The sequence below is a fragment of the Phoenix dactylifera genome, chromosome 2 (assembly GCF_051530095.1).
Source record: "Phoenix dactylifera cultivar Ajwa chromosome 2, Ajwa_hap1_PhDact_Kaust_v1.1, whole genome shotgun sequence".
Taxonomy (NCBI): Eukaryota; Viridiplantae; Streptophyta; class Magnoliopsida; order Arecales; family Arecaceae; genus Phoenix; species Phoenix dactylifera.
In genome coordinates this window covers 54,015,825-54,137,720 of record NC_143191.1, presented here as the reverse complement: position 1 = coordinate 54,137,720, position 121,896 = coordinate 54,015,825, and the positions used below count along the sequence as shown (strand labels likewise).

The 121,896-nt window shown below is 41.1% G+C and overlaps 8 protein-coding genes across 14 annotated transcripts; 6 read left to right on the top strand and 2 right to left on the bottom strand.

Moving 5' to 3' along the window:
* The first annotated feature begins 1,077 nt into the window (after positions 1-1,077).
* LOC103720634 (calreticulin-like) lies at positions 1,078-6,152 on the top strand. Its single transcript, XM_026809826.4, has 14 exons — positions 1,078-1,236; positions 2,170-2,277; positions 2,406-2,598; positions 2,705-2,963; positions 3,059-3,115; positions 3,842-3,889; positions 3,982-4,068; positions 4,146-4,203; positions 4,299-4,366; positions 4,451-4,546; positions 4,631-4,678; positions 5,551-5,580; positions 5,666-5,815; positions 5,939-6,152. The coding sequence occupies exons 1-14, from the start codon at positions 1,131-1,133 to the stop codon at positions 5,948-5,950; spliced, it is 1,320 nt and encodes a 439-aa protein (XP_026665627.4). The 5' UTR covers positions 1,078-1,130; the 3' UTR covers positions 5,951-6,152.
* A 14,502-nt stretch (positions 6,153-20,654) lies between these two features.
* Positions 20,655-48,403, top strand: LOC103720644 (dihydrolipoyl dehydrogenase 2, chloroplastic-like). Its single transcript, XM_039124378.3, has 15 exons — positions 20,655-21,173; positions 23,124-23,270; positions 24,010-24,144; positions 24,806-24,923; positions 39,482-39,606; positions 40,249-40,374; positions 40,455-40,535; positions 41,802-41,864; positions 41,941-42,015; positions 42,164-42,242; positions 42,341-42,441; positions 43,160-43,273; positions 45,845-45,958; positions 47,068-47,139; positions 48,009-48,403. Exons 1-15 carry the CDS (start codon positions 20,862-20,864, stop codon positions 48,057-48,059), a joined length of 1,713 nt encoding a protein of 570 aa, XP_038980306.3. The 5' UTR covers positions 20,655-20,861; the 3' UTR covers positions 48,060-48,403.
* A 3,646-nt stretch (positions 48,404-52,049) lies between these two features.
* LOC103720635 (small COPII coat GTPase SAR1A-like) lies at positions 52,050-58,964 on the top strand. The gene is made up of 3 exons (XM_008810438.5): positions 52,050-52,465; positions 52,636-52,767; positions 58,336-58,964. Exons 1-3 carry the CDS (start codon positions 52,337-52,339, stop codon positions 58,654-58,656), a joined length of 582 nt encoding a protein of 193 aa, XP_008808660.1. The 5' UTR covers positions 52,050-52,336; the 3' UTR covers positions 58,657-58,964.
* A 2,440-nt stretch (positions 58,965-61,404) lies between these two features.
* On the bottom strand, positions 61,405-63,587 carry LOC149768410 (uncharacterized). Its single transcript, XM_089928462.1, has 2 exons — positions 63,297-63,587; positions 61,405-61,872 (listed from the first exon to the last, which is right to left on the bottom strand). The coding sequence occupies exons 1-2, from the start codon at positions 63,585-63,587 to the stop codon at positions 61,405-61,407; spliced, it is 759 nt and encodes a 252-aa protein (XP_089784588.1).
* Positions 63,588-67,396: 3,809 nt separating this feature from the next.
* Positions 67,397-71,192, bottom strand: LOC103720636 (mediator of RNA polymerase II transcription subunit 21-like). 2 transcript variants are annotated; one of them, XM_089929211.1, is made up of 6 exons: positions 70,914-71,192; positions 69,709-69,810; positions 69,222-69,461; positions 68,889-68,960; positions 68,666-68,717; positions 67,397-67,747 (listed from the first exon to the last, which is right to left on the bottom strand). In XM_089929211.1, exons 3-6 carry the CDS (start codon positions 69,426-69,428, stop codon positions 67,671-67,673), a joined length of 408 nt encoding a protein of 135 aa, XP_089785337.1. In that variant the 5' UTR covers positions 69,429-69,461; positions 69,709-69,810; positions 70,914-71,192; the 3' UTR covers positions 67,397-67,670. The 2 variants fall into 2 exon arrangements, with proteins under 2 accessions (XP_089785337.1, XP_038980318.2); XM_039124390.3 differs by lacking the exon at positions 69,709-69,810 and having other exon boundaries at positions 70,914-71,142.
* Positions 71,193-94,549: 23,357 nt separating this feature from the next.
* LOC103720637 (beta-D-xylosidase 1-like) lies at positions 94,550-103,625 on the top strand. Its single transcript, XM_008810441.6, has 7 exons — positions 94,550-94,968; positions 98,573-98,866; positions 100,767-100,936; positions 101,024-101,121; positions 101,781-102,131; positions 102,231-102,644; positions 102,747-103,625. The coding sequence occupies exons 1-7, from the start codon at positions 94,573-94,575 to the stop codon at positions 103,340-103,342; spliced, it is 2,319 nt and encodes a 772-aa protein (XP_008808663.4). The 5' UTR covers positions 94,550-94,572; the 3' UTR covers positions 103,343-103,625.
* Positions 103,626-106,964: 3,339 nt separating this feature from the next.
* PPR40 (pentatricopeptide (PPR) domain protein 40) lies at positions 106,965-112,010 on the top strand. Of its 6 annotated transcripts, none has more exons than XM_089929210.1 (4): positions 106,965-107,266; positions 107,595-109,635; positions 109,763-109,906; positions 111,776-112,010. In XM_089929210.1, exon 2 carries the CDS (start codon positions 107,692-107,694, stop codon positions 109,315-109,317), a length of 1,626 nt encoding a protein of 541 aa, XP_089785336.1. In that variant the 5' UTR covers positions 106,965-107,266; positions 107,595-107,691; the 3' UTR covers positions 109,318-109,635; positions 109,763-109,906; positions 111,776-112,010. The 6 variants fall into 6 exon arrangements, with proteins under 6 accessions (XP_089785336.1, XP_089785331.1, XP_089785332.1 ...); XM_089929209.1 differs by having other exon boundaries at positions 106,999-107,490; XM_089929206.1 differs by having other exon boundaries at positions 106,983-109,635.
* Positions 112,011-112,719: 709 nt separating this feature from the next.
* LOC103712473 (Late embryogenesis abundant protein (LEA) family protein) lies at positions 112,720-115,550 on the top strand. Its single transcript, XM_008799003.6, has 3 exons — positions 112,720-113,052; positions 113,281-113,500; positions 115,135-115,550. Exons 1-3 carry the CDS (start codon positions 112,853-112,855, stop codon positions 115,348-115,350), a joined length of 636 nt encoding a protein of 211 aa, XP_008797225.3. The 5' UTR covers positions 112,720-112,852; the 3' UTR covers positions 115,351-115,550.
* The last annotated feature ends 6,346 nt before the right edge of the window (positions 115,551-121,896 follow it).

The following is a 121,896-nucleotide window of genomic DNA, read 5'->3' as shown; positions in this document are numbered from 1 at the left end:
TCCACCCTACAGGAGAACGCCAGTAGCCGGCGCACAGTCATCCACCGTCCCTGCGGCGGGAGCCCCTCCTCCCCTGGCTTCGTGGCGGCCCCCGGGTCCGATTTCCAGCAACACTACTATATATAGAAAACCTATATCAAGTACTCTACAAATCATATAAAGTCTTAATTCCCATATAACCAAGCAAGATATCAATATACATGGTTGTCATTTGGGTTTTTAGCAGTAAATGAGTGAAAACCATGCCACAATTTATGGTTAAAACATTGGATAAATAATTAATTGAGGCTTTCTACCCATGAATTTTTCTTCTTGTTGCATCTTAATTTATTTCATGTCTTAAGCACTCAAAAACTCCGCGATAGAAACATTAGTCATCACTCCTAAAAGATTGTATTTAGCTAAATGAAGGAGAAAAATATTTACATATTAGTCTTATAAGCAAGGTATATCAATCCTTTAGAATGATTAAAATTGGTTCCTTTTGCTTTTAAAAGTACCATAGATTGTGCATTTGTTTTCATATTCAATACAAGCTGTTGCAAAATGTCACAATAAATTTTGACTCAAATGGTCAGAGTCAAGAAGTTTATTTATTTATTTTTTTGACTCAAATTTGCAGTCCCAATAGGTCCAACCTAGGCACCCTTCCGGCCTCTCCGGAGCCCAACCGTTAGTGGCACCGTAGTAAATTCAACCAAAGACAGGGTCCAATATGTTCCCCCTCGATCTCCGCTAGAATCCAATTTGCTGCTCTAAAAAACCCAAAAAAACGTTGCAAGCATGGAAAGCTTTCTTTTTTTTTTTTTAAGTCCCTCCTCCGGGCAAGACACGTCATTTGAACCACGTGTCTTCATTCCATTGGATATAAATTACACCGCGGGTATTAATTGGTAAACCGGTTTTAGCTATATCGGCTAACTGCGTCTCCGGTCACCTCAGAGCAAGCAAAGGCGAAACTTCTGTAGGACACCGCTGAGGTCAGTCTTTGATAATTTGATTAAATGCCGGCAAGCATATGGCGGTAAGGTTACTCGTACGTGATCGTATCCAGTTTCTTTGGTTATATATTTTATATTTTCGGGTTCGCTCGTCGCAGTAGCGGCGGTATAGGGGCTCTATATTCAGCAATGGCGATTCGACGGACTCCGCCACCGGCCGCCGTGATCGCGGTGGCGCTGCTCGCCCTTGCTTCGATAGCTGCCGCCGAGGTCTACTTCGAGGAGACATTTGAATGTACGGCGCCGATACCGCTGCAATATCCCTTCCGAACTTCTCTTGCTTGCTTCCTCTGCTTGATCTCGAGTTCATTTCGATCTGTTCGAGGAGTTCTGTTTTCTCGATTCGATCTACTATTTCTCGATGTTATACGCTTGATCTGGAGGGTTTAATTTTCTCTGTCTGTATGATCTTTTTAGTTCTGAATCCGGTCTTTGTTTTCGTTAAAGAAATGCGAATGTGGTTAGATTTTGGTGATTTTTGATCCGTCTTACTTCGATCTTTATTCAATATAGTTGGGAATTTATAGCGTGTTTTTGACTATTTTACTTGTGGTCTTGTAAAAATTGATACGGCCTCTAGGGTTCAGTTCAAAATTATATTTTGATGCGGTTATTGTCTTATTCATAAATTGGCTTGGGTTAGGGTTTATGGTTTATCCTGCAGTGCACTGGAATGTTGGCCGTTCCAATCTCTGCCTTCTGATCTCTCAGTAGTTAATCGTTTGGAGTTCTGGAACTAGATGCTAATTGCTCACCACATTTTTAATGGTATCATGCATTTCTTTTTTATTTTCCGAATTATCGTTTAATGGTGCTGGAATTTTGCAGATATTATTCGTGCTTGATTATATTTTGTCTTGTAGCGACTTCAGCTCCAATATGATGAAAGCTGACGGGTTTCTTATTGTTTTTGATCATGGACCCCATTTTGTTGACCGGGTGTATTAGTAACTTTAGAGAGTCAAACCTTGCTATTATCTCCTTTTCCATTTACAGAGTATTAATTCTTGGATTTGACTTGTGATTTGATGGGTCCAGCATGATGTATTTGTATACTATTTCCAGATTGCGACTGAGAATCCGATCTTGTGCTCTTGTAACTGATGTGATATTCTATGTTTGTTCGATAAATTTATCATTTTCTTTTCTTTTTTGATGGCAATTGAAGTTGGATGGGAGAACCGGTGGGTTAAATCGGATTGGAAGAAGGATGAGAACATGGCGGGTGACTGGAACTACACCTCTGGGAAGTGGAATGGTGATCCTGATGATAAAGGTAAGACTTTGTTTCATCATGACAAAGTTATTAATTTACTTTCTTACAGAACAAACTTCATAAGAATGCTCTAAAATGTAGTTCCCATAGCCAAGTCATTGTTTTCCTTTTTGTATTATTTCTTTTAGGCATCCAGACTGCTGAAGACTACAAGTTCTATGCTATTTCGGCGGAGTTCCCTGAGTTCAGCAGCAAAAATAAGGCATTGGTTTTCCAATTTTCTGTCAAACATGAGCAAAAAATTGAGTGTGGGGGTGGATATGTGAAGCTACTCAGCGGTCAAGTTGATCAGAAGAATTTCAGCGGGGAGACCCCATACAGGTAATTCATACATGTGTACCTGATGCTATGTTTGACATGGTACTTTCTAATATCTCAACTCTCCTTATTGTGCACTCTAATTTCTCAAAATCTGTGTAAATTTCAGCATCATGTTTGGGCCAGATATCTGTGGGTACACAACCAAAAAGGTTCATGCTATTCTTTCGCGCAATGGGACGAACCACTTAATTAAGAAGGATGTACCATGTGAGACGGATCAGCTAACTCATGTCTACACTCTGATCATCCGTCCGGATGCTACATACACCATCCTTATTGACAACGAGGAGAAGCAATCTGGGAGTATATACAGTGATTGGAATATTCTTCCACCAAAGAAAATAAGGGATCCTAATGCGAAGAAGGTAAACAATTTCCATTTGTTGCTTAAGCTGAGTATCATATGAGCACAATTTTGTTAAAAGAACGTGCTGACAAGAGTGTTTATGCAAATCTGAAGCCAGAAGATTGGGATGACAAGGAGTACATTCCTGACCCTGAGGATAAGAAACCGGAGGTACATTCTGTACCCCCTTATAATCTTTCATCATATAATTCACAATTGGGAAGGTTTTGCACTTTCTGTTGCTGCTCCCTTTTCTCTTGATGTTTTGGGTGGGGTGGGGGGTGGGGGGCTACTGCACGAGGTTCCGACGATTGTGGGGTTTGGGGAGAGTCAAATGTACGTAGCCTCACCCTCAAGTGCAAAGAGGCTGCTTCCGTATTTTGAACCCGTGACACCGGGTTAAAATGGAGCAATCTTGCCTTGCGCCAAGGCCCACCCCCTCTTTCTTTTGCTGTTGGTTATCAGCTGTAAATCAAATCAATTTTCATAGTTTCCATCCTTTTGGCAATGAATTGTTGTTAAATTACCTGCACCACCCTATTCCCTGTCTTGGATATTAAATAATTATCTGGGAGCAAGTATACTGGCATATTTTAATGCCATTTAGTACTCTTTTCCAATGTTCTTTAACTGTTTATGTCTATTCCCATCACCCAAATTATTTTAAGATTAAGTAAAGCTCTTATTCCACCCATCCTATTGCATTATTGGTTATGTGGGTACTGAACAGTTAGGATATTTTCCAATGGCAATGTTGAAAAATTGAAATGGCTTTTGGCAGTGCTTATCACCACACTGGCTAAATTTGCTAATCCTTATCAGCATTCCTTGATCATTTTTATCTCAAGAAAATCTTTTTGGTGAAACTAGACTAATTTCTTTCTGTGGTTGGTGAAGGGGTATGATGACATTCCCAAGGAAATTCCCGATCCTGATGCAAAAAAGGTAATTGATTTGAACCTTTTAAGTAAAGTTAGAAATCGCATTTTTGATGATGTGAAGGACATATATAAAATAGATTTTTTGTGTTTTCACAGCCAGAAGACTGGAATGATGAAGAAGATGGTGAATGGACCGCCCCAACCATCCCAAATCCTGAATACAAGGGACCCTGGATGCCAAAGGTCGAAAAACATATTCATAACAAGTTCGCTTCCAAGTAGGAGGCAAAATTCTGATTACTTATTCTTGTGCATTGCAGAAAATTAAGAACCCTAATTACAAGGGAAAGTGGAAGGCTCCAATGATTGACAACCCTGGTAGTCTTCATCTTCTATCAGTGTTTCAGAATCTGTTCTTTTTAAGTTTGATCCTTTATCATGCAGATGAATTATAACCTTCCACTTCATTGCAGATTTCAAGGATGATCCGGATATCTATGCTTACTCCAACTTAAGGTACATTGGCATTGAGTTGTGGCAGGTGTGTGTCTACCCTCCCAATCTGTATATATGGATATCGTTTCACTTATTTCAAGAAATTGATATGATATCATTTATTTGCCAGGTGAAAGCGGGGTCTTTGTTTGACAACATTCTGATTTGCAATGACCCTGAGTATGCAAAGAAGTTTGCTGAAGAAACATGGGGCAAGCATAAGGATGTAAGTGTTTTTAATATTATTGTCATTGGCACCTTCAGAAAAAGATAGATTGCTAAATTCATTTTGTGGCATTATATATTGCAGGCTGAGAAAGCCGCATTTGATGAGGCTGAGAAAAAGAGGGAAGAGGAGGTAAGTTTGTAACTAATTCTTGACCTTGACAGTTTCTTTCTTGGCTTGGTATGCATAGTTAGCTCTGCACATCTTGGCATTGAATTGTATGAGTGCAGAAGTAGGATGATTTTTAATGTGGACATTTCTTGTTTTATTAGATTATCTCCATTTAAGTGTTGAGCTAATTTGCTGATGATTGCCATCATAAAATGTTTGGTCACTTTTGGCAGTTTCTATAGTTAATAATTTTGCCATGGTTTCCATATGATAGGTATCGTAGATTTGAAGATCCTTTTTCCTTCCAATATTGAGTCAATTGTGAAGAAGTGTTAATTCTAATTATTTCTTGAATGTTCTTATTGGGGGTTGTGCGGCTGTTTGATGTCATAGGATATTATAGTTAATTCCTCCAAAGAAACTTGCATGGCTATTAATGCCAAGTTCATTGTCTAGCGTGTTATGTTGACGCTTGATTTTCTTATCTAATCTGTCTGATTTGTAATCAAAAATTTGCCATCTTTTTGGATAGAAATTGAACTTTTTCGGACAACAGGTTTTGGTCCACTAGTCGACATGTCTCCCCTCGGCATATGCGCTGTGGAGAAGTTCCAGGTTTGGACCTGGATGATGCTATTTTTACCATATTTATCAAAATATCAACTAAGATATGCCGTTTTTATCTTCCGTGAAGCTTTAAGTTATAGATCATAGCCAGTCCTACCTTCGTTTTTCAATACATTTGACATGAAAATTGACAAGCGCATCAATGAGCTAATACAATCTGTTCGCCTCTATTATTAATGGGGAGAAGTTGGGATACGTGAATTGCATTCCTTTGTAGCCAAAAGGAATAATATTGACTAACTGTTTGCTCTTGCTTCTGTTGACAGGAAAACAAGGATCTTGATTCGGATATAGATGTAAGCTCCTAGCTAATTCTCTGATGTTTAGCTTCGATATTTTCGTGGATTTCTCTAAGATTGCACTCTGACACTTGTGTGATAGGATGATGAGGAAGTGGATGACTCTGAAACTGAGGCAGATGTGGATGCTGACTCAGACAGCGAGACGAAGTCTGAATCAGATGTGAAAGAGGATAAAGAACAACCACAGGAGGATAAAGAGAAGCCGCATGAGGAGAACGAAAAGCCACATGTACTGTTTCTTTTCTCCCTTTGTTGCTTCCATATTTTATCTGGATTATCGTGAGTCCAGCTGATGAACTCACATCTTATTGCATTTTTACTTGAATTTCTTTCCTATGTTTTCTAATTCCAGGACGAGCTTTAGAGAGATGGATGACGAGCTGTGCTGTCATTTTTTGTTGCGGTTCGGAATTACAGGCAATTTGGGTGGTTTGGTTAACCGAGTTTAGTTTGTCTTAGGGATCCTCTTCACCTGGAGGATATAACCGTTGGACCATGTAACCTGGAACATAAATGATCTGCTTTCTTGTTGCGCATGAAATTATAAGAAAGGTTTATTTTCTGAAGTGGCGTTCTGTTGTCTGGGTGCAAATTACATGTTTTAATCTTCCTGTCTTCCTCCTAATTCTTAGGTTCAGTTGCATGTTTTCTTTCTTTTCTTCTTTTCCTCAAAAAAGTTCTAAATGTTTTTGTTTGCCTTTGATTTGGTACCTACAATTCGTTCAGTCTCGTTATATGTCTTTTGCTAACGTAAGAAAACTGGGCGAGGTTTTAAATATCTCCAAAGTAGTTGGCATCGTTGCAGTTGTTTACTGCCTGATACTGGACAAGCATCTCGCGCCAGCTATCCAAGTCTTTAAACTTGGATACATGGATATCCATGTCAATACAAGGCATTAGCATCTATATTTCCACGCAAGGCGCAAGTCAGCTCCAAAAGTCTCTAGATTGGTGTACATTGTTAAAGATGACGCCTAAACCAGAGCCTCGCCTCTATTATTTTGGATGATATGAATCACCTTTATGGAATTCTAGCCCATTAACTTCTCTGGGAGGGTTACACCGTATAGCCAGATCTGGTTGAATTCAAGTCTCGGCTGTATGCATATTGGGTCTAATTGCTGTCACGTATAATTTAAAATCAAAATTCGCCATCTCTGGATCTCATACTGACGCCATACTAATATAATGTCGGTACGGTATGCGCATTCGGTACACCATTTATACCGAATATCGATATTGAATGGGTACAGTATTGATTTGAATTAGTACAGTAAATTATGCTTAAAATTTTAAAATTTGTAAATTCTTCTCCTGACGTATGTTAGTAGGGTCAGTACAGGCTCGGTTAGCTGAACTGAGCCTAACTAAAACCAAACCAAACCCGCCCTCAAAACTAAAACCTAACTAAACCACCATCTATTCCACGGCCACGGCATTCTCGATTTTGGTCAGATTGTGCAACCTGTGGCAGGTTACCTGGACCTCTCTTTCTGAAAGGTCTCCTTTAAAGACATACTACCAATTGCCGCTCCGCCCAATACCGATCCGGATAATTCCACATGACAAAGCGTTATTGGCTGATTTTCATTTATATCCAACATTTCAAACAAATTCCTCCATGTGCATGGTAGGAACCCTTTCGTAAATATTCATATTATTTAGATAAATGACTATCCATTTCCTTGGGAACTCGAACCTCCACATGGCTCGACGTATGATGGATGACCATCTATTTCTTGGAAATATACTGTAATACCCAGGCCTGTTGAGCCTAAAACCGATCTGAGTCAGGTCGTCGCTAAGCTCTATTTAGAGCTCCCTTCTCATCCCTCTTCCACCACATACCGAAGAGCTTGATCCCCGATCGAACGGTTACCGGATTCCTCTTCAATATCCTTCGCGGCCGTCGACTGTGTCAACGTCGTTGTCGTAGCTAACCACCGCTGAAAGCCAGGTAAGCACCGGCAACTTCTGATTAATGACTCTCTCCATCTTTCGTAGCATCGAAAGTCTTGATTTTGGCCGATAATCGCTGAATTTCCGAAAAGAACTAGATGCCCTGTTTTTGTGAAAACTGACGTCTCTTTCTTTCTCTGGCTATCAACATCGCCACCCCTTTATGCCGGACTCTTGATCGACTCCCCCGGCCTCCCACCAACCTTTCTCGATCAAGTAATGGCCGTCGATGAGCGGCCACCAACCAAAAACGATGAAGACCCCGCTTCCCCTATTTTTGTTGGTTTTGGCATTGCCGGCCGTCAGTCACCGCCGGCCGCCTGTTGGCCGACCGTAGGTTTCCGACCTTGGGCACCACCTGCAGCCACCCCCTTTCCTTCCTCTTTCTTGGTTAGAGAGAGAAAAGCTTCTTCTTCTTCTTCCCTCTTCTTTTCTCTCTCTTTTCCATTCGTTCTCTCTCTTATTCTCTCTCTACAAAGTTTCTCTCTCTTGATTCATGGCAAAACATATTGATTGATCGAGGTTGACTTGTGGGCCCCTGATTGAACTTGGACTAAGATTTTCTCTTCTCTATCCTTTCTCTCTTCGTAAAGTTTTTCTCTCTACTGAACTCTCTCTTTACTCTCTCTCTAGGATAGTTGGATCCAGTAGAAACTCTTCACAGTGATTTTGGATTGATCCTGGTAAATGATCTTGATCTATAGTCATCAGACGGCATGTCGACCCCCACTTTGGTCTTTGTCAACACTGTTAGATTTGATCATCCCCGATTTTTGTTGAATCATCTATACCCTAGCCCGAGCATAATTCGATGAATTTTATTTTGATCAGACCAACCCGGATTCAGGCATTGCTGGTTGGTCAGTCATGTGAGGGTGTTGGAATTTAGAGTTTTTATTTTAATTATGATGAAATTTTGATGAAAAATATAATTCTGGAATATTAGGCCTTGAGTAGAATTTTCAGAATTGATTGGATCTATTAGTGGGATCACATTTGGAAGGTAAGTAATGGTCTACCTTTTCTAGATTCTTTATTTATATAATATGATTTGTACATAGAATATATTGTTAATGGATTTATATGTGATTTATGAATTTTACGAGATAGAGATTTGAATGGAAAAAAAGATATTTAATTGGAGTAATACTTTTCGGACTATTGTTATATTTATTGCTCTTGCATCATATACGTAGGTTTTTATTGGATTGTGATACATTTATTATTTTACAAAATGAACTTTGATGTGCATCGGATTTGAAACTCTCAGCCTGACTATGTTTTATATCCTGCCAATTAGGAGTTATGCATTGGCAATTCTGGCCCTACCACTGGATATAAGTGTGGTATTTTGTCCTACTCCACAGGATATAAGTGCAGTATTCTGGCCCACTCCGTAGGGTATAAGTACGGTATTCTGGCCCACTCCACAAGGTATAAGTACGCTATTCTAGCCCACTCCACGGGATATAAGTGTGGTTCTATTTTTAGCCTAGCCACAGGGCATAAGTGTGGCCACAGTTAAAGGTTGTTGAGTTGAATATAATTTGTTTTAAACCACATTTATAATTGTGTATGTGGATATTTGAAAGATACGGATTTCAATGGATTTGTGTGTTGTAAAATGGAGTTGATTGTCTTTATACTGATTCATCATAATTTGCATTTATATTTTATATTATTATATGAATTGTCTAGTTAAGGTATTCATTACTTACTAGGTTGTCTAGCTCATCATTTCTTACTATTTTTATAGATTCGAAGAATTAGTTCAACTCGGAGTTTTACAATATGAAAGAACGACTAGAAGAAATGTGATACAAATTATCTTAGATTAGAGTTTATTTAAATTGATGTATTATTTTAGACTAATGTTAGAATTATGAGATATTGTAAGTTGAGTTAGTTAATGAAATAAAGATTGCATATTATTAGTTTAAATTGTTCTGCTGCATATTGATGATATCGCGTTGAGATGCCTTGCATGTTCGTGGAGAGAACTCTCTATCAGTGTGTGGCGGTTGCCGCGATCTCCAGCTCGTGATCTCAGGTCGAGGGCGTGATATATACTCTTCAAATGTTCTTGTAAGAAATTATTTAATTTCATAAAGATAATTTCTTTAAAGTGGTCTACATTATCACATTTTATTTTAGCCATTTAGAAATTCCCATTAGGCTATTAAAGATTTGGTAAATATTTCTTTATGGAGTTAATGTGGATTTAAGTATATATTTAATTCTGTACCCAAACGTTATATATTTCTTGATGGATGGAATACATAAGGATTATTCTAGAAAGTGAAGGATCCCTAGTCTTGCCTATACATACAAAGGCCTGTGTATTTCTATTATACATCCCAAGCCAGAAAGAGGCAAAAGACTAGAAATCCCTCTCTTAGTTAGAAAGAATTTTCTTTTACTACCTTGTCTTCTTGTGGGTAGATTTGAAATTAGTCAGACATTATGGTAGGAGGTAAATAAATTGTTTCCACTGTTTCTATGGATATATATATATATATATATATATATATATAGTTTCTATAGATTTTTTAATTGCTTGTTTGTTTGTGAAAGGTTATATATATTAAAGATCTACGTTGGCAGAATACTCATTGAATTTGTAGAACACCCATTGTCATCCTTGTTTTGTTTCTTATTAAAAGTCCATTGCCGTATTAAAAAAAAGAGATAAAAAAGAGAGACAAGGGGCGCCTGTAGGGTTCTAGTATGCTATAATGGGCAGCGGAAGCTAGGGATTTTAAAAATTTCTTGATAAGTTCCTTAACATGAAACCCTTATAAGCCAAGATCACCTTAATGGAAGCAATCAAATAATATAATATAAATGCAGAAATAGAAGAATACCTCTAATGCTAATCCAATGTGCAGTGCCCAAGTGTTCACCCTCCAACGTTGATCCACACGAAAACTTGATTCAAGTCTTAAGCTCCAAAGACTTTGATCCCTAATGCAGAATTCTTCTAAAGAACTATAATGGCTTGCTTTTCTTCCTTTCTATTTTTCTTTAACCTTCTAAAATCACTTCTAATCCTTTTGTCCTAAAGAAGACCACCTTGTCTTGGCTTAGGACACACTAGAAGCATTGCTAGAAAGAAAGAAACTAATATAAGAAAGAAAGAAGAGAGGAGTGGGGTGGAGTTGGAACGATGAAACCCATGGAGCGCTAGCCTATTTATAATAATCGTAGGGATGCATCTTTAAGGGATGCATCCCATCCACACATCCTCTCATGAAAGGGCATCATCTAAAGGGCCATATCAAATAAGAGGAGGCGCAGATCAAGTGAGGAGGTGTATCAAATGATATGTTCTTTCATGTGGTGCCATATTTTGACCAAGTCAACATCACATGCCTATCACATGTCCATCACGCCTCACCTCTTGATCTTTCATGATGATGATCCAAGGGCTCCAATGCAAGGCGCCATTCACTTGACCCATTATGTCTTCATCCAATGGTCAATTATGATAGCCATCCTCTAACCCAATCCAATTGGGTTAAACCAACTCTCCATTATGTCTTCATCCAACGGTAGATCTAACGGTCTAGATTGAATGATTTATCAAATCTAATCCAATTAGACTCAAACCAAGCCAATTAGGTGCCAACTCTTGGCTAACCCATATTAGAATATGATCTAATCAAATTAGATCAATTAAGAATCAGATTCGAATCCAATTCGACTCAGATTCGAATCCAATTCAAATCAGGAGCTAAGAGTTTGCAACACCTGCTAGGATGTCTATCTTGCAAACATGATCTAATCCAATTAGACCCTTGATAAGTTTTCTTGTGTGTGACCCATTGGGTTCCATACTTAGCCAGCAATAGGTGGGAGTGCGAGTTGACCCAACTTGATTAGAACTCTTCTAATCGATTTAAGTCCAAACTGCGCGAACCCGAACTTAACAATTAGAATTCTTTCTAATTGGTGATCGAATTAAAGAGTTTAATTCGATCAAACCTATAAGACAAGATTGACGTCTAGCAACGTGTCATGTCTACCTGAAAAATATGAAATTTGTGGAAATACCAAAAATACCCTTCAGTGGCAAGTTACCGTGCAATTCAATCCTTTAATCAAACTGCATCCCGAATATGTATATGAGTATGAATATATGTCAAACTCAATTTTATATTCATATATTTCTCAATCTTCTAATGATAATTCGAATAATGAAACATTAGAAACTCTTTCTAATTTTTATTGTGCTTTGATCAAAGGTTCCCTGAATTATCATATGATTAGAATAAATAGGATGCGATCTTCTCTTACTAGAAGTGATTAATTCCTTGTTGACCTACTCATAACCTTCGTACACAATCCACCATATCCAGAAGACCTCGTACACAACTTATTGTCATGAATGAGTGGAAACCAAAATATGGATTCATGTGCACAAGATACCACGGTGATCTCAGGTCATAGGATCAGTTGCACAACTCCAACTAAGAGAATCATCTTTTGACATGTACGTAAAACTTCATAAGATTTCTCTTTGTAGGTCAATTCAGTAAACTAATTCTTCTAATGAGCACCCACATCTTTGTATTAGTGTCTCCACATAAGTGATTGTGAGATCAATCACCCTCTGCATCGAGCATACATAAGACGTGCCAGTCTTTCCGGTAGCATTGATCCCCGACTCAATGTACCAACGACTGGAAATATTTAAGATTAGGATTTTAGGATTTTAGGTCTCACTAGTATGATCTCATCATAGCCCTAAAACCATTGCCCTAATCTAAGAGGTTCATCATAAATATAATAAACAGCGTATGATGAAACACAATGCCTTTATTCATAATTAAATATCATGTACATGATTTGGACAAATCAAAAGAAAAACACTTCGTAATACATATTGCAATTGGCTTGTAGGGCATCTATTCTTTCAGCGCCTGCCTGGGACTTGAATCCAGGAAGGCAGGAACTGGCTTTTAGGCGCACAACAGCTTACGTCTATCAAGATGACCACTTAGCCACAACAATTATTTTTATACTTTGTTGTGGGATGGGGTTCCGAACTTTAGTCCCACATCGGATAATCAGCGGAAAGGTCTGTGCCTTATAATGAGGAGGTCTAACCTTTCCTCCCGAGGGCCCTTTTGTGGAACAAAAACGTGAGGGGTTGTCTAAGCCTCTTGTGCGAGCTCCACGCCCGCAGGTCGGGTGTGCGCCCTGTGCGAGCTCCGCGCCCGCAGGGTTAACCCCAAAGTGGACAATACCTCGGAAAGGGACGCAGTCATTTTTCCTGCTCGGCCGGTGTACGGGCTGTTGTCGGGGTGAAAATTCCGCAACAGATGGCGCTAGAAGGAGGGCCCCGGCCGCGCATAGACCTTTCCGCTGGGGGGACTGTGTTGTGGGATGGGGTTCCGAACTTTAGTCCCACATCGGCTAATCAGCGGAAATGTCTGTGCCTTATAATGAGGAGGTCTAACCTTTCCTCCCGAGGGCCCTTTTGTGGAACAAAACCGTGAGGGGTCGCCCAAGCCCCCTGTGCGAGCTCCGCGCCCGCAGGGTTAGCCCCAAAGCGGACAATACCTCGGGAACGGACGCAGTCGCTTTTCCTGCTCGGCCGATGTGCGGGCTGTTGTCGGGATGAAAATCCCGCAACATACTTCATTTTTGTTCAATTTCTTTTGAACGTTAAAGTTTAGATACCATGAAGTAGTGATTTTTGCAGATTTCTTTTGGATTAACCACAACATCCTAATTAAATTTGAAAATCACGTCTAGTTGAACTTCATAAGGATTTGGTATCTATGTTGTAATTGAATCATAAATTTTAATAATTTTACCCCATAGGGAAATTGTTAAATTTTGTGAATTAATTAGAATAGGAAAGGAAATTAACAATAAAGTTGTCCTCTTGCCAACAGGTGTGGATAATTTTTATTTGTTAGCACTTGTCCTACTACTAACGTAAAGTAAATTCATGCTTGTTGTAACTTTGCCTACAGGTAGGTTAGAATTTACTTTGATTTGTATTATAGCACTAAAGTTTTATTTTTGGTTATTACAGCCGGTTCAAAATCATTTTCTGAAAGTGCTGAATATATTCCAATGCTTGATGGTCACAATTTTTCTGACCGGAAAGATGTTGTTGAATTTACTTCGGGGTACAGAGACTTGATCTTGCGCTCCGTGAGGACGAACCACCTGTTCCCACATATAAAGATACGCAAGAAGTCATTGATAAATACCATAAGTGGGAGCAAAGTAATCGTTTGGGACTGCTACTCATAAAGTCTCGAGTTAGTAGAAGTATTAGAGGTGTTATTAGTGATTTACTACACTCAAAGCTTTTATGAAGGCTGTTGAAGAACAATTTGTTCATTCAAATAAAGCTTTGGCTGGTACCCTGATGAAGAAATTCATAGCTAAAGTTTTTGACAGTTCTAAGGGCATGCGTGAGCATATCATGGAAATGAGAGACTTAGCTGCACAACTTAAGTCTTTAAAGATTGAGATATTTGAGCCATTCTTGGTTCACTTCATCCTGAACTCCTTACCATTTGAGTATGGATCGTTCAAGATCTCTTATAACACACATAAGGAAGATTGGTCTATAAATGAACTATTGGCCATGTGTGTTCAGGAAGAGAAAAGAATGAAGCATGATCAACCAAAAAGTGCTCATACGGTTGTTCATGAAAAAGAAAAAGCCAAGAAAAGCAAGAATGACCCGCATACAAAGAGGGAGCATAAAGCGCCACCAAAATTTGATGGCAATAAGTAAGCTGCTTCTTTTGTAAGAAAAGGGGTCATGGGAAGAAAGACTGCCAAGAGTATGTCAAATGGCTCGAAAAGAGAGGTAATTTTATATCTCTTATGTCATGAATCTTTTTTTCTTGATGCTCCTAAGAATTCCTGGTGGGTTGACTTCGGTACTTCAATCCACCTTGTGAATAGGTAGGGATTTTTTAACAGAAGAAAGCTAACAACAAGTGAACAATGAGTCTACTCTGGAAATAAAGGATGTTCACGAGTTGTGGCATTTGGAACTTTTAGGATAATTCTGCAATCGGGATACACTTTAGATTTATTTAATGTCTTTTATATTCAAGATTTTAGTAGTAATTTAGTTTCTATTTTCAGACTGGTTGTAAAAGGATATAGTTTTCTTTTTGAAAATAAATCGACACTTTTCAAAAATAAAATTCCTATTAGTTCTGGTACTATGGTAGATATTTATTCAAAATTGATTTAGATCCAATTTTGAGCAAAATTATTTATCTATGCATACAGTTGGTAATAAAAGGAACCTTATAGATAAAAATTCCTCTCTATTATGGCATAAGAGATTGAGACACATCTCTATGGAGAGGATAAAGAGGTTAGTGAAAGAAAGAGTCCTGCAGACGCTCAATTTCACTAACTTCGAAGGTTGTGTGGACTGCATAAAAGGAAAGTAGACCAACAAATCATCTAAAGGTTCCAAAAGGAGCTCAGAAATTTTTGAGATTGTGCACATAGATATCTGTGGACCTTTTTCTACTTCATGTTTGAATAGTCAGAGGTATTTATCTCATTCATTGATGACCATTCAAGATACATGTTGATGAGGTCGGGGTTCCTCCAATCTCAGACCTTAGCCCTCATTGAACTGGAACAGAAAAGGAAGACTGCATCCCTACAGAAGGTACGACACAGGTCGGCCTCCCTCATGGTTTTGCCCTTTAAAAGGCGCCTCCTGAGGGAAGGGTAATCGAGCCCTCCATTTAAGGCTCAGACTTTTTCGCTATTCAGTCGATGTGGGACTAAGTTCGAGATTCTTTATTCCCACAACATCAGCCCCCCTAGCGGGAAGGTCTGAGTCGAGGTCAAGGGTCCCTACCTGGCGCGCCAATGATGAGGTCGGGGTTCCCCCGACCTCAGACCTTAGCCCCCACCGAATTGGAACAGAAAAAGAACACTGCGTCCCTACAGGAGGTATTGTCCGCTTTGGGGCAGGGTACGACACAGGTCGGCCTCCCTCACGATTTTGCGCTTTAAAAGATGCCTCTTGAGGGAAGGATAATCAAGCCCTCCATTTAAGGCACAAACTTTTTCGCTATTCAGTCGATGTGGGACTAAGTCCAAGACCCTTTATTTCCATAATACATGTATCTTTATCTTCTGAATGAAAAGGCTGAAGCACTAGATGCTTTCAAGACCTATAAGGCAGAAGTAGAGAATCAAAGTGAAAAGAAAATCAAGATCATAAGATTTGATAGAGGTGGAGAATACTATAGTAGGTACACAAAAAAGGGACAAATGATGGGTCCATTTGCAAAGTTCCTCGAAGGTGAAGGCATAATTGCACAATACACTATGTCTGACATGCCACAACAAAATGGTGTTATAGAAAGAAGAAACCAGACGCTTATGGATATGGTAAGGAGCAAGATTAGTAATTCTAGTCCGCCCTTGTCCTTATGGAGTGAAGCTTTGCAAACCGTAGTGTACATACTAAATAGGGTCCCATCCAAGGCTATGTCTAAGAAACTTTTTGAACTATGGAAATAATAGAAACCTAGTTTAAGTCATGTACATGTATGGAATTGTCCAGCTGAAGTGAGGATTTACAATCCTCACATAAAGAAATTAGATTCAAGGACAACTAGTGGTTTTTTTATTGGCTCTCCAGTAAACTCCAAAGGATACATATTTTATTATCCCTCTCACAGATCTAGAATTGCTGAATCAATGAATGCAAGGTTTCTTGAGGATGTTGAACCTAGTGGGAGTGTTTATCCTCACATGATTGAATTTAAGGAAACACGAGAACAAGTTGTACTATCTCTTATTGGAGAGCCTTCGGTTGTAATAAGGAAAAATAGATCTAATGATTATGAGATACAACCCAGTTTGGTACAACCTATTCATCAAGAACGGATTCAACCTGATATAAATCAGTCATTACAGTCTAAGCCAATCGAGTCATCTCAAAGTGGTGAAGATCCTCAAGAATAAGGAAACATGCTATTCTTGATGATTACACAGTATACCTCATAGAGTCTGATTTTGATGTCGGACCTAAAAAAGATCCAATTATGTTTTCACAAGCCATGAAGGGAGAACACTCCATAGTCTGGTTTGATGCCATGAAGGATGAGTTAAAATCTATGGCTAGTAATAAAGTATGGGATCTCATTGAATTACCTAAGGGGGTAGTGGCAATTGGCTGCAAATGGGTGTATAAATCCAAAAAAGATACTTCAAGTAATGTCGAGCGATTTAAGGCCAAACTTGTAGCTAAGAGTTTTACTCAAAAAGAAGGCATCAATTATTACGAAACTTTCTCTCCAGTTTCAAAGAAAGATTCTTTAAGGATAATTATGGCTTTAGTAGCTCATTTTGATTTAGAGCTATATCAAGTGGACGTGCAAATAACTTTTCTAAATAGGGATCTTGAAGAGGAGGTGTACATGAGGCAACCTGAGGGTTTTGATGATGGCAGTCAGAAGGTTTGCAAGTTGAAAAAGTCTATATATGGATTAAAACAAACATCCCGACAATGGTATTTAAAGTTTCATGAGGTTATTTCTTTATATGGTTTTGTTGAGAACCTTGTTGATCAGTGTATATACCTTAAGGGCAGTGGGAGCAAATTCATTTTCTTAATCCTATATGTAGATAATATTCTTCTTGCAAGTAGTGATTTGAGTCTGCTACATGAGACAAAATAGTTTCTCTTCCCAAATTTTGAAATGAAGGATTTGGGTGAAGCCTCTTATGTCATTGGCTTAGAGATTCACAGAGACAGAAAACAAAAAGTTTTGGGACTCAAAAGGCCTACATTGAAAAGATTTTGGAGAGATTTGGCATACAAGGTTGTAAACCTTCTGTAGCACCAATTATTAAAGGGGATAAATTACTAAGGATCAGTCCCCTTAAAATGCATTGGAACAGGAACGGATGAAAAATATCCCTTATGCATCTGTGGTTGGTAGTTTAATGTATGCTCAGGTTTACATTAGACCTGACATGTCTGCCAGTTGGATTATTGGGGCGCTATCAAAGCAATTCAGGTTTCCAACATTGGGTAGCTGCCGAAAAAAGTAATGCAGTATTTGCAAGGAACCAAGGACTACAAATTAACATTCATGCATACTCACCAGTTGGAAGTGGTTGGTTATTTGAATTTTGATTTTACCGGTTGCGGAGACACCAGAAAGTCTACTTCTGGGTAATATTTCTTTTTGCTGAAGGAGCTATATCCTGGAAGAGCACTAAGCAAACTATTATTGCTACGCCTATTATGTAGGCAGAATTTATTGCATGCTATGAGCCAGCCACACAGGCATTATGGTTAAAGAATTTTATAAATGGTCTTAAGGTTGTCGATACTATAGAGAGACTAATAAAGATTCTTTGTGATAACACTGCTGCAGTGTTCTTCTCCAAAAACAATAAACTCGGTAACAGGAGGAAGCATATCGATATCAAATATCTCAGCGTAAGAGAGAACATCAAGCGAAATGTGGTGATTATTGAGCACACCAATACAGACTTGATGATTGCAGATCCCATGACAAAAGGATTACCGCTAAATCAATTTAAGGGTCATGTGGATAGTAAGGGCCTATGTAGTTAATTTTCTCTCTTGTTGTATTTGTATCTTTTGATTTGTGGAGAATGATAATGAATTCAATTTCAGTATTGCACAATAAAGTAGTGAATTCATTTAATCCATTGGGATGATCAAGTAGGACCCAAATGACAATTGTTAGTCATTTATAAAGTTTTACCCATAAAGTGCTTATTTGAGAGAGAAAGTGCATCATGACACATGGAAGGGAAGGCTCATAATAACAGAGCATTAGTGCTATAGTTCGTGTATAATAATTCTTAAGTGGGAGTATCTACAATTAAAAGGAATATAAAATTATTTGGCCATATTTAGGTTACCATTTCTTCTATAGGTTTTAATGTGCTATGTAGACCAAGTGAGAGAATGTAATAAATTATTTAATTTCATAAAGATAATTTCTCTAAACTGGTCCACATTATCACATTTTATTTTAGTCATTCAAGAAATTCTTATTAGGCTATTAAAGATTTGGTAAATATTTCTTTATGGAGTTAATGTGGATTTAAGTATATATTTAATTCTGTATCGAAACGTTTTATATTCCTTGATGGATGAAATATGTAAGGATTATTCTAGAAAGTGAAGAGTCCCTAGTCTTGCCTATATATACAAGGGTTGTGTATTTCCATTGTACATCCCAATCTAGAAAAAGGCAAAAGACTAGAAGTCCCTCTCTTAGTCAAAAAGCTTTTTCTCACTACCTTGTCTTCTTGTGGGCAAATTTGAAATCAGTCAGACATCATGGCAGGAGGTAAATAAATCATTTCCTCTATTTCTATGAATTTATATATATATATATATATATATATACATATATTGTATGGCTATCATTTCTTTCGATCCTAACATATAGCGAACATTCTATTTGAATCTATTTCACGAGGTTTTGCCAGTCATATTGATTCCATTTCTCTAACATATAACTCGTTCACTCAAATTGATTTTTTCTCTATTATTTATTTTTCCTTTTAGCCTAGCGAAAATTAACATAAGGGCAGGATGGAATTTGGATCACTGCTAGCTGGCACATTTATCATCTTTTATAATGAAAAATTATAGAAATCCAATGCATGCATATATATATATATATACACATGCATAGATACTTATATAGATATATAACCTTATTAACTCAGCAAGTTGCCACCTTTATCATTTTTCATATTGAAAAATAAAAGCTTTTATAGGAATGCATGCATATGAATATACCTACTCATAAATACTTATATAAATATGTATATACATATACATATATACCATATATGTATATACACACACACACACGTGCCTATGCAAACTCATTGTGTATGGAATGCAAGTACGCCATTCTATGTAAAACTACAGGATATTACCAAGTTTGTAAATTGCTCTTTTCACCTGAAATCCACCTTATAAAAGAGACATTGAAAATTAAATAAATAGCAAAAAAATTGAAACACCAATAAAATTTAGTAAGTTATGATCTTGGACCAAGAATGAAGTTATTTTTTTAAAAAACAATTTGTAGATAATAATATTCTCTCTTTTCTCTTTTCTCAGAAAGATTAGACAACCTGGTCATGTACGTAGATGAGCAGAATCCAGCGTGTTATGATTGTACTAATGCACCATGTGTAAGGGGTATCTCTCTGCTCCCCCTGAAATAAAAGATTCGATTGCTTACTTTCCTCCAAAAGATCAAATTGCTTGGTCACATTCATGGATTAGTAGAATCTAACATACTAGTATCGAACTTACGCATTTCATGTGAGAAATCTATGTATAGCTACAGCGCTCATCTTATGCAAGATTTCCTTTGTGTCTACATAACTCGGCAAGTATCACACCCCTAAATGAGAAAAATAAAAAAAATTGTATTTCTATGAAAATAAGATCCTCATATTTAATGAAAAAAATCTATAGAGAGTACGGAAAAGCTAATTTTCCATCGGTTGAAAATTAATTTTTTTTTCTCTAAAAATACCCTTAAGCCATCAAAACTTATGCTTAAAGTTTTTCTCTTTATTAAGAGTATAATAGTTATTCATACAACTTTCCTTAAAAAATAGATGTTCAACCAAATATAAGTCACTTTGCAATATGTTGCTTTTTTATGATCAACTAAATATGCTAAAACTATTTTTCAGATATCATATTTTTAGAAATCATCTTCTCAAAAAAAAAATTCTAGTAAAAAAATATTTTTTTGAACCAAATGGCTCCTTATTTATTTATTTTTTATTTAAAATGTAAGAACTAAACCAATCCTCTTTTCTTCGACCTACTTTTTAAGACACACATTTACTGTGAAGCAAACCAAAATATGTACTGTATGACAAATCATGGAGCTACAAGGGATAAATCTGCCTTGAAGACTACTATACATTACTGGTGCTTCTAGCCGTCTTTCATATTTAAATAATATATATACAAAAAAACACAAATATCATCAAGGCGGGCCTCATAGTGTTCGCATACAACCTTCTATACGCATATCCACATATAAAATTTCCAGTTCAAAAAGCATAATAACCAAAGGACCCGTCGGCCGTCACGCACTCTCCTCCACTTCGAATCCTCCGCCTCTGCAACGGACTCCTCGAGGCTCCCTTCCAAATCCCTCCCTCAATATTTCTCTCCTCTCTCTCCCTTCCTCCCAAGACCCTAATCCCCACCTCCTCCGCCCCCCAACTCCCCCCCCAAAAAAAATCCCTCCTCACAATCTCTAATTTCCTCGATGCAGGCCTCCCTTTCCCTCTCCCTCTCCCTCTCCCTCCCCCCGGCCGCCCCGAGATCTGATCCGGCCCCCGCCGTCTTCCGCCCCTCCGCCCTCCGCTTCTGCGGCCTCCGCCGGGAGGCCCTGGGCCTCCGCCCGCTGCGCCCGGCCGGCTCCACCCGGGTCTTTCCATCGCCCGCTCGGACTCCCTGCAGGAAGACGGTGGCCGCAGTGTCGGGGAATGGAAGCCCGTCTAAAGGGTTTGACTACGATCTCGTCATCATTGGGGCTGGGGTTGGTGGTCATGGAGCTGCGCTTCATGCTGTGGAGAAGGTAATTACTTTGTCCCGGATCTTATGTTGTTAAAGTCGCAAGCTTTTGTAGATTTTGTTTTAGTAGTTTAGTTTGATTAGAACTGGAATTGCAGTCCCCGTGTTGCTGATCTTGATGATTTCCGTGGATTTAGAAGCATAAAACTGTTCAGAGATAGGATTTCTCATTTTAGAGTTGATTGGTGTGATAAAGATGAACACTTTTTTGCATTTCTTAAACGAAAGATATCTTTTTGCTGTGAAAGAGCACTTGACTGTTGCTAATATTTGATTATTTTTTCTTACAAGTGTTTGTTATACCTTTAAGAAATGATATTGCCTAGAACATTCATGCTGAATTAATGTGGTTATAATCGTGACTGCATCTTTATACACTTTTTTAATAGGGTTCTAGTGTATATTTTTAGCACATTTACTACGAATGGAACAGTGCACTTACTATGGAATATCTGTTTTTAGTACTTCCACATAGAATTTGGAGCATACGATATTTTGGCACTGAGAGCCTTGATGATGTTGGCTGTTCTCTCAAGTTCATCATGTATGACAATACACTAATGTTTCTTCAAGGGTCAATTTTGTTATATGTATAGTTTATCTGCAACCGAAGCTTTATGTTACAGCAATTCCCGTCATTTTTCTTCATTATGAAGAGAAGTCAACCATTATAAACTTATCGATATCCAGTTCAGCAACTGGCCTGGAGTGCCATTTATAAGGATGCTACAAACCTGGAAGTTAAATCTTTCCATTTATTCTAAAAGTAGTTAGTTGGACACCCAATTGTAGTTATTAGGATCCTCCAAACACCAGCACCTTAGACCAACATGTCTTTTCTTTCTATAAACAGCCACTCATTTTCGTCACTGATGTGATGTTAAGTCCTCCTGTGGCCAAATTTCTACCATCCCTTTGAAAGCAAATGATGAAACCACAATTTTAGGACAATAACTAAATGCTTGTTGTGAAAAATAAATGAGCAGAGAATGTGACAGCAAGCTGTGTTTTACGAACTGCAAACCTCTCGGAGACATCTTTGTTTTTCCCCACCTTTCTCGCCTAAGAAAAATTAGAATACAGGACAAGCATCCATTTTGTTGCCTTGATTGAATTCCATATAGAGCTCCAATATTTTATTGATAATATAAATTGAATGTGCTTCTAATTTTTTTTTTAAATGATCTTTGATAACTGCTAACGGTGTTTGACATCCTCCTGACTTTAACCTATGCTTCTAGACCTGTATTAATGAATTTTCTTTTCAGAATAAAAGCACTTTGAAGAATGTAAAGGCTAGAACTTCCCATGGAAACATTGCATCAGTGATAACTATAAGCCTAGATATATTTGGCATGGGCTTTATTGCATGGCATGGATATGAGAGTTTATGGAAGCATGAAATTTCGAAGAACAGACATGAGCCATGACCACAAAGGGGTTATATACTGATAGCTATATGCAAATATTCTGTTTTAGAAGAAATATTATACGTGAAACATAACTTCATCAAATCATTTCAAGTGAGTGATTGAAAGAAGCAAGCACCTCAGATGGAAGCACATCCAAGTCAACATTATATCTGTCACCACCCTATAATGCCGCTGGCACTGGTCTGTTTGGCAAACTTATATTTTCCCCTCAAGTTTAAAAGAGAACATATGTACACCATTTTAACTATCAGTATCATATCTCAATCTAATATGGTTATGTTTTCTAGCTTTCTGTTTGTACTTCTCATGCAACTAAGTATGTGTTAATTAGCCCAACTAATAAGCATCCCATTGTTACCACCGTAGCTTAAAAGCATCAAACTTGTCTTGGGTGATTATTCATGCTGTTTTAAGTATCATGCTGCATAAATTGTCTTTACATTCTCTTTTTTTTGTAAAAGTTGACTGCTTTAATTGGTCCTCCACAATTATTCTTCTCAAGGCCAATGCTTGTTATGCAGGGTCTGAAGACTGCCATCATTGAGGGGGATATTGTTGGTGGAACTTGTGTAAATAGAGGTTGTGTTCCATCTAAAGCTCTTCTTGCTGTGAGTGGTCGGATGCGTGAGCTCCAAAATGAGCATCACTTGAAAGCACTGGGTTTACAGGTAGTGGAACTATTTTGCTCATTCCTAGTATTGTGCACCAAATATGTCACAAGTAGATTATGCATAGCATTACTCTCGTCATATTTTTGCTAAAACTGAGGTGATACGTAGCTTAAATTTCAAACTGAGTTTGCTCTTGTACTGAATGACTTAGAAGGTTTGTTTTTCCAGTATGAATTTCCTGAGTTTGACCGAGCAGTTGTTTTATCAGGGGTCATTCGCTTGATTATTCATATGTCATACATTAACCTACTTGATCCGTTGAACTTTTCATTTGTCGAATCTGCTTTTGGTGAAGAGACATAGAAGACTTGTGAAGTCAAAAACATGCCAATCAAATACATTCATTTGCTATCTTATAATCATGTTTTAGTTACAGATCTGCGCCATGGCTTGCTATGTGAACATTCTAATAAGAAGACATAGTTGGCATCCGGTGTTTTTAACTGCAAGTTAATTGAAAATGGCAAAAGCCATGCAAACCATTTTATCAGTGGTTTTCATCCAAGGGGTGAAGACCAAATTTCTTTCTAGAAAGTGCTTCATAACGTAGCCTACTTGTTATCATTAGCCCTCTTACATCAGAATGTTTGACCTGGTCACGCTTCTTCAAACCAGCATGGTTACTCTACATGTCTATGATCTTCAGCTGCATGACATATTTATTTATGCTAATTTTGCTTTGCTTTTTTATCTATCTTATACTCTAACACTAATCCCTTCTTGTTCTGAATGATAGGTATCATCTCCTGGTTATGACAGACAAGGTGTTGCTGATCATGCAAATAATCTTGCTTCAAAAATTCGCAATAATCTGACAAATTCATTGAAGGCTCTGGGCGTAGACATACTAACTGGTGTTGGCACAATTGCGGTATGTCATACATGTTGCCCCAAGCATTGTCTGCTCTAATGTATGAACTATGCTAGAAACGGAAAATTTGTTGCCAAGTCATTTAGGTGTTAGTTGTAAAATGTCTTTGTGGTCATGTAACATCTGCAAACAGGGAAACTGCCTGAGAAACGTATTTTCTTTTAGAATTATTCTTTTGGAAACAGAGAATTGATTTTTCTATGTTCCATTAAATAACAGCAGCAGCCCAATGCATGCATTTAGCATGTGCACTAACATATCAGATTCCAGATAATGCATGAGTCTCTAATGTATATACACTCACAAAATCCTAAATGCTTTGATCTATGGACTTACAAAGTATACATAATGACTCTGTGTAGTCCATGTAATATAGTTGTACAGTATATAAAATACTTTTAAAGGAATATTAGCCTTTGTTCATTAAGTTCTCTCATCTTATCAAGGACAACTACAGAAGGTGTTCCTGTACCCAACAACAATATTATAAATATACTACTACTGTAATAGATTTGGTGTTTGCTTTCTCTCTCCTTTTACTCCTAATTTTGTTTGCTTGCATTTCTGATGCTTGAGGTTATTCATGTCTCTTTGTTGAGTAGCATATATCCTGTATGGAGCTTATGAATTTTGGTGCTTATGGAGATTGAATATCTTGCAGGGTACACAAAAAGTGAAATATGGTAAAGTTGGATTTCCTGATACAGAAATCACAGCCAAGGACATAATAATTGCAACTGGGTCTGTTCCTTTTGTTCCTAATGGCATTGAAGTTGATGGTAATTGCTGTTTACTTGGATCCATTTTATTCATAATTAGTCAGTTATATGTGAGCATAGATTTTGGATAGTATCACTGATGATGGAGGATTTTCTTTTGATAGGTGACATTAATCTTTGTATTCCTTATTCTAATATTTGAGAGACCATGTTAGTCTTTTTTGGTTTTGTTTTGTATATTCTGCTGCTTCTAAGATTTTACAGATATGTTCTTGTTGCTGGGGGTCCAAACCGAGAACGATTGGCACAGCGGTGTGAATGGGGTTCCCTTGGAATTACTTCGGTTGCGCTCCGCCTTCCGCCGGGAGACCTGCAAGCAAGCCTCGCACCACCACCGGGGTAGTGGGGGCCCTCCGACGATCAAGTTAGGGGAGATCGAAGGAGAAGAAGAGGTAGCAGGTAAGATAATACTCTGGAAAATCTTGTTTACCCTCCCCTTCCCCCCCAGCCGCATATATATCAGGCTGGGGGATTTTTCTGGGGATTGGTCATCGTGTGGCACGATGGGGTTGCCACTGACATGGTCGTTACAGGGCGTCGTGGGGCAGCGCTGGGTACGGCCATGGCAGGGCGTAGTGGAGCTCCGCTTTGTACGGCTGTTACAGGGGATCGTGGGGCAGCGCCGGATACGGCCGTTGCAGGGAGTAGTGGAGCAGGGGGCCGCGGCGTGCCTCAGGGGAACAGTCTGTTGTTGTCAAGAGATTGCCGACTTGGGGTCGGATTGCTGGATCAAGGGGCACCCGACTCGGGGTCGGGCTGCGGAGCCGAAGATATCCGACCCGAGGTCGGATTGCTGGATCAAGGGGCAGCCGACCCGGGGTCGGGCTGTGGAGCCGAAGACATCCGACCTGGGGTCGGATTGCTGGACCAAAGGGGCAGCCGACTCGGGGTCGGGCTGCGGAGCCGAAGATATCCGACCCGAGGTCGGATTGCTGGATCAAGGGGCAGCCGTAGTCTTTCTGGGCGCGCGTGCCGGTCACGTGGGGCATGGTGGCTAAGTTCCCCCGTAACAGTAGCCCCCCACTTCCGAGCCTGGAACCAGGAGGGGAACGGGTGAAGGGAGTGATGCTTCGAGATTGCCGCCATCCCTCGGAAAGGTGCGCGCGCTCCGAGCTCCCCGCCTTCTTTATGGCGTATGGCGATTGTCGCTGATCTGGCGGTCTGCGGATTTCGGCGGACATCCTTTCTTAAAGGCGTCGATTCGCCTTTGGGGCGCGAACGATCCTTCGGTAGCCAGGCGTCACCGAGGCGTCACCCGCCTTTCTGCCTATTTAACCGGGGGCCCTCCCCCGTCCGCCTTTCTCTTCACAGGCATCCTCGAGTTTCTCCCTTGTGCTGCTGCCGTTGCCGTCGGACTGTTCGTTCGCTCCTCCTTTGACGCTCTCGGAGCCGTTCTTCCTTTCCTTCCGGTGAGTTGCCCCACTCTTCAATTTAGGGCTCTCCGTACTTTCTCCTTTCGTATTAGTGTACCCCAGTCGTTCCGGTCCCTTCTCCCCTCTTGACCCCGTCCTGACCGTAGATTCACTGGCCGTTAGGGATGGACGAAGTAAGAGCGGACCGCATTCAGTCGGAGCTGGTCCCCGAAGACCTAGATAGGTTCGTGGCCCGGTACCACCTTCCTGAAGCCTGCAACGTTACGCTTCCGGGGCCTGAGGAGAGGATGTCCCATCCTCCTCCAGGGAAGGTCGCCATCAATGAGGACATCCTTCGGGCTGGGTTCCGCTTTCCCCTCTCGGACTTAGTCGTGCAGGTGCTTCGAGGTTTAAGAGTGGCGCCGACGCAACTGGTACCGAACTCATGGCGTACCCTGACGGCCTTCCAGGTTCTCTGCCGCATGCACGAGGTTCCCGCCACCCTGAACGTCTTTTGGGAATGCTACGGCCTGAACGGCCACCCCCGGGACAGAGGGTGGTGGTGCTTTGCGGCGCGGCGAGGGTGCGGCCTCGTCAAGGAGGCTCCTTCCTCCATTCATGGCTGGAAGGAGCGTTTCTTTTTCATCGACGTAGATCCCTCTTGGGGAATCGGGACAACCTGGGAGACGCCGATGAAGTCCCCGATCGGCCTATCGAGGTTGTCGAGGGAGGAGTCCGATGGCGTCGCCGTCTTGAGGGGGTTGGTTGCCGAGGGCCGGCTCCCCCCGGTGGCTCGCCTTATTTTCGAGGATGCCTTGGTGAACGTCGGTCTGAGCTCGGTCCCCGCCGACCGTGAGCCCGCCACCACTTCTTCTTTTTAGCTCTTTTCTCCTCTTTCATTTCTTCTTTCCATCAGTTTCTCGGTTTCTAACCATCTCGTCCTTTTTGCAGAAATCGACGACGTCATGCAGTCGGACAAGGCAATGGCTGTTAGTAGGGCGTCCCTACTGGAAGCGGTCCGGAGGAAGAAACGGACTCCTCCGAGCGGGGTCCCACCGGCGAAGAAGCCCCGCCAGCAGGCGACTCCGACGCCGACAGACGGGTCCGGGCCCACCGATCAGGGGGACGCCGCGGGCTCGGACCGACAGTTGACGCCGCATCAGCCCTCCCGTGACGAGACTACCGTTTTTCTGGAGATGTCATCCGGGCGCGCCCGAGACGGCCGGGTCGGACGCGGTCGGTCCCCAGCCCGGCCTTCGACTCGGTCGGCTTCGGATGATACGGGAAGGAGGGGCGCGCCGAGGCCCCGGCCGAGCGGGACCCTGTCGATTTCTGGCGCGGCCCCCGCCCCGAGCACGGTCGGCATGACTCTCCCCCAAGCGATGGGTAAGGGTAAGGTTGCAGAACCACCATCCGGCTCCGGGGCGAAGTCGGGGTCGGCCTTCACTTTCGCCGGCGCCCGAAACCTCGTCGAGACGGTGCTGCTGGAGGGGGACCGTAGGCAGGTCCGGCAGATGGGTATCCCTGAAGTTGGAGCTGCCAGCTGCGTCTGTCTCATGTCGGTGAGTGTTCTTTTGATCGCTTTCGTCATTTATAGGCTCTATTGATCCCCGTCTGACGCTCTCATTTTTCCTACCTCTTAGCTCGCCCAATACATGATCCGCCTGGAGGAGAGCCACGAGGAACAGGCGAGGCTTCTGGCGAGGGCCGAGAGCCGACTGAAAGCTGTAGAGGAGGGAGGTCAGGCTGCGGCGGGGAGGACGACCAGGGACCTCGAGACGAGGCTCCAGGTGGCCGAAGAGCGGGCACTCGGCTTTGCCGCCCTCGAGAGGCAACTGTTGGAGGCTCAGGAGCAACTCAAGGTTGCCTCGGGTCTCGAAGGCGAGATCAGGAAGGCGGAGGAGCGGGCCGAAAAGTAGTCCCGGAAGGCTGCCGACTTCCGGGAGAGGTGGGAGAAGGCCCAGCAGTCGGCCGACAACGCCCGCAACCGAACCCGATCTCTCGAAGCCAAGCTGGCGGAATTGGAGTCGGCCTTTGAGGGGACTCGTGCGAGCAACCAGGAGCTTCATTCGCGCCTGGAGGAGGCTGAGGCTGCTCGCGTCGCTGCCGAGGCGAAGCACATGGAGGCTCGGGCCGATCTGCTGAGGGTCTCCTCCGAGGCGGACGACCGGATTGTGGCGAAGGTCATGGAAGCGAAAGCTCAGATTACGGAGCGAGCGGAGGCGGCGCTGGCCGAGAAGAGCGCGGAAATCGGGCGTCAGGCGGTACAGGCCTATCGTCAGTCCGCCGAGTTCATCCGTGACATGTCGGACGCGGGGTCCGACTCCTTTGCCTTAGGCTTCGATGAAGGCCTGGCAAGGGTGTCCGCTAAATACCCCGGAATTGACCTGAGTGGGGTCTCCCTCCTCGACTCCCCTCCGATGCCATTGCCTGCCGATTCTCCAACCGTCTCCCTACCCTTCGCGGACGCGCTCGCCGTTCCCGACCCAGGGGTTCCTCCAAGCTGACTCTCTGTACTTTTCTTTGTTCTTTTCTTTGTATGTTGGCGTTTTGCCACGTTGTATGGGTCTCGACCCTGATGCAACGAAAGTTAATGCAAACAAAGTGTTTCCTCATTTCACTTTCGTCCTTCCTCTTTTTAACTCCTGGTAGCGCCTCGCCGACTCCTGACTCTTGAAGTTCTTCCGGCGCTAGGCCAGGCATCCGAGGGTTAGGCCTCAGGAAATTCTTCCGGCGCTAGGCCGGGCATCCGAGGGCTAGGCCTCAGGAAATTCTTCCGGCGCTAGGCCGGGCATCCGAGGGTTAGGCCTCAGGAAATTCTTCCGGCGCTAGGCCGGGCATCCGAGGGTTAGGCCTCAGAAAATTCTTCCGGCGCTAGGCCGGGCATCCGAGGGTTAGGCCTCAGGAAATTCTTCCGGCGCTAGGCCGGGCATCCGAGAGTTAGGCCTCAGGAAATTCTTCCGGCGCTAGGCCGGGCATCCGAGGGTTAGGCCTCAGGAAATTCTTCCGGCGCTAGGCCGGACATCCGAGGGTTAGGCCTCAGGAAATTCTTCCGGCGCTAGGCCGGGCATCCGAGGGTTAGGCCTCAGGAAATTCTTCCGGCGCTAGGCCAGGCATCCGAGGGTTTGGCCTCAGGAAATTCTTCCGGCGCTAGGCCAGGCATCCGAGGATTAGGCCTCAGGAAATTCTTCCGCTGGTCGGCCAAGGCTGGCGCAAGCCGAGGCGACCGGTCGGGGCTTTAGGCTAGTCTGCTCCCGGGATGATCATCGGGTTAGCCTGGCATCCGAGGGCCGAGCCTCGGGGAATTCCGCTCGTTGGTCGGCCAAGGCTGGCGCAAGCCGAGGCGACCGGTCGGGGATTTAGGCTAGTCTGCTTCCGGGATGATCATCGGGTTAGCCTGGCATCCGAGGGCCGAGCCTCGGGGAATTCCGCTCGTTGGTCGGCCAAGGCTGGCGCAAGCCGAGGCGACCGGTCGGGGCTTCAGGCTAGTCTGCTCCCGGGATGATCATCGGGTTAGCCTGGCATCCGAGGGCCGAGCCTCGGAGAATTCCGCTCGTTGGTCGGCCAAGGCTGGCGCAAGCCGAGGCGACCGGTCGGGGCTTCAGGCTAGTCTGCTCCCGGGATGATCATCGGGTTAGCCTGGCATCCGAGGGCCGAGCCTCGGGGAATTCTGCTCGTTGGTCGGCCAAGGCTGGCGCAAGCCGAGGCGACCGGTCGGGGCTTCAGGCTAGTCTGCTCCCGGGATGATCATCGGGTTAGCCTGGCATCCGAGGGCCGAGCCTCGGAGAATTCCGCTCGTTGGTCGGCCAAGGCTGGCGCAAGCCGAGGCGACCGGTCGGGGCTTCAGGCTAGTCTGCTCCCGGGATGATCATCGGGTTAGCCTGGCATCCGAGGGCCGAGCCTCGGGGAATTCCGCTCGTTGGTCGGCCAAGGCTGGCGCAAGCCGAGGCGACCGGTCGGGGCTTCAGGCTAGTCTGCTCCCGGGATGATCATCGGGTTAGCCTGGCATCCGAGGGCCGAGCCTCGGGGAATTCCGCTCGTTGGTCGGCCAAGGCTGGCGCAAGCCGAGGCGACCGGTCGGGGCTTCATGCTAGTCTGCTCCCGGGATGATCATCGGGTTAGCCTGGCATCCGAGGGCCGAGCCTTGGGGAATTCCGCTCGTTGGTCGGCCAAGGCTGGCGCAAGCCGAGGCGACCGGTCGGGGCTTCAGGCTAGTCTGCTCCCGGGATGATCATCGGGTTAGCCTGGCATCCGAGGGCCGAGCCTCGGAGAATTCCGCTCGTTGGTCGGCCAAGGCTGGCGCAAGCCGAGGCGACCGGTCGGGGCTTCAGGCTAGTCTGCTCCCGGGATGATCATCGGGTTAGCCTGGCATCCGAGGGCCGAGCCTCGGGGAATTCCGCTCGTTGGTCGGCCAAGGCTGGCGCAAGCCGAGGCGACCGGTCGGGGCTTCAGGCTAGTCTGCTCCCGGGATGATCATCGGGTTAGCCTGGCATCCGAGGGTCAAGCCTCGGGGAATTCCGCTCGTTGGTCACGCCCCTATCACTTGCCGCTCGACGGGGTTTCTCCGTGGCCAGCTGCGATCGTGTTTCTCCTCCTCTCGAAGCGTCGCCTGGGGAACACCAGAAGGCCATTAAATGCTAATTGAGGCGTTACCTGGGAAATCGGACCGGCCAGTTGCTGCTTGCGAGGAGTGCCAGTTAAGCGGCCGCGATACGCGCGTTCTTCGAGGCGGATGCGGCTTGGATGCGTGCGGAGATATGTGGGCCGCGGGATACACGCCGCCCGGAGTGTCCTGCACGAAAAATGCAATTAAGGAGAACGACACTTAGGAGATCGTGAGGGGATAAACCTCGAGAGCCGGAACGGCTCCTGATTCGATGTGCCCGCATTTATTGGAGCCACCCGCATCGGAACGACCAGGGGGCCACAGTTTGGCTATAAATATAAGCGCAGATGCGGTGGAGCCTGCCAAGCCGGAGCTGTTCAGGTTGCCATGGATCGTGGACCTCCTCTCCGGCGCGTGGCTGGGAAACCCCCGCCGGAGGAACGGGAGGCGCGCCCCTCGCAACTTCCGCCAACTAGTCGTTTCATCTGGGATCAACAGGGAGATTCTCTCCGGTGGAACTCCGCTCTAGGCGTTTCATCCGGGATCACGTCCCCCCTCTTTTCAATCCCACCTCCCGATTGAGCTCTGCGCTAGACGCTTCATCCGGGATCGCGCCTCCTCGCGCTCTTCTCCCTTGTATTCCTTTCCTCCCCTTCTCCTGGGGAGGACCGGAATATCCCTTGGATGTGGCGTTCCTCTAGAAGCAGTGCGAACTTCTTCTTCGTCCGCGCCGGCTCTTCGTCTTTTGCGTGAGGCGTCGATGGCGCCTCCGGGGGGAAGCACCCACGTCCGGTGGGATTGCAGCTGCTTCGGGTGGAGGGTTCGGGATCCCGGATCTTCAGCTCCACGGAGTCCCCACCTCTTCCTTACTTTCTTTACTCCCCAATTCTCCTCCGAGAATTCTTTGTAATCACACGAACACGCCATTGTAACCAGGAATTATTGAGATGAAAAGGACTATACATTTTTTGAACTGTCTTTCTGGCTTTGTCTTTCTACTGGCAATATACCCGCAGGTTAGCGGAATTCCAGCTCCTTGGAATTTCTCGACCATCTAGGGCCTCCAACTGGTAGGAGCCAGGTCGGTTTACCCAGCGAATCCTATACGGGCCTTCCCAATTTGGCGCCAGCTTCCCACCTTCCGCGGGTTGAGATGCTTTGGCTCGCCTTAGCACCAGATCTTCGATTCTGAAAAGTTTTGGTCGGACCTTGGAGTTATAATATCGGGCCACCCTCCGCTGATACATCGCCATCCGGACCTGCGCCATTTCCCTCGCTTCTTCCAAGAGGTCCAGGTTCCCTCGGAGTTGCTCCGAATTGGCCTCGGGTCGGTGCGCAGCCACCCGGAGCGAGGGGAGTCCGAGCTCCACGGGGACAACCGCTTCCGTGCCATAGGTTAGGCTGAAAGGCGTCTCCCCGGTAGGGGTCCGATGCGTGGTCCGATACACCCAAAGGACGTTCTCGAGTTCTTCGACCCAAGCTTGCCCCGTCCGACCGATTCGCGCCTTAATTCCTTGGAGGATTGTCCGGTTTGTCACCTCGGCCTCACCGTTGGTTTGGGGATGCGACACAGATGTGAACCGATGCTCGATCCCGAACTCCTCGCAGAAGTCACGGAAATGCTTGTTGTCGAACTGTCGACCATTATCCGAGATGAGGACCCGGGGTACCCCAAATCGGACAATGATGTTTTTCTTCACGAACTTCCGGACTTGCGCCTCCGTGATAGTGGCCAGCGGCTCTGCCTCCACCCACTTGGTGAAGTAGTCGATTGCAACAATCAAGAATTTCCGCTGGGCTGAAGCGACGGGGAATGGTCCGAGGATATCCATTCCCCACTGTGCGAAGGGCCAGGGTGCGGTGATTGGTGCCAAGGGGACAGAAGGGACTCTCTGGACGTTGGCGTGGCGCTGGCAGGCGTCGCATTTCCGTACATAATCCTTTGAGTCCTCCAACAAGGTAGGCCAATAATAGCCTTGCCTCATGATCTTGTGCGCCAAGGACCTAGCCCCCGAGTGGGATCCGCAGACGCCCTCGTGGACTTCGCCGAGGACGTAGGCCGCCTCCGAGGGGCGGAGGCACCTTAAGAGGGGGGCGGTAAACGAGGTCCGATACAGCCTCCCTTCATAGAGTACGTAGTGGGCGGACTTCTTGACAAGTCGCCGAGCCTGATCTTCGTCTTCAGGGAGGATCCCTTCGGCGAGGTAGGCGACGAGCGGGTCCATCCAAGACGGCTCCGGATCAATCGCCATCACCGCTCCAGCCTCGCCGATGCTCGGGGCATCCAGGGTCTCCAGGTAGATTGCCCTCGACAAGTTGTGCGCCTCTGCGCCCACCAAGCGGGACAACCTGTCGGCCCTGGCATTTTCGCTTCTGGGGACCTGCTGGATGTCGACACTGCCGAGGTCGGGAATGAGTGCTTGCACCTTCCGGACGTAGTTCTGCATGGTCGGGCTCCGGGCCTCGAACTCCCCACGGACCTGCCCGACCACCAGCTGGGAGTCGGTGAAGACCTTCAAACGCCGGATGCCGAGCTCCCCGGTGAGTTTGAGTCCCGCGACTAGGGCCTCGTACTCCGCCTCGTTGTTGGTAACTGGAAATCCAAACCTCAAGGCATACTCGGCTATCACTCCATCAGGACTGGTAAGGACCAGCCCGGCCCCTCCACCTTCGGGGTTCGACGACCCATCGATGTGAAGCGTCCAGGTCGGGAGGTCGAGGCTGGGCGTTTCCGGCGGTCTAGGTTCCGCCTCCTGCACCGTGCACTCAGCGAGGAAGTCCGCGAGCACCTGGGCCTTGATGGCGGGTCGAGGCTGGTAGCGGATGTCGAACTCACCGAGTTCTACTGCCCACTTCACCAGCCGTCCCGCATTCTCGGGGTTGCTGAGGATCTGTCGTAACGGTTGATCAGTTAAGAGGGTGACAGAATGGGCCTGGAAATAGGGGCGGAGCCTCCTGGTCGCGGTCAGCAGCGCGAAGGCGATCTTTTCAGCCTTCGTATACCGCGTCTCGGCGTCCCGTAGGATCCGGCTGATGTAGTACACAGGCTTCTGGAGCTTCGCCTCTTCCCGAACCAGCACCGCACTGACCGCGGTTGGGGAGACCGCCAGATAGAGGTAGAGCATCTCCCCTTCCTGCGGCTTGGATAGCAGGGGAGGAGACGCCAGGTATTCCTTGAGCTGGTCGAACGCTGCTTGACATTTGGCCGTCCAGAGGAAGTCTTTCGGGCGTTTTAACACCTTGAAGAATGGTTGGCAGCGTTCGGCCGATTTTGCCACAAATCGTCCGAGCGCGGCGACCCTTCCAGCGAGCTCCTGAACCTCCTTCACTTTGGTCGGAGGGGACATACCTTGGATAGCCTTGATTTTGTCCGGGTTGGCTTCGATACCCCGCTGGTTGACAATGAAACCGAGGAACCTCCCGGCCGAAGCGCCAAAGGCGCACTTCGCTGGGTTCAGCTTCATGCGAAACTTCCGCAAGGTGGTGAAAGTCTCCTCCAGATCCACGATGTGCTGGTCTGCCTGGCGGCTCTTCACCAGCATATCGTCCACGTACACCTCCATGTTCCGGCCGATTTGCTCTTTGAAGATTTTGTTGACAAGGCGCTGCTAAGTGGCGCCAGCGTTCTTCAGACCGAAGGGCATTACCTTGTAGCAGTACAGCCCCCGGTCCGTTATAAAGGCAGTTTTCTCCTCGTCCTGTGGGGCCATCATTATCTGGTTGTAACCGGAGAAGGCGTCCATGAAAGACAGCAGCTGATATCCGGAAGTCGCGTCGACCAGTTGGTCTATCCGCGGAAGCGGGAAGCTATCCTTAGGGCACGCCTTGTTCAGGTCGGTATAGTCGACGCACATCCTCCACTTTCCGCTCGCCTTCCGGACAAGTACAACATTTGCCAGCCACTCGGGGTAACTCACCTCCCTTATGAATCCTGCCTCCAAGAGTTTGTCTACCTCCTGGTCGACCACCCGGATCCGATCCGGGGCACAGTGTCTCTTCTTCTGCTTCACTGGCCGGTGGGTCGGGTCGACGTTGAGGGCGTGAGAAATGACCTCCGGGTCGATCCCAGGTACATCGGCCGCCGACCAGGCAAATACATCGGCATTGGCTCGGAGGAATTCCACCAACCGGGCCCGAGCTCCCGGGTCGAGATTGGCGCCGACCCGGACCACCCGGTCCCGGCGGCCTTCCTCGAGGGGAACTTCGACCACACCCTCGGCCGGCTCCCCCTGCCGCAAGGCCACCTCGTCTCTGGCATCAAGGGACTCGACGCTTAGGGCTTCTGCGGGCTTCTTCCCTTTGAGGGTCGCTAGGAAACATTGCCGTGCGGTCGGTTGGTCGTCTCGGACCTCCCCGATCCCGACCGCCGTGGGGAACCGCATGAGCAAGTGGTACGTAGAGACCACCGCGCGAAGGGCGTTCAGTCCGGGTCGTCCGAGGATAGCGTTGTAGGCCGAGGGAACACGGACGACCAAGAACCCGAGTCGCACCGTGGCTTCTGCGGGTGCGACGCCCGCAGTCACAGGCAGCTCAACGACACCTTCCGCCGGGACAGCGTCACCGGTGAATCCTATGAGGGGGGTGGATATTTTGTGCAACAATTGTCTGGACAAGCCCATCTTTTGGAAGGCCTCGTAAAACAAGATATCAGCTGAGCTTCCACTATCCACAAGAACACGCCTTACATCATAGTTTGCCATAGTGAGGGAGATCACCATGGCGTCATCGTGGGAGGTCTGAACCCCCTTTACATCCTCATCACAAAAGGTGATTACATTGCCGACCCTCTGCCTCTTTGCGACGGCCGCCCCTGACGCCTCCGTCGAGCCCCCTGCGTTCCTCACGGGCCGGGGGCAGCCCCCAGTGATAGTGTGGATCACGCCCGCAACGGGTCGATTCTGCTCCTGAGGCTCCGGAGGAGCCGGGTCGGCCGGACGCGGGTTTGCGGGGGGACGTCGGTCGCTCACATATCGACCGAGACGCCCCCGACGGATGAGAGCCTCGATCTCGTCCCGAAGCTGGAAGCAGTCCTCTGTGTCGTGGCCGTGGTCTCGGTGGTACTCACAGTACGCCCGGGAGGGCCTCTTCCCAGGTATCCTCCGCATCTGTCTCGGGGCCGGGAGGTCCTCCCGCCCCTTGATCTCCATAAGGATCTGGGCCCGGGGAGTCAGGAGAGGGGTGTACCGGTTGAAACGTCGGGGCGGAGAACGAGGGCGTGGGGCGCCGTGGTTCTTCGCCGGCGACGGGCTTCTGCGCCGACGCTGGGGCGTCGGGCTCCTCCTCTGGCGTGCCTCTTTCCGCCTTTTCTTCCCAAGCTTTGGAGGGATCTCGACAGCCTCCTTGCTCCGGTGGGCGGCCGCCTCCTCGGCGTCCGCATACTGGTTCGCCCGGGACAACAGCTCTGGGAAGCTCCGCGGCAGGCGTTTGTCCAGGGAGAAGGTGAGTCTGCCCTTCCGGAAGCCACGCTTCAGGGCTGAAAGAGCTACCTCCTGACTCAGGTTCCGGACCTCCAGCGTAGCCCTGTTGAAGCGGGTAAGATAATCCCGCAGGCTTTCTCCCTCGTTTTGCCGGACATCAAAGAGGGAGTCGGAGACCAGTCGCCGCCGGCTACTGACGGCGAAATGAGTGATGAAGAGGCGGGTGAACTGGTCGAAGGACCGGATTGAGTCAGCCTCCAGCCCGGCGAACCACGCCCTCGCCGGGCCACGGAGGGTTGCCGGAAAAGCCTTGCAGAGAAGGGGATCTGATGCTCCGTGGAGGAGCATAAGGGTCCTGAAACTCTCGACGTGATCCCGTGGGTCCGCCGCCCCGTCATAGGGCTCGATCGCCGGCATTTTGAACCCCGGCGGATTCGGGGTCCGCAGGATCCTCGAAGCAAGCGCCGGCTGGGAGGAGATCTCTAAGTCGGCGAAGGGATCTTTAGAATGGCCCTTCAGGACCTGGAGTTGTCGGTGGAGATCGTCCACCCGCCGGTCCAGGGAGCGCGACCGGTGGGTGGGAGACAAGGAGCGGCGAGAGGGGGACCGACTGGAGCGCGGGTTCCTCGAGGACTGGGGGGTCTGGGAACGCGCCCGGGCCCGCCTCTCGTACCCCGCGCAGCTCCGGTGGGAAGGTCCCGGCAGAATGGAGCGTGCTCGAGAATCCTCCTCGCGCCGGCGCTCCTCCCATGGGAGAGGAAGGAGCGCGGGTTGAGGAGGACAGGCGAACGCTCAGGCAGCGGCGGCTCCTGAGCCCGCTGCGGCGCCCGGGACATCGCACCCTGCAGATTCTGCACCGCCTCCGCGAGGGTGCGAACCTGCTGGGTTAGCTGGTCGAACTGGGCGGCTTCGACCGTCTGAATGGGCGGTGGGGCGGTGGAGTGTTGCTGAGAGTGTGTTGGAGATGCAGCGGCCTCCCGGCCAGAGGCGCGAGAGGCCCCGCGACCGGGAGCATTGGAAGCTCCACGACCACCTCGCCGTGCCATTACGATCGCTCTGAGATCCGGGCCCTCCTTCTAGCGCCAACTGTTGCTGGGGGTCCAAACCGAGAACGATTGGCACAGCGGTGTGAATGGGGTTCCCTTGGAATTACTTCGGTTGCGCTCCGCCTTCCGCCGGGAGACCTGCAAGCAAGCCTCGCACCACCACCGGGGTAGTGGGGGCCCTCCGACGATCAAGTTAGGGGAGATCGAAGGAGAAGAAGAGGTAGCAGGTAAGATAATACTCTGGAAAATCTTGCTTACCCTCCCCTTCCCCCCCAGCCGCATATATATCAGGCTGGGGGGTTTTTCTGGGGATTGGTCATCGTGTGGCACGATGGGGTTGCCACTGACATGGTCGTTACAGGGCGTCGTGGGGCAGCGCTGGGTACGGCCATGGCAGGGCGTAGTGGAGCTCCGCTTTGTACGGCTGTTACAGGGGATCGTGGGGCAGCGCCGGATACGGCCGTTGCAGGGAGTAGTGGAGCAGGGGGCCGCGGCGTGCCTCAGGGGAACAGTCTGTTGTTGTCAAGAGATTGCCGACTTGGGGTCGGATTGCTGGATCAAGGGGCACCCGACTCGGGGTCGGGCTGCGGAGCCGAAGATATCCGACCCGAGGTCGGATTGCTGGATCAAGGGGCAGCCGACCCGGGGTCGGGCTGTGGAGCCGAAGACATCCGACCCGGGGTTGGATTGCTGGACCAAAGGGGCAGCCGACTCGGGGTCGGGCTGCGGAGCCGAAGATATCCGACCCGAGGTCGGATTGCTGGATCAAGGGGCAGCCGTAGTCTTCCTGGGCGCGCGTGCCGGTCACGTGGGGCATGGTGGCTAAGTTCCCCCGTAATAGTTCTCATTTTGTTTTTTTGGAACATTGACTTCTTGCACTGTTTCCTGCTTTTGTTCCTTGATTTATAACTATGCTTTGCAAGTCAGCTGTATTCAATATTCCAGATAATGTTCTTGTATTGTTTTTTTTGAAACTTCCACTTTTTGCTGTCTCTCCTGCTTTTGTTCCTTGATTTATAACTGTGCTTTGCAACTCAACTGTGTAAAATCTTTCGTGAAAGTTGTCTATGCCTTGGTGTGTGCCGTAAAGTTCAAAGTTGTTCATAACTAGCAACCTCAGAGAAGCACATCCTGACATTTCTGAGATGCTGTGGAATGTGTGGCACAATTCTCTTGCAAATAGTGGACATGATCATAGGGTTTTGGGAATCAGCTTGCTGCGGCTGGAGCTTGAATCCATGCTTCTATACATGCCTATGCCCATGGTTATTCATATCTCTGATTTGGTGCTGTCTTGAATGCATCTGTTGGGCAAACTCAGACTTTCTCTTCACAGTATACGTTTTTCTTGATTTTCTATGTCAAACGTTGTTCTTATTAGCACATTTTGTCAATACACAGGTTTGCTGATGATTACATAGAAACCTTTCTGCATTGAGATATTATGCGTATGGTTTCTATGTAAATTTAAAAGCACTTCTATAAATATAGAACAGATAGGGAATTAAGGTCCCTAGTTGTTATCTATAACATCCAAGATGCCTAAAAACAAGAGAAAGGAGAAAATTTCATATTTTGGAGGTTTCTTACTTTCTCATTAATTGCTCTTAAGATGGACATATTTGAATTTCAACTTAAATAGTTTCATTTGATTTAGAGTCTAAAGTATCCAAACCGACTGAATTCACTTGTTGGATAGGTATGAATACCCCAAAACATGTGATCTTTAGTTTAGGCATTTTATATATTGTAAGTCATGATTGACTCATGTGGATTCTCAATTTGGATTGCACAAAGTGTGATCCACACTCCTAGGATTGTATCTCATATTTCTATACACGTACACTTGCATCATGCACGCATTTATGCCCTTTGCATTTTATGCAACTTCAAATTTAAATTGTTTGCCATTAGCTTGTGATCGGGATCAGCTTGAGATATTCTAGGTCTTCACTATGTAAATCATATCAAACTCTATATCATGGGCCATGGCATATTGTGGTAGATATGTCTATCTAGTTTGGTTGGACATGCTTTAAATACCATAACTGATATTCTCTAGTAGTACTTTTTTCAGCCTTAAATATACAGCATTTTTTCCTTTGATGGCGCACTGATCTCATTGGATGATATGCAGGGAAAACTGTGTTTACGAGTGATCATGCTCTCAAGCTGGAGTGGGTTCCAGAGTGGATAGCCATTGTAGGAAGTGGTTATATTGGACTTGAATTTAGTGATGTGTACTCAGCACTAGGAAGCGAAGTACGTAACCGCTCTTTCATTCTGCAGTTCATTAGTTTTCTCTTTTGCTAATTTACATGTAGTAATATCTAGATCAGCTTCCAATTTTGGTTTCATACCAATGTCGTTTTGAAACTTTTTTTTCTCTCCAACAATTGAAAGCCTGCAAACTAACCTAAGGTGAAGATTTGAGCTTGACTAATCTTGACCAGCAAGCCTTATCCAACTTTATGGTTATTGGTTGTCCATTAAAAAATATTTTACAACTTTTCCAACTTGATGTAGCCCTTAACTTGGTGCCAAGTTTCTAACAAGGAAACCCGAGACAAGAGAGGGGCCTTAAATAAAACCTAGAAGACTGAGCAAGGGACATATCATATTGGTTATGCAGTTTTAGTTCATGACATACAAGAGTAAATCAACTTTTTTAAACAGAAAAAAATGTACTTTATTCAATATAAAATGGCAGAGATTTGTAAATTTAACTATCTTAAATGCTTTCCAGATCACCGATTAAAAATGCATTAAAAAGTAAGAATTAAATCAATCTGGTCAAAGTGGACATGGTGAGCCTGCAACTTTAAGTTTGGTCGACAGCCACATCTATTCCCTCCACCTAACGAGCTTGATTTATGTAATTTGTTTATTTGTTCTGTTGGGCAGGTTACTTTTGTCGAAGCTCTGGATCAACTAATGCCTGGTTTTGATCCTGAGATAGGGAAGTTGGCCCAGCGAGTTCTCATTAATCCCAGAAAAATTGATTATCATACAGGAGTATTTGCAAAGAAGGTTGTTTTTAATTACAATTGCTTCTTCTGTTAAACATAAATAAGGAGATATCATTAATTTCTTCTTTTTTTTTTTTGTAGATCACACCAGCAAAGGATGGAAATCCTGTTCTTATTGAGCTTATTGATGCAAAGACAAAGGAACCTAAAGATACTCTGGAGGTGAATTATTTTTAAAACATATGCCTTTTGTTTGAAAACTTCATCCTTAGCCAGTGTTTGTCTTGTTATTGCCAATTTTCTGAACAGAGGGAGAATGGGGCTTAAGTAATTTGGAATTTAAGGAGGATTTAAAATATTATAACGTTTATGAAATTAGGCTTTGGAGAAGAAATGCTTCTGAATAGATAATTGCATTTGATCAAAGCCAAAATCGAAGGCATAGTTTAGGGTTGGGTGTATTTTTCATGCTTCTTCTTTTTCTTTATTTTCATTTTTTTTTTTGGCTTTTGGTTGGGGAATTGGTGGGGTGGGGTTGGGGGGGAGCTATCCCGTATTTATCCCAAGACCTATAGGTTGTAAATGTTATCAAGCAGCTAAGTTACGGGCCCAAAGTTTACCATGAAAATTAAACTTTTACACCAACAACTAATAGGATATTTACCACACTAATTTTACGGGAATATTTACCAACTAATAATAAAGGTTTTTTAATATTTTGTACCTAGAGATTGGAAGATGTGCCTATTACATATTTTTTAACTGCACAATTAAAAAGATCTCAACTAAATAACAAGTGTAAGTATACTGTCAGAAGAGATCTCAAACATGATGTGTTGCATATCTCTTCATATGTCCCTGTTTTATAATGATTGATGTCGCTGACTTGCACTGCCGAGTTACTGTAGTATTTTTAGGTAACTATTATCCCTGGTAACAAAGAGGATAAGTATATATTTAGAAACGATGGGAACATGTGCTTGCAGATTAGAGGGCATGGATCATCCAAAAAGATAGTGAAAATATCACAAAACCTTCAAGCACAGAACAAGATCAATATATTTAGTGCGATGAAACCACCATCATTATCTACAGTATAGGACTGTTAAGATAGATTTTCTAATTCCACAAGGAATTCCAAATGTGATTCTCTATCTATTACTGCCCAACACTTTGACATTACTCTTGGTGACTCACTACTTGAGACTTATAGATTGTGATACCAATTCGCATCGTGAGAAACAAAGCACAAACATGGTCAAAGGGATCCTGTTTTCAGATATGAATATTTACTTCAGAAATGCAGAACATACCTTGCCTATTCATAGGTCTCATTTGCAAACTGTTGCATGTTGATTCTTTGGATAGCCTATTATAAGCATGCCTTGTCTATTCACGGGCGCAGTGTATGGCGTATGTACTTTCCTAATTGATTTTGAATCTCATATGGTCTCTCGTAAGTTGAAACAAGTTTTGTGAATTCTGCAGGTAGATGCAGCGCTTATAGCAACTGGAAGGGCACCATTCACAAAGGGACTTGGCCTAGAAAACGTAAGTGCTCGAAGGTCTTGTCTACAGGACTAGATAAAATACAAACCAATGGGCTCAAATATTCTCCCGATTTCAGATAAATGTAGTTACACAACGTGGCTTTGTTCCTGTCGATGAGCGAATGCAAGTAATTGATGCAAGTGGCAATCTGGTTAGTCATTTACTCTCCATATGAATTGACGATCCCTCATCTGTTGGCAAGTTTCAAATTAATTCACAATTTGTTTAATAATAAATGCTTTCAGCTTGGGATTTCTATACCTCCTAAGGGTGCATTTTTATATTAATTTGAACTGTAGATCCCTCATTTATATTGCATTGGAGATGCTAATGGAAAAATGATGCTTGCTCATGCTGCCAGTGCACAAGGAATCTCAGGTATATGCATCTTTAAATTTTCTGTGAAACTATGTATACTCTTGTTGTCTGTGTATAAACGATCGCTCATTAGTGCTTTGCATTGGTCTTGAAAATAGTTGTTGAGCAAATTGGTGGGAGAGATAATGTGCTAAACCATTTAAGCATCCCAGCTGCTTGTTTTACCCACCCTGAGATCAGTATGGTTGGCATGACAGAGGTATGTTCATTTCTCCTAACGTGAAGTTGGAAAAAGGAATCTCTCCCTTGATGTTGCATGCATTGCCAGCACTAGTGTATCTAATATGAATTAGAACAAAATCACAAACCTATCTACAAATGGGCACGCATTTTTTGGTGAGTCTTACTTGGTCAACATGCTGCTCATCTCATTTCTGATGGGTTCAGGATTCATATTGCTTTTTGGTGGTTTGAAAAAATTTGATGTTAATCATTCTGTATTACCCAGCATGCTCTGCAATTTCTTGATATACATGTGATTCCAGACTTAAGAAGTTATCTTATGATGAATCTTACTATTCGCACGATGAAACATACTAAGAGTGTCATGAAGTTAGTCTTTCTAGAATGCTACTGAATATAACAATGGTGTAAAATTATTTGGCCTTTCTTTTCAATTTGGCCACAATCAGATAATCCATGCCGATCCACAAGCTGTGTCACTTTGCCTTAAGTATTTTGACTCATGTCGTTGGGCAAGTTGTGATTTAGTTATTCTTTTCTCAATTACTATAGCAGTACAGAGAATAAAGTATAGAACAAAATCTTGCTTCACAGAAGTTTTCTAAATAGAATGACAATCTCTCTCTTTTTTAATCAATTTAATGATATCTAAGCACTTTTCCTTGATAATGTGGCTTTTTACCTGCCAAAAGTATTGCATTGTTTTGAGATATCATATATGAACTTATTTGCAGCCTCAAGCAAGAGAGAAAGCTCAGCAGGAGGGATTTGAAGTAAGTGTTGCTAAGACAAGTTTTAAGGCTAACACAAAAGCTCTAGCAGAAAATGAAGGAGAGGGGCTTGCTAAGGTGAATCTTTCAACTTCTATTAACTTGTTCATTTTTGGTTCATGTGATGCTAGGTTTAGCACTCGCAATACCTTCTTTACGAGGCTTGAATTAGACAATAAGTAATAGTGTTAAAACCAGATTCATTCAGCTTTATTTGTTCTGTGCAACCATGTGTTGAATTTATCTGTCATCATTACATATACATAGGTATACATGTTTTTGACCAAAATAATTTCTTTTGAGTTCTTCAAGAGTTCAAAATTTCTTGTACCAGCTTAGGAGAAATTTTAATGAATATAAAATATTAGCATATAATTATTTAATAGGTTCAAGTATTCTCAAACTTATAAGCAAGGTTGCTCATAACCACGATCATCAAGCCTTTTCCCAACTATATGGGGTCAGATTTATGGATCCTCATTCCCCAAGTATTCCTATTTAGAGATTGCTAATAGTGCCAAATCAGTTCTTTGAATCCTTTCCTAATATTTACCTCAAACTGGCACTGAATGCTGCTGCAACCATAAAAACAGAATCTTCGCTGTTGCAGCAGCATAACTTCCTGCTTTTGCTTTTAGATCCTATGTTTGAGCACACAAGTTCCACATTCATCATGATGATCATCATTATATGACATTATTATCTTTTACTCAAACACCAATTTTTCTACTGCAAGTGCATCTTTAGTTATATCTTTACCAGTGCCAGGAGTTGCTTTTAGCAACCGTCTCTCCTTAACAAAAAATTTGGACTGCTTCCATAAATTTATTATTGGTGATGGAGGAGGATTACAAATTTAATCCCCAAACTGAAATTAAGTCACTCTTATTGCAGATTCCCTGACCACAACCCCCACCCCCCCCCCCCCCCAAAAAAAAAAAAACAAAAAAAAAAACACAACAGACTCCAGCAATTAACTTCAACAGTTAAAAATTCATAACAAGGTATATTGTTAGGTATTTTGAGTCCACAACACAAGTGGCCACTAATATAACAAAAATATTGAGCACATGATTGATATGCCGAGCTGATTTTTTCTCTTTAATTCAACCAAAGTACTCCAGAAAGAATTAAAGTTGTAGGTGTAGGAAGAAAAATGAAAAATACGATGAATAATTTAATTTGTTCTCTTATTGAATTTCTGACCAGCAAATTGTGATTGAGTTCCATGAATTGCTGAACAAATGGCATCTTAGATTTGTATAACTATTGCAGATTAAAATAATAAAATACAAGCAAGTTTTTAAACTACAACAGGCTTGTGGGACCATCAACTCTTAAACTGATAGGAGGAAACCTCTTTTTGTTGTTCAGCTTCATGTCTTATCTTTGTTTTCATAGTCTTCCTGGAGTGCTAAAATAAGGGAAAACCTCCAAAGAATATCTCCTTGCTCCACCAGATATGCTCTCTCTTTACCTCTTGGGTTTTTTCAAGAGAGAAACTTCGATAGGTGTTTGGTTGCTGTGAATGTCTGAACATGATTAGCTCTCCACCTCCACCGCCTCATGCTCCCTGCTCCACTATGAATTTCCAAAAGCACCTGGATCCATTGGCTGCGAGCGTTTTCCTCCGTGCTTGCATTGGGGAGAACTGGATCAGTCCCAGATTTGGACTCTGTGGTGGCATTCCCACTGCAATTCTAAACTGAACCACTATAAGGGGATCTTGGCTACTCCAAATAAGTTTTGAGGGCTTTGGAGGTACAAAATAAGCTCCCTTCTCCTTTGCAGTCTCATATCAATGACAATTTAATCAAATGTTGGGTTCTTTTAATCTTTATAAGAAATTAAATATGAGGCATTAAGGTTGTGTGCTGTGATATGTGTATACTCATAGAGGACGCCAGCAACATAAAGGTGCATAGAACTTTCCATGAAAGATCACATGCATGGTGGTAGTTTATTCTCCACCATGGATTTTCTCTTACCTTATGCCTTAAATTTGACATACCAATCTCATGGTAAACAGTATCAATATCATGGCCAATTCCACTTGAATGTTGCATCGGCAGGAAAAATCCAAAGCCACTTTGTCATAATGCATCAGTAGTATTAACAGTTTTCAGAAACTATGGCACAACTACCAACAACCATCTGTTGTTGAATTTGGGGCTATGTCGCTAGGTTCTTGGGCTACAGCTCTGTTTCATGTGCTGGCATACGGTAATCTTATTGTGGATTCCTGGTGTTGGAAGATTACAATGAACCCACTTTTAGGCATTTGATTAAACGACACTGACAATCAGAAAACATAGGTCTGCTGCATAATTCTTTCTATGAAAATTGATTACTTCCTTATCTAGTCTATGACTATTCAGTTATCATAGTTATAGTAGCACTTTGTTTCCGTTTTGTAGCTATGTTCGTTTCATCCTTCTGTTAAGGAGTTCGGTATCTGTGGGGCTTTTCTCTTCTTAGATTTGTTCCAATTTGTTTCTATCCTTTTTGTCTCATCTCATTCATGGATGATTTATCGTCAAAGAACTGATTTTTAACTCTTCGATGCATATTCAGATTTCTACGTATTCCCTTTTTCCCTCAGAGTTTGGGTAAAGGTTTCATTTCTTTTTTTTTTTTTTTGTAATACAGTTAATATACAGACCTGACACAGGCGAGATTCTTGGAGTTCACATTTTGGGGATGCATGCTGCAGATCTCATCCATGAGGCATCAAATGCAATAGCCTTGGGAACACGTGTTCAGGTGATTCTATAGATGCTTGTGTTTATTCATTTGAACAACAAAATTTAAAAAACATAGTGTGCTATAAACATTCTATTTTTTCCTGTTTGAGCAAAACCGTGGATATAAACATGCCAAATTAGTCTCTATGATATCCTTGTAAAACAACTGTAAACAGGGATAATGTTGTAATGGAATTGTAAGTGTTTCTCATATTGTGCTTTCATATAGCTGTGGTATGTGTTTTTTGATGCTTGAACTTTTTTATGAAAATTAGTGTGATTTCCTCAGATTGTCATGAGGCAAACCTGTTTGCTAGTTAGGCAATTAATAAATGAAGTTGTTAGTTACTAAAAAAATTCTATAGTGAAAAGTAACAAGCCCAGAATACTAAAGAGATGAACGTATCATGTATGGTCAATAATCACAGATATCATTTAGGACATATTATAATGTTACATGTGCATTGCTAAATACAAGATTAACTACTCATTTTCCTGTGTTGTCCATTGAATAGTTTGTTTAACTGATAATGGGCATAGAACTTTTGAAGGAGCAAGTGGGATTTTATAAGAGCTCTGGTAATAATAAGTTGCCAGGTGATTTATTGGATTTAAACTGTTTACTAGTCATATTCTATGATTCAGACCTCTCTCTCACTGACTGGAGAACAAACTATCGTATAGAAAAGAAAAAACTCCATTAAAATCATAGGTATACCTGCATGTCAACCATATTACTAACCAGTGCTCTCAATAGTTAATAGTGCGAGAAAAATGCTGCTTTACTAATGTATTTATTAAAAAAAAAAATCAATTGTATTTATATTGCATGGTGGTGCAAATATATGAAGCATTCACAACTCTGCATCTGCACTGTCTTATCAACTATCTATAGCCAGGTGGACTATAGAGATTCATCTATTCAGCTCCCTCTTATTAAATTGAAGTCCTCATCTTTATTGTCAAAGCTTGAGTGGCTAGATAAGTTAAATCTGGAGTTGTTTAAGTCTTCATTGACTGTTGTATGTTGTTTTTTTATTTCTGAAGAAACAGGTCTGGGACTTACTTTTATCTTTGAAGTTATAACCATCTCCTATCTGTCTCAGATTGGACTGTCTTTGTTTGCAGGACATAAAATTTGCTGTTCATGCACATCCAACTCTATCTGAAGTTCTAGATGAACTCTTCAAATCTGCAAAGGTATGCCTCAAAATGTCTGCGTTTTGTATAATTTTGTGGACTTTATGTTATATCTGAAGAATTAGAATATGCCACTAAAACACCAATTTATTACTTATTGTTCAGCTAGATGTGCATAATTTTCCATCATTAATAAATTGTTGAAAATTTCTAATATCTTTTTGTTGGCCAAAAGTGAAATGGTCCTTTTCCTTTCCTTATTTTTCCTATTAATTATTAAATTTCAGAAGGGGTAAGACAGCATTACGCTAATATTTTGTTAACCCAAATGGGATCTGGAACACTATTGCCCCAATAACCTCCATCATTCATTTTGAAGCTTTTGGGCCTATCGATAGAGGGATATACAAACTCCATGTTACTCACCGACCATCAAACTGTTCTTTCAACATGATAATTGTAAGCTTAGCTTTATTTATTTTTTAAAATGGACAGCCTTATGTGTGTTGTGACATAATCAAGATTCTATCTTGATCTTGTGTCAATTCCTATCTGTCACGCCTTCATATTTCCACTACTAAATAATGATGCCCTTCTGCAGTATAATCTACAAATCTCTCTCTCTCTGTCTGTCTGTCTGTCTGAGAGAAAGGTCTTTTCAGATTCTACAGCATAATTTGTTCCATATACTTTCAGCAGAGCTTGTGATACCATTTGTCATGAACTTCTCTTTTAGGCACCCCGTTTTCTGGAAATGCTGAATCATTGGTTTATAATGTCTCATATTCAATTGTTTTTCTCATGTTGACTAGTGTATTTTCTATCATGCAATTGGATTATTTTTTATTTTTATTAGATATTTGACTTATTGCCACTGGAGGCAATGTGCTGTTAACAGTCAGCAAGATCTTCTCTCTCCTTTTCGGCAGGTTAATACTGGTGTATCTCCTCCTTCTGTAAATGAACCAGTTACAGTCTAAACAGTACGGCAGACAGCAAAATTATCTGGAAGAGGTGTTCTCCAATATTTTTAGCTACGTTAGGAACCTGTTGCCTTTCCTCAAGTGAAAAGATTGTTGCACTGTCGATCATCATGGAGCTGCTCCTGCTGCCTATTTTGGAAAGAAAGTTGCACCATTTGTCTCCTATCATTTCATTTATAAAATGTCATGAATTTTGTATCCTTTATAAATTTTTGACGCTGAGTGGGCCAATAAAAGGTGGTGCTCTGTTGCATCAGTTAGGGTTTTCTCTTGGTAGCATATTTGGAGATGAATCTTGGGATGCAATAATAGGCTACATATTTATTGTTTTTTTCTGTGCTTGTTTAGTTGTTTGTCTTTGTATATTGGTCTCATCTGAGCACACAGTTTTCTCCACCCTATTCATATGGCTGTCGTATTTTTCTCTACTTACTGTGAAGAAAAACAAGTGGAGGGAGCAACCTCCCAGTGTGGCAAATGGGTATGTACCATCACAGAGGAGAAAAAAACGAAAAAAAATAAATCCGAGTGAGACATGTCACCTTGTTTATTCTTTATTAATGTTAGTGCAACTAATCCTGGTAATTTTTAGTGCGATTGATTTGGCCAATATTTTATTTTACTAGCTCTGTCTTCCCTTGACAGATATTTTGGTAGCATTTCTTTTTCTCACCTATATTTGTACTATAACATATTGGTTTATGCAACTGATGAAGTAGTGTTTATTCATGTAAAATTGGATGTTGAGCATGACTGCATATCTTGTTTGCAGGTTTTTGAGTGTATCGGTGGAGTGCATTCTATGAAGAATTGTGCATAAGATAGCATGTTTGGCATCTAACTGGACTTTGTTGAGTTTGACCAAGATATCTCATGCTAAAAAGCAGGATAAAAGCAATTTACAGGTTAGCAATGTTTGTGACAACTCTTTTTGAGAGAAGGAACATAAGAACTTTGGATGCAAATTGTAATCTTTTAGGTCACCTTCCATACTCTCTTAGTGCTTGGGATTGTTTTGGTAATTGAAGCATCTATTAGTCTTTCTCAGCCTACCTTTGCCATTACTTTATGCCATGCACGTTGCCACTTGCATGTGAAGCACCCCAAGTATCTTCTTAATTCTTGATTGCTGCTGGTTGTTCTCGAGGATTAACCATTTTCTTGTTATAAGAGATTCTTGAGGATTAAAATTGAGGGCTCCAAGCATTCTGAATTCTGGTTTCGTTGCTAAATATTTTTCAGGAACCTACCCAATCCTATTTATAGGGCTCCAATGGCTACTTTGTAAGCTTTCCTTCATTTCTTCTTTTTTCTGGGGGGGGGGGGGGGGGGGGGGGCTACATTACTAGCAAGAAGACTACACAAAGCAGAAGGACCAAAGAGGATTATTGGGTTTACAGAAATTTTTCAGAATGATGAGCAGCAAATAAGGCGATCCAATCAGTAGCTTGGATCGTTCTTGAAGAACATGCCTGGCCTAGGCAGCACGGTACTCTTGCAGCATCCATCCATTTTTCCTATTCAAGATTATTGTGTCACATGAGGCATGAAACATGGCTACGTATGCAATTCGTATAAGTTTTATTAGGTTAAATGCCTACCCAATCCTACAACTCTAACCCCAAAGACCGAGGAAGGAACCAATGAAGTAGTATACACAAATGTGTGGATGAGATCTGCATCCATATTTTATATATCTATCTATCTATCTATCTATATATATATATATATATATATATATATATATATATATATATATATATATATATATATATATATATATATAAATATATATATGTCTACAATTTGATCAAGTTTTGCGCTAGGTCGAACTGGGAGTCCAGTTTGCTGATACATGAATCTTTTTAGGATTAAAATCATATATATATATATATATATATATATATATATATTGTCTACAATTTGATCAAGTTTTGCGCTAGGTCGAACTGGGAGTCCAGTTTGCCGATACATGGATCTTTTTAGGATTAAAACCTTCAACTGGACCTAATCTAACTCGAAATGGGATCGCTTAATCTAATTTAAGTTTGAACTTTGTTTTCTTTTTCCAAACAACAATGTGCTTATTTAGTTGGATATAAATACTCAAAAGAATAGATTTTTTTTTAGTTTTTGAAATGTCTTGGAGTCCTCTCTGAGCTGAACTTTCAATCCTGATTGCTGTGCTTTGGGTTGTACCGAAGGACCGGCTGGATACATTCAGAGCCGGACGTGGATCTTCCTTTATCTGGAGAGAGATATGTACTCGTGCTCCGGGGGTGCTGCCTATGATCCGATGGGAGATTGGGGACGGTCGGACTATCAGGATCCTAGAGGATAGATGGCTATCGGAGGGCAGATTGCAGGATTGGCCCACACTAATGGATCACGGGTGGCTGGAGGGGCGCACACTGAGTGCTTTGTTTGTCCAGGGGGAGCAGAGATGGGATGCAGACCTCGTTAGGCGGGTCTTTGATGATCAGCTGGCAGAGAGAGTGTTGGCCTTACCGATCCCGATGGGGATGGCAGTGGATAGGAGGATATGGAGTTTGTCCGGGAGGACGATAGTGAGCTCCCGCGATATAGCGCAGTGGAGAGGAGGAGTGGGGACCCGACACTTTGATGGTGCCTGGATATGGAGACTACGTGTTCATCCACGCATCGCACTATTCCTGTGGAAGGTAGCATGGGGCTGCCTACCCACTAGGAGTGTTCTGATGCGACGGGGAGTACGGATAGCTGCAGATTGTGTTGTTTGTCCGGAGGTGGAGGAGTCTATCTATCATGTGCTAGTTGAGTGCCCGCGGGCTGTTCAGATTTGGAGGGCTGCAAGGATCGCCTATGATCCGGGACAGAGATGGTCGTCCATAGCCGAGCTCATCAGGTTCCTGGAGTTCCCAGGGGCAGGACCCGGGGTGCAGGAGAGAGGGACTCGTGTTGCATATCTGGCTTACCACTCCTGGTTAGACAGGAATGTACGAGTCTTTGAGGGTCGCAGCTCGTCCCCGGGGGCGGTGGTGGCCAGGGCCTTTCTGCACGCAGAGGAGTTTTTTAGCACTGCTGTTAGGTCACCTTCCAGGTTGGCCAGGGACATCTGGGGTACCCCGACCGCTCTTGGAGCGCCCATCTGCTTCGTATCCTGGGTACCCCCACCCCCTGGTTTCCTGAAGGTGAATTTTGATGGTAGCTTGGCGGCTGACGGACGTGGTGGAGGTGCAGGCTTCGTCATTCGTGATCATGATGCCAGGTTAGTGGCACTGGGGGGGCAGCGGATCTTCGATGCATCGGTGGTTTGTGCGGAGCTCCGAGCCGCATGGGAGGGCATATCTTATGCGAGACGGATATTGCATGCCGACCAGGTCATTCTTGAGGGCGACTCAGCCACTGTGATTGATTGGATTAGGGGTCGTGGTCGTGCAGGTGAGGGCAGACCGTTACTCATGGATATTCGCGGACTCTTGCAGGCGTGTGGAACCTACCAGGCTATACATGTCTACAGGGAAGCGAATTGTGCAGCCGATTGGGTCGCTTCCTATGCGGCTCACCATTCTGGTGGTTTTACTGTGCGGGAGCCCGACACTGTGCCGGAGTCTCTTTTAGATTTACTTGCTTCTGATTTTGTAGGCCGTCTTCATACCCGTAGGGTATGAGCCGCCGTTGCACCAAAAAAAAAAAAAAAAAAAAAAAAAAAAAAAAAAAAAAAAGGACCGACTGGATGATGCATCTTTGAATCTTGGTTAGCCATCCAACCAGACCGTTGGATCCTCGATGGACGCCTCAGATTTATCCGATGACACCTACCTCTCCGAGCGCTTTTTTATTAGCCGTCAGGTGCTGGGCAACCGGAATCTGCCGGTCCACCAACCAAGTCACCTTCCCAACGCCGCGGCGCCCCTCCGAACCAAACCCAACCTCACCCATCCCGTCACCGGCCGATCCTGTCACCGGGATCCAGCTCACCTATTGCGCGACCCCCCACCTCCCCCTCCCTCACCACGGTAAATACCCGAGACCCCTCGAACCGGACACGTGATCTCTCCATCCCACCCTCCCTCTCTCTCTCTCTCTCTCTTCCCCCTCGTTTGCTACGTCTCGTTTTCGAGGGGTTTTCTTTCTCTCCTTAGGGTTTTCGGGGTTTGATCCGATTTCCGGCGATCAGATTGGGGGAAGGGCGCTGATCGCCGGATCGGATCTGCTCCGGCCGGATTCCTGCAAGATTCCGGCGAGATTTCGACCGATCCGATCGCATTGGGGGTGAATTCTCTCGAGTAGCTATGTTCCTCGTGGATTGGTTCTACGGCGTGCTCGCCTCTCTGGGGCTCTGGCAGAAGGAGGCCAAGATCTTGTTCCTCGGGCTCGATAATGCCGGCAAGACCACGCTGCTTCATATGCTCAAAGATGAGGTTCCATTTTGGCCTTTGGTTCTCCGATTTTTCGGTTTGTTCAAGAGTTTGATAGGTTGATTTATTTTGCTTTGGATTCTTGCGACTTTATGTAACTCTTTGAGATTTTTTCGACTTTTCTGATGATCGGTTTCTTGTGTAATACTGGGTTGGATCTTGTGTGTGAACAGAGATTGGTCCAGCACCAGCCGACGCAGTACCCTACGTCGGAGGAGCTGAGCATCGGGAAGATCAAGTTCAAGGCGTTCGATTTGGGAGGTCATCAGATCGCCCGCCGTGTATGGAAGGACTACTATGCCAAGGTCCCTTTAAATCTTTTAATGCGATTTTTTTTATTGCTTATTTTCCTGTGAGGGCATCAGATTTGTTCCCTATCTGATTGGTGCTATAATATATATAGAAAGTTTAGCCGTATTCCTCTTCTCTTGCTCTTTTTGTCTTTTCCTAATTTAAATAGATATAGTCTCCTGAACACGAATGGGTGTCCAGTTGAAGAATTGCTTTAGGCTGCCCAATAGATTGATTTGCGTTCTTACTATTGGAAAGAACCCTTTGTTGTCGGCCATTGAATGGTATGGCCCCTTTGTTAATGGGAACGAGTATTAACTTTTTAGCGGTGATAGGGATTTTTCGTGGAGGTTGTTGGACTCTAATTTTATTTATTATTTATTTCATGTGGTTTGGATTTGTAAACCCAAAAAATTGCAGTTTGTGATTTTTATACATTGCCATGTGGTGGTTGCATCTGTTCTTGGACAACAAGTGTTCAGGGAATATGCTAGGTCCAAAACTGTACTTGAATGCTTCAGTTTGGTGATAGTTTTTGGAAGAGATGGGATTATTGTCATTGGAGGGGGTTTCAGGACCCTAAGAGATGGGGTATTTTGGAAACTGACACCAACCAACCCTTTTCTTCCACTCACCCTGACTGGAATGCTAAAGACTGCTGTAAGAAATTCTCTGGCATGCAAGTGTAGCCTCCCCATGAAGAGAGACCACTCTAGTTCATTTTTAAAGGAGCACTATATGTATTCTATGGTGTAGCATGGGAACTTCAGCAGCTTCCTAGTTCCATTATGGTTCAGTCGGGGTCTGGCACTGGCATCAAATAAATTTAGTACACTAGAGAACTCTATGCGACTTTGCAGCTTTCTGTCTTTGATCTTTTTTTTTTTTAATTTTTGAATCACAGCAAATTGCTGGCCACCCTGGATTTGTAACAGTGTGAACAAAATGCTTGTTAGATATCTTTAAGCCATCTAACTTTTTCCTTATGGTATGTGTTCATGCAGTGCATTTCACTAATACATAATATTCTTGTTTTGTTTTAACTTGTGCTACAGCTGAGGAATGAGTATTGCTGGTTTAAATAGCATGCAGCTTAAATTTTGTAACCTTTCAGTGTGTGGATGTACTTTTACTTCCTACGTGACCCTTCATGTTCATATTCATTTATAACTTGTAAGTGTTGATAAGTTTGTATTCCAGGAATTTGTGCTGGTTAATATTGGCATGCTACTAGTTGGCTGATGGGTGCTTTTGTTTGTAATTTCTGTTTCTATTGCTATCTTTTGTCTTATTGCTGGGAAATGGCACACTATTTTCACGAAATATTTGAAATTCATTATTGGATGCGGTTGTTAGTATTTAGTCTGATAGTTCATTTTCTTCATGAAGGTTCAGAAATGTTTTGAGACCAGGTTTTGGCTTTGGTTGGTTCAAATTTTGGCATCGGAATTTCCCTTATCTTCGCAGTTTTAGTTTGATTTTCAAATCTCTGCCTAGAAAAAAAATCAAAATATAAAAATTAAAAACACAACTAAGGCAGCTATATTGGATATCATCTTGCTTCTTTTCCATTTCTATATATAATATAAACAAGCCAGTAAGTTTTTCTATCATTTGGCTGAAATATTTCTATCTCAATTGAAACATATGAACTTTGTTTGTAGTTAGTTTAATTGCACACTTGGTTTGCAAATTTGTTTATCATTTTAGTGTTTCACTACTGCAGGTTACAATCTTGCTGTTTCTCCATGTCAAAAACCTTTCAGTCATGAGTGAAAATTTTAGTTTGCCATCAGACTCATCTTTTAAAGCTGTACTTCTTGATATTTTTGCGTGTCATACTGCAAAGCATTCTAGACCGATATTTATGCTTTCAACTGAGACCTTCCTCTTCAATTTTGTCTTCTTTGATGAAGAATTTATTGTTGTGGAAATGTTGTTATTATTTATGGCAAGGGATGTGTGTGTGTGTATGGTGCTGCCTGTTATAGCACTAAAAAAATTGAGTACAACACTGGTTTTTGCTGCCTCTTTCCTGAAATTCAAACAGCACTTCCGTGGAATAGAATAATGCTGCTTGTCATAGAGCTAGAGTGTTCGCAGGTTTTTGCTGCCACTTTCCTGAAATTCATCCAATACATCTGTGGAATAGAATAATCAATCATCTAATTGCCTCCTGGTGGATCTGCTTTTAAAATCACACTGTTGTGGTAGTGTAGGCAGCCATGCATGCATGGAATATGATTAATAGGGACACAAACTTCAGTTGTACCTAATAATATTTTGTTCGCTTGTACTCAGAGCCGAACAACAATTCTCCTTGACATATGTTTGGCTACAAGATTGCGAAATTTGCTACCCAGACAGTTTTTTATTGGCATCTTATTACTTTTTTCGCAATATTCCTCTTCGTTTCTGGTTCTATATCACCTGCAAAATCTCTTATGAATATTAAACAATTATTTAATTATAATATTCAAGCTAACCATGCAAGCAAACATTATTGTGGAGTGATTGATTAAAACCCTATTTGATTTTGATGAGCTCAAAGCATTTGAGTATATCTTTTGTTTACTAATGAATTCAATTGAGTGTTTCAGTGAAAATCTTGTCTAAGTGTTTCTAGACTTGGTTCAAGATATTTTGGAAAAGTTAAGAAGTCAGTTTGAACCAAAGTCTGAGACTCGAGTCGACTCCGGAATATTACGAGTCGACTCCAAGCGTATCAGAATCACTGGCACGGGCTCGAGTCGACTCCGGATCATTACGAGTCGACTCCGACTGAGAACTGACAGACGAACAGAAAGACTCAACTCAAAACCTGTCAGCGAGTCGACTCCTGAAGTGCGCGAGTCGACTCCGATGATTACCGAGTCGACTCCGGAGTAGTATGAGTCGACTCCAAGGAGTTACAGACAGAAAAGTCAGAGAGCGATTTTCGACCCTGAGATTCGAGTCGACTCCTGTGGAACGCGAGTCGACTCCGATGGTTGGCAGGTCGACTCTCAGTGGTACACAAGGCAAAAGTCAGAGAGCAGTTTTCGGACTCTGAGATCCGAATCGACTCCCGCAATGCGCGAGTCGACTCCGAGACAGCGCGACCCCAAAAAGACAGAAGACTGAATTATTGTCTCTGGGAGCCGAGTCGACTCCCAGACAGCTCGAGTCGACTCCAAGGCAGCGCTACATCAAAAAGGCAGAAGGGTGTGTTTCGGAAACTGAGAGCCGAGTCGACTTCGGAACAGTTCGAGTCGACTCCAAGACTGGACGAGCCAAAAGACAGAAGATCGGGAGTTCGGGCTCTGAGCGCCGAGTCGACTCCCAGGATTGTCGAGTCGACTCGAGTGGGCCAAGTTGAAAAATTAGCTCCATGGACTTCATGGGATGAGCCGACTCCGAAAATGGCAAGTCAGCTCCAGAAGTTGGCGAGTCGACTCCGGGTTAAGTCGAGTCGACTCCCAGTCGCGGAGGTCACTTTAATTCAAATCCGGAACAGTTGCCGAGCCGACTCCAGAAAAGCATGAGTCGACTCCCGCTACAGCCGAGTCGACTCCAGATCGCGCGAGTCGACTCTGACCCCAACGGACATATTGTCAGGATGTGCAGAGTGTGCAGAACGGGCAGAAAAAGGTGTCTAACGGCTAGTTTCCGTGGGGGATGGCTTAAATAGCCACAGAGGACTGTAGCAAGGCAGAGAAGCACCATTCCACTTAAAGAAATCAAGCATCCTATCTCTGCCAACTGGTTTTCAACAGAAAAGAAGGAAGAGCGCCATTAACTCCATCCAGCTACCTCTTCCCAGCATTTAAAGAAGTCTCCTCCTGCCTTCAAGTCGACCAGACATTCAAGAGGAGACTCACAGTTCAAGAAGCCCTTCTCTACTCCAACTCAAAAGTGTTTGAGGGCTCTTAACTTCTCTCTAGTTTATATTGCTGTATATCTGCTTTTTAGAAGCTCTGTTTTTCTGTTTGTCCTTGTTCTTTCCATCTTGTCTTTGCTTGATTCAATCAGGGGATTGAATCAAGAGTGTAGAGGTTGGTTGGTGAGCCGAGGGTAAAACCAACGTGTAAGGGTTCGATTGTGATCCCGGAAAAACAATCGGGGTGGTTCTAGTCGGTGAGCCTGGGAAAACCGACCGAGTTCGTTGTGAGCTCGTAAAACAACAAGTTGGGTTGTGAGCTTGTAAAACAACCGGCTGTAATCCAAGGGGTTATAGTGAATTCCCAAGTGAGACTTGGAGAGTGGAGTAGGAGCAAGGGTTAGCTCCGAACCACTATAAACATTGTGTTTGTGATTGCTTGTGTCTCTCTCTCTCACTCTCATTTCACTCACAGCACATAGCAACTAATTAATCATCTTGCAAAAGTATTAATTAGTCATCCTCAAACGTTTTAATTGCAAAATTATTTTAAAACCTAATTCACCCCCCCTCTTGGGTTGTCTATCTGGGCAACAATTATGCTTACCTATCCATCCTGCCGCTACTTATATATATATGCAAAGAGGGGTTATTCTTGCCCTTCTTTTTTTTAGGTATTTATTCATTACCATAGATTGAATAATGATCAAAATAAAGAACAAACTTGCAAAAATTTAGGAAAAGCAACTAGATATTGCCATAATCGAAATACTGCTGGTCAGAGGAGTAAGTATGGAAGATTTTGTCAAATTATATATGTTTGTCTATGTACAAGAGCCTCGTTATATGTTTTTCTACCAATTGTGCATTTTTGGTTGCCACCCATCCAAAGATTGAATATGGAATATATTCAAATTATTTTTTTGATTTGAAACTCTGGTGAATGACATGTTTGTCTATGTATGAGAGCTTTCGTATATGTTTTCTCTCTGCAAGTTTTTGCATTAAAAGCTGATTTTCCAACATTAAAGATGAGTATGACACTCTAGTTACCAGGGGCATGACAGGTTATTTTAGATTTGATGATATTGGGCATGCTTATTGAGCTCATTTTAGACCTTGTTAGTTACATTGTCTGTTGGTTAATATTCTTGTCAGAGTCTGGACGACATTTGCATTTTATTTATGGGTTCTCCTATAGTGATAAGTCTAATAAGATGTCTATTAAAATAATAGTTGACTCTCTATAGGGCCAATTTCCAGTTGAAGAACTTCGGTTTCCAGCATGAGTTGGGGATCCTTCACAGATACTTGATCAACCCAAATGCAAGTCAAAACAGTAGCTGTGATTTCTACATACAAACATGCATTTGGGAACTTGTGCCATGCTAGTTTGTGGATTTGTGCTCAGCATTTTGTTGCAGGTTCAATGATGCATCTGTCTGTTTATTAGAGTCACTAATATTTCAAGCTAGACTTATAGTTCTGCTGTTGGTCGACTTGCTAGAACGTTACTCACGTCTGCTTTATCGTTGCTTAGATTTTGTTGGATGCTACTGCTATGAATTTTCTGCCTTCTTTGTGTCTTGTATGACTCTGCTTGCATTTGTTGTTTCTGCCTTAAATCTTGTATTGATCACTACCAAAGTTGCCAATATGTTGGTTTGATAAGGTTTTCGTATATGCTCGAAAGGTGTGTGATGCTAAATTCTTCCATTAACAGGTGGATGCTGTGGTGTACCTAGTGGACGCCTTTGATAAGGAGAGGTTTGCAGAGTCGAAGAAGGAGCTGGATGCACTTCTTTCGGATGATACCCTGTCAAATGTTCCATTCCTTATTCTTGGGAACAAGATTGATATCCCATATGCTGCATCTGAGGAGGAGCTGCGCTACCACCTTGGCCTGAGCAATTTCACAACTGGAAAGGGCAAGGTTAACCTTGGCGACTCCAACGTCCGCCCCCTTGAGGTCTTCATGTGCAGCATCGTGAGGAAGATGGGTTATGGTGAAGGCTTCAAGTGGCTCTCCCAGTACATCAAGTAGTGTTGCAGTGCTTTTGATACCTTTAACTACCAAGGGAAGGGATAGAATTCACAGCTTTTGCCTCCGTTGATCCTTCTTAGAGAATGGCGATTGAAACTTTTTTCTTTTTTCTGTTCTCTCGATTAAATGGTGTGTCGATGCTATATTTTGAATGGATTATGGAAACGGCACAAAGTGGTAATCCAATGTGAAAATCTGGTAGGGTCCAGGTGCAAGTTAGTCTGCACAAGCTTTTTGTTTCTCCTCCGACCCTAGCATATTTTTATCCACTTGTTATCATAGCAAGCAAGATTAGTGGTTCTCTGTCATGTTGCTTTTAGCGTTTTCATGTGAGATTTAGGTATTTTACGCATTTTGGATGGGAGCATTTTGATGAATTGCTGCGGTTGCTTGATAATCTTTTGGAGCTCATTTACTCTTGATGGGGAAGATGAATGGCTTACGTGGCACTGCACTTTCTGACGGGGACGAACAGGTGTGGACTTCACTTCCAATCCGAGTCTCGGGCTCAATTCTTTGACAGGTTGACCAAAGTCTGAGGCAGTGGAATCTGATGATGGTAAGCTCATCGCATTCTTGTGCTTGATGCACTGGTGGTACACGTAATAAGATGCTTGGAACGCGAAATTTAGAGTTCTCGGTTTTTACCCTCGTCGGAGCAAAGGTTCTCTTCCTTTCGGTGAAGATAAAATCAGGACATTTGGTCTCTGATATTCTGATGCGTTGATGATAAAATCTGGAGCTGTGGGTCTGAGGTTCCTTGAATGTAGGCTCAATGGCAGTTATACAGTCCGCTTACTTGTATGAAATGAAAAAGTTTGGATCTTGATTACCATGTGTAACCAATATTCGAGGGACAAAAAACCATGTAAGATCAGTTCGGAATGTTTGAAACTCAGCTCCGTAGAGAAGTCCGACCAGGAGAAACATGATATTCGTTCAATTAGAATAAACAAATGAAACAACATGGTAGAAACTTTTTGAGTTGTTCAGGCTAATGGTAGAAACCCGACCTAATCCAACTGATTTCTCACCAAGTAGAACCCCCTGAACTCTTGACCTGTAGTAGACATCGACTCTGGATTGGGTTTGACCTCAACTGACACACGTGCTTTTCAGCACTTGGTGACTGACCTCAATCTCAGCTAAATTGGGAGTCTTTTTTTTTTTTGGTACAATGACTGCTCACCCTACCTTGGTGTAGGTGCAGCTAGCATAGTCAAGGACTACAATCTCGGATAACCATGGAGGAGGGGCCTCCTGGTGGGTTTAGAGGACCTCCGCAGAATGCTGTGCTGCATAGGCAGCGATCAGTCGGCGGCCCTGTTCACCTCCCAATACACATGCACTGCCTGAAAATCACTACAATCTCGCACCATCCGTCGAATGTCGTCGAGTAGAGGACGTCCATCCCTCCTCCGCCCCTCCTCACGTATCCAACTGATCACCATGACCGATCCCCTCGAGGATAATACACTGCGCCCTTAGCCTCCTCCTTGCATAGAAAATACCTTCTTATGCTGCCCTGAGTTCCGCCTCTATGGCTGTCAGTCCATAAGCGTGTTGCCCGCTCGCCGCTATAATCTGTGAGTCATGATTCCTGATCACAAAACCCACTCTTGCTATGTGTCCATCACTAGTAGCACTTCCGTCAAAGTTCACCTTAAGATGACCGGATGGTGGGGGCTCCCAGAAAACAAGAGCAAATCTGGGCGCTAAATCAGCGTAGCGAGAGTCCCAAATGTCCCTAGCCATCTTAGATGAAACTGTCGTAGTAGCCCTAATAATCTCGGCAACTTGACGGAAGGCTCTATCTACCATGCACCTCAATGACTCCTGTCTATCGTCGAACATCTAGACGTTCCTATCCAACTATATATGGTATGCCAGGTAGGCACATATGATCCCCTACTCCATCGTCCTCGGCCTCTGCATAACCGCTCGTATTTGGCACAGGAGGTCATCAGTTGATCGGGTGGCCTGGGGCCGGGGTAAGGAAGCCCTGCTCCAGATCTGCTCTACCCTCGGGCAACCTAGCAAGACGTGGCTGATAGACTCCTCATCCGGACACCAGCCACAGCTCGGAGTGATCCCAACACCCCTCCTCACTAATATGCTTCTGGTCGGGAGACAACCCTAGGCCATTTTCCAAAGAAACAAAGCCACCTGGGAATGAATATGCATCCTCCAAAGCCATCTACCATCCATTTGCCTCGTAGGCATCCCACCCATCATCTCCTATAGAATAGCTGCACGCACTCTGAGACTACTTGTGGCCGCCCAAACCAACCTATTCGTTGACTCTTCTGTAGGTAGCGGGATGGCCAGGATCCTCTCCGCCAACTGCTCTTCGAAAACCTCCCTAATCGTCGCCTCCTACCACCTGCTCTGACCCGAGATGATCAGGTCGCTCACTCTGCATCCCTCCAATCTCGCCGAGTCGACTAGGGTAGGAACCCAATAGAGCGGCTACTCAAAAACTCAGCTGTCCTCCAGAACTCCAATGGATTGACCGTCACTAACCTCCCATCTAACCGCCGCGAGCACCCTCAGCGCACGAGCACAGATTTTCCTCCAGATGAAGGAGCACCGACGCCCCGCTTGAAAATCAGTTGCCACCGCATGGGTGCCATACTTGGCTCTCAGCAAGAAACTCCAGAAACTATTAGGATCCAGTATAAATCTGGCTGCATATCGAGCCACTAGTACTTCCCGCCTCGCCACCAAGGATTGGATTCCTAGTCCACCCTACCGAACATGCTGACATATTGCCTCCCATACCATCACGTGGATGCCCCTACTACCCTCCTGTCTGCCCCAAATAAAATTTCTGAACTGTTGCTCCAAAGATCTCAATATCGATATCGGCATAATGGTATTCGATAACAAATACACTGGGATCGAGTTAAAAACCGACCGCACTAAGGTCACCCTGCCCATCATCGCCAATGCTCCCATTTGCCACCCCTCAATCCTATGTCTGATGCTAAGCTCCATATCCGTGCAATCACCACCCCGAAGGCGCTGACCGGTGATAGGAATACCCAGGTACCTCATGGTGCCCTCCTGCTCTCCCACTCTCAGTATCTCCTTGATGGATGCCTTCACTTGTGGCTTGGTCTTTGGGTTGAAGCTGATCGTTGACTTGGTCAGGTTGACCCTCTGTCCAGATGCTGCACAACACTCCCCCAGTATCCTCCGTATGGCCTGAGCCTCCTGCCTTATGGCTCATGCCAGAAGCATGCAATCATCAACAAACAATAAATGTGATATTTGGACTGTCGCTTCCCCTAGCTTGTATGCCTCCAAGGCCTAGGTTTGCACTGCATGCTGAAGCGCCTTGGACAACACATATGAGCATAGGATGAAAAGAAGTGGTGAGAGTGGGCACCCCTACCGCAACCCCACTGATGACTGAAAGAATCGTGTAGGCGAGCCATTGATTAACAAGGCAAAGGAGGGAGACCTAACACACCTTATTACTCAGCCAATCCAGTCCTCATAAAATCCAAAGTTCCTCAGCGAGTGCTGCAAAAAGTTACAGCAAACCCTGTCATAAGCCCTTTCTATATCCAGCTTGATCCCCATAAGGCTCTTTCGATTCAGAGCTTTTTTAAGGTCGTGTATGAACTCATGGTCAATAAGAATATTGTTAGAGATACTGCTACCCCCAACAAAGGCACCTTGCTCCGAGCTGATGAGTCTCGGAAGGATGTTTCTCAATCTGGCCACCAAGACTTTAGCCGTAGCCTTGTACAAGGTGGTACACAAACTAATAAGTCAGTAGTGATTTGGTTCGTAGCATCCCGACTCTTCGGAATCAGAGTGACAAAAGTCTTCTTCCAGTCCTCCGACATCGCTGTTGTGCTGAAGAACTGCTGAATAGCGTTAACCACATCCCATTTGATTAGTGGCCAGTACCTCTTAAAAAAGATGGGAGGAAAGCTATTTGGCCCGGGGCCTTATCCTCGGCTAAAGACCAAAATGCCTCCCGTACCTCCTCCATAGTGATCGGTCTAGTCAACTCTACATTCTCCTCCTCTGAGACCCTAGACAATGGGGGCTGCACCACCTGCGAACTCTCACTGCTCACTTGATCCATCCATCTGACATGATGGAACTGCTCAAAAATCCTCCTGATGGCATTTGGGTCCTCTGTACTCTGCCCATCTACCCCCTGGCAACTCTGATCCTATTTCTCTACCTCTGAACAATCGTCGACTGGTGGAAGAACCTGGTATTTCGATCTCCTTCCCTAATCCATTGGTTTATGAACTTCTGCTTCCATAATATCTCATGCTGCCAGAGAAGAGAATCATGCTGTGATAACTTACCCCTAAGCTCTCTCAGTTCCACTTCTGTCAACCCCCCACCCCCCTCTGCTCCTCTTGGGACTGTATCTCAGCTATGTTTTCTTCAGTCTCTTCTACAATCTTGAAGATGTTCTCCACTTCCTTCCGATTCCATCTTCTCAGCCGCCATTTCATGATCTCCAGCTTACGTGATACTCTGTACATAGGCTCCTCCCTCACTGGTATCCTCCAAGCCTCTCGAACAATCTTCCATGATCTAGGATATGATAATCAAAATTTCTCGAATCTAAATGGGCAATGATAAGGAGAAGGGGCTGTTGTGCTCACCAGTAATGGGCAATGGTCCGATGCAATGCGAAGTAGATGGTTCACCTGGAAGTCCGAAAAGCTCTGCACCCACCTTGTCGTAGCAAACACTCTACCCAGCCTCTCCCAAACTCTAGCATGCCCCTGCTGGTTGTTGCACCATGTGAATCGCGGATCAACGAAGCCCATGTCAATCAATCCATTCCCGACAATGAAATCTTGGAATTTCCTGACCTCTCTTTTATTGGTGAAGGCCTTCTCTTCCATTTTCTCCTGCGGGCCATCTATAACATTAAAATCCCCTGCCACCATCAATGGATGCCTATGCTATGCCAACCTTGCTACTTCCTCCCACAACACTCTCATCTTTCTAAAGTCCCTGCTTGCATACACTTCTGCCAGAACCCACGAGACTCCATCACTTTCCAAAATCACCATAACAATCTATTGCTCGCAGATATTGAAAACGTCCACATTGCATTCTCCTCCCTTCCATGCAGCAATAATCCCTCCTGACAAATCCCGAGATTCCACCATATAGGACCCCCACCCCCTCGGCAAGGACCTCCTGGCCCATTGCAAACTCCGCCCTGATAACCTGGTTTCAAACAGGACACACATCTATGGGTCATGTATCTGCACTAGTCTCCTGAAATCTGGGGCAAAGGATGGCTTCTCGGCCCCCCGACAGTTCCAAAGTAGTATCTTCATAATTCAATCCGGTAGGTCGACCCTCCTCGGGCCCAACCCTTTGCTCTTTGATCACCTCCCTCTCCTCCATAGTTTCCACCCTTGACTCCATCAGTACCTTCCTAAGAAGTTGAAAGACTCGGTTGTGCTGTGTTTTAGCCCCCTCTAGCATCCTATCCTCCACTGTATCACCCATCTCACTGTTGAGTGAATTAACCGTATCAGGCACACCTACCATGCCACAAGTCCTTTTTATCTCCCTGTCCTGGTGCCCATGCACCCAATTCCCACAAGTCCCCTTCGAGGTCTCCTCAGGGTTCATATTGCTCTTCTTCTCCTCCTCGGGTGGCCACGGCTCCTCCCCAGCCGCTGGAACCCGCCTTGCCACCGTCGGGGATGAGGTCATATCCTCCATTGTCGCTCATGACTCCCGAGTCTGGGCTACGCCGTTCAATCGGAAAAGGGGGGGGGGGGGGGGGGAGGGGGTTGCGAGGCCAACCGAACCTGTGGGGACGGGGAAGAGCTTCACACCCCCAACCAGTCGCACCTCCTCCCCCTTCCAAGATTAGTTGTCGGCTCCATCATCTCAGTCTCCATGTGTGTCGAGATCAAGCTCAATCCCCTAGATGACTCCCTGGGTCCGTTTCAATCATCGAATCCAAAGCGGAGGCCCGACCCGCGCTCACCTTCTCCTTCTGGGCTCTCGTTAACGGTCGGCCCTTGGCGTTGCCAGGCCCAGCCTGCAGCTCTGAGCTGCACCCATGCCGGCCCAGGCGGACCTATTTCCCGCGGCCCATTGCGCCCAGGCCCGACCTGGTGACTTCCAGCCCAGGGCCGGCCGTTGCCAGCCCAGTAGTCAGGCCCATCTTCAGCGGGCTTTGGGCTTGCTTCAACACCCCTGAGCCCGCATGCCTTTCGAGCCCCACCGATATAGCATTTTCACCTTTCGTGCCCACTGTCAGGCCTTCGGATTGGTTCTAGCCTGCGTTCCCACTCGGCCCCGTGTCCACTCGGTCGCCTCGCTCGAGTTACCTGATTGGCTTGTTTCTCGCCGCAATTCCCAAACCTTCTTCTTTGGCAACGGTCGCCGGCGAGCAACCTCCGTCGGCTTCTGTCACCCCTCCAGGTCTGATGGCGAAGCCGGCGAGACCGTCTTAGCCTCTTCTAAAGCCTTCCCCTCCTCTTCAAGCTGCTGCACGATTGGCTTGCCAGTCGGTGTCCCTCCTTGTGCTGGGCTCTACCCCCCATCACAGCCGGCTTCTGGACCCTTACCCGCTTGGTAGTGAGCCACGGCTCGAATACCCGACCGTTGCTTTCCCCGAACAGCCTTTTCGTCGTCTGTCCCCGAGTCCCGTGTTCCTCCCTGACATCCCATGCCTTCGGTCCCCAGCTACGGCTCCAGTTTCCCCGCCCGGCATTGGGTTGGCCGCCCCATAGTCCCCCTCACCATGCCCGATGAGGCCACACCGGTAGCACACTATCGGCAGGCTCTCGTATACGAAATTCTGCCAAACTTTGTTGCTCCAACCCCTGAGAAACATGCCCGACCATAATGGCAGACTAGCATCCACCTCTACCTGAACTTGTGCATAACCCATCCTCCTCCGATCCCCGGTGAAACCGTCCATCGCAACTGGTTTTTCGGCCGCCGTTGCCACCTCCATGATGGTGTCCTTCACCCAAACTCCAACGACAGTCCTGGTAACTGGACCCAGACCAAGAGTCGATTGATCTTGTTCACTCCGGGGACGAAATTAGCCTGCCAGCGTTCCATAGCCAGTAGCTGGCCAGTGACCAGCCACAACCCGCCCATCATTGCTGCCTCCCAATCTTCCTCCCTCCTAAACCGCATGGCCGCATGGTCCTCGGCAAGCTGGAAGGTTTCGGCCTTGTAGCCGAACTTCACTTTCGCAGAGCTCTCTACCAGTCCAGTCCGTCGGGATTCTTCGACCCAGACTGCGGACAAGCACCGTCGAAGAGCTCCAATCACTCCTAGCCTTCTCAAGCTTCTTCAGCGAGACTTCCAACACACCAGGGAAGTGCCTTTGGACAACCTCAAGTTCCGCTGTCGTGATCCTATGACTGGTCTAGACCACCTATCGTGACAGTCCTCCTACCCTCTCCGCCCACGACAAAGTGGATCCTGATCCCCCCGGCATGGACCTGGACCCGCCGCCGCTCGGAGGTTTTAGCTGCCGCCTCCTCCTTCCCAGCTCTAACATCACCCATCCTTCCGTGCACCAGCCGCTTGAGGAAATGCCTCAAATGCCGCACGAAATTTGGCGCACCCCGCTCACCCTGACTTAAGTGTTCTCCTCTTGTATGGGAGTCAATGACCTATATTTAAATGCTTCCAGTGCATATAATTCCATAAAAAGAGCGGCAGTAAATTGGGGAGAGGCATAAACAAGGCATCATTGGCAATTTACTAGTTTCTAGGTCTATTGCATCAAACTTCCATAAAATGAATTCAAGAGCTCTCTATGCCGCCACTCCTCAAAACCCTTGACCCGGCATCAGACTTAAATCCCTAACTAACAACCAAGGACCAAGGTAGGTGGTTAAGTATTAATATCCGAGAACAATTGTTGTTCTTTCGAACTTCTGAAATGGTGATCTATAAAACCAAAAGTTAGCGAGTATTAATTATCCTCTTGTTCTTTTCAAGATACTGCACAAGAAAAACAACATTAACCACATGCCAACTCAAAATTCTAACAATAGATTGATAAAGTCAAAAAACATACAAGAAATTTGCAATTCTATACCATCAGATATCTTTATAAATATAAAGATATCTTAGTTTCATTTGAATCATCATACTTGATATGAATATACTGTTCCTTCTATCTTACAGCCCTAGTGCCTTTAATTGTAGGACTGTAGGTCCAGCTGGAACTTCCTACTTGCCAGCTAGCCTTGGCTGTTTGGAATTATGCATTTTTCACATCATAATAGAAATCTTCCACACCAAGCCTGTGGGAGGGTTTGGTTGCCTATTTCTAGTAGAAATAAATATAGGCTCAAGTTTCTTAAAACCACACCACACCAACACTGATTTGTGCTCATGAAGCTCAACCATCTTGATGGTCTAAGCCTTCATCTTTGTCATTTATTATTGTTGTCATATATTTTAGAAGTTGAGAACTCAAACAAAGATACAGGGTTCTGCAACACATGATATCAAAATCTCACATTTATCATTTCTTTTGTTTCAGACATCGGCACCAAATTGAATGATGTATCTTGGAAAATAAAAAAGATCTCCCTTCAAGCTATGTGCATTGTTTTAATCCAATATGGCTTTTCCAATGATAGCAACTATAGATATGTCGACAAGATTGGATATGAACTTTTTAAAAATTAGAAATTAAGTAGTTTCTTCCTATCACCTTCAAAGAAATAAATTGGAAACAACTGTACTCTCTCTGTGTTGGAAAGTGTTTATGTTTCATAATCTCAATCCAATTGAAGGAGCCTGACTATCTCCTAAAACCAATTGTCTCAAAGTGGTTCCAAAGAAAATAATACAAGATATAAATATGACCATCTTTGTAAGAATAGAAACAAACTCATATAGTGATAATACAAGAAATCAAGTGCCGCTGCTCTGGCCTTCGTCTCAAAATAACGCGAAAAAAAAACAAATGCTGCTGTCCATAGCTGTTCCAAGAAATCAACCATCCCCACATACCTTCAGGTTGATCAGTCTGGTTTCTTCAAGTTCAAACAATTGTCTGCTGCCTGATTAAACAGCTCTTGAACCTGCTTCAATTCCCGTTCTGTAACACCAGTGGGGACATAAAAGTCAATTGCAAGGAATTCTTCTTTGATCATGCCCACTATATCTTATTGGTTCTCCTTCTCTTGTTTCTAATTTCATAGTAAATATGATGTTCATCAAGATTCAACCAAGCGTTTACCTTTAAGTGAAGTGATATTAGATTTTGGAACATGGCTGCTTCCTGTATATTCCAGTAAACGAAGTTTGGTTTTATGCATATATTTTTTATATCTTTTCGATTTAGTAATGATCTCAGCCTTGAGCATGCTTACAGCTGCATGATGTTCAGAAACTTCAAGATCAATGCAAGGATCATGAGTAGAAATTGACAATTTCTCAGGAGCTTCTGCAGTGTTATCGTCAACATTTGACTCCATAACACGTAGTCTGATATGCTTGTCTGAGATGTCTGTGATTTGTGTCTGTGTCCATGTGTCCTCTCATGTACTTACATATATGCCCTGTCTGCTGCTGTTTTTCTATATTGGAAATTTTGCTGTCTTAGACATGAGAATTTGTATAAGTATGCTTTGTCTCTGTCAACCATATTATAAGATTTCTGTACCCTTTAATTGGCTCAAAGAAGGAAATGAGGTACTGGTTTTTTCTTTTTTCTTTCCATTTTCTTTTTCTGCTAAATTTCTGTTTTGCATTGTGCAACTTTATTTATGTGAATTTTTGTTATGTCCTAAAGATTATTATCTCAACGTTTGTTATAAGTTCAGCTGCCTGTTATGAGATGACAATCAAGAGAAAGCTGGCAAAATCATCACTTAGTGGATGTAGGGAAGCATTCAAGCAGCCAACCAATGATTATACAAGCAGGAGAACATACTTGACAATGTTTGATGGCAGGATTATGTAAAAGCATCCAAATTGAATCTTCTCAGAAAAGGAAAGTTTCATGGAAAATTACCTGCACCCTGGAGTTGTTTTTCAAGTTCCAGACCTACGGCTTCGTTCTCTGCCTGCAATTAAGTGTGGAATGGAATGTGAGAATTATTGGTGCCAACCAATTAACAAAGAAAAAACTGATTACATGATATCCCAGATGGCAACAGTTTTGCCGCCCATTGTAAGTTAGGTTGTCCTACTTCGACAGATAAGGTGATAGATTGGGTAAAGAATAGTTATTTTACCTGGAGTTCCGCAATTCTTTTCAATTGTTCATCTTCTCCTGATAATGGCAAGGCAGCAACAAGTGCATCAAACTGCACAAGAAGAAAGTTATTTCTAACATGGCTAAGGCTCATGTTTCCTGAGAGAATATGTGAATATAAAAAAAAGCTTCGAATGGATGAGGCACTTTAGGCCATGACTCTAATTGTATATGAAAACCACAAAAGTATGCAGTCATGGTTCTAAAACAGTAAAAGATTTTAGGCCATGACTCATTTTCATAAATCACTTTAGGCCATGCTTTTATAAATGATGCATTCATGTTTTCTAACACACTAAAAGATTTTTCTCACTGTTTTTGCAGCTTGAACCAAAGTTGCACTCGTTGTCTTGGTATGCTCCGTAATGTTTATTGTCTCCTCTGAGGGGTTAGTAGTCGGTTCAGGATAATTTGATGAAAGTCGGACTGGTGGGGCATCTCTTTGCAGTGCTCCAAAAGTATTCAAAGCAAGAAGTGCGATTGTATTGACTTGTTCTTGTAGCTGAGAGATTATGTCCATTGCATATACTTAAAATCTCCCACAGAATTACTCCTGAAGAAAAAGGAAGAAAAACAAAACAAAATCAATGATTAGCTATAAAGGGTCTTCATAGATTGTCTTCATCAATTTGTAACTTCGTGAAAACTGCCACTTTTAAACATTAGCTCCAAAACAGAACTCACATGTGCTAGCAAAAAATAAAAAATAAAAATCCTCAAGCAATCAGAAAATTAAATAACACTACTGGATTTTTAGGTTCACATTTTCAACATCATTGTTCCGAGGGGCATTATCAGACCTTAGTCGATGAACTTTCTTCATCAATAGATGAACATTTCTGTTTGCTGCTACAGCCTCATGAAGAAAGACAAGTACTACAGTCACCAGGAACAAAGAAAATCTGCAATTCAGAATGCTATATTGAGAGACTGTAGGTGCATGGTGCATCATTCACTCATGCTCAACGAAAAGAATATCTCCATAAATTAAAATACAGGGACATGGATCTGTAAAAGATAATGCTGATCGCTAACTTGCATCCACATGCACACAGCATTAAAACTACCTCACTGACATACAGAATAAAATTGTGGAGCATCTATCTCTAAAACTTGGTTCTGCTTGTATAAGTTGTTGGGAGGTGAACATGTTGGACTGAAACTTTCAATACACAAGTGTAACTGTACAGATTAATGTATGACTAATGTACATTATAGATAAAAAGGTACATTATTGAACTTTTGGACCAAATGCCCTCCACATTTGATTGTATGTGTAAAAAGAACATGTAAACAATACAAACATAATATCAAATTAATATGTTCATCATGTTGCATTGACTCCAATTCTTCTATTAAAAATTTGTACATTTTCACTTTGCAAATTTATCGTAAGAGGAATTATGAATGATATTATTAACCATGTCATTTTTTTTAACATCATAACATGTTCAATATGTCGATACAAAAGTAAGATCAAAGCAGATCAAGCGCTATTACAGGCTCATATGGAATTAGAGTGATGTCTATTTTTAACTAGTTGCCAATAATATGTAGTAGATAAGCCATAAAAAGGAACATCGATATCATCAAAAGCCATAAGCAGTAGTTCCAACTAGTCTTAGCCTGAAAGAAGAACAAAAATAAATAAATAAATAAATAAATGATTACTTGTTAGTGGAAAGCCAATGACAATTTTTTAAGTCATATATAACCTAGAAATCGACCAGATTATTGGAGCAACAGTTACTCTCTTCCCTTAATTCAAATATAGATCAAAAACCTAACGCCTAGAGAGAGAAAAAAAAAACAGAGGGAAAAAAAAAGAACACACAGATACAAGGCATCATCAGGTGGCATCTAATTACTTCTGTTTTCTACCAAAATGGACAAATACCAAAATAATTTGAACCACATTCTCTTTTCTATCTCACTAGCTCTCCACGGTACCATCAATCACAGACTATCCCATAGCTGTCCAAAAGCATAATTCGTGAGTGCTCACCGGATCCAGAGGGCAAGAAAATCGCGTCTTTCCGCTGCTCGATCAACAGAGCGTTCCACGAACCAAGTCCCCGATCGAATTAGGGTTTCCACGGCAGAACTATCAGAGCATACTAGAAACGGAGATTGGGGTATCGAGACGGATTAGGGTTTCTGATACAACGGTTTTCAGGCGGAGAGTGGGATTTCGTAGGAGCTATGGTTTTGATTTGGGGAAAACGGCGTTCGCCAAAGAAGACGGGGGAGAAAGGAACGTTACGAGTGAGAGGGGACGGGGTACGCGTTGAGGCACTGTGCCGCATTTGCAGTTTTAGATGAAATATAGATTAAAAAAATAAATATAATTTCGTAACAATAAACGCATGTGGCATAAAATTAAGAAGTAAATTGATCGGTTGACCTAACCCAATATATGCGTATACATTCATTTGCATATTTATATAATGACAATAAAAAATTATTTGAATCTCTATAAGAATACAAGATTTTTTTTTCATGATAAGCTACATAACAATGTCGGCAAAAGTGGTGTCATGCACCATACCGATTGCCTGGCAGAATGATAAATTACGGGTTTGCACTGGGCCTGTACCGTATTGTGTCGGGCAAGGATACGTCGGTGCCACCGGAGATGAGGGAGTTAAGTTCCATGAGCACCCGCTTCTGGTGCTCTTGTTCCTCCGTCGAGGCGGCAAGCGCCGCTGCCCAGGGGAAGCCCTGGAGGTCGGTGGTGGTGACCATGAAGGCCTCCATCATAGGGGCGTTGTCGTCAGTCCACAGGTTCATCTAGGGTGCAACAGTGCTCGGACTCCGTCACATCAACAAGATTTGGCGGACGGGGTAACCATGGCGTCCTCAACTCGATGACGGGACCAGAGTCAAGCAGGATTATCAACTGAATCAAGCAGGATTCAAAATAGTCTACCATAGTTTGTGATAAGTTGCTTAGCTACCTTTAGAAGAATTATTGTTTATACCACTCTAGCAACCGCTACATATATATATATATAAGGCATGCTTATCAAAGAACATCACTTAAAAGAAAATAAAAAACTTGCTTTAAACTCTATAATGGTATCTTCTGATCTAATTGTTTGTATTGTTAAATGAAAGAGTTTATTAGACTCATATTTCATTATTATATGTATAGGTTTAAGAGAACCCATATTACTTCATCAGTTACTACAATTTGTTTAACCAAATTTACTATAATTTTGTTTAAAACTATCGGGTTTGAGCTTCCCTAGCTATATACTTTTCATTTAGGATTTAGTTAAGTATTGTAGAAAACTATTTAATTTTCAAGCTACATATATTTCCTCATGTACGTGCACATTTGATTAAAAAAAAGATTATATAGCAAAACATATAAATATATATAGTGAATAACACACACACACACACACATACGAGTTTATGGTATTTAAATTATTTTTATTTATTAGATATGTTTAAGCACATGAACAATAACTGGTTTGGCCAAGCTAGGGTGCCCAAAATTTCAACATATCTTGATTTACAATCTTTTTGGAACAATGTAAAACTCACTTATGGCCCAAACTAGCACTATACCGTCTTTTGTATATCAATTTGATAATGCTACTATTAGAATTTTTTATCTCAAATGGAGGAACATCTTTCAAGGTTCAAACTCAAGTTACAATTTGAGTTGGGCTCTACTTCGAACGTGCCAACCCAACCCACTCTTGGAGATATATAGGAATGAACTTGATTTATAATTTAGATAGGCTTGGGCCCAAATATCCAACCTGTTGCCCAGTAGATACAACCCAAGAGGGGGGGTGAATTGGGTCTTTTAAAACTTTTATGCTACTTCTAAAACTTTTTGATTAACTATGCTAAGTTATATAGATGCACAGTGGAATTTAAACTTAGCAACAGTATGATTTATTAAATGGGACTTGATTAAGTAAATTGAGTATGCTTGCAACTAAGGGATGCGTAGATACGAGTTAAGCAAGCAATATATCTAAGTAAGCAAGTTAGACAATGACAAAAAGCATCACAAACACAATAAACATATAGTGGTTCGGTGCACCCCAGCACCTACATCCACTCCCCAAGACCTCTTGGGAATTTCACTATAATCCTACCGATTACAGCCGGTTGTTTTACAAGCTCACAACCCAACTTGTTGTTTTACGAGCGCACAACGAACTCGGTCGGTTTTCCCAGGCTCACCGACTAGAACCACTCCGATTGTTTTCCCGGGCTCACAATCAAACCCTTACACGTTGGTTTTACCCTCGGCTCACCAACAAACCTAAACCCCATTGGTTTTCCCTTTGGCTCACCAACAAACCTTTACCCCTTGATTCAATCCCGTGATTGAATCAAGTTACAAGATATTATAACAAAGTTTAAGATAAATCAAAGCTTCTTAAACAAGCAAATATAACACTATAAGCAAATAGAGTAAAGTGAAGTCCTCAAACGAGTTTGGAAGATGAAGGAGCTCGACTTCTTCTTTACTTGACCCTCTTCTGATTTGGCACGAAGTGGAGGATCACTGAGGCAGCACACGGATGGAGAGGAAGCTTTGGGATTCACTTGGATGCTCTTCTTCCCTCTATTTCACTTTGAATGGCCCTTTTGTGCTTTTGGGAGATTTCCCTTGTAATCTGTTTGGAATCTCTTCCCTAAAAGTTCTCTCCCACTTCCATGAGTTCTCCCCTAGCTCTCTTCTTGTTTTTATAGCTTTAGATGGAGTGGAAACAAGAATATAGCCGTTAGAGACAAAAATATAGCCGTTGGAACCAGTCTGCACCTCCTGACAATATTACCGTTGGGATCGGAGTCGACTCGCGCGATCAGGAGTCGACTCGGCTGTAGCGGGAGTCGACTCAAGCTTTTCCGGAGTCGACTCGGCAACTGTTCCAAATTTGAATTTTGTCCACTCGAGTCGACTCGACTATCCTGGGAGTCGACTCGAATCCCAGAGTCCGAACTCCCGATCCTCTGTCTTTTGGCTCGTCCAGTCTTGGAGTCGACTCGAACTTCCTTGGAGTCGACTCGGCTCTCAGTTTTCGAAAGTTGGTCTTCTGCCATCTTAGTGTAGTGCTGCCTTGGAGTCGACTCGAGCTGTCTGGGAGTCGACTCGAATCTCAGAGTCGGAAAACTGATCCTCTGTATTTTGGAGCCGCGCTGCCTTGGAGTCGACTCGACTTGTCTTGGAGTCGACTCGCCTCTCAGAGACGAAAATACCGTCTTCTGTCTTGGGGTTGCGCTGTCTTTGGAGTCGACTCGGACTTTGTGGGAGTCGACTCGAATCTCAGTGTCCAAAAACTGCTTCTCTGAGTTTTCCCTTGTGTACCACTGAGAGTCGACTCTCGCTTTCTTTGGAGTCGACCCGACAACCATTGGAGTCGACTCGCATTCCTCAGGAGTCGACTCGAATCTCAGGGTCGAAAATCCCTCTCTGACTTTTCTGCCTTTTACACCCTGGAGTCGACTCGTTCTACTCTCGAGTTGACTCGCCAAGCATTGGAGTCGACTCGAATTCCTCAGGAGTCGACTCGAAGACTATTCTTTTAAATTTTCCTTGAATTTGCTCCTCCAATTTGAATCTTTTGAACTTGAGACTTGGGCCAATAACTTGTAGCTTTCTTCCAACTTTTCTTGAGTGCTTTTAGAGGCCTTCTTGTGTTCTTCCAACTTGCTATGTTCCTTGCAACATAAATATCTTTCTCCTTGCAACATAAACATTAGTATCTATACTTCAAGGTTTTGTGATCATCAAAATCAATCTATGAATCAATCTTTGGGTCATCAATCTCCCCCTTTTTGATGATGACAAAACTTGGAGTATATGCAATATAAAAGATATTGTTTTCTAGAAGTAATACATAGCAAAGTTGCATGAAGTAGACAACATATATATTTAAAAACATACTTCATGATAATGCTTTAGATTTAATCAGCTTAACACAATCAACATATTTAAATTTTAAGCTGATTTGTATTCAATTCAAAGTAATAAAGCATTCTGAGTATATAGCATATACTTAGATATTTCTCCCCCTTTTTGACAACATCAAAAAGATAGTGAAACATTAAGTACAAAGATCAGATCAGAACACATCGAGTGTGAATTCAAGAGATTTTCTAATTTGATACCACAGATAGTTTTCTAATCAAGTGTAGGTGGAATCTTCCTTAGGTTAATTCAAGAAGTACCACAAATGATATTCAAGGAAAAACATGAGTGGAAATCTAACCTCTCTTTAATAATAAGTATGAAAGCTTGTTCATTGAAGAACGTTTGCCCAATCTATTAAGTATTTTATCAACATGAGAGCAATTTAATTGATTTTCAGAGTAAAAGATCAAAACTTATATACTTGAAAAACATATCATCATGTTGGATCATGACTTCAAAGTTCTTTTTATGATAATAAGAGCATTGGGGCACAAATACCAAAATATGAATTCATGCAATTTATGATATATCTTAGAGCTCTTTTAAGGACTTTCTTTTATTCCTTTAGAAAATAAGCACGATTTGATACATATATAAAAATATGAATTGGCACAATATTGAAGTTCTAAAGAGCAAGCCAATTAGGACTCATTAGTGAATTCCAAAATAGATTTTCTACGAGATACTCAAGAAAATTTAACACGTTATTCTCCCCTTTTTTCATTAAATTAGAGGCTCTTAAGATCAACTATTTGAATTGCAATTTGGTTCATGATTTGTGCAGAAGATATATTAACCAAATAACATGCCTCAAGGTGTATCATAAAGATTTTCAGATTTAAATTTCAGATGATACATATTGGAGAGTATTAGGATCACTTTTCATTTAGTATTCTTTCCCTCTTCTATAGATTTATGTAATTAAGTTCCGTGAGACCTCTCCTTCTGAAATTTTCTTTCTCCCCCTCTATTGATCATTCCATTTAAGAGTTTAGAATTTGAAGATAATGTTCATAAAATTGTCAATCTCAAAAATATATTTTCTATAAGTTTCAGCTCATTTTCATAAGACTCAAGGTTTGAGATAAGACAGCCTTTATAGAACTCATCTCAAGGTAATTAAAGCATGTCTTGCAATATAAGGAGGTTCATCAAAATCAATCCATAAAATTCAAGGTATGCATCAAATTAAAGTTTCTTTAGGATAAGATACTGAATATCTAAAGCTCCCCCTCAAAAGATGCATTCTTCTTTAATCATTCTTTTCTTTGGTTGAATTTCAGAATTTAATAATAAACGTGAATAAAACTGAAATTCTATGTTATCGAGAATGTAGAGTGATCTAGAATTATTCAAAATTTATAGTATTCACTCTATATATATATATTCTGATGATAGTTTCTAAGAATGTAGGAGAGAAAAACATATAGATGATCATTGAGGTATGTGTATTTATAGAACTCAATTTCTTAATCACAGTTCTTCAGCAATGTATACATGAAGCTCAAAAAATTTTTTAAATATTAAAATAAAGTCATATATTTTAAAAATATTTACTTGCAATCAAGATCATCGTAAGACACATCATTTGAATCAAAATTAGTATACTTTGAAGATAAGAAATGATATGTTTCGGATGCGTATCGGAGCAATCAAAATAAATTCTGTTTTTCTTACATTAACATTTTATTTAGTAATCATATGGAGTTTAAACTTTTATACAAAATCGGATTCTGAATTACATAGGATTTTCAATAGAAGCTTTCTAAGTCATAATATGAGATATGTATCTTTCACAATGTAGCTCATCTTAAATTGTTACGATTGAAAAATACATATTTCAATAACATTAAAGCACTTTCAGAATCTTTGTGTTTAATTTTGAGTTTCGATACAAAATAAAGGATATTTTAACAAGTATTAGGACATTATGTATCAAAGTTAGGCAAGTAGAAAGATAGATCAATATCAGTTTATTTTTCCTAAATAGAGATGTTCTTCTCTTCTCCTTTCTGCAATTTTATTTAGCTTTCAGATTTTAACAATGATTGTGAATGACAAATCTGAAATTTCTTTTCAATAAAACTAAACAAAAGATGTTATGTAGCAATTCAAACATTCAATCAAATTGTCCAAGTATGAAACATTACAAAATATTGAGAATCCATAAATCAAGACATCATACCATATGCAAAATATACCATGTGTTAAGTCATGCATTAAAATACTAAGTACAAGAATGTCAAGGATCAAAATCAATTCTTTTCAAATAAACTCCCCCTATTTAAATATAATCTTGCAATGATTTCATCCTTAAAGTGTGTTTTCAAGTGATTAAAAATTTGACTTAATTCTACTTTCATTTACTTTGTTTTTCATTTATAACTTTCTTATGCTCTATACTCTATTTGCTCCCTATCCGGTGGAGTTGGGAAGGGGCACGAGGTACTACCACTAGCCTCCCTCTTGTGCCGTCCCTAATATGCCCTACACCGAATAGTTGGGTCAAATAGTGCCGGGTACTACCACTAGCCTCCCCATTGGCACCATCCCTATGATAAGCAATATAGAAAGGTTAAAATGTTTACTTCAAAAACTCCCTGTTTAAGTGTAATTAATTATGGATTTTATTCCTTCCAAAAGAATGCTCACACAAGTCTCACAAATGTGTCGAATATATTAAGTTTGTTTTGCTTTTCCTTAAGGTTGAAGTGTTTGCCTCTACTTGGATTTTACTTCTCTTGAATAATATCCATTTTCTTTTCTTTATCTCTCTCTCTTTTTGTTATTCTCAAGTAATCTACATGAAAGAGCAGAATAAAGAAATAATGAAATGTATCGTATAGAGGTATATCATGCAAACACTATTTTCATTATGCCCAAGAATTCGTAGCTTCTCACAAGTCATTCTAAATCAGAGTTTTAATCATATACTTGTGTATTTCATGGTTATGATACAGCCATAGAAATATTTTAGATTGAGCAAACCATGAAACAATTTCTAAAAGTATAAGTCAGTCAATACACATATAGACATGATATCAAAAATTAATAATTAAAGAATTTAATCATGCCATAATAGGATTTAAGTTATTGACTTTGCTCAATTAATTTGTGAGAAAGGTATCTAAAATTACCTATTCATTATATGTTCTTCAAGCCAAATTAGATTTCTTATGTGTGAACTTTTGGCTGAAGAAGATCCTCTCTCTTGTTTGCATGTGAATGTTTAGTGTATCTTACATGAAGATATCCTTCAAGTTGAAATTTCTCATTTTTCTTTCTTGAAGGAAGGTCATTAGTTTCTTTAAGATACAAAGCATTCATCCAATATATATATATTTTTTAATTAGATGACTCAATATGAGATATGACAATAGTTGCATGTTGAGTCACTTTATTCAAGAGATTGCCTAAATATAAGCAAGCACATATCACTTGAACTAAAGAGATAGATTCATTAACCAAGATAGTTCAAGGACAAGCATGTGAGGCAATAGACAGATTTATCAAGGTCAAATCAATTTAGTTTAGATTCTATTTGCTTAAGATAATTATCAATAAGATGTGTTAACTAATTTTTAATCAACTTATCTTAAACGTTTGTTTCTATCAAAATTCAGATTATGACGTATTTGTTATCAATAAAATATGATTAATTAAAGTTAGATTGAAGTCTTGCACAAGGTCACATAATGAGCATACAATCTGGTCTACTAGCTGTATGATAAAATAATTATTCTATCATGCTTCAATACAGCTTTAAACAATAGATCTACTTTGCTCATCCTTTACAATTTCTACAAGATGGGGTCATAGATATACCTTCTTCACGCCAATCTTCTATAAGAGTTTTCTTATGGACTAACGTTGGTCAATGAAGATCCCCTTTCTTGTTTGTCTTAATTTGGAGTTTGAGAGAAGATGTTAATTCATTCATCATATTTCAAACTCACTTTGCAATATAACTCTTCATTAGTAGAACCAAAAATGATGTCATCAATGTGTGCTATGAGCAAGCAAGATATCATAGATTCTTCTTGTTGATGCATAGATTTATCACTATTACTTTCTATCAACAAGGTTACCTAAGCTTTTATATATCAAGCTTTTGATGCTTGTTTTAAATCACATATTGCTTTATCATATATGTAATGTGTAATTTTTAAATATGGTGGTTATTTAACATAGATCTACTTTTTAATGAAATAACCACATAGGAGTGAATTCTACACATTCATTTGACAGAATATAAAGCTCATGAGTCAAGCAAATGATAGTGGTGATCTTTACTTTTAATCATGCAAGAATCAAGATCTATTTCATCTTTTCTTGATTCAGTCTTTTAGTAGTTATCAATTTTTCTTCATTAAGTGCATTTCTGAAAAACTCAATTTTGTTATAATTATTAACAAGTTTTCAGATTGTTATATGTAAAAGATTAACCATATATAATTTGATCTTAGTATCTTGACAGTAAATCATTAGTCTCATAGAGAATAAGACGACTTGATATTTTTGCAACTAAAATCTTTTCATTGAATATTCTATATACATTGCTTGATGAATGATATCCAAGGATAGACATATCTCTATCAGATTTGGCATTATTTTTCATAAGAACATATCAAGCATAACATGTACGACTGAAAAATATGAAAGATATGCAATGGTTCATTTTCCATTTTTCAGAAGATCAAAAGGAGTTTTCATCAAAAATAGATCTAATAGAAATCATATATATGACAAGCAGTGATGATAGCTTTTTAAAAATCATTTAAGTAGATGACTATCATACACAGTTGTCTTTTTCATTTCTTCAAGAATTCTATTACCCCTATTTTACTTAAGATGTCCTTGGTGCTGAAATAGTTAATTTCTGCATAAACTTTATCAGGATTTTGGTTTTCAACACTGTGCCATGATACTCTTTATCTTCACAGTTAGGAAACCTTTATCATTTGAAACACTTTTACAAGATTCAGCAAATACAGAAAATATTTTCAAGTTTATTTTCCAAGAACAAATCCAATGTAAGCTTTTGAAAACTTAGAGATGGAAACAACATCTTTAGATTTAGAAATGATTTTTGGTTGTTTCCTTAGTTAGCATGCATAGCAAAACTTTGACCTTTAAGAAGATAATTTAAGTAAGCCAATGGCAAGGTCTTTTGAGATTAAGTATATACTAGCATGAGTTGATTTTGTATGCTAAAGATGGTTTCTTTAATCTTGGTATTCATAGTGCATATATTTAAAAACATACCAAGTACACATTATCATATCTATGATCAATAAACAATAATGCCATGGATAAAAACTCTCAATCAAGCATATAGAGAATTCATAGAATTATTCTTAATAAATTAATCATTTTGCAACTTATCCAATAGTGAGTAAAGTACACTATGAAGTGATTTGATCATATTTCCAAAAGTATTTTCTATATCACAAAATTGATCACTATTAGCAATTCATATCAAATACTAAGCAAAAATAATGATGAGATGCAAGGATTACTGATTTTTGTTAATAACTTTTCATAAGTATATTTTAAGTTTCTTTTGTTCCATGGGTATCTTGGTACACCTATGTGTACATCCTCATTTTCTCATTTTGGGTACCCAAGCTTGCTTGAGTCCTTGAGAGTTAGGACATATGGTTCCTTTTGGAACCCATATCTGTTTAATAGTAATAACTTTACCATTTGATTTAATTATACTAGAACGATAGGTAAAGTTGTTATTCCCATCCTTTTCATTTTTGAAATAACTTATCTTATTTAATGGTTTGCTTGATGAATTGATAACCTTTTTCTCTAGAGATTTATTGTTAAGTAAAGGAATCAAGCCAAGTTTTGATTTATCACAAGCAACATATTGGCTTTCAAACATCATTTTTAATCGTTCTGAACTTACGGTGAATTTGTTAATAAAAGATTTTAATTGATTAATTTCTTTACTTAAGTTTTGATTTTCTTTAATTAAGCTATGATTTTTCTGAATCAATTCTTCTGAAAATGACCTTAAACTTTTATTTTCAGAATTTAGTTTGTCTTGTATTTCAGTAATAGAATTTCTTTCTTTTGAAATTTCCAAATTTAGCTTTTTAAGATTTTTATTTTTCCTAGCTAATTTTCTACATTCACTATACAAATCATGAAAAGCATTTAAAAGTTCATCATAAGAATATTTTTCATGAAAGTCATTTGGTGTAAGATTAGATTCAGATTCTACTTTATCTTCTTGTACCATAAGACATAAGTTAGTTACCTCTTGTAGTTCATTGTTGCTCCTAACTTTCAATTCCTTGTCTGACTTTCTCTTGGTCAAGGCTTTCTTGCGCTTTACCTCTTTCTTCCTTTCTTCTTGCTTCCTCTTCTTCTTTGTCTTTAGGAAGCTGATTTGCCTCGGAGTCGACTCGGACCTTATTGGAGTCGACTCGACTAACTTGGGAGTCGACTCTGAGCTTCTTGGAGTCGACTCGACTGAGGGAGATTCATCACCCTTTTCTGCAGTCTCATTGTTAGTATATAATTGAAGCATATGAGAGCTAATCTGAGATTTATCATAAATATTTTCTAAAGTATCCCAGATCTCCTTAGCAGATAAGCATGCAGAAATTTCATTAAACTTTGTTTCTTGAATAGCACAATATAATATGTTCATAGCATTAGCATTTAATTGTGCTAAGTCCTTCTCATTAATATGAGAGAGTGTGTGAAGGTCATTTATTATGATTTTCCATAGATAATAGTTTTGTGATTGAATGAAAATGCGCATGCGTATTTTCCAATGTGGGTAGTTTATACCATTAAACAGTGGAGGTGTATCAATTGATTGTCCTTCTCCTAGAAAACTATCTATTTGAGTTGTCATGATCTTTGGCTCTAGTCGGTTAAGACTACAAATAATATTTGAGCACCTGCTCTGATACCACTTGTTGCCCAGTAGATACAACCCAAGAGGGGGGGTGAATTGGGTCTTTTAAAACTTTTATGCTACTTCTAAAACTTTTTGATTAACTATGCTAAGTTATATAGATGCACAGTGGAATTTAAACTTAGCAACAGTATGATTTATTAAATGGGACTTGATTAAGTAAATTGAGTATGCTTGCAACTAAGGGATGCGTAGATACGAGTTAAGCAAGCAATATATCTAAGTAAGCAAGTTAGACAATGACAAAAAGCATCACAAACACAATAAACATATAGTGGTTCGGTGCACCCCAGCACCTACATCCACTCCCCAAGACCTCTTGGGAATTTCACTATAATCCTACCGATTACAGCCGGTTGTTTTACAAGCTCACAACCCAACTTGTTGTTTTACGAGCGCACAACGAACTCGGTCGGTTTTCCCAGGCTCACCGACTAGAACCACTCCGATTGTTTTCCCGGGCTCACAATCAAACCCTTACACGTTGGTTTTACCCTCGGCTCACCAACAAACCTAAACCCCATTGGTTTTCCCTTTGGCTCACCAACAAACCTTTACCCCTTGATTCAATCCCGTGATTGAATCAAGTTACAAGATATTATAACAAAGTTTAAGATAAATCAAAGCTTCTTAAACAAGCAAATATAACACTATAAGCAAATAGAGTAAAGTGAAGTCCTCAAACGAGTTTGGAAGATGAAGGAGCTCGACTTCTTCTTTACTTGACCCTCTTCTGATTTGGCACGAAGTGGAGGATCACTGAGGCAGCACACGGATGGAGAGGAAGCTTTGGGATTCACTTGGATGCTCTTCTTCCCTCTATTTCACTTTGAATGGCCCTTTTGTGCTTTTGGGAGATTTCCCTTGTAATCTGTTTGGAATCTCTTCCCTAAAAGTTCTCTCCCACTTCCATGAGTTCTCCCCTAGCTCTCTTCTTGTTTTTATAGCTTTAGATGGAGTGGAAACAAGAATATAGCCGTTAGAGACAAAAATATAGCCGTTGGAACCAGTCTGCACCTCCTGACAATATTACCGTTGGGATCGGAGTCGACTCGCGCGATCAGGAGTCGACTCGGCTGTAGCGGGAGTCGACTCAAGCTTTTCCGGAGTCGACTCGGCAACTGTTCCAAATTTGAATTTTGTCCACTCGAGTCGACTCGACTATCCTGGGAGTCGACTCGAATCCCAGAGTCCGAACTCCCGATCCTCTGTCTTTTGGCTCGTCCAGTCTTGGAGTCGACTCGAACTTCCTTGGAGTCGACTCGGCTCTCAGTTTTCGAAAGTTGGTCTTCTGCCATCTTAGTGTAGTGCTGCCTTGGAGTCGACTCGAGCTGTCTGGGAGTCGACTCGAATCTCAGAGTCGGAAAACTGATCCTCTGTATTTTGGAGCCGCGCTGCCTTGGAGTCGACTCGACTTGTCTTGGAGTCGACTCGCCTCTCAGAGACGAAAATACCGTCTTCTGTCTTGGGGTTGCGCTGTCTTTGGAGTCGACTCGGACTTTGTGGGAGTCGACTCGAATCTCAGTGTCCAAAAACTGCTTCTCTGAGTTTTCCCTTGTGTACCACTGAGAGTCGACTCTCGCTTTCTTTGGAGTCGACCCGACAACCATTGGAGTCGACTCGCATTCCTCAGGAGTCGACTCGAATCTCAGGGTCGAAAATCCCTCTCTGACTTTTCTGCCTTTTACACCCTGGAGTCGACTCGTTCTACTCTCGAGTTGACTCGCCAAGCATTGGAGTCGACTCGAATTCCTCAGGAGTCGACTCGAAGACTATTCTTTTAAATTTTCCTTGAATTTGCTCCTCCAATTTGAATCTTTTGAACTTGAGACTTGGGCCAATAACTTGTAGCTTTCTTCCAACTTTTCTTGAGTGCTTTTAGAGGCCTTCTTGTGTTCTTCCAACTTGCTATGTTCCTTGCAACATAAATATCTTTCTCCTTGCAACATAAACATTAGTATCTATACTTCAAGGTTTTGTGATCATCAAAATCAATCTATGAATCAATCTTTGGGTCATCACAACCTAATCTCGAGTTAGGTCGGGGTTGAGTTTAAAGTTTAAGGTCAGGGTTGAGTTTAAACTTTAAACCCAACCTAAAGCTTACTCTAGCCTATCCAAACTTGATCTGATGTAATATATAAATAAATAAATAAATCTAATTTATATTTTCCATTCATATTTATGTTTGGTATATATATATATATAATTTTGATCATATTAGATTATGCGTAAGTAATCAATGAATGGTTCAAGCCTCCACTCAATAAATATTAATCCAATAAATTTGCCCCAAACTTTTCTCTTACTTTAAAATTTGTATTAACCTGGTTTGATCCAATTTGTAAGATCCGACCTTACTTGACCCAACTAATTAATCCGACCCAACACGAATTTAGGTTATAATAGGATTGGATTGGGTTAGATTAGTTAGCTTAAAGAAATTCTAACTTTCCTAACCTGAGACTAGGTTGAGTTAGGTTAGGGTTGAGAGATATAGAGGTAGGATTGGGTTCGGTTTTCCTTCAACGGACCAAATCTGCAGCCCTGTCCTCCCAAGGAAAGAGTGATCCAATCACTATAGTCTTGTTTGCTTTTAAATACCTACATATAAATCTAGGGCAAAAAAAAAAAGCAAAATGGAGGAGGAAATGAACTGTCATTAATACAACAACACAGTTAAACTATAGACTCGTAGCATTGCATTATAAAAATGTATGGGCATGCATATCATGCTAAAAATAAAGCATTCAAATTTACAACTTATAGCGAACGTAGCAAATCTGAGAATGGTCTTCTTAAGTGTTGTGGTGAGCTGGAACAACATGATATCATGCTGGAAGCACAAGTCCCATCACTACAGGAAAAAAGGATTTTACCGACGCTTTTTTGCCGATGCTTTCTATAAGCGTCGGCAATTTTCCGTATAGCGCCAAAAATAGCCAACGCTTTTTAAAAACGTCGGCAATATATGACGCTTATTAGCGTCATCGTAGACTCGGCCTAAGACGACGCTTATTCGCGCCGTTGAAAACCAAATTTCCATCAAAACCCGCGGCCGCCCCCTCCTTATCCATCCTTAATCGATCAAGCCCTAATAGCCGACCCTTGCCCCCTCCTCCTCCCTCCTCTCCGGCGCCGACCCTTGTCCCATCCTTCTCCCTCCTCTCTGGCGCCAAGCGACCTCCTCTCCTGCTCCCTCCTCTGCAGCGCAACCTCCTCTCCTACTCTCTCCTCTGCGACGCCGAACGGGAGAGCCTTGGAGGTATTATTGTTCTTCCCCTTTTTCGATTTTCTTGTTTCGTTCGGTTTGATCAGATTCTTGGTGTGTTTGATTGAATCTCTCTTGTGTTTGATCATTTAGGAAGAAACCTTTTGTTGGATTTTTGTTTTTGCGGATCTGTAGAAGGTATTGAATAGGGTTTTTACCTTTTTTTTATAGATAAGAGCATATATGCTCCACCATTAGAATCAATTACCAAGATAATGCCCGCTTCTTTGCAAGCTGTGAATGATTATATATAAAGTATTTTAACCAAATCACGGGTATAATCTCTGAGGATCTCATCCATGACTGCCAACGATCCTGGATCTTGACCCTCCTCCCAAACATGTAGATTGGTGATAAATTTTTTTAAAAAATATCACCAAAATAATAGTAGTAGTTGGGCTGCCTTAGCCTCCCAGAGTCTTGAAGAAGCATTGCATATTTATTAAGAAAAGATTCACTCTAGTGCGATGTGGATGAGTAGTTCCGAGATGCAAAGTGCCTGAATACCACCTACCGAGTTATGTATAGAAGTATTCAGATGAGAGAGTAATATTATGGGAATGCATTCCTGGCTTGAGATGGACATATTGAGAGTCAACTTTCTGCATGTAGTCCACGGATTCGAACCAATAGATGCTTCCATTGTAGGCCATGGTTTTCGTCTGCAAGCATCTCTTTAATAATAATCCTTAGTTGATGCTAATAGAAGTGAAACCTTTACAGAAGCAAAAATAACTAAAAAAGGAGTAAATTCAGCACACTGTATGGTTAGCTTGAACTGTTGATTAATGTCATTCTCATGAATTTTCATAATAAACTTCATGTTGTATTTGCAGTGGAACTATATCCATTTAACCCAATTTTTTAGTTCAATTTTTCAAGGTGAAAAAATACTGATCCCCTAATCATCCATACATAATCTAAGTGTGAATCTTTCCTAGACAAACTAAAGCTTGATCTTAGGTTTTAGGCTTGAAATGAGCCGAGCCTCAACGACTGGCTTGTTAGTACTCTCCATCTTATTGATGCCTCAGATGGCAGCTCCAATGCAAAATCAAACATATTGTCTCGCTTTTGAGCCAGCATAGTTGCTTTTATACCATGAGTATGTATTTGTGATTCATACCCTAATTTTGTTTATTATTATTTTTTATATTAGTTACAGTTCAATCGGTATGTTAGTAGAATGGACAAAAGTTGGATAAATAAGTTGAGATCCAGTACCGAATATTTGAATGGAGTTTAGAATTTCGTTAAATTTGCTTCTGAAAAATCTGAAATGAATAGAAATATTTTTGTCCATAACAAAAATGTGTAAATTATTTTGCTATCGTTCCAAAAATTGTTGAAGAACATTTGGTATGGAATGTTTTTCTGAAGGGTTATACATAATGGATATTTCATAGAGAGTCTAAATTGTCATCTTCATCTAACCAACCCTTAATTATGGAACACACTGCTAGTATTGGATCTAGTAACACGGACAGAAATTCTGTTATAGAAGATGATATGAGGGGCTTACTCAGAAATGCTCTTCAACATAATATTAGAAATTTAACAGATTTCAGTGGAGGGCAAGAAAGAGCTCCAGTAGGTGATGAGCATATTGTTACTGAATCTATACATATTGAGGAACCTATATATAGACTCTGAGGATAACACAACTCGGCATCATAACTTGCTGAAAGATTGTGATAAAGAATTTGTTGCTGGTGGTCCAAACCGAGAACGATTGGCACAGCGGTGTGAACGGGGTTCCGTTTGAGTTGCCTTGGTTGGTGTTGATTGCGCTCCACCTTCCACCGGGAAACCTGCAAGCAAGCCTCGCACCACCACTGGGGTAGCGGGGGCCCTCCGACGATCAAGTCAGAGGAGATTGGAGGATAAGGAGAGATAATAGTAGCAAGTAAGAGAATGCTCTGGAAGTTCTTGCTTACCCCCACCCCCCTCCTCCCCCCAGCCGCATATATACCAGGCTGGGGGGTCTTTCAGGGGGGTTCGTCATCGTGGGGCACGATGGAGCTGCCACTGACACGGCCGTTACAGGGCGTCGTGGGGCAGCGCTGGGTACGGCCATGACAGGGCGTAGTGGAGCTCCGCCTTGTACGGCTGTTACAGGGGATCGTGGAGCAGCGCCAGATACAACCGTTGCAGGGAGTAGTGGAGCAGGAGGCTGCGGCGTGCCTCTGGGGAATAGCCTGTCGTTATCGAGAGATGTCCGACTCGGGGTCGGGCTGCGGAGACGAAGATGTCCGACTCGGGGTCGGATTGCTGGATCAAGGGGCAGCCGACTCGGGGTCGGGCTACGGAGCCGAAGATGTCCGACTCGGGGTCGGATTGCTGGATCAAGGGGCTGCCGACTCGGGGTCGGGCTGCGGAGACGAAGATGTCCGACTCGGGGTCGGATTGCTGGATCAAGGGGCTGCCGACTCGGGGTCGGGCTGCGGAGCCGAAGATGTCCGACTCGGGGTCGGATTGCTGGATCAAGGGGCTGCCGACTCGGGGTCGGGCTGCGGAGCCGAAGATGTTCGACTCGGGGTCGGATTGCTGGATCAAGGGGCTGCCGTAGTCTTCCTGGGCGCGCGTGCCGGTCACGTGGGGCATGGTGGCTAAGTTCCCCCGTAACAGAATTATATCCGAGTTGTAAGAATTTTACGAAGATTTCTCTTCTGGTGCATTTATTCCATTTAAAATATTTGAATGGATAGTCTAGTAAGTCTTTTACTATACTTCTTCAATTATTAAAGGATGCATTTTCAGAATGTATTACTTTACCATCATCTTTTTATGAGGCCAAAAAACTAGTAAAAAAATTGAATCTTGGATATGAGAAAATACATAGTTGTCCAAATGACTATATTTTATAAAGGATGCACTGCTCCTCCACTGAAGCCTCATCCTCCACTACCTAAAATACATAATAGATGCAGTGGGCTTAGTAAACCAAATGGCGACAGAATTCACCGCAGGAGTGTTTCACGATTCCATTATCTAACATCCTCTTTGATTATATCTTTCTCATTTTTTTTTTTTTTGAACTTTTTAGATGGAGCTTTAAATAAAGCTTTTTAAACACTTTTTCGGCTTCTTTTTTGAACTTTTCAGCCTTCCCGGGACACTGGCATGTAGCATCCAAGTATAATTGAGAAGCATTCTCTCTCTCTCTCTCTCCCCCTCCCTCCCTCCCTCCCCGATTAGCCAAAATGGTCACTGAACCACTAACCGCACTACCTCCCTCCCTCCCTCCCCGATTAGCCAAAATGGTCACTGAACCACTAACCGCACTATTCAGCCCATAACTCAGGCTTATCTCTATGCATCAACTGGCGGAGATCTATCGGAAATCAGGAAGGCCAATCCGACCCCGTACCAAGTGATACTACATCAGTATGGTACTGGTACAGAGTTTATCACCGATATTAAGAACCTTGACTGAAAGTAATCGCAATTTTAAAATATTATAGTTTATTTCAATTTGCTTCTCTTCTTCTTTTTATATAAAAAAAAGGTTTGCATCCACTCTTTTTCAATTTGTATCAATATCCCAATTTAGGATAAGTACAAAGATATAGATTGCCAGTTGCATCCCTAGGTTTACCAGTTTGATTAAATTCTCCGCGGCAATATATTGGAAACACCATATTTCAACTCCTAGATGATTGGAAGGAGAAGTGGATAAGAACTTAAAATGCTTGAATTGCTGAAGATTGCGTGGCTGAACCGTGTCCCAATGCGTAAAACAAGAAGCTTATGGCTTAGGCTTTACGTTGGAGTGATTGAGACGCCAGAATATAGCATGTAGGGTCTCATACCCATGCAACGTTGGATGCTCCACCATTTAATGGCTCATCCTCGGCTGTGCCAATGGATAAGATGGGAGACCAGAATTGTTAGGATCCAATGTAATTCGGATAGGGACATGTACGTCCATACCTGTCTTAATCCACCCAAACTGATGCACGATAAATTCGATAATATGTGACTACGTGGGTATAGATCAATCCATGTCACACCCCCTGTGACGTAGATTTCTCGTATCAATCTTCAATTTTTGAATTTATTTTATAATTAAGGTGATGTGTATCAGATCTCCATTGACAGATGGTATGCCTTTATCAAGCCATCAAGCTGGGTCAGATACTTCCAACTCCTATAATAACGTAACTCAATGAGACATTGAATCCCAATGCTGCCAATTAAGTGATAGCAGATTTGATTCATGCTAGCTACAACACAAGATATATCAACATGATTACTATTTCAAGTGCATTTCAAATTTGAACTTAATGTACGCAATCATGAGATATATGCCAATTTGACTCGCATTTCTGGTGCATGTCAAATTTGAAATGCACCAAAAATAGTAATCGTATTGGTATATTTTGTGATTGTAGCTGGCATGAATCAAATCTGTTATCATTAAGTTCATGTTTGAAAGGAGATAGTTTAGTTCCTCTTCTCTTACATTGGCTGAATCACACCTAAGCTACATTTCATGGAGTTTAACTCACATATCTTTTTTCCTAAAAAAAAAAAGGAAAAAAACAACACAACTTTCACTTGTTTCTCATTAATTTGCATCCATGATAGAGTAAATAGAACATCGACATCTCGAGGCCAACGCATGAACAACTTGCATGTGGTCCACAAGCTTTGGTGCACATGGTTTGGTGAGGTACGTACCAATATGTTTTGCTCATAACTATGTGAGAAAGATTTTTTTGTCAGGTTCAGATCTATTAATCTATATGAACTATAATCTTGACAAATAATTACGTCAATATCAACCCTAGATCTAACTAAAACCTAAATCGAATAGTTAATAACCTCAAAAAACCATCAACCCAATTTACAAGGGGAAAAGGAAGTGCAAGACATAATTAATTGATGTTGGTAGTATGTCCATTCATCAATAAGCTAGTTGGGAATCTTGATTAGAATGGACAGCTGCTTGTGTCCCACCCAAATCAAGTGATGAAAGGTTTGGACTCAACTTACGGTACCTAAATTGGACCCTCTTTGATGTAAATATGTAATCTATCTAAATAGACCTCTAACCAAAGAGGAAAACGAAGATATGGGCACCAGATGGGGGCCGAAGGGATCAGAATAAACTATTTCATAGCTTATAGATGTGAAACTAGGTTATGCCTACCTTTGTTGGGTGGTTAGAGTGGGACCAAATTGCTCCCAATCTAATTCCCCACTAATATAGGATAATATGGTTCCTCTCTTCTCTTTACACTTCCTTTCTCCCACTTATTAAATTACTGGAATTCCCATGCTTACTCTTTATTTTAAGTGAGGGCAGCCAAGAAGAACCCCAACACCTAAAAGCTTATGCCATAGCTTACAAGAGTTAAAGAACTTTATAAAGATGGGAGTGGGAGGTGAAGGGTTCCTTTCAAGCAATCCTTTGAATAGTTCCTCTTGGACGGTGCCCTTTATTTGCCTCCTAAAGATTGCCTTCTATTGGCACATAGATTACCATTGAGGTTAGTTTCATACTAGTTCAAAGAGGTGGCTAAGTGGGTGAAATAGTTGAAAAATGTACCTCAAGGTCTTCTGTCTCCATATAAATAATTAGATCGTAAGGTTGGCGATCTTTTGATTCAGCTGACTGAAGCACATTATATGGCCATCTGGCTAAGACCCTATGGTTCACCTATGTGGACCCACTTCATAATGCTCAGATTTCTTCAATGCTTTACTGCAAAGGTAACTTGTGATTCCATTCGTAAGCATGGGGATTTATCCATGCCGACTGCTTGGAATCTGGGCAAAACAGAAAGGGATGCATGAGAGTGTTCGACATAGAGAAATTGATGCTGTCCTTTTTCTTTAAGAATAATAACGTTGTAGATTTGTGAGATTCCATGCGGGCGTGTGTTTAATTCCACATTGGTTATTCATCGAGGAGAACTTAGATACTTATACAGGACTAAGAAATCTAAATAATAACTTTCGGTTAGCCATTTTGGGTGAGGTAGTCTTGGATTGTTACAAATGGTATTAGAGCAAATTCAGCCCATAGCCTATGTGGACTAAGGGACACTGCAGTATGGGTTAGTGGAAACTAACCACGGGCCTATCGTGGTGCATGTGATTAAATTTGAATGGATTTGAATCCTTAGCCTGACAAGAACATCAGGGCTTAAACGGAAGGAGTATGTGAGGTCCCGTACGGGCGTGTGTTTAATCCCACGTCAGTTATTCATTGAGGAGATCTTGGGTACTTATACAAGACTAAGAAACCTAAATAATAACTTTCGGCTAGCCATTTTGGGTGAGGTCCTGTATTGTCACAAGGTATTCTCCTTTTGCTTTAATAACTATAAAATTATACTAAGAAAAGAGAAGGAAAATTGAGAAAAATTTTATTAAAACCAATATAGATGAACATTACCAGGCTTTGATGGAAAAATTATTAATGAGAATTGTGAATCTTGATATATGAATTAGAATGCAAGATAACGCGAAGGATCGCAATCGTGTTATGTATAAGAATATAAAAATGTAGTAAACTGGTGCTGATATTTTAGTAGGGTTATCAGGCTGGTATGGTGAGGCACTCATCAATTTGTAAACATAGCTTCCATCAGTAACTAATGTAACTTCTAAGGCCAAATCATGTACTTTAAATAGATGAAAATGTTGAAACTAATGTGCGTTTAGAAGGTTTTGGTGCAACAAAGGGTGGTTGTGGTGGCGGCAATAAAGTGGTTAGTTGGTAGGTATTGGCATGCACTGAGGGCCGCAAAAGAAGAGTAGGCTTGAAGTCTTGAGCCTTCTATTGGAATCAATAGGGATGTAGGTCCTCATAGCTACTCCCTAAATTAATGGAACCAGCTTTGTTAGAATTAAGGAGAGGTCCAAGCTAATAAAGGAAAATATCCAGGTCATCCATCACAAGCTCAAGCTTTTATATGAATTATGCATGTAAACAATCTGATAAGATGCAATGCAGTGTTTCTTATCTCTCTCTCACGCATTGCTTCGTAAGGAATTATTCCTACTGTCACATGCCACGGCATATGATTTTGTTTTCTTGCCAACTTCTTATCTTAATGATTATTACATTCCAAAATGTTCACGTAGCTCTTGGGGCCATACACCAAGGATACCACCAAGCATACAACTCTGTCGCCATTCTTAGGTTTTGAATAGATTTAGCCCTAGCTTCTGGTCATACACTATTCTTAATTCAATGGTTTCGGTACGACCTGCACGTATACACCAAAGTTCTTAAGAGAGAGCATAATCATAAAAGTATTTTCATCTCAAATCTCTGCAGAAAACTTGTTGTATTTTTACTTATAAACCTTTTACGTCCTATTTGTCACCATGCATGCTATTGTCGAACTCGGTTAAAAAAAACTTGTCTTTGATATATATACTTTAGCCAAAGTAATTAATGAGTACGTTATAAATATTTTTTTATTAGTTCGTATGATAAGCTCGAGTTTCCAAATGAGTATTTAATTAGAGTGTTGAAAAAAAAGGATAAGGAAAGAAAAAGAAGTATATGGAAAAAAAATTGTATTTCTGCCTGCGTATGTGATATACAGGAACAACCTTTATATAGTAGTAGAAGGCTGACAGCGTTTGATAAGGTTGATTAAGTTTGACACAATTAATTATAAATCAATCAAAATAAAATTTGATAAGGCCGATTAAGTTTGGCACAATCTATTACAAATCAATCAACAATGATTCTAACATGGAGTTTAATACTTTTATATTTTTCTAATTTTTGGTCCCTCTCTAATTTGGACCGTTGATAGCTATAACTAAGTAGGTAATCAACAATTTGTGGTCATTAATTAACCCTATCTTTGTTAGTAATTGTTGTCGGTGGTTAACGGTGGAGATTATTTTTAGCAATAAATTGTGGTGCATGGAGTGTTCTATTATTATCATAAAATAAATATCACTAAAAAAGAAATAAAAATTTTATAGTGAAGCTTCTATAATCGATCACATGGTTTTCCGAGTCTTAAAGCAGTATTCACGGAGTCCCCACCCAGCCGCCCTTACCCTTCCAATCGGTCTGACATGCAAAACCTATATTTTTATATGTAAAATATGATGTGAGAGGGATTGGCGGTTGTTACGTACAGCCTACACCTGCAGCTTGGAAACATTCCTTCTTCTACAAGATTATTACAAGGTCACTTTCATCTTCGAGATGTAGTCCTCTTGTTTTCGTGTTCTTTCAAACGATATTGAGAGAGACATGCAATGAATATTTATAATAATGGGAAAAAAATGTGTATGCCCATCGCATTCACTTCAATGATAGCATATTATGACAAATCATCATTATTATATATATTAGACTCGGTATCAGTGTCGGCGAAACCATCCTGAACCGGACGGTTCTGATCATTCCGAGCCATACCAACGGTTCATCGGTACGGTTTTGGCAAAAAAAAAAAAAAATCGTTGTCGGAGCTAGAGAAAGAGAAGAAAAGAGAGAGAGAGAGTGAGAGAGAGGGAGAGGGGAGGACGTCGGTGGAGGCCTGGCGGAGGCTGCGGTCGGATCCATGTATGAAACAGGAGAACCGAATGCAGTCTCGCCTCCCGCGGCCTCCACCGGCGTTTACCACCCTCCGTCGGGCTCTCTCCCCCTTCTCTCTCTCTCTCTCTCTTCCTCTCTCTTCCACAGTTTACGTGTCCTCTTATCTATCGGTACAGGTCCGGCATAACTCGTACAAACTCGTGCTATCGGAGAACTAGTATGGTGCCCCGTATCGATTTCATGCACATGTTAATAAGATCTATACTTGATATTGAACAAACATAACAAAATTTTTAGACATGTGATCTACCCGCGCACAATGTACAACTCCTGCCTACCCTCATGTATATACAAAGAATGTTTATTCAAGCTAAGTATTCATAAAGAAATAAGAAATAAGAGTTGATACAATATATATATATATACTCGTAAACTTGTCTATGAAAATGCATGCTTGCATATAGACATGCATGTATGCGCTCTAAGTTACACAACCTGATAATTCTATAGGTCTTAATTAACTCAAAAATGGGATCCACTCGGGACCTTACCTAGCATGAAACCAGGCTTATCTATTTTGATGTTAACCGAAAGAGAATGCATCCAATCTTAGAAGTATATTGCATGGTGGTATAGAGCTTATACAATCATAGGATGTCATGCCAAACATGGATGGCTGTGATTTTATGATTTTAGATGTAAAATTTTAATTTATCCATCATTATTATATATTTATTAAATTGTATTTAATTCTTTTTTTTGGGGGGGAGGAATGTAAATTCTGTGAAATTGGAGCCCCTTTACAAAAAAGACCGGGTCACCCGCCCCTCTCCACTTTCACTCCTCTCTCCAACTGGCCTTCCTACTCCCCACAGGCCACGACACCCCGCTCGCGCGCCGACGTGGCGATCCCATCACCGCCGTCCATTCCCCCCTCTCACTCTATTTATACCATCCATTTCCCTCCATTCTCTTCCATCCATCCCCAATGGCCAACTCGCTCCTCTTCCTCCTCCTCTTCTCCGTCCTCCTCTCCGCCCGCATTCCCGGCGGCGGCGCCGCCCGCCCGGCATTCGCCTGCGGTGGCGGTCCGGTGGTGGGGCTGCCCTTCTGCCGGGCTGCGCTGCCAATCCGCGCCCGCGTCGCGGATCTGATCGGGCGGCTGACGCTGGACGAGAAGATCCGGCTGCTGGTGAACAACGCGGCGGGGGTTCCGAGGCTGGGGATCGGCGGGTACGAATGGTGGTCGGAGGCGCTCCACGGTGTCTCCAACGTGGGTCCCGGCGTCCATTTCGGCGGGGCCTACCCGGGGGCCACCAGCTTCCCCCAGGTCATCTCCTCCGCCGCCTCCTTCAATGCCACCCTCTGGGAGCTCATTGGGAAGGTATCGCACGCCTTTGAATCTCTTTTAGCGTTCAAATTTTGCCTCACCGGCTCTGACGAGATCTGGAATTCGGTAACCCGGTCGCCGAGGCTTCCGATCTCGTCGGCTCCGGCTCCGTCAGGCGTCTGATGGTCGTCGTTACAGAAATTGGTCCAGTTTGAGTGGTCGATATTTTCACTCCGTTATGTTGATAATTCACTGAGTAGCCCCGTGGAGCTAAGCAATGTATATTAACCCCATTTCTAAATGCTAAGCACACCCCTTTCTTGTATCGATATTATTTCTTCCATTTATAAGACTAACGCACATACCAGTAAAAGTGGAGTATATTTATGAAAAATAAGCATTAATATATCTATGGTTTTTTTTTTTTTTTTTTTTGGGGGGGGGGGGGGGGGGGGCATGAATATCCTTCTACAAATTCAAAGTTGCATGAATACCTTTTTAAAATTTATATTTATTTCTGTATCCTCATAAAACATTATTTTTGCACAAATACCAACGGTCTTCTAACATTATTAATAAAAACCATATTTATTTTAATTAAAAATAAAATAAAATTTTAAAATTATTTTTTTGTCCTTCATCGAGATTATCTTATGAATGTTTCATTTTACACGTGTACCCATTAAAAATATTTTAGTCATTTTAATTTGAAACCGTTAATTTTTTAACAACGTTAAACAGCGTGGGTATATATGCAAAAATAATGATAAAAAAATATAGAGTAGCAAAACAAATATTTTACAAGAGTATACATGTAAATATTAATTTTGAGAGGATATTCATGCAAAATTTAATATTTCAAAGGATATGCATACAAAAAAATCTCCTATATCAATTTCGGCTACTCGCGGTCCGATGGAGCAAGTCAAAAATAAGATGAGTGAGCATATCAAATATGGATTTATTGTCTCTTCCACCTTTCATTCTTCAATATTATGGCCCTCTTTTTTATCAAAAAGAAAAAAAAGATCCCCGTGTATATCTTCCAAACATTAGCTAAAACGTAGTTGTCTACTAAATTGCACTAGTTAATATAGATAGAAGGTTTTTTTGTAGGTTTGGGGTCTTAACATTTGTGACAATAAGGTCAAGTTATCATGGTAGCTGGTATGTAGCTTCACATTTAAGAAAAAGTAATGCTAAAACGTGTAAGCATGAAACCAACAAAGATTGTTCAAAAGGCATGCTTTTTAGCCAGTTCAATGGCAGGATGGAAATCTGTATGGATGTATGCAAAATTGAGCAAAGTTAAAACAAACAAAATTACTTTTAATGAAGCATAACATCATATACCTACTTCTCAAAAACAAACAAGGTTCAGCTGGCAGCTGCTAATGTTTATAGGTAGCCATTGGCGCACTTGAGCTCTTTGTGCTTGCAAGCAACTGTGATGCATGCCATATGTAATGCTTCCAAGAGCCCATTGACACTTGCAAATCGAGACATGTTGCATCCAACACCTAGAAATGTTACGTTTCCACAGCACATAGATAAACAACCACTGAGTACTAAAATATTATTAATAAAAAAATAAAAAAATATTTTATATTTGTTAGAGAGATAAAAAAATATTTTTTTCTAAAGAAATAAATTTTTTTATATTGATTAAAATTTTCAAAAAAAAGAGATGAGAAATAGCTTTCTCATAGTACCAAGTTTTTGACATTTTATGGAAAAAAAAAATTCATACGAGATATGAAAATGTCCAATTTCCACCGGCTAAAAATTACAGTAATTTTTTTCAAAAATATTCTAAAGCTTTTAGATAGAATGAGATGATTTTTTTTTCTGTACCAAAGATATAATACGCATTTTGTATAATTTTTTTTAGAAAAAATATATGCTCAATCAAATATAAGCTTTTTTGTAATGTGCTAATTTTTTTATAGTTAACTTAATATAAAAATTACTTTCAAATATTATATATATAGATATTAGTTTTGTTAAAAAAAATATTTCAATAAAAAAATTTCCTTAATCAAATGAGTACTAATTGAACAATTGCAACGGCAAACAACTGCCACTAAAACTCTTGACACTTGGCCCTCGTTTGTCATTGACCCATGGGCAGGGGACATGATTGTTCTTCACAACAGTACTTTAGTTTGATTTAGGAAATATAACAAATATTTATGCGTTTCATTTATGGATAGTGTGAAAAGTTAGAGCACGGCATTCACGGGCGTGAGATTCAGCACTCACGTGTGGGTAGAAGGCTGGATAAAATAGAAACTAGAAAGGAATCGACACATGTGACGGTAATTTCATCATTTTGGAGGTTTCATGTGGTCAAACTTGGGTAGGGATTTGGACGGCTGCAGAATTCCGTCCGTCTCGCTTCATTGAGGCCAGAGTAGGCCCCAAGATATCTCTCTCACATGTGGACCCTTGGTCCTTTCTTGTTCTCTACTGGTAAACTACCTAACATTCGCAGGCAATACTATGGTTCCCAAAGAGTTTTTTCTTATTACAATATTTTTTTTTAAAAAAAAGTTAATATCTAAATATATGATACCTAAAAAACTCTATTTTATTAAAAAATAGCATATTTCAAAATAACTTATATTTAATCAAGTATTTACTTTTCTAAAAAATATATATTATATCCTTAATAAAAAAATTTATCTAAAAGATTAATTTTGAAAAAAAATTTATCCAATTACTTGAAAATTTTAACCAAATATGAAGTATTTTTTCCCATTTCTCATGTGGCCATTGTTAGGATCATTCTTAAGCTTCCACTATCTTCCAAACATGAGCTTCGATGGACATGGAAAGTGGATGCCAAAAAGATATTGAGATTCAAAATATCTTATATTGAGATGCAAAATATCTCTTTATCTATATGGATGTATATATTTCGAAAAAGAAACTGCCATGAAAATTTTTTATAACTAACCAATGGCACAAGGGGATTAGTGTACGTTCTTCGCAACCCTCTCGTGAATCCATCACCTTGCCGCACTTTCATTTTCCCTTTACCTTCTTTGTCAGTAAAATAATATTCTTTTCGTACTTTCACTCAGCTTTTGGAACGCGTGCTGCACCCACACTCGTGACCACAGTTTATATGTTTTTTGTCCGACCTGTTTGGTTTCTTGTGCTTCAGAAAGGGTAATTCTTTGGAAATAATACTCCAAACAATATACAACTGAAAATGACCCATAAACACACTTATTTTTGTATGTCTGATGCTTACACGGCAACTAATACAACTTTGCATGGCATCAAATGTCTTTATCATGTTTGGGGATGAAAGTGATTTTTCAAATTTACACTCCAAAACAATACAAATTAATGCAGCTTTGCATGGCATCAAATGTCTTTATCATGTTTGGGGATGAAAGTTATTTTCAAATTTACACTCCAAAACAATACAAACTAATGCAGCTTTGCATGGCATCAAATGTCTTTATCATGTTTGGGGATGAAAGTTATTTTCAAATTTACACTCCAAAACAATACAAATTAATGCAGCTTTGCATGGCATCAAATGTCTTTGTGAACATGAATATGAGACCGAACGTCTCTCATGATCTCTGCATTCAGTCTCGTTTTTTTTCTTCGACACCATTTTCTTTAACGAGTTTCGTTGCAGGCGGTGTCGGACGAGGCACGGGCGATGTACAACGGCGGCCAGGCGGGGCTGACGTTCTGGAGCCCGAACGTGAACATCTTCCGGGACCCACGATGGGGTCGCGGCCAGGAGACGCCCGGCGAAGACCCGGGCGTCGCCGGTCGCTACGCCGTCAGCTATGTTCGTGGCCTTCAGCAGCCATACGGTGGGCCTCACGACCACAGCCGGCTGAAGTTGGCGGCCTGCTGCAAGCACTACACAGCCTACGACCTTGATAACTGGCGTGGCGTCGACCGCTACCACTTCAACGCCAAGGTATAACGTTTTCCTACGTTAAGTTACGTTTCTCCATTCGTTTTTTATTTTTTTCACAAAAAATGTTGAGCCTACTCTAGACTTAATTAAGCATAGTTGAATTTTTTTTTTCTCACTCAAATGTTTCATCTGCCAAGTTGATGTTCGGATATATAATGCCTAAAAAAGTAATTCTTATATGTTTAATACCAAAAAAAATAGCACATTTCAGGACGATTGGGCATCTATTTTTTGAAAAAAAATATATAAAATATTTATTATGCCCTATATGAAGAAAAAGATTTTATTCTATTTTATTAAAAAGTTTATGAGTATTTTTTTAAAAAAAATCTAATTTTTTAACTGGAAAAATTTGGACTTTTTTTATATTCTACATAAATTTTTCTTTCTTATAAAATATAAAAAAATTATTTTTATAAAAATTTATTTTTTAAAAAAACTAATGAAATATAAAATTTTTTGTTATTTTTATATCAATCATATTTTCCTTTCTCCCCTTCTCACAGACTAAATGAGATCCCATGGAATATGAATATTTAAAATCAGTCTATTATTCGAAATATGTTAGTCTCTCCGCTGTGTTGCGCTAATAATATTGGTGATGTACGGCTACAATGACAAGACCATTGAAAAGTACTCCAAACAAATCTCTAATTTTGGAAAGCACACCACGTGCATACTGGACCCTGCCTATTAAATCATGATTTCAATCATATAAAGTAGTAACGTTATCTACTAGCGTCGTTATCAGATTTAATATAACAACAAAATAATTTTTATTTTTCTTCCAACCCCCTCCATTTGCGGTCGTATCCATAATCATGTTAAATTCAACTTACTATGTAGAGAACGGGCATTACTTTACAGAATACATACAAAGCTAAGATAGAGAGGAAGAAAAAAAAAAAAATTATTGGGTGTATTCGTGCACGTGTTGTATGAATTACTCATTATAGCAAAAAAAAATACAAAAAGAAGACAAAAAAATAAAAACTAGGAAATACAGCATATGTACGTAGTATGAGGGCTGTGTACTTTTGGAAATGTTGTTTATTACTGTATAAGTGATGGTTGAAGGTGGGACCAGCGTATATTTTGGAAATATTGGCAAGGTTCTATGGAGATTTTATAAGCCTAGATTTTTGCCACATGAGAGGCATTGTTCATATAAAGATCCCAGTGAGCATGTGTTTAGTTCCACATCATTTATTCATGGAGCAGATTTTAGATATTTATATAGAATTAAGAAACTTAAAAAAATATCTTTCAATTAGTCTTTTTGGTGAGGCTATGAGTTGTTACAAATGGTATCAGAGCAGATCCGACCAATGGCTCATGTAAACTTGGAGACACTGCAATATGGGTTCATTAAAGCTGATCGCAGGGCAATCATGGTCTTTACGATTATATTTGAATGGATTTGGACTCTTAGTCTGATGAGGACGTCAAGGCTTAAATAAAAGATATGTGAGGACCTATACAGGCGTGTGTTTAGTCTCACATCGGTTATTCGTTAAATTTTTTTTGGATATTTATAAAGGACTACAGAATCTAAAAAATACCTTTGGGCTAGCCTAAAAAAGAACTAATATTAGCTTAAAACGGTTCAAATTACATGTCCAAGCCGCTTCATGCATGTCAAAGCCTATGAGTTTTCTTAAAGTCTTGGTGTGTGATGCTTTTGAACATTTGTAGGTGTCTATTAATAAGCGGTTCTGAAAAAACAAATTCATTTTAATTGGCTCATATTTTTTAGTTTTATTCAATATCCTATGCTCAGGATGTTCTTTTCAAACTTTTGTCCTCTTTGCTGCACCTCCAAGTTCTAAAACTTTGTCTCGCCAAAGCTGGAGAATTTGTCACGTCTCTAACATCTGTTTTGTTTCTTCGTTTTTCTTAGGTAAGCAAGCAAGATTTGGAGGACACCTTTAATGTCCCATTCAAGGCTTGCGTGATGCAAGGGAGGGTGGCAAGCGCCATGTGTTCCTACAACCAAGTCAATGGAGTTCCCACTTGTGCTGACCCCAACCTTCTTCGCAGCACCATTCGTGGAGAATGGAAGCTTAATGGGTGAGTTATATAAGCACTTCTAAATTAAAGGTCCATCTCTATCCACATAGAAGCACTTCTAAATAGAAACCATATTCTTCTTTCTAGGTACATTGTCTCAGATTGTGACTCGGTTGGTGTTTTTTATAACGCGCAGCACTACGCCTCTACTCCGGAAGAGGCAGCTGCAGATGCAATTAAAGCAGGTAACTTGGGAGCTCATGCTACCTCTAGATCACTTATTTGGAAGGATAATTTGATTTAAAATGTTTGAAGTAGAGGTAAATTCGAATCAAGTTAGCTTCAATATAAGCAAAACTAAACATCATTGCTTCCTTTCCTTGCACTCAAACACCATGTTGATATTGACCTGCTTGGAAATTATCCATAAAGAACACAATGGAATGAGTTAGAATGCATCTCTGTAATATGTGTGAAGTTAGTTTTAGAGGTCGACTTGATATTGGAGAAAAAACAATATTATGGCTCTCGATGAGATGAATTGAACAAGTGTTCTACTTACTGCAGTTGGAAGCTCATTCAGATTGGTTTTAGTTATTAACTCGGAACTAGAATTTGATGCCAATAAGTCAGTGATTAGCTCAGTCAAATTTCCAAGAATAGCTTCATAAAAATTCATATTGCCAGTGTAGGACATCTCTTACAAAATTTTTGATCAAATACAGCAGTATATAATTTATCTTTTTAAATTTCAATAATTTTCCCTATGGACTTGCAAGTTAACTTTTCTAAAGCTTCAAAAACCAGAGATATTTCAGTTGCAAATATTTAAACTATCCAAAAAACTATAAGGCCATGCAATTGTCCACTAATAAGTGGCTGCTTGTACATGTTTTTACTTTAGGTCTGGATCTGGATTGTGGGCCTTTCCTGGCCCAGTACACTGGCAGTGCTGTGAAGCAGGGGAAGGTGAGTGAGGCCCATATAAATGCTGCACTGAGCAACACCATCACTGTTCAAATGAGATTAGGGATGTATGATGGTGACCTATCAAAACAACCCTTTGGGAACCTAGGCCCTAGAGATGTATGCAGTCCGGCTCATCAGAATCTTGCCCTCGAGGCTGCCCGCCAAGGGATTGTTCTCCTTAAGAACGACGGCCATGCTCTGCCACTCTCTCCCTCGCACCTCCGATCCGTCGCCGTCATCGGGCCAAACTCGGATGCCACCGTCACCATGATCGGAAACTATGCAGGTAATTTTTATCAAAAGAAAAACCAATCAGACTATAGACCATTAAAGCCCAAGAGGTTTATTTTCCAAGATTAATCTTCTATTCTTATATTTGTACTAGGTATTGCTTGTGCTTACACGAGCCCTCATCAAGGAATTGGAAGGTATGTGAAGACCAATCACCAGATGGGCTGCACCAATGTGGCCTGCAATGGGAACCAGCCCATCAAGGCTGCCGTGGCAGCCGCTCATAATTCGGATGCGACGATCTTGATCATGGGCCTTGATCAATCAATTGAAGCTGAAGCGAGGGACAGAGAAGGGCTCCTCCTTCCCGGCCGGCAGCCGGAGCTGGTGTCAAAGGTTGCGAGGGCTTCAAAGGGGCCTATAATTCTGGTCCTCATGTGTGGTGGCCCTGTGGATGTAACCTTTGCTAAGAATGACCCTAGGATTGCTGCCATCCTCTGGGCCGGGTACCCGGGGCAGGCCGGCGGAGCGGCGATCGCCGATGTGCTATTTGGTACATTCAACCCAGGTATACCATCATATCCCATAATTGTAATGATCAAAAATTATCATTGGGCAAAGTTTCATCTCATTTCATTAAACCATCCTCTTATTGTTATTTCTTGTGCAGGTGGCAAGCTCCCTGTGACATGGTACCCCCAAGAATTTGTGGAGAAGGTTTCTATGGCCAACATGGCCATGCGAGCCGACGGGGATCGGGGCTACCCCGGCCGGTCCTACCGGTTCTATAACGGCCCGGTAGTCTACCCCTATGGCCACGGCCTTTCCTACACTAAATTCACCCACTCCCTGGCCCACGCACCGGCCCAGATGTCGGTCCAACTCGACGGCCGCCGCGCCCCGGCCTACAACTCCACCGAACCAGCCCGAGCGGTCCGGGTCTCCCACGCGAGGTGCGACGGCCTCTCCATCCCCGTCCACGTGGACGTGGAGAACGTCGGGGACCGGGATGGGTCCCACACAGTGCTCGTGTATTCGACTCCGCCGGGTACACGATGGGCCCCGCAGAAGCAGCTGGTGGCCTTTGAAAAGGTACACGTGGCGGCCGGTGGACAGGTCCGGGTCGAGCTAGGTGTGGACGTGTGCGGGCAAATGAGCTTTGCCGACGAGTACGGGATCCGAAGGATTCCGATCGGCGAACACAATCTTCAGATCGGCGATTTAATCCACTCGATATCCTTAGATGCCGAAGATCTACGGCCATAGAAGGGGCAAAAGAATGGAAACGCCATCACGCCATATCATCCATGAAAGGGTAGTTAGGTCATTTTATAATACCAGGTACAATTGAAATTAAACTCAGTGTTTGGGTGTTAATTGCTGCCAAGGGAGAAGAAAGTTTTATCATTCTTTTCATTGTACTATTCTCATGATCTTGGCCCTAAGAAAGATAGAGGGCAAGATCAATTGGAAAATTGGTGTCAAATTATTTTAAGTGGGGTGGAAAATAAGGTCCCTCAAGAATAAAAAGCTAAGCGTTTAATGATAATTTTGTACAATTTCCATTTACTTCCCTCTTGCATCAAGTTCATTCTCTTCTTCTATAAGCTTGCCTCTATAATTTAGGATTCTATAGTCTTGTTAGCTACGTTCTTCTCCCTTTTCATGGATGCCAATCTATTGGCATATCAACCTTGGATTTAAATACAAGCAATCAATGCACAAAACAATTAGCATGTGTATAAGTTGATTACTCAATTATATCACAAACATATTATGAAAGAAAATAACAGTTAAACAGCATCTAAATATTTTCAGCATTCTATTATTGGGTTTAATTGACAACAAAGACAAAATATAAACAACAAAATAAATTAACGGTTGGTTGCATTAAGATTATTATTAAAAGAAAACCATCCTTTTAAATTGAAGTAGGCTATGCAGAAATTTTTCTTGTATTCAAGTTGGGTCAGCTTTGAATTAGGATAAGTAAGGATCCAAATGCGATCCATACGAGAAAGTGATCATATTTTTCGTTCCAAACTAAGCTAATCCAAATAATTCTGAATTGGATCATACCAAAATACTTCAGTGTTTGTTCTTAAACAAAAGTGGGACAATCTACAATCCAAATAAAATAATATGTTTTTCAAGATATTTTATATAATAATTGAATATCCACTATGGATCCAAAAGAAAATTTAGCCTATTAAAAGGTGGAAACTTACACTAGAAAATGTTGGATGGGCCAGGATGGGATTATAACAATATCAAGGTAGCTCTTGAGCACGGCTTAAAATGGTTGTAGTAATAATAATAATAATATTCATATTTCTTCTTTGGCCTTATGCTCTACAATCCCTTCAATTTTTTCTCTTTTTTTTTCTTTTTCTAACCATTGAAAGTATGTGTAGAGAAACACACCGGTGTCCAATGGCCACAGGTGTTATATGAGTGTGTTAAAATTGCTTTTGCTTCTAGTATTTATTTTCTTTTGTTTCTTTTTTGTAAAAAATTAGATAAATGTTCAGGTTCATAGTTCACTAAGTTTTTTAGGTAACTTATTTATAAGTGGAGTCTTACCATATAGCTTGAGCTTCGCTTGTTTCTTAATCAAATCAACCTATTATTGAATCATCCAGCCTAAAAATGTATATTATCGTATTTGTTTCTTTAAATTTGTTCTTGGGAGAGATAGTGTGGCACACTTCCAATACATTGTTCAAATATATCTGGATTCACTTACAATGCTATTCAAAATACATCTGGATTCACTTACAATGCCTTTTTTTATATAAACATGTGAGTGAAATAATTTTGTTTTCTATAACATTTTAATAAGATTCTTTATGTCTATTTCAAGTTATCATTTTTTTTTACCGTTTGTGAAAATATATAGCATATTTTTTAAGGTGCCACATTGTTAACCACTCTTTTCAAGGAAAGAACATGATTCCTCAAATTAGGCTCTCCCTTCCATGACAATAAGGTCCATAAAGAACAAAAAGCAATGAGGTTTTCTAATAATTTCGAACAATTTTCATTTACTTGCCTTTGGGCTTCACTTTCTTCTTGTAAATTCTTTTTGGTGTATTTTAGCTTTATGTATTTTATAATCTTTGAAAAGTTAGAGTTAGGGACTAGTGATTGAAGTTTATGAGTTTCTTGTCGAGCACCTGATCATGTTCAAGAAAGCAGCTAGTTGAAGCACTTATTTTGTTGGAAGTAAAAAAAAAAAGAAAAAAAGGTTAGACTCGAAAGTTTGGTTTTAGGTAAAGTCTTGACTCTAATACTAGATTTTGGTAATTGCATATTGATGCGGAGGGTTCACTTGGAATTTAGAAAGGCAATATTTACTTGATTGGTTCTATAATGGGTGAATTGCAAAATGATTCAAGTCAAACCAATTCATTGTGTGGTTCACTCTAATATGACAATTGCTATGCCAAACTTGTGAATTTAAGGAATTATCTACAATCATGTCTTTCATTTCAACGAGGAATTGAGAAAAAGTTCCCTATTGCCCTGCTTTCTCTCTCCAACTTTTGGAGATATGCATATTTACCATTAAAATAGTATAGATTCTAATTCCACAAAAGCCTTTACCATTAAAATGGTATAGATTTTTAAGTTTAAAGAAAAAAAATGGTTCATTGGACTCTAGCGATGGATATAGGAATCGTATAAGCCAATATTGTACAAAAATATGTAGAAGCAAAATATTTATGACCATAATAAAAAATGATAGTTAAAAAAATAGGGTAAAAGTTAACTAACAATGAAAATTTAAGAGAAATGACAGCTCCTCCATCTATGTACATCGCATCATATGTGATCACTATTTGCATTTAACTATCATTTTTTATTATGGTCATACATATTTTACTCCTACATTTAAACCCTTCAAGACTAGAAATATATCTAGACCTTCTGCAATAGTTAGCAATATATGTTTCGTTGGATCACCAAAACTTCTCTACCGGACAATAAGCGGCTCTAATCTATTAAAAGATCTATTTAAGATTGCTTTGAAAAAAAAAATATAGAAATTTCTTGTTGGCCGTATTTACACCCGTCGAGTGTGAGCCGCCATTGTACAAAAAAATAAAAAATAAAAAATAGAGAAAAATTACTGAAATATAAAAAGAGGTGAAGGAAGAATTATGCAAATTTACATGCAAGTTGGTTCTATTCGTTGGTTTGCAAAGAATATTTATTTCTGTTAAATATGGATATCAAATGAAATCAAGAAATCGTGAAAGAAGGTATATGAGAGATTGTTAGTTCTCATAAAATACCAGCATTTGACTTACACCATGCATTGAATATTTTTTTTATTTTTTTAAAAAATAATATATTAATATAATAAATTATAATAAATAAAAAGGTATAATAGCGAAATTTCTGCTATACATTTAGTAATGAATTTTAATTATGGCCATGAAGAAAGTTTTATTGTTAATACTTGCATTCACGTCGCAAACAGAGAAATATAAAAAAGTTGAGCCTCATATAGAAACTTCAATCATTTATATCGGTATTCCCTGCATGATACATTAGATACAATTTTTTATTTTTTAACTTTTTAAAAATATATAATAATATAATAAATTATACTTAATAGAAGGTTTTAATAGGCAAACTTCTACTGTAGATTAACTAATAAATTTTAATTGTGACCGAGCATATCAACATCATAATCATTTATATTAGCATCCGAATAAAAAACATAGTACTTTAAACTTTTTTAAAAAAATAAATATAAATAAATATTGGATTTTATGAAACCACACTGAAAATACTCGTGGCAAATTTATCTCCATTGGCGTAGAAAAAGAGGCTATTCTGTTCTTTTTGGGCTGGCAAAAGTTTCGGCCAATCTCAGGCCGGGCCTAGTTATTGGACCGAACCGGAGGCTCGATGAATTCAAGCCGCAGACGGAGGACCAAAACACTCCATCCCTTCCTCTCTTCTTCCTCAGAGCGTCTTCACCGCCGCTGCCGTTCCGCCACGACCTTCGCCGCTCGCCGGCGACCATGAGAGGCTTCCCTCCTCCCAATCTCCGGCCCTCTCCTTCTAAAAAGCAGCCCCCTGTAGATGAGCTTCTCCTGAAACGGAGGAAACCAAGCAGACCGGATCTCGTCGGCAGCGCCAACCCACAATCGGCCCCTCTCCCCCGCGCCTCTTCGGGTAAGCCCCGTTCTCCAGCTTCAAAATCCGATTTTCTTCATGGTTTCGATGGATCCAAGAGCTGGCCGGCTTCAAAATCGCGCCTTTCCGCCGAAATCCATCAAAAAACCGCGAAATCCCTCGACCCAGTTCGTTTCTCAGAGATTCTCTCGAGAAAAGATTGGTTTTCGATGCTAAATACTGAGTTCAAATCGGTTGTGGCATATCTTTATCCCCGTTCAGCGGTGAGCTTGATACAAAATCTGGAAAACCCTCTATTCTCGCTCAAATTTTACATCTGGCTTTCTAATTTCAACGAACAATTAGCAAAAGATCAATCCGTTCGCAGGGTTTTGGCTGAAGCTCTATGGAGGAGAGGTCCAGTGGTGCTGTCTGTGGACTTATTGAAGGAGATTAAGAGCTCCGGTTGTCGAATTACGGAGGACATGCTGTGCATTTTGATATCTAGTTGGGGCCGATTAGGTCTTGCGAAGTATGTGAATGAAGTCTTTGGGCAGATGTCATTCTTGGGATTTAGGCCGAGCACCCTGGTCTACAACTCGGTGATCGATGCATTGGTTAAAGCTAATTCACTTGATTTGGCCTATTTTAAGTTCCAGCAGATGCCATCTGACAACTGCTCGCCGGATTGTTTCACTTACAATAGTCTCATCCATGGAGTATGCAAGCTGGGTATTGTTGAAGAAGCTCTTCGGTTGGTGAGGCAGATGGAGAGTTCAGGATACCCACCTAATGTCTTCACCTACACTATATTGGTGGATGGATTTTGCAATGCAAAGAAGGTGGAGGAGGCATTTCGGGTCTTAGAGACGATGAAGAAGAGAAATGTGGCTCCTAATGAAGCCACTTTCCGGTCATTGATTCATGGCACATTTCGGTGCTTGGAACCACACAAGGCGTATGAAATGTTATGTGGGCATTTAGAGCGAGAACCAGTTCTACAGGAGCATGCATGTAGCACTATTTTGTATTGCCTTTCCAAGTGTAGTATGGCAAGAGAGGCTAGAGGGTTTATGAGTAGGGTGGGCCAAAGGGGTTATTTTCCGGATGCTGCAACATTTAATGTAGTGATGGCTTGTATGGTGAAGGGTCTGGGATTGAGTGATGTCTGTGAGATGTTGGACCATTACAGAAAAGGAGGCGGCAAACCTGGATTTAGTACATATCTTATGGTTATCAATTCTTTGTTAAAGGAGGGATGGGTTGTGGAGGCAAATCTGTATTTGAAACACATGGTCTTGGATGGACTTGTATCTAGTGTAGTATCGTATAACATGCTGATCGATTGCTTTGTCAAAGCTGAGATGATGGATAAGGCAATGGAGATTTTTGAAGAAATGCATGGGAAGGGTTTTCGTCCGAACCTCGTTACATTCAATACTCTTATCAGTGGCCATTCTAGGGTTGGGGATGCAAGTATGGCAAGAGATGTTCTAAAGATGCTTCTGGAGCATGGTTTTAAGCCAGATGTTGTTACATTCAGCTCTATAATTGATGGGCTTTGCCGGGTTCACCAGATGGATGATGCTTTTGATTGTTTCAATGAGATGATAGAATGGGGTGTTTCTCCAAATGCTGTGACATACAACATACTAATCCGTTCTCTTTGTGCAGTTGGGGATGTCCGCAGATCAATGAAACTTTTCAAAAGGATGAAAGAAGAAGGCATTGATCCAGATGTCTTTTCTTTTAATCCCCTAATTGTAAGCTTTTGTAAGATGAAAAAGATTGAGAAGGCACAGAACCTTTTTGATGCTATGTTGAGATTTGGTGTGGCCCCAGACAGTTATACATATAATGCTTTTATCAAATCTTTATGTGATGCAAGGAAAATTGAAGAGGCCAAAGAAACTGTACTCATCATGGAGTTAAATGGCTGCACTCCAAATTCTTATTCATATGGCTCAATTGTTCATGCCCTTACTTCTTCGGGCAACTTAGAAGAGGCTCGAGAGTTAATTAGCAAATGCGAAAGGAAGGGAATTCATATAAATCCCCTTCCTAATCTGAAGATAGAATCTGAAATCACTGACAGAGTTGTCAACAGCTGATTCAAATTATTTCATGGTTGAAACTAATTCTTCAACAGACATAGATTACAGCTTCTTTATTAAAGGTTGTTTTACCAAAGGCATATCAGTTATGCCATCAAATCATCTCAACCCTACTAAAGGGTGAAGCAGGGGCTCCAGTCAACAATCTCAGCCCACTGTGACTTGGCTTCTGGATAATTACTTTTGTGTATTCATACATGATATCTTGCCATGTTAATTTTGCATGATATGCCTGCGCTACCACAAGATGATTGGTATTTGTCTATGAAATGAAGCCAATGTTTCTGACTGCAGCCTCAGCTCTTCAAACATACAGTTAAGCTGTTGCTGCAAACAGTAATTATTTATCTTATTGACATTTTTTCTTACCTTGCTGTGTTCCTTAATAATAGCCATGGGACTAATTGGATGCTGCTCTCATTCTCTATTTTTCTATGTAAAGGAGAAGAACTAGGAAAAAGACACGGAGAAAAAAAGGATTTGGATGGGAATGATGAAAATTGATTCATTGTTCTCACTTTGAAGGGGAATATGACCTGAACAATAAATGCCAATGCATTCACAATTTTGTCTACAAACAGCTAGGGTAAGTCTTACTGTTTATGCTTCAAGACATAAACTTCTATATATCTATCTATATCTACATCTGTGCCTATATATATATATATATATATATATATATATATATATATATATATTCTAGAATATACAAAAAGGGATGCATAAGTGAAAACCATTTTCAATTTGTCACTTTTCTGTTTGCTTCTGTATGACCAATGATGAAAAAATAAATTTGTACAGTCTAAAACCTTTTTTCCTGCTAAAATCTGGAAACATTTGCGTAGGTGTTTCAACATATCCTTTCAATGATTCCTTCTCTTTGTTATAATTATAATCATATTCTTTTTTGAAAAGGTGGGTATTAGAAGAAAGAGAAAAAGAAAGACTCAAATCACTTGATAGTTGTTGACCGTAGTACAACCTAGCTGATGAATAAACCTTTTGAATTAATGGAGTATTCCTTTGCCTTATTGCTAACTCTGCTATGCATAATGCAAACACCCAGCATGGCTGGACGTTGGCATATTAAACCATGTTTCTCACTTCAGAAGCAGCTTGAACTGTCTCTTCAAAATAAACATATTTAGTATATATACTTTTGCATTTACTGTCTAATAAGTAACTGCAAAAAAAATACATAAAGTAAATTGGGAATTATGTCTATTGAATCTACTCCAAACAATTAATGTATGAAATCACTGTCATCCATCAAATTCTTCTTCCTCTAGAGTAAACCATGTGCATTCTAGTAAGAACACCATGGAGCTATTAGTCAAGGCATTTGACTCTGTATCAACAGAACCACCCAAGTATGGTCAGCATGCATGTTTAATGGCAATCAAATGTAAAACAATATTATGGGTAGGGCTGTGACATTTATCTTAAGTTTCAGAGTGCCCAGGAATTTTGGTAAATTGGATCTTCATTTTACTAAAACTCTCCTCTGTTTGCGATAGAAAAATACACTATATCTTGTGGGACATAATTTTTTTGTTTGAAAGTGAGAATGTTTGTTTGATTGATATAGTATGAGGTGTGCAACAGTCAAGTATTTTTCTTTGCATATGATGGGGAAGAAAAACAGAAGTTTCTCTATAGATGATCATGAGCATAGTGGTGTGTTTCTTATTAGTATATGGCTGCCTGATGATAAAGAGTCCTTAGGTACAATTGAAAATGATTTGATGGTTTTCTAGGTAACGCGTTGAGTAACAAAGCCTATGAATTTCTAGCGATAAAATTGAAACTGTTTTAATATTGTAGAATCTTTTGTTTCTGTCTCATAAAACATGATGTCGGTGAGCTTTTGCAAATTCCAGAATCTAATCTGAGATTCAGGATGAGGTATTCCTCATGATACAATATAAGCTGAATAGCTGATTTTGAATTGTAAATTTTTATAAGATCTAGTAACATGACAATCTTCGGCCTATATTATTGCCAACAACATCAGTTTTTCTTTCTGTCAGGAAGAAAGTAATGACTAGGTGAAATTGTTCCCATCAAATAGAATAAGTAGCTGATTTCTCCTACAAAGAAGTATCAACCAAGTTAGATAATGATGTTCCTTCTCCTAATACAGTCATACAGATGCATATACATTTGCATGCATGCCATTGCTGTTAATTTAAGCAGGGGATGTTTGGAAAGTCATGGGAGGCTTGACTTCAAAATGACAGTTTGGACATAAACTGCTCAAAATTTTTCTGTGGAGCTTTTTTTTTCAACTGTGCTCAATAGCTATTTTGATGGATATGTTTGTGTTGCTGCTGCAATTCATCTTGTATTCCTTTTCAACAGCGGCCTAAATACTTTCTTTATGTGATGACTCTAGTGGCCGTTCTCGCAACGTGCTTCTCATAGTCCTGATTAGTGTGTTTTTTCTAATGTGCAGATTGGTCAAGAGTTGGAAAAATTGCTGATCTACAAAGAATTCACTCCACTGCAAAAAATTGCCGTGCTTTGATTTTTTTTTTTCTTTTTTTTCCTCCTTTATGTCAACTTTGTGATGTAATTTTTTTGACAATAAACCTTGTGGCTCATTCTTTTATTAAAGACTAATGTAAGATGGAACAAAATTTGATCTCTTTGTCAAGAAAAGAAGTTGATCTAGCAATCACATTTGACAATTCTGAGTTGAAAAAAAAAATGCTCTGAACGGATTTCGTTTTTCCAGTAAAAAAATGAATTCACTTGTAGGATTTGTTAACAACAGTTATTGCTAAAGGTGGGAATCAGGTTGGTTGCTGGTTTGGTTCAGGTCTGAACTTAATACCAAGTTAACCCAACCTATATGTAGACCCAGCATTATCATGACCCGATCCGAATTGGCAAATTAATTAGATTGGCTCGGATGAGGAACAAGTATGCTCGAAAGCTAGTTGAATTGTGAAAAAAAAAATCTTGCAAATTGGCATTAAGCCAAAGAATGACATAAAACGAGCACAAGCGTGCAGTGGAAATATAGCCCAGCTTGGATTGTTTCCAGCCCTAGTCTAGTCCTGTATGAATTGTAAAAGCACCATCTGCAACAAAACCCGATCTCGAACCCGATAATCCAATGGACCTAGTCATGGTCCAAATTTTACTGGACTGGACCGAATCTCAGAACCCTAGAGTCCAATTGATCTGATCAGCTCTGGCATTTATGCCAGAATGGACCCGGTTTAACCCTTGCTTACTTTAGCAGCAACCAACCCAAACCCCGATCCATTATTTCCGTTATTACCCTTACTTAAAATAAATATGACAGCTAGTAGAAGAACTGATATCTGTGAAATATTTGAAAGAGTAGGGATATTTATAGAAAATGGACTGTACGTCCTCTCCGCCCAAGCTTATCTCTACCGTCCGGCCGTCTCCTTTCTTCAAGGCTTTTTATAACTCTAGAGTCGTCGCCTTCTCCTCCTACCCAGCGACTGTGCGACTGCCGAAGCCTAACCTTAACCCTAACCCTAGAGTTCTCTCTCCGATGGCTTGGGCGACGCGGTTCCTCTCCGCGGTGGCGTTCCTGGCGGTCGGAGTGGTCTTCGCGCCGGACCTGTTCGGGTCGGGGCCGGCCTCCCCCGCCGCCGCCGTCTCCGTCGCCAAGATCGCCCATCTCCTCTGCTTCGCCACCTGCTGGGGCTCCGCCCTCTGGGTCACTTTCATCGGCGGCATCATCATGTTCAAGTACGCCTCCCAGTCCTCAAAATATCCAGCCTTTTTCATTGCTTTTGAGGAAATTTTGAGAAAATTCGGAAAATCTTGACAAAGATTCTTTTTTTTATTATTTTATTTGGATTTATGAAGTAAGATGATGGAATTTGGCAAAGCGTTAGTTAAAAGTCCTCCCTTTTTCTGATAATTTAGTTGTTGTTTTATTTGGATTTTGATTAATCTTGGGAAAAAAAAATAAAGGTATTTGCCGAGGCACCAGTTTGGGAATCTACAGAGCAAGATGTTTCCGGCGTACTTCATGTTGATATCGGTGTGTGCGGCGATCTCGGTGATGGCATTCGCCTACCTCCACCCATGGAAGTCGGCATCGTCCCTTGAGAGATACCAGCTTGGGTTCCTTCTCTCTGCCCTTTTCTTCAATCTCTCCAACCTCCTTATCTTCACCCCCATGACCATCGAGGTAATCCACTATTTTGATCCTTACTCCCTCTATATACACAGGATAGGTTTGTTTTTGATGTAAAAGATTGGGCTTCAATAGCTCATTAATTTGGTGGTTGGGGTCGGTATGACGAAAATGAATGAGTGATTGAAGTAGGTTGAAAGCTCGTTGGAATTTATTCCATTGTCTCTTACCGAGCAATAGTGGTTTTATGAGTTGCAGAGTGAATTATATTCTCAAGGCGAAGCTGAGTCTAGCGTTGTTTGCTTCCGGGATAAATTTGAATAAAGGTCTCTTTTTCAACTTTATTCAACCAAACAATGTTTCGGGCAACCCAACGAAGCCCCAGTAATGATGGACATTTTTGGTATTCATTTAGCTTTAACCAGGTTAAAACTATTTGGTAGGGTGGTTAAGTGCAGGCAACAGACACTTGTGTGTGGTGGGGGGCGGTTCGAATAGTTTTACCTGGTTATCGAGGGGTAAGTAGTTTTTTGGATGAAGTTATTCACACATGCTGGTCAAAATTATTCAGGCACCAAACAGGGTGAATTGTCATTAGATTATAGCTATCCAAGGAGATGGAGAAACATTATTTTCATGTAGATATTCCTTCTCTAGTTAATGGTTTGTGTAACTCTGAACAGTTGGAAGTTTTTTTTTAAAAAAAAATTACTAAAGGATGGTTGATAGTTTAAAATGGGTTTCAACTTATCAGCAATGATAGTTATATCCTGCACATCAGAAGAAGATAAACAAAAGAAATACGCATCTTATTTGATGAATTGAATGAAAGCTGCAACAACTGGCAAAAGGAAGTGTTTTAGGACAAATTGATGCCTTTGGCTGCTCAATGCTAAGGTCTTGATAATTCCTAAGTCGATTCTTTTATTTTCATGATTCTCAACATTTATTTTTCATTTCTAATGTACAAACTACTCTGTCATATTTGATTGTATACTATATTTAAAAGCACAAGTTAGGGCCTTTGGGTTTGTTAAGTTTTCCCTTGGGTGGATGATCGATTAATTTTCAGTTTTTATTATTTTCAAGAATAGTTGTGGAAGATAAAAGATAAAAATATTGGCATTCCTGTTGAGAGTCCTTGAAAGGCGGTCCTTTGTTTACCAAGTCCTTCAAAACAAAAAGATAAGAAGTCCAATTGAAGATCTCAATGGATGTGGTCTTCATTTGTTTAATCCAATTCCCGGTCAGATAGATTTTTCTTTTTTTTTTTCATTAATTTTCGTAAATGTGGGTTGCACATGCCTGTAAATTTGTTTGCTGGAAAACATGAAAGATTAAGTTCACTCAAGATTCTATTTTGGGAATTTTCATAATTAATGATATTTTCTTGCGATTTCTTACTAATATTACATTGAATTTAGATGGAAGGGCTTAAACATCACTCAACTTGTCTATTATAAGTTTAATCACTTGAGCAAATGTTGTTGTGGTGACTTTTCTAAAAAAAGCATCAGCAGATGTTTATAATCTAATCATAAGTTACTGATGTCATCAGCTAATCTTATAATTTAACAAGCACGACTAGGCTTCAAAATAGCATTCCAGATCTGATTTTGTATCTCCTTTTTTTCTTTTCGAGAACACATATCTCTTTATTCATTCATTTATTTATTTACCCCGAGCAGATGATGAAGAAGAGGCACAAGGTTGAGAGAGAGCTAAGCATTGGTGATGAAGTGGGACGGTCAAAGAACATGGAAGTAGCAAAGTCTAATCCACAACTTGCAGGAATGAACAAGAAATTTGGAATGATCCACGGCTTATCTTCACTTGCCAATATCATGGCATTTGGCAGCCTTGCAATGCATTCATGGTACTTAGCAGGTAAAGTTCAGCTGTAAGCACGTTGGACATTATTGGATTCTGGAAAAAATTCTCTTAGCCATTGGCTACCCCCTCCAACACTGTGTTGAACTTGGTGCTCAACTCTGTTCAGAAAACATGCAGTTGTCTTCTCCATCATAATTGTTTAACTCGTCATGATCAGATATGCGTTACCTTATTTTTTATTTGAATAGAAAGGATGCACTCTTTTATCAGACATCAATTTATTGCTGCATTGTTGGAATACAATTATTCAGCTTACATGAGTTTGTCATTCCTAAGGCAATGAATAATAAAAGTTTTCATCAGATCAGGGACATAATACACCTTTTTTTAAAAAAAAATATCGCATCGGGGTATCTTTTCCTTACAGATGGACTAAAAGATTAGTCTCAATTTCTAGTTTAAAATGGTTTGTTGAATTAATATAGCGGCCACACTTTGATGTTCACTTGTGGTATATCATGAGGGAGCAAAGTTGTCATTGGATCTCAGTAATACATAGATTTCTTCCATTCCTTGAGGTGATTACTGGCTGGCCACTTTCATTTTCTTGAGGTGATTTATGATGAAAATAAACAGATCAACCCCTGTTGCTGTCCTTACTCTTATTTTCGTAGATTATTCATTCAATTCTTACTCATGGTTGATGGGAGTTTGCCCACAGAATCCTTGTCCCCTCTGAATGTGTATTCCCACACTTTTGGGCATGCTTTCAAGATAGACTGCCACCTTTTGGCGTATGTATTTTCTTTGTTTCTTTCATTTGTTGAAGATGGGAGAGGTGAAGACTTGTGGACTGGGGCATATTTGTGAAACAAACCCACATAGTTTACTAAGATCTACCTTTTTTAGGGCGTTTTTGTTATGCCAGCATTTGGAATGCATGATGCTTTAGTGCACATTATTGATGTTGGGACTTGGGATAGCTAAAGTTTCATTCATGAGCTGTCTCTGATCCAAAAAAGGTATCCATGGTTGTATGACATGATTCACCATTATTTTTAAAACTTTTACGAACAAGATGCTGCATGATTTCATGAACTTCTATGATAACAAAGTACCAAATGTGAACCGATCTGAACTAATACCCCCAGTTCAGGTGTTCAGATTGGTAAATAGCCCAAACTGAGTGGAACCGTCTTGTGGGTCGTGTTAGTTCGGACCTCTTGCCTTTTTTTCCCCCCCTTCTTTCCTCTTTTTATTCACTGTTTTTCTTTTTTCTTCTTTTCTTCTTTTTTTTTTTTTTGGTTTTTATCTTCGTACCTGCCTTCTTTTTTTTTCCCTACTTTCCTTCTTTTCTTTCTTTTGATGCAGCTTCAGGTGGAAAATAGGCTACAAAATATGAATCTGCTGCAAGTTGGGGAGTAAATTGATTTGATCTGAAAATCAGTAAGAAATATGCTATTGGACAGTAAAAATTTTGATTCATGTTAGAGAACAATGAAGAGGGAAAAAGAGAGAATAAGAGAGGAAGCGGGAAGATCGGAAGAAGAGAGAATAAAGAAAGGCTGCTTGGATAAGAAGTCTCCTTCCTTTTCTTAATTAAAACAAATTCCTAAAGATAGCTGGCTAAGATCAATTCTAAGCCAATGCAGCAAGTTGCATGGAATAAAGACTCACAAGGCTCAAGCTACCTGCAAAAGCTTTTCAACCACTGAACCCAGCATCTAACAAAGCTTCGACTCAATGACACTAAAAGGTTGGGTCCATATTGCTAGACAACTAAAATAAACTTATGGATCTTCATCTATTTTTGGTATCAGTGATGTTTGCTGTTTTTTTTTTAAAGTTGATTTAAGCCGCAATACCAATTTCACTACATGTTGCTGTGTCTGTTGCTTCCTCTTTTTAAGAAAATAAACTCTTTCATACATTTTTTTTTTCTTCTTTCCTTCTGATTTCATCCTAGCTAAATGTAACCAATGAAAGCATTTATATTTCTAACGAGCACTAATTTCTTACCTGACCCACCTTCCTTCATGAAAAATGCAATCCCACAGTTTGAGATCACCACAAAGCTCGATATCATTATATTATTTTACATTTCTACTCACTATGAACTTCAGAATAGCAACGAGTAACAGAGAGTTAAGATTCTAGACAGAGCTTTAAGCACCAGTTGGGTGGTTAGAGCTGCACCCTTATGGCCCACGGGCCCAAATGGTTTAGCGAGTTCGAGTTGGGTTCTAGAGTTGGAAACCTAAAATTATCCAAATTTCAAATAGATGGAGTAAGTCGGGTCTGAATTCAAGAAACCTAGATCTAACCTTGAAAATAGAACGTGTTCAATTTTAGAATTCAACCCGGCCTACGAATCCTTTATAACGGATCGGATCAGAACAGGTTATGGGTCAACTCGACCCATTTGCCGCCTTACTTCTTTGCTTGCCTACGCTACCCTCCTCAAATATTAAAAAAATAAAAATAAAATATGTTGCACTAGTATGGAATCCATATATATTTGCATACGAATGTTGGTATAGTATCGTATTATACCTTGGCACTAGAGATGGGCATCGGGCCGGGCCGGGCCAGAGATGGGCATCGGCCGGCCCGGCCCAAGCCCATCGGGCTACAAACTAAACGGGTCGTGCTTGGCCCGGCCTGTTACTAAACGGGCCATGCCTGGCACGGCCCGCTTAGCCTAAAGGCTAAGCCCGGCACGGCCCTAGGCCCGTGGGGTGGCGGGCCCTGGCATGAGACGGGCCATGCCTGGCACGGCCCGTCTAGCAAAAAAAAAATAGCTGTTACCCATAACGGCTTTTTGTGGTTTTTACCCAAAATACTCCTTCCAACAGTCATAAAACGGCTATTTTGAGGGGTATTTTCGGGGAAAAAATATTTGGAGTCCTATAAATACCCCTTTCGTCCCTCATTCTCACCACACCAAACCAACTCTTCTCTCCTTCTCTACTACTACTATTTCTCTCTTCTAGCAATATTTATCAAGTGCTCTAGGCTTTTAGCAATTTAATTTTTAGTTTGCATTTAGCAAGTGTTCAAATGCTACATAAGAGGAGGTTCTTATTGAGAAGTTAGAAGTACAAGAGAAAGAGAAGGTCACTTCTTGTTGAAAGCACAAGAGGAAGCTCACAAATCTCGGCTCTACCTCTGGTCCTCTACTCAATTCCTCCTTGTGGTTAGTTTTTATTTTTTGCATTCATCAATTTAGATATGCCATCTTTTGATGAAAGTCATTTTGGCATTCCTCCTGTTTCTGAGGGAGAAGAAACTAATCCCCAACCCCATGTTCCTAGTTCCTCTAGAACCAGTGAACCGAGTGAAGATCAAACCTCTTCTCGTAAGAGGATTAGTGTTGTATGGAATGAATTTGATAGAATTATGGTTGATGGAGTCTGGAAAGCAAAATGTAAAAAATGTGCCAAACTTTATAGTTATACTAGTAGTGGGGGAACATGCCATTTAAAAAGATATCAAGAGAGTCATAGGATGTATGATTCTCGTCTTCAAAGTACCCTTAATATACAAGGGGGATCACTTTTAGGTAATTTTGCATATAATCATGAAAATCAAAGAAAATCACTTGTAAAATGGATTGTTAAGGATGAACTATCTTTTAGTTTATGTGAATCTTTTAATTTTGAAGAATATGTTCAATTAAACCTACAACCAGCTTACAAAAGAACTAGTAGGCGTACATTTAGAAGAGTAGCTATGACTAACTTTTTCGCAATGAGACAAAGTTTAATTGAAACACTCTCTACTTTAAATGTAAAAGTTTCATTAACTTCTGATATTTGGTCAGCATCTATAGGTAGTAATTGTTTTATTGCTATTACTGCTCATTATATTGATAATGATTGGCAATTAAATAAACATATTCTTGCTTTTGATTTTCCACATTCTGGGCAACAAATTTCAATGCCATTTATCAAACTGCATGTTCATATAATATTAATGATAAAATTATGTCTATTAATTTTGATAATGCATCTAATAATAATTCTGCTGTTACATTATTAAAGGACTCATTGCATCCCATGTTAAATGGAAATTTATTGCATATTAGATGTGCATGTCATATCTTAAATCTTTCTGTTCAAGCTGGCATGGGCATGATTCAAGATGTTATTTCAAAAATTAGAAATGCAGTTTCTTTTATTCATGCTTCAAGATCAAAACTTCAAGAATTTAAGGAACTATGTATAAATCATGGTAAACGTTTTAAAAAATTTAAACTTGATGTAATTACTCGTTGGAACTCAACATATAGCATGATACATGATGCATATCTATATAAAAACTTATTAAGTGCATATATTAATGATCGTGGATTAGGCTTTACATTGACTGAAATTGATTGGAATAAAGAAAAAATTTTGGAAGATTTTTTGATTAGTTTTTATAATGCTACTAATGTTTTTTCTGGTATTTATTATCCAACTTCATGTTCATTTTTACAACAAGCATATATGATTAGTCAAAAATTTGCAGAACATAGATATGATGATGTTTTAATGCCTATTATTGAACAAATGGAATCTAAATGGAATGAGTATTGGGACAAGATATGTCCTATGCATAACTTAGCTGCTGTATTTGATCCAAGAGTTAAATTGAATGGCGTACTAATTTTACTTGATGCATATTGTAAAAATATGATTCAAGATTCTGAACCTGCTAAAATTGAGGTAAGACAATTTCTTTATGATATTTATGCTATATATGATGAAAAATTTCGTGGATCTAGATTCTCCGTACAAAGCTCTATTTCTTCTTCTAGTAATTCTCGTTCGTCATCTATTTTTTCATTCATTGCACAGAAAAAACACACACATGCTTCAAGTTCATCTTCATCTTCTTCATTTTTAAGTAGTGAACTAGAATTTTATTTACGAAATGATCTTCAGTCTCCATATGATGAAAATCAAATAGAGAGTCTAAATGTATTATCTTGGTGGAAGAGTGTTAAAAATCAATATCCTGTTATGTCTGCAATTGCACGCGATATTTTAGCTGTGCCGATGTCCACAGTAGCATCGGAATCCGCTTTTAGTGCAGGTCGGCGTGTTCTTGACGAAAAGAGAAGTAGGATGACTGGCGAAATGGTTAAGATGCTTTTTTGCTTCAAAGATTGGTTGGATGCTGAGGCGAGACTTCAAGATAAAGGTGGACATGATACAACATCCTCTGATGATGATGATACAAAGACTACTGAATAGTGAATACTGATGATTAGTAAGATTTTGATCATTTATTTTTATTTCTTAATTTTTTATAATTGTACATTTTTATTTTTTTAATTGTTAAAGTGAGTCATCTCTATTTTTTCTTCTTTCTTATTGTATTCTGGAGGTCAGACCAAGGTCCAAACCTCCCTTATGTACCATTTTGATTTAAATTAATAAACTGGTAGGGGTCTATGCCAAATCCCTCACCATTAAGGTGGCTATTAATAAATCCTTAGTTCCCAATATTTATTAATTTATTAAAAAAATTTATTCTCATTTATTTTAAGAGGGACGAGCCGTGCCTAGTTCGGCCCAGGCCCGATTCAGGCTCTTATGGGCCATTCCGGGCTGGCTCGCGGGCCGTGCCGTGCTTGGCCCACGAATCGTGCCAGCCCAGGCCCTTATGGGCCGTGCCGTGCTTGGCCTACGAATCGTGCCAGTCCAGGTCCTTATGGGCCGTGCCAGGCTGGCTCGCGGGCCGTGCCGTGCTTGGCCCACGAATCGTGCCAGCCCGGCCCTCTTTTATGGGCCGTGCCTAGCACGGTCCGTTACTATAGCAAGCGGGCCGTGCCTGCTTCGTGCCGGGCCATGGACGGCCCGGCCCAATGCCCACCTCTACTTGGCACCAAAGTGTGGACCTTGATTATGGTATCTTGATTATGGTATTTTTATTTAGATGAGCAATGAAAATTTGATATGCCATCTGATAGGCTTGTCTTATGATCTAATTGCTCTTCTCTATGTTGAACTTGTTTAATCTTGATCATGGCACCTAAATGCAAGTGACAGAGACTACGGAAGTGTACAATTATAAATTTATTATGTGGCTACTGAACTTGATAAGTGCTCCAACTCTTAAGAAGTTACAAAGGGTTTGTTATAAAGGTGGAGGCGGTTGAATGTTCGCTTCCTAGTTTGCTGTATAATATAATTAAGAGTTGGTGCTCGGTGTATTTTGCGTTTCTGATGTTAGTAATCTGCGAATGCCCTCAAGTTGCTGGTCTATGTCCGTTTTGTCTACAAAGTAAGAAACCAAAGACATGCATTGATGCAAATGTATAGACCCCGTTTGAGCATTTGGCATCGTCGTAGATGGTAAAGCTTTTTTCTATAGAGTTTTCGACAATAAATTTTTTAATAAAAAATTATTTACTATTTAGTAACTATATTTCTGAAGTGTTATCTGCTTGGTAACTGATCTGAAAAAGAACTTTTAGCATCAAAAAATGATAATAAAGAAAATGTAGGATTTGTTTTGTATGTATACCTTCTTAAATATACAAAATTGCATGAATACCTTCGTAAAATTACTATATGCATTTATATCCTTCTTCTTTTTTTTTTGCATATATACTCGTACCACTTAAT

What these genes read in the sequence shown, in the direction of transcription:
- LOC103712473 (XM_008799003.6), top strand. Translation starts at nt 112,853, where the DNA reads ATGGCTTGGGCGACGCGGTTCCTCTCCGCGGTGGCGTTCCTGGCGGTC. An exon ending in GGCGGCATCATCATGTTCAA is followed by an intron (nt 113,053 to 113,280) that starts GTACGCCTCCCA and finishes AAAAAAATAAAG; the next exon opens with GTATTTGCCGAGGCACCAGT. An exon ending in TCACCCCCATGACCATCGAG is followed by an intron (nt 113,501 to 115,134) that starts GTAATCCACTAT and finishes TACCCCGAGCAG; the next exon opens with ATGATGAAGAAGAGGCACAA.
- LOC103720636 (XM_089929211.1), bottom strand. Translation starts at nt 69,428, where the DNA reads ATGGACATAATCTCTCAGCTACAAGAACAAGTCAATACAATCGCACTT. An exon ending in AAAGAATTGCGGAACTCCAG is followed by an intron (nt 68,718 to 68,888) that starts GTAAAATAACTA and finishes ACTTAATTGCAG; the next exon opens with GCAGAGAACGAAGCCGTAGG. An exon ending in AAAACAACTCCAGGGTGCAG is followed by an intron (nt 67,748 to 68,665) that starts GTAATTTTCCAT and finishes CTGGTGTTACAG; the next exon opens with AACGGGAATTGAAGCAGGTT.
- LOC103720637 (XM_008810441.6), top strand. Translation starts at nt 94,573, where the DNA reads ATGGCCAACTCGCTCCTCTTCCTCCTCCTCTTCTCCGTCCTCCTCTCC. An exon ending in CATGATCGGAAACTATGCAG is followed by an intron (nt 102,132 to 102,230) that starts GTAATTTTTATC and finishes TATTTGTACTAG; the next exon opens with GTATTGCTTGTGCTTACACG. An exon ending in ATTTGGTACATTCAACCCAG is followed by an intron (nt 102,645 to 102,746) that starts GTATACCATCAT and finishes TTTCTTGTGCAG; the next exon opens with GTGGCAAGCTCCCTGTGACA.
- LOC149768410 (XM_089928462.1), bottom strand. Translation starts at nt 63,587, where the DNA reads ATGGTGGCAGGGGATTTTAATGTTATAGATGGCCCGCAGGAGAAAATG. An exon ending in CGGACCATTGCCCATTACTG is followed by an intron (nt 61,873 to 63,296) that starts GTGAGCACAACA and finishes GCCATAAGGCAG; the next exon opens with GAGGCTCAGGCCATACGGAG.
- LOC103720635 (XM_008810438.5), top strand. Translation starts at nt 52,337, where the DNA reads ATGTTCCTCGTGGATTGGTTCTACGGCGTGCTCGCCTCTCTGGGGCTC. An exon ending in TTCATATGCTCAAAGATGAG is followed by an intron (nt 52,466 to 52,635) that starts GTTCCATTTTGG and finishes GTGTGTGAACAG; the next exon opens with AGATTGGTCCAGCACCAGCC. An exon ending in GGAAGGACTACTATGCCAAG is followed by an intron (nt 52,768 to 58,335) that starts GTCCCTTTAAAT and finishes TTCCATTAACAG; the next exon opens with GTGGATGCTGTGGTGTACCT.
- LOC103720634 (XM_026809826.4), top strand. Translation starts at nt 1,131, where the DNA reads ATGGCGATTCGACGGACTCCGCCACCGGCCGCCGTGATCGCGGTGGCG. An exon ending in AGCGGGGAGACCCCATACAG is followed by an intron (nt 2,599 to 2,704) that starts GTAATTCATACA and finishes TGTAAATTTCAG; the next exon opens with CATCATGTTTGGGCCAGATA. An exon ending in ATCTTGATTCGGATATAGAT is followed by an intron (nt 5,581 to 5,665) that starts GTAAGCTCCTAG and finishes CTTGTGTGATAG; the next exon opens with GATGATGAGGAAGTGGATGA.
- PPR40 (XM_089929205.1), top strand. Translation starts at nt 107,113, where the DNA reads ATGAGAGGCTTCCCTCCTCCCAATCTCCGGCCCTCTCCTTCTAAAAAG.
- LOC103720644 (XM_039124378.3), top strand. Translation starts at nt 20,862, where the DNA reads ATGCAGGCCTCCCTTTCCCTCTCCCTCTCCCTCTCCCTCCCCCCGGCC. An exon ending in CAGGAGTATTTGCAAAGAAG is followed by an intron (nt 40,375 to 40,454) that starts GTTGTTTTTAAT and finishes TTTTTTTTGTAG; the next exon opens with ATCACACCAGCAAAGGATGG. An exon ending in AACTCTTCAAATCTGCAAAG is followed by an intron (nt 47,140 to 48,008) that starts GTATGCCTCAAA and finishes CCTTTTCGGCAG; the next exon opens with GTTAATACTGGTGTATCTCC.